We start from the raw sequence: 144,179 nt of genomic DNA, 5'->3' as shown, positions 1-144,179 counted from the left end.
ACTAATAAAAATGCTCAAAACTGAGCCTTGTTCCAGCAACCTTCTACTAACATTGCCATGGATTGTACAGTAAAAATCATTTGCCATGCATACTTCAGCATGTAATACAGCATTTGCAGTACTCATCGTATAGTAATAATGCCAATGTCCTAGGTGTGCATATATATCTCTAGTAATAGACTGTATGGTATTAGCAGCATATATAATAATGATAGTTTAAATAGCTAAGTTAACCTTTTTAGCTGTATATCCCTTATTTGCATTTATATGAGGAATAATTTACATGGCTGTTCCACAGAAACTTTACATTAGTGATGATGATGCTTTGTGCAAGATGATGGCATGTAATGTAACAATATCACAGGCCTGTGAACAGATAGCTTATGAGATGACAACCAACTGATTGGGTGCAAGTGCCAACATAGTCTATTAATGCACAGTGTAGTAGAGAGCAACAGTGACAGCAAATCTGAGGATGTGGATCATGCCACACATTGTCAGATAGTGACACTCCACATAGAGCCAGATGTCAGGAGGAGTAACAAAGTCTTTCAAAAGTAGATATTCCAAATGGTCTTTGAGGTGTGCAGGGAGGAGATGAATGCCATCTTTTGGGATGTGGTCAGAGAAATGTCAGCAGTTATGTAGCAGACATTCATTGCATCTCATGACAAGTTCATAGAGGATGATAGGCCTCATCAGGAAGATACTTACCAGGGGAAGTATTGTCTTTGTACTCCCTTATCCATCACTATCAAACAGGCATGATTCTGTATGAAATAGTGCATATGGTATACAGCAGTGCAGCTCTACATGTTCACAGAGAATTGGTGGTACAGTAAGGTGATGTTCTACTTCCTCCACATCCTTCAGAGTTTGCCTGTCTATCAACCTTTAATCCTGTCTGTGCTTCCTATTATCCAGGGTCAGAAATTTTTCATTGCAGTAATCTTCATGTATATCAACACACATGTGATGATACTGTTGTTATACCCTATCAATATTGAAATGTGCAGTATCAAAGTAACAGTACCACTATATACTGCACATAACAACATATATTACTAGCCCCATGTGTACATACACATATTAATGGTGTAGCCTGTGGTGCAGTGCGTAATAGTAGACTCCTGCATATGTCATATTCTAGCAGTGTACACCACTGTATCAACTGAAAGACTGTTCACATGATTTCTTTGCACTCATTTCATCATGACATTCTGTCATGAAGGCAGATGTGCTTTGTTGCCCTGATAGACATTTACACAGAATAAAATGTGGAATACTATTCCAGGTAGTTTTTATGCATCTTTATAGAGAGCAGTGTATACTGATGTTGGATATCATCATCATGCTTTTTTGTGGCTACTGCTTGCTCCAATTTCCATGGCAATGATTGCAGATTTCCAGGAGTGAAGTGACAATTCTAAGTCCCACAATGAGTGCCTATTACTGTGTTGTACACACTGTGCAAGATATAGCTACATAAAGTAATAGTGCACATCACATGCCCATCACCACTGTTATTTCCATGTAGTTGTATTTTACAGGTCAGTCACAGAACAGTACTATCTAGATTGTACCATTGACAAGGGACATTCGTAACTAAGGAAATACTTACTTATTTGCACTTGTTGGGTGCTCATTCAAATGATGATCACTACATATTTCTGATATGTTACCTTTTAGATAGATATGGCTCCATGGAGTCCACCATTAGGTAGACATAATTGCACATGCTCTACAGACAGGGTACTATCTAATGGTGGTACCCTGCCACTGTGGTAGTGGATCAGTATATTACCATACTGTATGTGTGTTCATGCTACAACTGTATGCATCAACTGCACTATATGACTCTAAACAGTACATCATAAAGTGTGGACCATTGCCATTCCCATTCCTCACAGTGTATAGCACTGTTTATAGCATTGTACTAGTCTATGATAGAGGTGATGGAGTACAACTGATCAAAGTGTATGATGTGGTCAAGGGAAGCACTGCATCTGCAACATTTACACTGAGCAGCATATGTCATATACAGGCAATGTGGCACAGGACTGTGGTGTATTCACTGGTGGGCCTTGACAGTGCTTTACAGAGGTATGCTGACACTGAAAGGTATAGTAGGTAACATGTTTTCATGGATGTACATACATTTTGCTGATAAGCTTTGTAATTACCTAGAAGTGGATCAGTACATGTATCTAGGCATGTGTGTTTACACCATATTATATGCATACCTGGCATTCCACATGCTATGCTACCTTTGTGCCCATGGTCAGTTTGACATGAAGAGATCTCATTTTCTGCTACCACTATCCTATACAGCATTGTAGGCCATTCACATACACACACAGTTAGTAGGCACAAACAGACTGCCTACAGTTCCTCATTCCCACATGCATATAGCAGTACACAAACAAAATCAACTCCAAGGTCATGTCAACAACTGCCATTTTCTAGACAGGTGTAGAAATTCACCAGTAGTATCATGTCTTTTGGAATAGTCATCATCAGAACAGTTAGAAACACATCACAACCAGACAATCCATCTACATTATCTCAGTCTTCATCACCTGCAACAAATGCCTGGTTTGTCCTATAATACTGATAGAGAGGACAATGCTTTACCAAAGGTAGCTTATTCCTTCCTGCCAGGCACACACCTGATGCAGTAATAAATTAATTAAAACACATAAAGTATATGTATGATGTGTACTGGGCCAACACAGGCATAAACCATCATATAACACATTTAACTATCAGTCAGTGGTATGCCCCCATACGTTTTTTCATATTATTCACTCTGCAATTTGTAGTTGCCTCTAACAGCGATATACTGTGTCCCCACAGTGGTGCATATGCGCTGTTTGGCAAAATGCAGGTGTTTAGCTCTTACATATGTTGGCACAATATTTCAACATGTGCATGCACAGCATCACTGCATTTGCCAGTGCAACATCTTGCCATGACTGTGACATACATAGATCCCTCTTCAATGCCATCCAGATATTCTAGCCAACCAATGATATGTTGCAGGACCTGCACAGTAAAAGTGTGATGGGGAGAATTCAGACTTTGTACATCATTGAGTTGTGTATATATCTTCATTCTCTGTGCTACAAGAACCTGTGGAGGGACAACAGGAGTTCTGTCCACCATTTCTAATCCCACTGCACACTGTAGTACACAGGCATGGGTTTTGGGGTACATACATTGTATAACAATGCTGATCCCCCATATCACATAATGGGGTATGTGCTCAGCAACAGTGATCACATGTTGTTACAGAGGTGGATAGGATGTTTTCCTTAACTATACTTTGTTGTCTACATGGGGGATCATGATGGTGGCTGAACTATAAGCACTGCACAACCTGTACTCCACATTACATAACTTAGCCAAAAACCTTCTCAAGTAAAACACAGCTTTTTGACATTAAATATTGAAAGTTTAGATTCTTATCACCTTGTGACATTTTACTTTTCCTTTGGCTGATCCCTGTAAACAAGTAAAAAATCACCATTTAAAATCACCAGAGTGTAGCGAGCTGGGCCATGTGGATATGGAGTTGTATTTCCAGCCTGTAAGTTGAGAATGGGGCAAACTTCACCACAAAATCATAGACTGTCACTTTACAAAGTAAAAATAAGGACTGAGTTCCTACAACTAATAAATAAATAAAAGAGGCTGTCTTTGCAAAAATGTTGAATGCTACAGAACAAATGGATATGCAAACTACCAAAACCAAACTCTCGTCATTTACATCTCCTGAGAAAGAGATCATCTGTCAGCATAACTGACCCTCAAAACAACAGCAAGGTAAAAAAATCTACATGTAAAAATAAAACTAACCAACTTTCTTGCTCTAGAGGACTTAAAAGAAACACTTCAACTGCTATAGCTGGCTATTCAACAACTTTTTGACCAGGTGAAAGCATTTGGTGCTCCATTAAATTAAATTGCTACCAGACTTGAAATTGCAGAAGCAAAGACTATGGAAAATGAAATAAAAATTGAACATCTGCAAAAAGACTGTCAATCTAACAATCAAAGTATCCATGACATACAAAACAAATTACTGGATCTTGAAGCAAGAAGCAGACATAATAATATATTGATTCATGAACTATCTGAAAAATATGAGCAACCAAAGTTAATGGAATCTTTACATCAAATCCCTGGAAGTCTCTTGGAAAATCAAGCATAGGCCAACTGCATTATTACTGAAAGAGCCCACCAAACATCTCAAACAACTTCCACTGCTGATATACCATGACAGATTTATGTTAACCTTTTAAATTATCAGGATGTTTATAAGATTCTTGCTGCAGCTAAGAAGAAAGGTATCCTTAACAGGAATAATAATAAAATCATCTTTGCTCAAGGCTTACCTATACAAATTAAGTAAGACTGACAAAACTGGCACCTTTTTGTTCTTACTTAGTCTCTAACAAAATTAAACTCCAAAGGAAATATCCCACAACTCTGACTTTTCAAAATAAAGGGATTAAACATATGACTGGTTCAATCAAAGAAGCCACGCAGGCATTTATAAGTGTCTTTAATTACTCCCCTGGTACAAATAGGTGAGCATGTTATATTTGAAGCATGTATGTATACGTATGATTACCATCCTTTCTGTCAATGTTCTTACATAACAAGAGGTGAAAGTGGGGATCAGAAGCAGGGCTATATAAACTTAAATAATAGATTAACAAGCAATGTTAAATATTGTTTTTTTTGTCTAATATGCAAAACAAACAAAACATTTGATCTGTTTTTCCTGCTGGTCCTGATATGTATCACAAGACAGCTCTCAGTTACAAATTGTAGCTCAGACTGCTCTCTTCCCTTCAGTCAAGAGAGTTTTTCAGTGCTGGTTTGCAAAGTAAGTTTTGTGGATAAATGTGAAGAAGTGAATATATATTTCATTCTTGTAATTTATATACTGATACTAACTCTTTGTCTGTTCTAGTCATTTTGACATTTTGGCAAGGATATAACTACCTAATTTTCTAAACAAATTGTTATAATTCAGTTTTCACTTTTTGGTAACTGCAGCTCTAGCTGCATCATATATTATAGCAGCAAAGTGGAGCAAAGTGTAGTGATATAAGACAGCTATGTTTTGCTTATCCCATTTGAAATTATTTTTTTTCTAAATTATTATTATTAATTCATTTTTATGTAATGGATATATTCTAGTTCAATGTGCTATGTTAACCTTTATACTATGTCTTTAGATAATCTTGTTCTTACCTCTTCTTGGTGTTGGATAGATGTGACTAGGCACTGTTTGTTGACGGGAAAAGTTATAAAACTTTGAATAGTTAAATGCACTGTAGTGCGATCTCGGAGTTGGTATATTTAAAGAGCGGGGGTGTGGGGGGTGCAGGGGGAATTGGCCCCCTGCTTTAACCCATTAGGCTACTTTTTTGTTTTCTCTTTTTTTTTAACTATTCAAAGTTTTATAACTTTGACCACATGGTGTCGATCATATAGTATTCACAGTTATAAAACTTTTTTCATATAATATAGACCCTTTTTTCTATACTGCTAATTTTATTATCACTTAGCCATTTCAAGTTCATGATAAATCTAGTGCCAGTGTCCTATTCTCTTATGACATTTAAGATTTAAATGCGGATAATTGACTCATGGAATGCTAAGGGCCTCCAAACAAATAAAAACAGGAATTTATTTTTTCTTTTATTCTTTAAATCAAAAGCAGAAATTTTGTTTGTACAAGAAGCACATATGATCTCTAGGCAATGGGCTCAAATTACAAAGAAAAAATGGATTGGTGCTATCATAGAATCAAGTAACAAATCAAATTGCTCTGGTGTAGTCATTATAATCAAAAACGCTTTCAAAGATTCAATAATGCAATATCATTCAGATTTTGAAGGAAGGTGGTGTTACATAATTATAAAAAGCACCTACCTGGACAAGTCAATACTATTGCTGAATATTTATGTACTCTGTACTATGCAGTACCAATTTATAATGACAATATATAAATTGTTAATTTTTTTCTAATCATTACTATATTATTGGATGAGGGTGAAATGTAGTTGTTGACCCTAGTGTCAACATAACTAGCAAAATAAATCATGTGACTACTATGCTTCTACAGCAATTGCACACATGATGTTAGACTTTATTTGATCCATTTCATTTTCCAAAAAAAAAATCCCCTTTATTAATGTTTACCTATTACTCACATTGCCATAAATATTGGGCTAGGCTGAACTTTTTTATTATATCTGGAGCCTTTCTAAAAATTTGAATATGCTTTTGGTATACAACCCGGATGCTTTTCCGAATACTCTAAAATTACTCTTACCATTAACTTGTCTTATATTAATAAAACAAGTAATATGGTCTACAACTGGACAGTACATCTTAATTTACTTATAAAAGAGGACATTAAAATGAAATTAATTACCTACTAAATATTTTTCTAGACAGTGTCTCTAAATCTCAACTTCCATTAGATATCCAATGGGTTGCCCTTAATACTCAGATTAGAGGCATTTTTATAGGTAAAGCAACTTACTATAACAAAACATATAATCTGAAAGAAACAGTCTTAAAAAGAAAAAATACTTAGAACAGGATCTTTACCTTAATAATAGAGATGATACAGCAAACAAAATAAAAAAATATCTGGCCTCTGAAAGGAACTTTATTTATTGAGCATACAGCAGTATTCATTTTATGAAATGAAAACTGTAGCAAGGTATTCAAAATGGGTGCAAACCCCATCAAAAATTCTATCAAGACTCATAAATATAAAAAAATCTGCTCCCTTATTAACTGAAATTGTGTTTCAGGACAAACATTAAAAAACTATTGTGATAACTATGAAGATCTTTGTTCAAATCTACACAAATTTAGTTGGCTCAGTGATTGAACAGCCTAACTTTTCCAGAAATCACACAGGACCAGCAGAATATACTTACTACACCATTTAACTAACAAGAAAATTTACAGATAATCAAAAATCTCAAAATTGGTAAATCACCTGGACTGGATCGCCTTATATTGGAGTTCTATAAAACTTTTGTTCAAACTGTCTCAAAAATTCTACTATATATACGCAAATATGTATGCAATAATAGCATATCTGATCTTTATCTTAATAGCCCTAAAATTATTTTTATCCGCCAAACCAATTCAGACCTTTAGAATCCTTTAAATTATAGACCAACATCTCTTATAAATGTTGACATTAAAATATTTGCTCTGATACTAGTGAATAGATTAAAAGTCACTGTACCAAATATAATCTCTCCTTACCAATCTGGGTTTATGAAAGCTAGACAAACTTGTGACAATACATTAATACCTTAATGATACTTTCTAAACATTGTAACTTATCATTTTTCTCACTTACTTTAGATGCCTCAAAAACTTTAAATAGTGTAAATATAGATTTTCTATTCACAATCATGTCATGGTTTGGATTTCCACTCTATTTCATTAATTTAATGAAAATTCTCTATGCTATTGCCCACATATCTTTATATATTAATAAAGTTATTTCCTCCCCAATTAAAATAATTAATGGCAAAGGACAGGGATGCCCTATTTCACTATATTTATTTAATCTCTATATGGTACCACTGTTTTCGTTGCATAACACAAACATCTTTTCACCATATACCAGTCATCTGTAATATTTTCCATATCTCTAACAGCCTTTGCAGATGATCTAAAGCTATATTTAATGCGACCCAAGACAGATCTGCCAACAAATTTATATAGCATTGGTACTTTTTCAAAAGTTTCTAACCACTGTTTAAACCAATCTAAATTCGCTATTTTCCTCTTGATATTAACTATATCGTCCCTTGTATCTTCCCTAAATCAGGAATTAAGATAACATTTGCTTTAAAGTACCTAGGTATAACTTTGCATCATAACCCTACTTATTTCTTCAAAGACCATCTAGCAAAGGTATGGTCTAATATTGAACATGATATCTCTAAATGGAATAAATAAAAATTTCTACTATTATCAATTAAAGTGAATATACTTCCTAGATTGCCATTTAATTTTAAATTATCTATTCTAATAGTGTATATATATATATATATATATATATATATATATATATATATATATATATATATATTTTTTATTTATTTTTTTTTCAGAATGTCATGGCCAAACTATCCAAGTTTATATGATCCCCAAAATCTGTCAGGATTGGATATATAAAAAATAAATAAATAACTTATCCCAAGAAGCATAAGGTTTGGCCTTCCAGATTTTAAACTATACCATGAAATAATAAAATTTAAAAGCTTGATTATGATATCAGAGTATAACCCTAAATCAAATTCATGGAATCCAGTATGGGTGAAGATCTACTTTAATCATGTATGTACAGCAAATACAAGTATAACCCTAGAGCTCTTCTCTTTATCAATGAAGAAAATCATAAAAATCTCAAAATACATACCTTTTTAATGCACAAGATAAAAATAATACAAAGCCTAGTTGAGATAATTGGTCTAACAAATGCATTTATGTTAATGCAACTAATCCACTTAAATCCTAATTTAAAAATTAATAATCAAATTATAAACATTTCTAATTACCTGCAGCTTAAATATAAATGTATTCTAGATCTATATCTTAATAGAAATCTGTAAATTAGTGAATTAAAGAAAACTTTAAATTTACCAAATAAGTATATTGTCATACTAAGACAAATAGAACTAATATCAAAATTTCTATGTGAATCTAATATCAGCAATGATAATATATCATTATGTAAACAGTTATGGAAGGTATTCATATCAAAAAAGATGCTAGCCAATACTTACAAATTAATCTTAGCTCTAAAAATATCAAAATTCACTATTTTTCTTATTATTGGTATAACTTGAATCCATCAGTTACACACAATTAACAAACTTAGTCTCTCAAATTAACTTCAAATGTATTACTTATGAGAAAACTCCTATACACACAACACATGACAGTTAATAATGCCTATCTTAACTCCAGCCATTCCTAATAAGATTTCTTCCTCAGTATCACCAGACTGCTCATTTTGTAAATTTCAAAAAGCTGATTACATATATTATGGACCTGTAAAAGTTCTTACAAATCATGGTGATTCCTGAAAGTTAAATTAGAGAAGATGAGTTATAAGAAATATACTCTATCTTGAGAATTTGCAATGTTACATACCCCCTGCCTAGTTTAAACCAACAACATATCCATATCTTAATTATATTATTTCATTGATTAAACTCTTTATTATCCAAAACTGCCTGGAAAGATCAAAAAGCCCATGGGAGGTTTTTAAGCAAATGTCTTTTAAATATAGAACAACACATAAATTGTATTTAGCCAATCACATTAGATGTTCATATTATGAAATATATTGGGGAAAAAACTTTTTGATTGTATCATGTAATAGATTTGCAAATTGTATTATAGAAGTTAATTAATCTTACCCATTAATTCTCTAATCCTTTTAATAAGGTACCTTATTAAGGCTCTTTCCTAGTTTATATTTTGTATATATTGTTGACATCCTGGTAAAACTTTCCCTTATGAATGACCTTCTTTGGCAAGTGTCATTTATTTATTGTGTACAGAGGTTTTTGCATGTACTGTTTCATGTTATAGTTCTGTATAGTTTACAAGTTGTTGTTAAAAGTTTTAAATATTAAATAAAGATAATAGAAGAGTTTGCTGTCTTCACGATATGATGACAACAGAAAAATCACACAGGCTTGGTACAATAGACACACATCACATACATGTGTTGATATGCCCTCTACACTACAGTCATACCCTGTTATGGCTATATATTTAAATGTACACTTCAGTATGAGTATTGAAAATATATATATATATATATATATATATATATATAGAGAGAGAGAGAGAGAGAGAGATGTATATACACATTGCTAATGCATATCATCAAATATACAGCATCAATGAAATTGCATGGTACTTGTGTTTTCTTATTTCTGCTGTTTTATGTTTTGCAGAGCTGCACATCTGCTTTATGTTTACAATACATCTCTTTGCTCTTTGTACATTTTTTATCCTGATGGTGACCATTTATTAACTTCAGTTATTTTGGGTAATGCATGGTGTTTATGTGCATTATTGCTATGTTTGGATTATGGTGTGGGGTACTGTGGATACCTATATGTTAATGATGGTTCATGCATGTTCTGTGCATTACAGTGAAAAGGATAGCAGCTACAAAAGTTATGGTGCTATCAATAATGCTTTGTTATTCTTTTAGCATTCAAGTGAAGATAATTATTTATTATTTTTTTGTTTGACAAACTTCTCAGCTTCAGTCTGCAAATTGTACAGTGGTTTCTCCAACATGTTACTATATTTAGTCTTCTGTAGGTTCTGCCATAATAATTTTTATGCATCTATTTATTTATTTCCACTGTTTCCTTTAATATATTTTGTTTTTTAGGCATCAGTTACAAGGATAAGGTAGGCAATTTGCTTTCTAGCCTACTACCTATTAACAACTGAGTTGTGAGAGAAATATTACCCATGAGAGATTACCTCTGTATTCCAAAAGTGTGAGATGACAATCCTCATAGCTTTTGCTCTTGCTGTATCCCATGAGTTTCTTTATTGTTTGGATGGCAGTCTCCACATGCCCATTGAACATCAGATAGTATGGACTGAAAAGTATGTGTTTGAACTCACAATCCTGTCCGACTCTTCAGAATTTTAACTTTTGTATAACAGACCATCATCTTATATGACAACATCAGGTTCTGTTTATCTCAGGAATATAGATCTGAATGCATTGATCATACCAGCATTTATTATATCTGTCAGGTTAATTTATTGCTTTTGACTTATTTCATTGAATATTTTAGGGAACCAGGATTAATAGTTTACACATAAAAGAATGCATGCTTTCTTTATTTCTGAAGAAATCCATGCCTATACTGCACCTTCAATCGCATGTTGCCCTGTAACATCTCATATATGGGACTGTAATTATAGTATGGCTATCAAGTGATACAACTGTGCTTTAGAATCTTGTTCTTTCTGAGTCAACATCCCTAACTAGCATATCATATCTCTTGATCTTTCTTTGCACATTCCTATTTCCATCAAGATGTGATTTATGTATCTTGTCTGAATCACTCAGCTGTGTAACTACAATAAACACAGGCATTTCCAGAGAAGATGATTAATTAGTACTTACCACTCCTTCCAGAATGCCTTAATAGCACTTATCAGAGGTATAGAGAATGTCCACTGTGGGAATTTAATCAACCATATAGAAACACTGCTTGCCAGCTTGTTTCTAATTGGAAAGGGGTACTACCAATGGTTTTCTGTCCATGTTATAGCTTTTCAATGGTGGTAACCCTTTCTGAATTTCAGCTATTATCTCTTTGCTGTCGCATAGACAGTGTGCTTTACTATTCCTAGGTTTTCACAAATCCAATGACCCAGATATTTGAGGAAATGTCTTCTTGAAGTGATGCAATTTAAAACTGGTGCTTCCAAATCATCCTCGGAAATAATACTGTTGGGTCAAGTTTAAATCCAGGATTTAATTTATTAATTATTAATATTTCTTACCAAATCTGCCTTGTAGTCTTGTCTCATTGTTGCATTTTCAGATGTCACAGCATCATCATTTCCACTTTAACAGTATTAACAAACAGCTTGTTTTCTTATATCATACAACATGTAAATTATTTTGAACAAGTTTCTTTCTTTTACACATCTTTTACAAGTGGCTCTTTCTACCTTATCTTTTACAAAAATTATTAAATGCAGGACACTGCACTGGCAAAAATATGTATGTGGTATTTTTATATACTGTTAATTTAGCCAGGTAGCAGTTGCCTAATTACTTTATAGTTGTACTAATTGTATTAATTATTTGGTGGCATTACAGTTAAGCATCAACTAGAGAGTAGTCCCCAATGATATAAAATATGCACCGTCTAGACACAAAATGACAAGAAGTATTTTAACCAAGCTTCCAGCTTTGGAAGGAGATTTTATAGATATTTCTTAACTTGTGCTTATAAAAGAAAACTGTTCTCAATAAAAAGTATTCTCATACTTAAAAATGCATGGGCATACACTTTTGCTGCAAAATAAATGTCCATGATTTTTAATGATAATGCTTATTATTAAAGGGTATACTTTATAGGAAGAAGGGTGAATGGCAGAAAATGTGAAATAATGGATTGTCAGGTGGCATGGGCAGTTAAAGTTGATGAAATTATGAATGGTAATTTGATGGTGGCTTCTTGCTTGACCAGTAATACTGCGGAAAAAATAGGATGGAAGATGATAATTTATTCTATAATAATAAGTGACAATATTTTAAAACTTTTTTTCTTAGGGTAAGCATTGTGCTTTATGGACTTGGAAATTATAATTAGCACAGGCATTACAGAAAGTGTAAATGAAAGGTGTGAAAGTCTCCTTCTCTCCTGGAATCCGGATGCGAGATAGAGGATAATAGCATGGTAGTATGGTCAAGCAGGGGCATATATGTAAAACTAAAGGCACAATGGATATTTGTAAGGGTCAATATAAGCTATGTAGTTAATTACAGTCTGAACATTAATGGAAAATTAAGTTGCCCCTAAGTGATTAAGAAGTGCACATTTAACAATTTAAGTAGATTAGAATGTGAAACTGGAATTATGCAAGGAGAGGAAGTTAAGGGGAACGTGCATTAGTCAGTCATTTTTTAGTTAGCTAGTTATAAAGAAATATAGGGTGAACTAGTAGTGGGGAATGATTAGTGTTTAAAGGGACATATAATATGTAAGAGGAGTATACAGCATATAACCAGTAAGGGTAATATAATGAATGCATACATTTTACCATTTTAGCTGTTTGGGGAACTTAGAGGGTACAGAAATTAAACATTGTGAATTATTAGGTGATGGATCAAGATATTAAGCAGCTAACAAAAAGTGATACATATTTTGAAAGGGAAATTGAAAGGCACACACGAAAGGATACAAATAAGAAAGATGTTTGGCTTTTGTTTTACTTAGATTGGAATAAATAATTACACGTATTTATGTAAAGGTTTAAAACATACTATAAAATTGAATGGAAATAGGCTAGAATGATTTGAAGAGGAAAATGCAGGCTTGCCCTCAGAATAACATTGTACTACTGAAGCAAAGCGGAGGCTGTTGAACATGGATGATGTATTAGTTAACAAGTTGATCTTGAGATTGAATGGAAAAGAAAATATTTTAGAGATATTAATTTGTTGGTTTTTGTTGTCTATGACAATAAAACTTTTTTTTTTTTTTTATTAAAAGCAGGTGTTAAAAAAATCTCTATTAAGGCTCACCGGCTCACATCTTATACTTCAAAAGCCATTTGCTGGATTAGTTTCCATTATCCATCTCTGGGTCTTATAACAGCAAAAAATATTGCTGTACCACCAAGAGTAGGATATTATTTCATCCCTTCAGAAGGAGTCATTTGTTACACTGGTTTCTATCATCGATATCTACTGATTATTGCTCTGCCACTAAAGGAATTCGCTCACCACCATGGGGGCATACTACTATGGCTGCAGAAGGGAAGAACACATAGTCCAGCTGTATTTCACCCTTAAATGACAACTGAGGCCTACATGACTAAAGAACTTCTATATGCAATTAATAACCATACCAAGATGTCATTTCCTGGTTAATCTGACTCTGGATGCATGCAGTCTTTAATATTTGAAAAGTTGTTACAATGTGCAAGATAGTACTAACACAGCTGGCTGCAAATATATGTTCACAGACTGAGCTGTATATCACAGGCCTTATTGCAAGATGCACCCTAGAAAACTGTTACATTGGGAGAATGCACTTTATCCTCCGGGTGACCCTGCTGTAATTTCAGAGACCATACATTCAAAAATGGCATATAGTTGTTCTGGCATAAAACTATTGGGAAGGTCATACATAAAGCAAATGAAGCAGCACTACACAGGGGAATAGTATACATTACATACAGAGACATGGTATGATTCAAATGAACTTCTAACATGTATCCATGTCATAGTTATATAAATATACAGCAACCTGATAAAACCTGAAAAAAATGTGAACTCCAGAGCAGGCTCTGCTTACATTATTTTTTATTATACCATGACCCCCCCCAAAACGTGCACGCTGATTGGTCAGCAGCGCGGTAAATCGAAATATATAATATACTAATGGAAAAGGTCCGGCCCAGCGGACTTTTTTTTTAGTCCATACTTTATTTTTAGTCTTGAATCTCGCTAATGGGTTTGTTTTTGCAAAATAGAAGCTGGAGATCTCCGTTGCTTATTTTAAAGCTGTCTCGCTATGCTAAACCCATTTAACATAGCGAGACAGGTTTTAAAAGAAAACCAATGGAGAACGCAAGATCTCCGTTGCTTTTACTGTTGCTATGTTAAATGGGTTTAACATACCGAGACAGTTTTAAAATAAGCAACGGACATCTCCGTTGCTTATTTTAAAGCTGTCTCACTATATTAAACCCATTTAACATAGCAAAACAGTAAAAAGCAACGGAGATCTTGCTTTCTCCATTGCTTTTGCCCACAGCTCTGATGTATTGCGCAGGCGCGCAGTACATCAGAACTTCTGCGGATGCCAGACATCTGCAGAAGGGCAGTAAACAGGCATTATACTATGCCATTATTTAAGAAAAGTAATAGTTTCTTTTCTTAAATAATGTCATGGTATAATAGCAATAACCCACTTCTGGGTGTGGGTAATGCTGTATTTACCCACGGTTGGCTTTGTTTGGTCCTTCGGGCTTCGCCCTCGGGACCAAACCACGCCAACCATGGGTAAATCCAGCATTACCCACACCCAGGCGTGGGTTATTGCTATACTAGCTCTTGCACAATATTAGAGTTAAGTGATTTTCTGACCATTTTCAATGATTTTCAGGAACAGTACATCTGAAAAGCATATCTTGTTTATATTAAAAAACTGAACAAAGTAGCTTATGTTGAGAACTTTTTATTGCTCCTGCACTGATTTTTGTTTCTCTGAATGTTGTATTATCCTGTTTTGTGCAACTTTTCTACCTAGCTTTCTTCTGGAAAAACTTGCATTTTAATATTCAACGTAAATGTCTTTTTTAACTTAATAACCTAACTACCTAACTACTTATTGCCATGTTTTTTTTATTTGATGTTTAGATAAAGGAAGACAAATTATCTGATAACTCAAGTGAAAAATGCATGCCGTTTTTCTGTTTACTAAACAGTTTAGCACACAGGCAAGGATAATGCAATGCTGCAATAACAGTTGATGCTAGAATAGTCCTTTAATCCTTTCTCAGAGGACTCGTGGTTCAGAGTAGCTTCCTTGGCCCTTATCATTGGATGGCTAATCACTTCACTGGAAGAATAGCATGGAATTAAAAGAAAAAGCAGTCTCTGGTTATATGTAATAACAGTATTCATGCTGTATCTTCATGCAACTTATGAAACAGATTGTACGGTTTACCTGCCAGTGCTGATTGAAGTAATGTCTGGAAAAGTGCTTATGCCAGTTAAAACTCATGATAACCTCATCTTACACCACCCTGGTAAAGAACGCCTTTAATGCAAAATTATTAACTTGCTGCTGCTTTTTTTTTATTTTGGTTGATAACTTATTCTTTTAAAGATCCTGTATTTCAAGATATTGCAGTTCTGTATCTAGCTAATGAATATCAATACAGTTCTGTTCCCAGCTAATGATTATCTCAGAACCCTAGAAAGAAAGCTGTTACCAGAAGGAATAGTACTCATTCAGATCTGTCAGACTTAGTCTAAGTGCCTTCCATACAAAGTCAACTATATTGTTGGATTCCTGCCAGTCAATTAAAATTCCTCTTGTTTGAACCATACACAGCAGGGCTATAATGGCTTTCACACATTTAGACCAGTTACTGTTCAAGACAAGTAAAAAGGCAGAGGTTTCATAAACTTCATCAAGAAGAAACTGATATCAATGCTGGTAAACCAACTTGATGGACTAGTGTTGATTTTTCATGCCCAAATAACCATCAGAAAGGTCCTGTATTATATATTACCTAGCTATAGAGCTCCCTTTATGACCCAAGAAAGTCACACCACCTTTGTACAGGAACTAGAATAACTCGGTATCAAACATAATATCATCTTCCTAGGTGATCTAAACTATCCAACTATAGACTTGGACACCGCAACAAGTGCACAAGTGTAGAGATTCCTGGACTTTATCAATACAAACACCCTGGAACAATTAATCAGAGTACCCACTGGGAGGAATAACATCTTGGATCTTGGTCTTACTAACAGGAGCATCTTGCACCATACTCGCATATCTTTATCACTTGTTAAGTCTAACAATAAAGCTGTCTCCTTCAAAAGAAAATTGAAACAAGAGATCATTTCCACCCAAGGTGTCTTTAGAAAATTTTCTAAGGCAAACTACCTATACTTAAATAATAATTGTCAAGCTTCCAACCGCCAACAAATCTAGTTAACTCCACTAGGTAAGTGAAAATGTATACCACCACACAATACCAGCATGCAAACAGTTGCATAGATGCAGTTGTTTGCCATAGGAACAAGCACATGGCAAACCCTAGAAATAAACTGACATGATGGAACCATAATAACAACAAGCTTTAGAATACAAAGAAGAGAATTTTGATCAAAGATAAAAAAAGTAATTTCCAGAATGACAGACCCTTCAGGAGCTTAATACAGTTTACCAAAGACAAGTCTGAGGCTAAAACAGCTACCTAAGCAAAAAGCAATCACAAGGCCATTTGTAGTTATTCTCGTAATCTCAAAAGCACAATACAATAATGCACTGCGTTAATTGTGAATGATGTTGCCTGCAATGAGGTTAAAGATATTGCAAACCTAATGGCCAATAAAATTAGCTCTGCCTTTACCCCTCTCTTCCCTCCATCTGCCCCTCAAGAGATATCTGAAACTACTTCATACGCAGCTATTACACAAAACCAGGTCTTAAAAAGTGCTATCAAAAGCTAAAAATACTGCATCAATAGGTCCTAACAATATCCCTGGATGCATATTAAATAGCATGAAGCATGATTTAACCACCCCCTGATAATATTCTTCAACCTCAGCTTCCATACAGGTTTTGTAATAGGTGAATGGACAACAACTATAGTTATTCCCCTACATAAGGGAGGAACTTCCACAGACCCAGGCAATTACAGTCCCATACATCTGACCAGCCTCATATGCAAAGCCATGGAAAGACTTATCATGGAACTAATCAATAAAGATATAGGGTACCTCCAAACACTGGACCTATCTCAGTTTGGGTTTATCAAAGGCAAGTAATTCAGTCAACCTGGTAGACTTTTTTGAAAAGGTCACCAAAGCAATGGATGAATGGAAAAATGGTAGCCACCATATAACTTCAGCCTGGCCAAAGCTTTTGACACAATCCACCACACAGGTATAGTAAAAAAGCTACATATGCTCTGCTCAATGCAACTCCTATATCACCCACTGGAATGCCAGCTGTCTCACAGGTATGATGCAGGAAATCAAAACAGATAAAATTACTTGCACAAAGAGACCAGTCAACAGTGGAGTCCCCGAGGGTTCTGTGCTGGGACCTTTCCTGTTTGGCATCTACATATCCAAAGTAAAAGCCAATACCAAAGGGCTCAAGCTGACTAAGTTTGCAGATGACTGCAACCTAAAAGACTGCCCCTAGCTTGCAGAGACTACTCCTGCAAGCTAGGAGCAGTCACTGAATCCCCAAATGATTTAGTCATCCTGCAGGAAGGTTTGTCCTAAATAAATAACATGTATCAAAATCATGGACTGAAACTAGATGCTAAAAGATGTATTACTGTACCCTTTGGGAAGTCATGTAACCAAGGGACTACCACATTGACAACACACCCCTAAGAGTTGATCCAGTTGTTTGGGATTTGCAAACACATGTGGACAGTAACATAACTTTCAACCAACATGTGCACATTGTCATAAGAAAGTCCTTCTATATTGCACAGTTTATAAACAAAGTGATTATGTGTAGATCTAGGGATGGCATTGTCTCCCTTTACTCAGTCGACATTAGGCTAATCATTGGTTGCAAAGCCCCCTTTGGCATGTATCTGTCCAGACACATACAACAACTGGAACACCCACAGAGATCAAATACTGATGGATTTACTTGACATCAGTAAGTCAAATAGCATCAGAAATACTCAGACTAGGAATCCAAACCTCTTCTGAAATGTCAAATGGTTTGGAAGGGCAGGTATATCTCCCAGAGAATACTTCTACTCTGAAACATATTCCGCATCTGTGTAAAACAAAGCTCATCCCTGTCATATTCAAGTGCAATTGGCATTTATGATTGGGAAACTGAAAATTTACCTCTGAACAGTCCTCTCATTATTAATGGATAGAAGCAGTCCCTAAATGCTTTATCCCATGCATTGACCTCCTCAAATTATCTATGGTATGATCCAAGTTATTCTCACTAGGAGTAATATTTAATTACAGGCCATTGGATGGGTAAGCCAATCTAACACCAAATAGGATAGGTTAATCCAGGCACCAAAAGGGAAACTGGCTATGTTTAACATGGCCCACAAGGACAGCTATCATAGTACTTACCTATGAACTTATGGTCATTTCTGGGCACTATCTACTGGTTTTCTGCTAGATCATGTCTACAACTTAAGAGCTCTTTAGTATCATTTTTAAGTCAGTTACACTATTTCATGCATGTGTATAACAACTTTATTTATTTTTATGTGTGCAACAACTTTATGCTTTGAGTCCCTGTTTTTCCATGAGATACAACTTAACCCCAGGAGCATAAATACAGGAAAAGCTAACCTGCTTTGTGGACATAGGAGAATTAATAACAAAAGCTGTGTCTGTGTCTGTTATTATTTTTCTTTACATTGGTGTACCCATTAAAGATGACAGGCATGGACCACGAACTTGGCTATAACAGGCTCTGCCATTTTTTTTCTTATATCTTCATCTATCCTATTGAATTAGGGTAACTTTATATTATGTTCAGTGGCATTTCTTATTGCATTAGGAGTAGAAAGGTAAAGACCCTGACATATCCCTCTAAACACAAACAGACAGAATTAGAATGCATGGAATAAGAAATAAGACAGATTCAGTTCCATCTTTACCCCTCCCCCCCAAGGGCCCTATCACAATACCAGAAGAAAGCCTGGCACCCACCATTTCTGCAGCACAGGTAAAAGCTTCATTTTCCAAAGCCAAGAATACAGCATACAGGGGACCCGATAATATCCCTGGCTGCATCCTACATGAGCTACAAAATGAACTGGCACCACATCTGTGTGTCCTGTTCAATGACAGCCTTATCTCAGGCCATGTTCCTAGCAAATGGTGCACTGCTACAGTTATCCCACTCCATAAAGGGGGAGCAACTACAGACCCTGGGAACTATTGCCCCATTAGTCTGATGAGTCTGGTATGCAAAGCTATGGAGTGCATCATCATAGACCTGCTTAACTAAGATATATGCAATCTCCAAACTCTTGACCCACACGGTTTGGCTTTGTCAAGGGGAGATCCTGCCTGCTGAACCTGGTTGACTTCTTTGAGGCAGTCACTAAGGCTGTAGATGAGGGTAAGGCAGTGCATGAAGCCTGCCTCGACCTGGGCAAGGCCTTTGAAACCATTCCCCACTCAGGTATCATTGATAAACTCACCAAACTAGGCAACAATCCTTACATCACTAGGTGGGTTGCAAATTGGCTCACAGACAGGACCCACAGAGTGAAAGTTGCAGATTCCAAGTCAGACGGTCGACCAGTCAGGAGTGGAATCCCACAGGGCACGGTCCTTGGCCCTGTTCTGTTTAGCATCTACTTTTCAGATCCAGACCAACACAGAAGGACTCTGACTTACCAAGTTCGCTGATGACTGCAAGCTAGGCATCATTATCAACTCCCCAAGTGATGCAGACATCTTACAAAAGGGCCTTTCTGAGACCAATGACTGGTGTCAGAACCATGGCCTGAAGATTAACACTAAAAAATGCATTATCACCCCCTTTGGAAAAAACTAATTTCCTACGAATTACCACGTTGATGGGAGCCCAATGAACACTGAAGTGGCCATAAGAGATCTGAGCACCCAGGTCGACAGCCAACTCACCTTTGACCACCACATTGCCACTGTGGTCAGAAAGTCCTTCTATGTGGCACATCTTATAACCAAAGGTTTCACATCCAGGAAGAAAGTGGTCATCCTCCCTCTCTACTCATCCCTCATTATACCAATCATCGAATATAACATCCCATTTGGCATGTACCTGACCAGACACCTACAACAGCTGGAGAGGCTACAAAAGTACCTCACAAATGGATCCTAGGCTTTAAACACATGTCCTGCATGGACAGACACACAAAACTTCAGCTGTTCTCAGTTTCTTATAGTCTACTTAAAGGTGATCTCTGCTTGACTTACAAAGCCATGTCTGACTCAGCCATACTTGAAATGCTACACCTAAAGAAATGCCAGTACCCCTGCACCAGATTCTCCAGAGATCACAACCGCATTGCCACATATAGCACAACATGCTGGAGGGACCGGTTCATCTCCCAAAGACTACCCATACTCTGCAATAAGCTTCCCATTCATGTCAAGCAGAGCACCTCGCTGGCCCTCTTCAAGAGAAATCTCGATGAGTGGATGGGTAATCGTACGTTCACCCCAGGGATCATTCCAGTTGCCCTACTGAATAGGAGCACTGTGAACTAACACTGAGTGGCACGGTGCCTGGACATTTTTTTTTGGCTAGGCTTGTAAAGGCTCCAGGGCCATTAGCCTAGTACACACCTATGGACCTATGAATCTAGGATAGTATGCATACATCTAGGAGTAAATAAAAAAAACCTAAGTCATAAATGAGATCAAGGTACTGCAGCCATTTTGAGTACTTCAACATAAAGAGAAAGCATTTATGTTTTTGTCCACTGAAACTCCATACGACTAGGTGATATGATACTTATAAAACATCCACATGTCTGCCGACAGTGTACTGGTAGACTAAGAAGACAATGGACTTGATAACAGTACTGGAAATGGCAGAAATTGGTATGTTTTATATAGTGCCTTCATCCACATAATTAGTGAGAGCATGCAAATGCCATAGGAAAGAGTACATAACAATGGAGGAAACATTGCCTTACATACTAGCAATGGGTTTTACTACAATTATACATAAATTCCACCTCCAAGAGAACATTATTATATCAGATGGTAATATGAGGTGTGTGATGACCGTGCCCTGGCCCAGCAATCAAGGAACCTCAGTTCTCACCACTAACACCAGGGAGGGTGTCTCATATAAGATGAAAGGATAACAAATACACACAGTAAAGTACAATTTCCCTTAAGTGCACACATAGATCATAGTCAGTCTGGGGCTGGTTGCTCCCTTGCTCTCCAGGTCCCCAATAAGACTCCCCACTGGCACTGCTATAGGGTCCAGATCACAGCCTAGCTGGCAAGCTATCCTCCAGTACCCCCTCTGTCCCACCAGTGCTTCATGTCCCTGCCCAGGTAGCTGACACACCACACACACACACACACACTTTGAGATAAGTTTTTATACAACTTCACAGACACTCCTGGGAAAGACTGACACAGATTCTCCAGCTGTGCCCCTTTACCCAGACTATACGGTAGTAATTTCTGCCACCACCAGCTAATACTTATCAGCTACCCAAAGGCCCTTAAAAGGGTGTCCAATTATTACTGTGCAATATTATTTTCCAATTGGTAATGTGACTATTCAGTCTAAGGCTTATTAGAGTGGCTTATTACAATAAACTCTATAAATATGCATTGTACTCTAGAGCTTACTTATCTCTACACAAACCAGCCACAAGTAAAGATTTTTTAAATATTTAATAATAAATAATTAAAACACAAGACAATACTGCTACACCACAGTGATATCTAAGAGTTCAGAGATCACACAGGAACTTAAAACAATACAGAAGGAAAGTTCTGGTATAACTGAAAAACACTTGCCTAACTTTCTTCTAAGTTCCTAGCTATTACTACAAGAAAACATATTTCTAAGACATTACTTACACAAGACAACAGGTAGAGTGCTGATAAGTTTGATATCAAGATCAAAATGCTCTCAGTCTCTCTCTGAGCAATAGTTTTTAAACTCACTAACAAACGTCTTTGCTAGGCCCTTCCAAATTACATCATTTTGACACTTAGTTTTCCCATTATACACATTACATCATTTTGACACTTAGTCTGGAGTTCCCAGGCAAACAAACTGCATTATTTAGCAACCTAATACCTGCTCAGAAAACTACAACAATAAAAGACATTTCACATGTACGCTCTAGAAATTATTCCTTAAGTTAAGACAATAGAAAGAATGTGTTCAGCCAGCCACTTCGACTCCACTATTTAGACAATTTTACTTCAAAGAACATTTGAAATGCTTTGCTTAGTTTTCCTTATAGTAGATGGCAATGTTGCAACAATCTTGAAGTTCACATTTTACAGTGTTTTCTTTCATTTAAGAACATAAGCCTGTATTTTACATTTATATTTACAAATGATAGAATTATATATCGAATTCTATTTGGCTAGGCTGGCAGCCTTCACCCATCTTTCCCCAATCTTCACAAGGTGGAACTGAGAATCCCATCTGCATTCTGTTAAATTACACTTCAAATAAATTATCAAGAAATGAATATTCTTGTAAGAACTTTATTTAGGTGATTGCTAGAAATAAAAAAAAACAGCAGTGAATTACAATGCAGACGATACTGGAAACATTAGTTTCATATTACTGAGGCAAGTTCTGTAACTGAATTACTATTACTATGATGCCCACCACTGGCCCAGTAATCAAGGAGCCTCAATCCTCACCACTAGCACCAGTGGGGGACGTACATTGGGAGGATGACAGGTACACACACAGTATTTCCAGAATCAGCTCTCTGCATCAAATACAATTTCCGTTAAGAACATACAGATACCACAGTCATTCCAGGGCAGGTTTTTCTCTCTCTTTCTCCAGATCCCCAATAAGACTCCCCATTAGTGCAGCTATAGGGTTGAGATCTCAACTCAGTGGCCAAACAAAGACCTCCAACACTCTCCCTGTACAACCAGTGCTTCGTGTCCCTGCTCAGGTAACTGACATGCACACACATTGAGGTTTGATTTATACATACACACACACACACACACACACACACACACACACACACACACACACACACACACACACGCACACACCTGTGAAAGGCTGGCACAGGTTTACTAGCTATGCCCAATTCTGGCCAGACTATAAGGTAGTTATTACTGCCACGAGCCAGCTCCTTATCAGCTACATTAAGACCCTTAACAAAGAGTGTACAATCTTGCTGTGTAATGTTACTACTAACACAAATGATAGTTTGACCAAGAGCAAAGCTATTAGGAGTGGCCTACACAGTGTCATCAAATAAATATACAACTACTCTCAGAACTTAAATTTGTCTAGACAGATCAGCCACAATGAAATCTTTAAATATATTTAATAATAAATATTAAAAGAACAAGAAAATGCTAATATATACAGTGATGCGAGAGTTCAAAAATCAGAGGAAACATTTAAAACAACATTGCAGGACAGTTTTGAATAAATAAATAAAAATATCTCAAATAAGCTTTGCTATATTCCTGACTATCTCTAAGAGAATGATAATGTTCCCTAGACTTACTTACTCATAGCAAGGCAGATGTGTGTAGAATGAATCTTGATGTTGTAAGATCAAAGACAGAATACAGTATGCAGAGTCTCTCTCAGAGAGTTCTTAAATGAATATCTCAAATACAAATATTACTGCTGGGAAAACTTAAAGAATTACATAATTTCGTGTCATCTGACTCTACCCCAGGTAAACCCCCACTGCTGAAAGCTAGCAGCATTTAGCATCCACCTGTAAAAATACACAGACAAGGACTTTTCCTCAGATCTGTGCAGGTGTTGGAAGTCACAAAACAATAAAACACTTCTACATATCAAGCCTAGTAATTATCTCTCCAAGACAAAACAGAGAGCTCCGTAGTATATCATCCTCTCTCTTGCTGTCATAAAGTAATTTAATTTCAGCTATTCTTCTGAAGTTAACCTCCTGTGTCCCAATTGCCACTCTTAAAATATACACATTTAAACAGGTATAATGGTGCATGCACATTTCTGTTCTCTTCCATCAGGGTACACTGTGAATCCATTTCAAGCACAAACACTGTACAAAATATCGCTTCAGCACATGTCTGTACAAACCATCGTATATGGCATACAGTTCTAATACAGTTGTAACACAAGCATCTTAAATGATCCAAGTGACATTCACAAATGACACATAACCATTTATAAAATTCCAGACAGCTGTGCTGGCAGCATCTCCCATTGTCACACTTCTATATAAATCATGTTGATATTCCCAAATTACATATAATTATTTACAAAATTCCAGATATCTGGGCTGGCAGTATCCCCATTTGTCACACTTCTTCCCCCCCTTGAAGACTCAAGCTAGTTTCTCAAGTGATCTTTGAGAAACGTTGCTTGAGAAAGATGAGCCTATCTGGGAATACATTACCCCATTCCCTGTCCTGAGATCCAAGATGCCTTAGCATTTCTGACCCCAGTACAGTGCTGCAATCTACTATCATATGCCTGCAATGCTAAGCTCCACCATTGTAACTTGGGATTTTGATGGCAGGGTACCTATAGCCATAGATCCTCCTCAGACTCCTCCTGCCACTTACTGAAAATGCTTAGCAGAAGGGCCTCCCACTCATGGCAAGGTTTCATCGTGTTCACATGGTACAGTTTGTACCCCCACCTCCTGCCTAGTAGTTCTACCATGTAGTTAACATCAGTGACCTTCCTTACCACTGTGAGGGGTCCATCCCAAGCTGCCTGGAGCTTGTTGTGTCTGAAAGGAATGAGAACCATTACCTGCTGCCCTATAGCATACTCTGCAGCTTGAGCATTCCTGCCATACCAGACCTTCTTCTGCTATTTGGCTTCTGCCAGGTTCTCCTGGGCCAATTCCATAAGTTCCCTAAGCCTTGTCCTGAGGTGTAGGACATATGCCACAACAGGCTACTTGTGGAATTCACACTCACCCACCCACTCATCTCAAATCAAATCTAGAGGTCCTCTCACCTTATGCCCATACAGCAACTCAAAGGGTGAAAAACCTGTGGATTCCTGGAGAACCTCCCTGTATGCAAACAACAGATGGAGCAAATATTTGTCCCTTTCCCCCCTAAACTGGTTTGCAAATGCCCATTGCATGTCTTTAGTGTAGAGGTTAACCTCTCAACTAGACCATTAGTCTGGGGATGGTAGGGGTGGTCTTTAGGTGCTTCACTCCACAGTGCTTCCACAGACAAGCCAGCAGGTCTGACATGAAATTGGCACCTTTGTCAGTCAGCATTTCTTTTGGGAAACCTACCCTTCTGAAACTCTCTAACAGAGCATTTTCCACATTTTCTGCCTCAATGGAGGACAGAGCCACCACCTCAGGGTATCTGGTAGCATAATCTACCACCACTAGGATATACTTTTTCCCTGTGGAACTTGGGGTACTCAGAGAGCCCACAAAATCCATAACTAACCTCTGAAATGGCTCCTGAATCACAGTCAAAGGCAACAAAGGAGTTTTCACCCTGTCACCTGCCTTGCTACCTTCTGATACTGCTCACAGGTCCTGAAGTACCCTGTAACATCTCTGGAAATCTCAGGCCAATAAAAGTTCTGCATAATACATCTCTTTGTATGCTTTATGTCCATATGACCTACAAAGGGAATGCCAAGGGCTATGGCTAGAAGTGCCAAATGGTAGGCTATGGGCACTACCAACTGCTGTATTCTCTCACCCTCTAGCCCTCCCTCAGGGGTCAGTAACCCTTTGTCCCAATATACAGATTCCCATTTTTCTTGACAATCAGGCGCCTCATTAGCTACCTCCCACAGGCTTTAAAACATACAGTCTAAGAGTTGAGCATCTCTCAACTCTCTCTTCATAACCCTTCCCAGCTGCCATTCCACACAACATCTGGTATTCTCTGACAGCTATGCCTCACTGTCAGCCTGGTTACTACCACTCACCTCTGCCCTTGCAGTCACTCTATCCAAGGGAACATCTGTACCCACCAGCAGCTGTGGCTCACCTTCAGTCTCACTGCTACAGTGTAGCTCCCTCACTGAGTAGCCACCACACCAGTCCTGGCTTCAGGTCTGCAGTCTGTCTGACCCCAGGCTACCAGACTCACAAGCTTGTCCTCAAGCCTGACTGCATGTAACTGCATGCACACAAGGCACTGCATAATCAAACTCATTCCATATCAGGACATCTGCAGGGATATCCTCAAACAGACCTAATTGCTTGCTTCCTTTTCCACCTTCCCAGTCAAGGTGAACCCCAGCCAAATGTATTAGGAATGGGGTCCCTCCTAAAGCTTTGACAGGAGTAGACTGCCCAAGCAAGTAATACTCCTCTTTAACCATTGAGACTTCACAATGGTTAGGTCAGAGGCTGTGTCTCTCTTAGCAATGCCCTGTTTCCCATCAACTAAGATAGGATATAACCTCTTGTGGTAGCTTGGTACCCTTGTTGTCTCTAGACAACTTATCACTGGCATTCTGTCATTCCCACTTACTGGCTTTCCCACCTTTTGTCCCCCACCTTGCCTCCATGGACATCTATATGCTACGTGGCCCCACTGGTTGCATTTAAAACATTTAACCCTTTGTTCTGGCTGTGTACCTGAACTAGTGGTTTCCCCTGCTACTGGCAGACTCTGTTGGGATGGTTGAGGCTGCCCACCATGGGTTCCATTAGACCCATGAGCAGTAGTGGGTATCCCTTTCCTGTGCAGTGATGCCCTGCTTGCTAGGTATATGTATCCTTTTTCCCCCAACTCATCTGTGGTCCTGCATTCCCCATCTGCCAACCAGATTCTCATGTTCTCAGGCAAAGTGCTAAGGGCTTATTCCCTCTTCAAAAGGTCTTACAGCCCTAAAAAAATAGTGACCTCACACCCACTCACCCATCTATGAAAATAAGTGCTTAACTCAGCAATATAGTCACACAGTTTCATCTGCCTTGCATCTATGCTCACAAAACTTTTTCCTAAAAGCTTCAGGTGTTAACTTAAAACACTCTGATAAACAATTTTTAACAGTATTGTAATTTAAGAAATCAGTATCAGACAATTTAGAAATAGCAGTTACAGCTTTACCATGAAATAAGGGGGTTAGGAACTGTACCCAGAGCCCTATTCAGCATTATACTGTTTACATAGCCTTTCAAACATATGAATAAAACTATAAAAATCATCACCCTTTGTAAATTGTGGAAGAAATGTACTGACCTTTATTGCTTCTGGGGTTCAGTTACTTCTGTCCCCATTACCTCCCTGACCCTAGAGAAGAATCAGCATCTCTTTTTCATGTTGCCTCTGCCTCTCATTCTCTTCAACTTCCAGACATCTCAGCCTCTCGGCTGATTCTAATTCCATTAGTTTCTCCTTTTCTTCAGCCTCCAAATGCCGCAGTCTCTCAGCTGATTCTGGTTCTAACAGTTTGGCCTCCAGTTCAAGTCTCTTTAGCTCCAGACTGAATTTTAAGTTCTCTGTGGAAAGGTTGAACTGTCCATTTTCTGAAAGTTGTATATCCCCAAGGCCAGTCTGATTGTCCTCCTAGTTGCTGGTTTGTGATGCAGCTGTAACTAAGGCTGCAATAATTTCTGCTTTAGTCAGGTTGGCATGCACCATTCCTTTGGCTTGGCACATCTCAGCCAGCTGGATCCTTGTCAGCTTGTCATACTCCTCTGCCAACATCCTTGCCTGCTCTTCCTAGCTACCCAAGCTAACAAAAGTAATTAAATAAATAAATAAATAAAACTATATATTATATGGAACTCTGAATGTTCACTGTGTGGCTGCTTCAGAGTACAAACACCTTCCTTAGTGACCACTGCTCACAGGCTACAGGAATTCAATATCCATAACACTGAATCCCAGTATGTGGATATCCCACAACTGCCAACCAATAAATGTGATGCGCCACCACTGGACCAGTAATCAAGGAGCCTGAATCCTCACTACTGGCAAATGTTGGCGACGTACATTGTGAGGATGACAGGTATACACTGTATTACCAGATGCAGCTCTCTGCATCAAGTGCAATTTCCCTTAAGAGCACAGAGACCACAGTCAGTCCAGGGCTGATTTCTCCCTCCTTTCTCCAGATCCCCAATAAGACTCCCCACTGATACAAGTATAGGGTTGAGATCCCAGCAGAGTGACCAAACCAAGACCTCCAGAACTTTCTCTGTCCGATCAGTGCTTCATGTCCCTACCCAAGTCGCTGGCACAGACAGACTTTGAGGTTTGACTTACACACACACACATACACACACACACACACACACACACACACACACACACACACACACACACACACACACACACACACACACACACACACACATACACCTGGGAAAGGCTGGCATGGGTTTATTAGCTATGCCCCCTTCTGCCTAGACTATAAAGTAGGTATTGCCACCAGCCAGCTCCTTATTAGCTAATTTAAGGCCCTTAAGAAAGGGTGTCTAATCTTACTGTGTAATGTTACTTCTAATACAAATGGTAGTTTGACAAAGAACTAGGCTATTAGGAGTGGCCTACACAGTGTCATCAAATAAATATGCAAGTACTCTCAGAACTTAAATATGTCTAGATAAATCAGCCACAATGAAATGTTTAAGTGTATTTAATAATAAATATTAAAAGAACAAGAAAATGCTCAGTATATATTTACAACGATATCAGAGTTCAAAATCACAGGAAATATTAAAACAATATTGCAAGACAGTCTCAAATAAATGAAGAAAAAAATATCTAAAATAAGCTTTGCTGTATTCCTGATTATACCTAAGTGAATTATATTGTTCCCTAGACTTATTCACTCATAGCAAGGCTGATAAATGGTGAATGGATCTTGATGTTTTCAGGACAAAGACAGAATACATAATGCACAGTCTCTCTCAGAAAGTTCTTAAATTAATATCTCAAATATTACTGGTGGTTTAGCATGCAGATTGACATAATTTCTTGTCATCTGACTCTATCCCAGGTAAACCCCCGCTGTTGAAAGCTAGCAGTATTTAGCTCCACCTGTGAAAATACACAGACAAGGACTTTTCCTCAGATCTGTGCAGCTGTTGAAATCATAAAACAATAAAAACACTTCTACATCTCAAGCCTAGTAATTATCTTTTCTTCAAGACAACACAGAGAGCTCCCTAGTATAGGCATCCTGTCTCTTGCTGTCATAAAGTAATTTAATTTCAGCTATTTTTCTGAAGTTCACCTCCCGTGTCACAGTTGCCACTCTTAAAATATACACATTTAAAAAATTAAAATAGTGTATGTACATTTCTGTTCTCTTTCAGCAGGGTACACTGTGGATCCATTTCAAGCACAAACACTGTACAAAATATCTCCTCAGCACACGTCTGTACAAACCATCTTATATGGCATACAGTTCTAATACATTTGTAAAACAAGCATATTGCATGAAGCATGTTGGCATTCACAAATGACACATAACCATTTATAAAATTCCAGACAGCTGTGCTGGCAGTATCTCTCTTTGTCACACTTCTATATAAATCATGTAGATATTCACAAATGACATATAATTATTTACAAAATTCCAGATAGCTGGGCTGGCAGTATCCACTTTTGTCACAATCACCTTTCTGATCTGGGACACATTTGAAAATTGTTGAGCTAACTTTTAATTTCCATATATGCTACCTGGAAATCTGTTGGACAACATTTTGTAATTATCTAAACATTAAAAATAGCAAGGAAAACACAAAAAAATTGGCTTTTCCCAGTTCTTATTTTATACTGCCTTTATGCAAAGCAGAGGTTATTTTCTGAAGTATCCCAAACATATGGTAACTAAAGTGATTTTAAGGCAATGACTCATCATATTTTGCTGATAGAATGAAGGACTAAGCGATCTTTCAGTTTCTGCGCATACTAACACGTAAAACTAAAAGAAATGCCTTTCTAAGGATGAGTGACTTCACTATTGATTGTTTACTCTATATATTCCACATTGATTTGGGGAAACATTTTCTGAAGTTGCCTTTTCCTTCATATGACTAACAGAAAAATGGAGTAAAAATGTTTTATATATATATATATATATATATATATATATATATTTATATATATGTGTGTGTGTGTGTGTGTGTGTGTGTGTGTGTGTGTGTGTGTGTGTGTCTGTGGAGTGGAATAAAATGAATTGAAATGTAAATTAAAAGAAACATGCCAATAATATGAATTACATCAAGTGAAAAAGCCTATTAGATGGTAGGGAGAGGGAAATTTTTAATAAATTTGAAGAAAGCTCACACCTTCGACAAGTAATAGCCTGGTTTGTTGAGATAAATTGTGTCAGCTGTTGAAGTGCAATATACATATTAGTGAAATGGTTATGTTGTCAAGTATGTTCCATGATAATTTGTTGCAGGTATTTTAAGGGTATATATGAGGTAGCATTACTGTATACATATCGGTGAAATGTTTATGTTGTCAAAGTCTCAATACCTTAGATGATAATTTGCTGCAAGCATTTTAAGGGTAATATTACCCTTAAAAGTAGAAAAAAGGGTGTTTCCTTTTTTAAATTGCTTCATTTTCTTCTAGTCTGGGCAACCTTAGTAGAAGTATATTTAAAAACTGTGAGTGTGGAGGCAGAGCTATCACTTCAAGATTCAAGGAGGGTATGCCAAATAGATGCAACAAATTATGGAACGTACTTGGCAATATAACCATTTTACTAATAGGTATACAGCACTTCAACAGCTGACAAAATTTATCTCAGCAAATCAGACTATTATTTATACTCTTGTGTTATGTTTCTAGTTATTATGTTTTTGCTGCCATTCCTAGTTGGTTTAGATGCTTTGATTGCAGTATGTTGGAGACAGTATTATTTCATTAAGGATCATTTTTGAAAGAGAGAAATCTTTTCAAAGGCGGACTCACCACATAGAATAATGTCAGCTTGTGTTGTTACATGTAGAGGATAACTAAAATCAAGCAGACTTCTGAGATGTAGCAGGGTTTTGTCTTTATTGAAGATCAGTTACAGGACTGACACAAACAAAGGAGTGACAGGCCCTGGAAGTTTGCAAGGCATATTTTATCAGCTGAATAAACCTGAAGAAACCCCATCTTATTGACATAATTGAACCCTGAATGTTGTTTTTCTGCTGTCTTGTAGATATATGATGTGCTGTCTGGAACTTTGTACCAGAAATAGTAAATAGTGCTGGAGTAATCAAAACAGTAGAAAATACAACAGCTTGCTGTTTTTTTCAATTTTTAGTCTTCAAGCAAATAATGTCAAATGAGTGTAGACTTTGTCTCAAAGAATATTTTGTCAATTTAGAAGCCTAACAAATAGAATGATGTGATAAGACAAATCTGTACTACAGTACTTCAGAAATAATGAAAAATGTTTACCTTAGCCTATACATGAAGGTTTTATTAACGCACATTTCATTACTATCAATACTGTTTTTTATGTGTTTCTCAACTTGCCTAGAGGACAAAGCAACTTACATAAAGCAATTCTGAATGTTTACCATGCAGTACAGACATGCAGTTTGTTCCAATAATGGCTATTTACACTGGCTCTTGGCTGCAGTTTTCTAGGTAATTCTCCCAGCTGGGAAAGTTTATTTTAACTGCTTACATTTCAGGTTAGAAATTACACCTCTCAGCTACCAATATTGTCAGGATATAGATAAAGAGACAAGTATGGATGCTTTGACTGTTTATTTATTTATTTTTTTATACTCACAGCTGCTGCCAGTACAGATTTTGATTACAATTACAAAACCCATCTGTTAAAGCTTAGAAGGCATCAGCTGTCAGGCAGCTGTTTTGCCAGAAAGAATTCATGTAGACAGAAACAACAACACATCAGATTAAAGGAATATCGAAGTCTCAAATGGAAGATACAGCACAAGAGACCAAATGTTACCACTTTTTTCATCTGTGGTGGAATCTCACTAAATAACATTTTAGAAGAGCATACAGTAACAGTAATCACGCAGAAACTGAAATACTGATAATGTTAAAAATCATTCTACAAATAAACTTGAATATTTAATTACAGTTATAGTTTTCTAGTGTGTCAGCATCAGATAATTCTAAACATGTACAGGTGGCAAGGGCACTGACTCCTGATGGGTTATACAAGTATACCATTTTAAAGTTCTTGTGAGCAAATAGATAGGTGAACATATAGAAAGATAGATAACTGGAAACAAGTAGTGAGAACATTTTTTAAGTGTAGTCATAATCTCATGTCCTCATTTAAAAAAAACTGTCAAAGTTCCTGTAATTTCCCATGCTAAACTTTTCTGTAAAATTATTGATTTCATCTTTAAGGTACAAAGGCAATTCAGTGCACATTCAAGATAAATTCTACTGCTAAGTTCATCACAGCATACAAGAAAAAATGAAAACTGAGTAACAAGTATATAACTATAATCATCTAAGCATCACTTATTATGAAGCTATTGAGTGAGATTGCACAGAGGTCCGTATAATTTTATTAGCTTACTAAAGACAGAGTTCAAAAAGCAAGGACAGAACAAAACAAGTTGCTGCATCAAAATAATGCATATAACAAACTATCAAATGACAGGAATAACCTGCTATGCTGTTCTCAAAAGCAAATAATCTAGTTCATTTAAAGAAAAGGAGATGTTCAGTCACTTAAAAGTTCAGTCTGATGGATTTGCTGAGAACATATTTCCTTTTATATTTAAACGGTTTGTTTATGTTTTGGACCATTTATAAAGACTCAAAAGTGCATTAATTCTGACTCTAGAATAGTAATAACAACATTTTACATGTATTACTTCTATATTAAAGATACAGCCATAGTTTCATAGACGTACAGGTCCACAGATGGCAAGCAGTTACTAAACTCATTAAAGGAAAACTCTATGTTCTCCTACTGTTTAACTCAATTCTTAGGTTGCTTTTCTCCCTATAATTTTGGTTGCAGTATTGTGTAGGGGGCAGAAACCTGCTTACACTTTATAAAACTTTCATTTCCATTCCTTGAAATCCAAGGAAGGAAATGCCCACTCACTTTTTTTTCCTTAACTCATGCAAGCCTAAAATGCATTTTTTTGTTCATAGGTTCATAAGAGATTACTAGGCTAATGGATTAAGAGACCTTAGAAACCCAACCCAATTTTACCCAATATATTGTCCCTAGGGGCAAGAGGATGGCATGGATTTGTTCCTATGCCTTGAGTATCTAAGAGATTGCCCCTGTCCATAAGGGACATAGGTGTTACCCTAGATGTGAGTTTGTGATTTCTCATGCATTGATCCAAACTGAGTTTGATGATGTCCAAGGAAGGGCTCTGCTTAATGTGAATAGAAAGCCTGTTCTATAGAAGGAGCAATTTCTGAGACACATATCTGTCTCTCCAGCATGTTTTATTTGAGTTATTGACTAAATTTAGATTCCTAGCTCAACTGACCCCCATGCTGTTTGACTTGCAGATGTGTAGCAGCTCCACCGGGGCTGGATTTGCAAGTGCCTTGTAGGTCAGGCATGGGTCACCCCTTAATAGCTGGTAGAAGACAAAGTAAAGGGATAAGGCTTTCAGTCTATCTGCATAGACATGTGGTTTACACCCTGTGAGGAACCTCTAAGATTACTCCAGCTGCTGTAAGTGCCTAGACAAGTAAATGCCAAATGGTGCATTATACGTGATTATTGGTCTAATGAGGGCTGAGTACAGCAGGACTATAATTTCCTGAGATTTGGATGCAATACCTTTATGCATAAGTTATGCCACATAGAATGACGTCCTCACCACTGTGGGCACATGGCTGTCAAAGTTCAGGCTACTATCTGTCTGTGTACCTAGATATCTCACCTCTGAGTCTATTCTTAAGGGATACTATTGATGTTGTAATTTTCATGGATATTTTACTTCCCAAACAGTATGATAATGCATTTTTTTTTCACATTTAGCTTTAGGGCATGGTTCTGGCACCAATCATTTGTCTCATCTAGACTTTCCTGAAGGATATCTATATCATTGGGAGATTCAGTGATTGCCCCCAGCTTGCAGTCCTGAGCAAACTTTATCATCCAGAGCCCTTCCACATTAACCTTGACTTCAGAGAGGTATATTATGAACAGGAGTGGCCCCAGCACTGAGCCCTCTGGCACACCACTAGTAACTAACCTCTTGCTGGATCAGGATTCAACCACTTTAACTATATGACTCCTGTCCATGAGCCAATTAACCATCCATCTGGTGATGTAGGGATTTATTACCAGTTTTTTTAGATTATTTATAATACTTGAGTGGGGAATTGTGTCAAATACATTGGGCAGGTTGAGGTAAGTGGTACGCACTGTTTTACCCTCATCAGTGGCCTTGGTGACTTTTTCAAAGAAATCCACCAGAAGGCATGATAAGCTTTCGCTTACATGGGGTCGATTAATCACCGTTCCCTTACCTAAGCGTTCGGTGATCTAATATCGACCCATCAAAAATTACTAACCAAATTAAAACCCTACTCACTCTCTGCTGATAATGTACTGCCAGAATACTTACAACGAGCAGCCACAGCTATAGCCTACCCAGTCAGCATTCTTATTAACTGCTCTATCACTGAATCATATGTCTCCTACTATGGACAAAATCCATTATTACCCCACTTCACAAAGGAGGTAATGCCCATGATCTCTCTAATTACAGACCCATCTCCATCCTCTCCCTAATATCAAAAATCCTAGAAAAAATGCATTCAGACCCAAGTACCCAATCACCTCATCAATAATAACTTCTTATCTCCCACATAACATGGCTTCCACCCAGGCCATAGTACAACCTCAGCTTTAGTCTCCTTTACTGATATTGGGAACAAAGCTCTTGATGTTGGTCTACCCACTTCTGTACTCCTGCTAGACCTCTCAAAAGCTTTCAGCACAGTATCTCACCCTAAGATTTTGCAACAGTTAGACAAACTGGGTTGCTCTCAATGGGTAACAACCCGGTTTTCCTCCTACCTAAACAACAGATAGCAATCAGTTAAATGGCAAGACCAACAATCTGATTACTTTGCAAACAACACAGGTGTCCCACAAGCATCCATTTTAGGAGCACTACTCTTCAATATATTCATTAATGATCTAAATAAAGCTTCTCATCAAAGCATACTAATTCAATATGCAGATGATTCGACTATCATCTCATCCTCCAATAATTTCTCTAATCTCCAAAAAAATCACCCAAGATGCCTTCTCCTCTATAGAAACATGACCAAATGACTCTCAACTAATGTTTAATCCCAAGAAAATGAAGCTGTTATTATTCACATCAAAGGCTCCAACTACAGAAGTCAAAATTTTCTCACACAACAAAACAGAAATAGAACAGGCACAATCCGCAAAACTTCTAGGAATTACTATCAACAATAAACTCTCTTTTGAACAACACATTCTGAACACAGTAAAGAAAACCCACTTGAAATTAGGCAAATTATACCGACATAAACTTTACCTTGATAAATAAACTAGGATCAAATTAGCTAACACCCTGCTTATGCCATCCCTTACATATGGGAGCCCCATTTTTACTAATTTCCATACGTCACTTAGTAATAAGCTACAACAATGCTACTATAAGATAGCAAAATTCGCATCTAACTTGTCAAACTGCTCATACCACTGCAATTCTCTCTCAAACCTATCCTGGCTAGAATTTCAGCACTATCTCCAGTTTACTCAACTAACTACTGCCCATAAATTACTTTTCCAACTTAATAAATGCCCAGTTCTCCAATCCATCTTGCATACATACACTCCCACTCAATCCCTCTGCTCTTCACAGAAAACCCTTCTACGTGTAGCTAAACCCAACAAGAGAGCAGGACAATGCCTGTATTTGTACAGCATAGCCAAACTTTGGAATACTCTCCTCTCTTCCATTACCCAACTAGACTCCCTGAAGTTCTTTAAAGCTGCACTAAAACCTACTTTTTACATCATTCTAGTTGTACATGTGAAATTCAATGCAAGACCCCTTAATCCCATAGCTTATTTCAACTATAACCCTGCCTTTCTAACACCTCTGATTTTTAATCAACTCAATTGAACTAAAATACTCTATTATTTGTACTATATTCTTTTATCTGTGATATAGCTTACCTGTGATATGGTGATTCTATAGCAATTTGTATTACTTATGTTTGCAATTATGTTGCTCTGTAATATTAGTTTGTCTTAACTATGGGGCCTTCTCCCCAGACTTGTACTTTATACTGTAAAATATTTGCCTTTGTTTTTTGTATAAATGTGGAGCTTTTCTCCCTGGGCCTCCACTGAAAATGGGTTTCTTTATGCCCAGTGGACTTTCCTGGCCAACAAATGCCAATAAATAAATAAATTAATAAATAAATAAATAATGGTAGAGTAAACATCCAGACATTGGACCCAGCCAAGTTTAGTTGCATCAAGAGCAGGTTATTTCTTTCCCACCCTGGTGGACCTCTTTGAGAAGGTCACCAAGGCAATGGATGAATGCAAAATGGTTCATACGTCTACCCTGACCTTGCCAAGGCATTTGACACAGTACCCTACTTGGGCATTGTTTAGGTAAAACCCCTTATGTAACCTGGTGAATAGCCAGCTGGCTCACATACAGGACTCATGAAGTTAGAATTGGGAAGTCCACATCTACAAAGAGGCCAGTCACAAGTGGAGTCCTTTCTGAAGTCAAGGCCAATGCCAGTGGCCTCTGGCTGACTAAATTTGCAGATGATTGAGAATTAATAGCTGTCATTGAATTACCGACTGACACAGATGTTCTCAAGGAAGGGCTGACACAGACAGACAACTAGTGTCATAGCCATGGACTAAGACTAAGTGCCAAGAAATGTATAATAGTATCCTTCAGTAAGGTAACTATCATAATGACAACACACCCTTAAAAGCTGACTCAGTAATTAGGGACTTGGGGGCACACATAGGCAGTAATCTATCCTTTGACCATCATGTGTCTATAGTAGTGAGGAAATCACTCTAGGTTGTAACTTATAAATAATGATATGTCATTTAGTTCCAAGGAAGTCACTCTTCCACTGTACTCAGCTTTGATCAGACCTATCATTGAGTACAATGCCCACTTTGGTTTGTACCTAACCAGGCATATCCAACAAATGGAAAGTCCACAGAACTTCTGCATGTGCACTTGGTCACAGCAGATTGTGCAGGCTTTATTGAATCTGCCCATACATTTAAATATCAAGGTTTAAGACTTTTATTGGCTCTGTATACAGAATCAGAAACCTAGCATAATTACCCTATTTTATTATGAATACACATTTGAGATCCATCTATCTCTTCTTGCTTATGTTATATAGTATGTTAGAAGAGAAATACAAGAAAAGGCAATTTCACAAAAAGCCAAATATAAACAAGTTTAAGCATATATCTATTATTCATTTAATGACTTCTCTCTCTTACTCTATGTGGCATTCATTGTGTTTGGATTAAAGGGAAGTAAAACAACATTTGGAAATAAAAACTTGACATCTGAGTGAAGTTTTCCTTTAAGAAGCTTGAACATGTGCTCAATCACCTGTATCAGCTGACAGGGGAGGATAGTAGTGAACAACCATTGCTGGCTCACCCATTCTGAGAGGATGGAGGTAGATAGCTCTGGCTCACTATGTGAATGCAAACACTAGGTGAGCTTGAACAGAGGAAGCCTGCTCTGCTGCATGCAAGTCACACAGTAAACCAAGGGGAACTCAAAATGGAGAGGTATGCTTTCCCTCAGAGGGCAGCTATAACAAAGGTTGGAAGAGCCAACATTGGGTAGGGGATGCTGTAGCAAGGAAGAGGGTAGATATTCCCACATGACCAGTGAGTTTGTCTACTCCCTGGTGCTAGACTCTTGACAAAGAGCAGTTATGTTAATGGGGGATTCACAGGCTGTACAGATTGGTCATAAGGCTCTCACCTCACCTGGGGATCCCCAGGTCCTGCTGCTAGGAAAAGAATGTTCAGACTAAGTGCAGTCAGAGGAGTAATTTGCTTTGGTCTTTTAGAGGTCAGGGAAAAAAAGTATCTCAGATGAAGCACCTTTTCATTTTCATGTTTGGCTGACAGTTAACATAAGTCTAACCTCACATATAAGCCAGCATGTACACGACAATGTAATAAATGAAAAAGAAACACAATATTGCAGTGTTAATGCAATATACTATACCTGCTTTTCATAATCACACTAGCAGCAACATCGCAAGTGCATGCTCTATAACTACCTCATCTGCATGATTAGGTACTATGAAAGTAGTAATTACTGAAAGAGTGTGTGGTACTGGGGAATACCAGACTGAACTGACATGAGGTCTATGACATTGGGTCACTTACCTGCAGAAAACCTAACATTTCCCAGAAGGTTTTCTTCCCACATTGGGGTGTATTATTATACCCAGAAAATAAACGTCAACTTCAAATGTATTATACTGCTCATTTCCTAAGCACTTAAATATAAGCCAAAGTGAAACAAATATGAGTGGTACAAGGACATTTAAAATATTACAAATAATGTAATATTATTTAAAAGCATCTCTCTGAAATAAATATACATTTCAATAAGTAAATTACAGAAGTATATCCAATAAGGGTATGCAAAAAGGTGCCAAAAGTCCAAAAAGTATCCTCAAAAGTTCTAAGCATTACAATTTACAGAAATAAATATTCTGGATCCACAAAAGGGCCGAACCTTCACAGCTCACCAATCTACACAATGACAGACATATCCATAAAAATTCAGCAACACTTCAATATACTGTGCATTGCTACAAATCAAATATACAAAGCAGTAACTGCTATAACAGTTGCAAAAACCAACAAAGTGACTGTGTGACAAACTGCAAAAGTTTACATAACCAAGCCAGCGATCAAAATGCCAATGTAATGCCATGGCTATGCAGCTCTGTGGGTTAGTGGATCAGTACACAGTAGATGAGCAACTATATGGCAAACAAGAAATACAAAGTGTCCAACATCCATGGCATAAATATGATGATAAAGCTGAATGGAAGAGTTCAAATCCATTTTAACCCAAATGAAAAAAAAAAAAAAAAAAAAAAAAAAACAGGCAGCTAGTTAGTATTCATATATTCAAAATTAAAGTCCAAACAAATAAATAATATGAATCAGCATGTAATCCAAAAGTTCATCCATTCTCAATCTTCGGACATGTACCAGGGAATACAAAGAGAATTCATTGTTGTGAATTGATAATGAAAGTCTACTGGCTATATTGTTTCTTCATGTGCTAAGGGATATGAAGGAAGTACACAACAGCTTGCATGCACGTTTTGCTTTTTTCATTAGTATAATTGTTGTAATTTAGTAGAACAATGCCATTACTGTGCTGTGCATATATTTAAATGAGACTATAAAAACACTTGCATAAGTAGTTCATTAATTAGACTGTTAGCAGCAGTTTGTACTGCTTTACATTATTCTGTGTTAGCTGCTTCATATTATTTTGTTAGCATTATGACATAACTTTTAGAATCTGTTTACTCAATTATTTGCTCACAGTACTTCTTCATACTATACATGTGGGTTTTTCAGCTGTGTTTTCATCTTTTCTCATACCCAGTGAAAAAATGTATGTTACATTTACACTGACATTATTTTTATTATCTGGATTTTTATATTATTTCCCACTAAATGTCCCTTCAGAAATTGACCGAAAAAGATGCCTTGTTCAATTGCACAATTACAATAAACACAAAGGCACACAGAAACATACACACACAGCTGTGCTTTTAAATCATTAACACCTATGTGGTGTGCAATGTCACACCACTAGCAGCCTATGTACAATTTTCATTCTTGAGCATTTTCTGAAAAATAAACTTACCCCGGGATTCATGAAGCTTGCGCCAGGCGCAGGCGTAGCGTAGGTGGTATAACACCAAATATGGCCGTCGAGCGATTCAGGTACGATCCAATTCCACGTGCACTACTGGCATACGCCAGAACTGCGCAGCCCTCAGCTTAGGTATGCTAATCACCCCATGTGCAGTGCCGCACCATGCAAATGAAGGTACATAGCGATTCATGAAGTGGTGCAGGCATACCGTAAGCCCACGGAAATGTAAACCAAAAAACACAGTTTACATTTTCCCAAACAGAACATTGGAGCTATGGAAGTGGAGCAGACTCATGTATTACAAAGTTAACATATGCCAATGGCTAAATACACAGCCAATGGCATAAGAAAAGATGCACAACACCTAAAAAACAATATTTAATGTCATGTTCACAGTAATGCAAAGTACAACCGCAGGGCATGTGTGCGCAAACTGGAACACAAAGAACATATATATACAAATGTCATAAAATCACAATGTAATACAAATCAGGATTTCACCACAATACTCAATGGTATGCATGGTACACCACAACCAAGCTGCAAGGGTTGCTAAGGGTCTGTGACAGTGTTCGGCACAGTAACTATGAATTACTAGTCAATGCCATGCAAATGAGGCAGGTAATACTGAATCATAAACATCCTGCTGGATTAAGGATGTACCATATGGCGCAGCACTATAACACCGAGGAGTGGCTCAGAGGTATACATGACATCAGCAGTGGGGTGTGCCACCGTAGCTGTAAGCACATTGGAGCAATGCAAATCTGGCCTGGCCGTTGCTAAGCAAAGCTGCAGGACAGGGGTGGGGAGGTAGGTTAAGCATAGTTTAGCTGAGAGCACATATGGTTCCTGAAAGCACATGTGTATGGGGATGAAAACGTGCCTGAAACCCGGTAAGCGGATGCACGCGCCGCGAACCATAGCACAAACAGGAAGGTCAGGGGAAGAAAAGAAGGAAATGCCGCAGTAGGGTAATTGGAGTACAACTGAGCAATTAACACCTATTAACTCACAGTGGGCAATCGACGGCAGCTTACAAGTCTGCTCGCAGAAACCTGCAAAACAGGATAAGGGAGGTGTCAGATTGCAAAGAAAGGAGAACTGTCATAGCAGAGCAAAGCAAACCTACAGTAGACCGGCAATAGAACACATTACGCAAGATAAGCCAGGTCTAGGAAAGTACTAATGAAAGCAGGCTGCAGGATGCATGCCAGAAATTGGTAGGTGAAACGTGAAGAAATGTAAAGGGAAGGGCAAGAGGTAATCCACGGCAGCCAAATGTAATTCAACACCAAAGGCACCACAATAGTAGTTCCTGTAGTAAAACACATAAGATACCCTGTAGCTACGATCATACATACACACCCTATGACATCATCGGTGTTCACAGCACAATAGTATAAAGTGTGAAAGCACCCTACACACACCTGTGTATTCCCAAACACTGCACCATAGGTGTAAACACACGGGGAACTTTTAAAATGTACATGTTGGGAGCTGTCATAGCTGTGATTCATCACCATGTGTTAGAGACTGATGGTATTGTGGAGGATGAAGCTGACAACCACTGCAGGCCCCGGAGGAGGAGAAGAGTGTTCAGACCAAGGGTAACCTACCAGGGGCTACATGATCTGGAGATAGTAGAGCATTACAGGGTGGACAGGGACATCTTACAGCAAATAGGTAAGCTGTGCCGGCCACACCTGAGAACCAGAAACAACAGAGGGGAACCCATCCCAGTGGACAAAAAGGTATGTGTAAGCTTGCGAATACTAGCCACAGGTACCTTTCAAAGGCCAACTGGAGATATAATGGGGATCTCACAGGCATCAGCATCCAGGGTACTACACCAGTTCCATGATGTCATGTTACCACATGCCAATATACTTCCCCCGAACTCAGGAGGAGTTGGCCAGCAATATGCGGCACTTCCACCATGTGGCACACTACCCGGAGGTACTGGGTGCGATAGACTGCACGCACATACATATCAAGTCACCACCCAGTGAGCATGGTAGACGCTACATAAACCACAAGGGATTCCACTCCATCAACTGCCAGGTCATGTTCAATGCCAAGGGCATTATCATGGATGTGTATGCTGGCAGCCCTGGAAGCTACCATGACTCCCATATCTGGCATGCCTCACAGCTGTATCAGGTATTTGTCAGGGGGGGGGGACATCCCACATAGCCACCTTGTGGGGGATGCTGGCTATGCACTGGAGCCATGGATGATGACTCCCATCAGAAACGCACACACATCCATGCAAGAATGCCAAAATGAGGCACACGCACAAACCAGAATCATCATAGAGTGTGTGTTCGGGATGCTGAAATCATGGTTCCGTTGCTTGGACAAAGCTGGTGGAGCCTTGCAGTATTCTCCAGGCACGTGCGCCCACATCTTCATAGTATGTGCTATGCTACATAATATGATCCTGCGGAAACAGCTGCAGCAGGGACAAAACGGTGAAGGCCCTCATAGCCCAGCACAATTGCCAAGGCCATCACAGGCACAGAGGGATTCAGACCAGAAACACCCTGTGCCAGCCCCAGTAGGCAGACGGAGGTGTGCACAATATGCCTATGCCTTGGCAAAGAGGGAACGTATAACACATACTCTGACAGTGTAGGCCCCTACGGACTGACACACCTCTCCACCTGCACACACAGTAAAATGGATGGCACACACACACACACACACACACACACACACACACACACACACACACACACACACACACACACACACACGACCACCTGTAAATTGTAATGTATAGGTGGCCTACTGTGTGAATCCTACATAGGCAGCCCTCAAACATTGTACACAGAACAGCTATTGGAACGAGGAATGTCAACACCTGAACAGTACATGCACCTATCAGCATATGTTGGTGCTGTGTGTATAGGTTCCTAGGTACATCGGTAGGTACACACACGAGTGTCAGAGGCCATACACCAAACAAAGCAAACAGTGTCTGCTGTCGCCACAACATCGAGTAACCAACTGTCGCTCAGTGGAGCAGAGGCAATTGCGGGATCACGTGTGTAAGCACTGTTCTCCACACACTCTGCATGGATTCCTTGCTGCGTTAATGAGGGGTTCCACATAATGTAATCATGGATGTCATGTCAAGGCATGGGGTGTACCCATGACAGGTATCCATCACCCCAGCATGCTCCACCTACGGTCGTTTGAAGTGTAGCACATTATCGTGTGTGGCTCACTGTGATATACATACCCAATGCTGGAGCACATCCAGTAAACATCACATGGACATACCATTAACTGGACTCATCCATATGTAAACTAACTGAGTTACCCATGTGATTGCAGTATGGAGTAACAGCCGTAGTATACTCCACATACAAAATGCCATAACATGTGTACAAATCCCAGATGCCCAAGTGGTAAATGCAGTGACCGTCGTGCATGTTCCTGGTCCCACGTCCTGCAAGGGATGTAACGTAATCCCAAAGGCACGAATAATGCATGTCAGATGCAGGTCATCAGATCATGTTTGGCACATGTTAGCAGGAATATGCATTGCCCAGTGCTGGTAAGCGTCATTTAAATATGACTATACGGATATGCACGAAACAGGGCAAAGCATCTCTGAATATCGCGCAGATCATGGTCAGTGATGTCCAGAACAGGTGAAACCAGCATTATTCACCCCTGTACTAATAGTGCCTGCTCTGAAGGGTAAAACGACCACTGCCAAGAGTAGAACACGCAATCATGTATACAATCACCTAACACTATGGTAGCCAAGATGTACCTATGGCAGGTGTGTAATGTGACAGGTTCAAACACAAACGTGCGGAGTCCAGGAAACAGTATACACCGACAAGTACACAATGAAAGGTGTATTCTGCCTGTCACTCTCTCTGTCAGAGATATATATATATATATATATATATATATATATATATATATATATATATATATATAAAATACAGATAGAAAGGGTGATAGAGAGATATATGTTGATATATACGGATTCACCGATATCTGCAAATATATAGATAGGTCAACGACATGTACACAACCATGGAGGTACAAATAAAAAGGATACCACCAACTATGGAATGTGTCACATACCGACACATGTAACCACGAGGCTGAAAGACTGAAAGAACACAGTACCAGAACACTAGAACCGCGAGTAATATTATCACGATATGAAGGGACATTTAGTTACCGCTGCCGGTGTTGCGGTCCACGTAGGTACTATGTTCAACTGTGTTTGTGATTGCCATAGTCTGTGTATGTGTGTGTTGAGGGTGCCATGGGTCCATCCGTGTGACTGTAATGTGTGTGTGTGTGACTGCATCATGTGTCTGCTAGTGCCAACTTGGAGGTAGATTATTACTGTAGGTGTGGTTATAGCTAGCCGTAGGCATACGGTTACCACCTGTCCCACATTAGGAGGGACATCCCCGCCCTGGGTAGTTGTGTCCTGACATAAAACATTAAAAAGGGCAAATGTCCGAGATTGTAGGACATTATTATGTCCCATATATTATGTAATAGTTGCCTTAAATAGTTATGCCTGCATGTAAGAAACGTAAATGTTACATGCAATATGATAAGTAGCCAAAGTCCTACAACAATAAGTATGTATTGAGGATAAAAGTATGTGCTATCCTGTGTACTGACTGTGGGTATGTGTCGGCCTGTAAACACCGATGTGTGTTCCGCAAGTGTCCCACAATGGCCATTTGAAAAGGTGGCAACCCATGCCAAAGAGGTTCAGTTACCAACACACCTGCAATGAGTGCAAATATCTGGGACAGAAATACACAGGACAGCTGTCATTTAGTAACATTCCTTTACATATCACTGTAATTCCAGAGGTATGGAAGTATCAACCTCACCTGCATACTATATAGAAACCAATTAACGACGGACCAATGTATATGCCCATAACAAATGTCTACTAACTGATAGGTCTTTAATTAGGGAAGGAGCCCACACACATATATGGAATATGTAGAAATGTAAGCCCCACAAATCTGTATATCCTATGTACACTCACCTATATCCCACACACACAAAACTATAGCAATACAGACTGTAATTACAGCACAAACATCCAGTCAGTCAATTACAGCTGCAGAAGCGTTAACATACCTTGTGAGAGACACATTTTAAAGGTGCCATGTGAAATCGTAGCCATTGTATAATGGAACAAACAGCAATGTTACAGGTTTTGTTTGCAATAGTCCCTTATCAGACGGTTGGGATGACAGGTACACTCACATGTAGAACCACATACTCTAGCCATCACACACAATCCACGGGGGACATGAATCCAAACTATCCGTGTCTCTACACATAGCAGTTGCAATTACACACAACAAAACACAATACAGGCCATCTCCCCGAAGGTAGGACAAATGGTCAACGCCCAAGTGGAGAATTCAATTATATCCCACTGCTGCCACGTATTTGGCAAATGGAGTAGCTGCACAGCTGATGTGCAAGTAATAATTCACTCAGGAACACCAATTGGCAGCAGGAAACCACATGTTACAGGTGTCGACGTATATAAGGATGATTTGCCAGACATTCAAACCATATGCTCATACCATAGAACTGTTTAAACAGTGTAAGAGAGATAGTTACAAAAGTCTGGAACGATAACAAGGTATGTAGAACACTCAGTATGTAAGTGTATGTATAGCCTGTTTTGTATTAATTATGTTAGTGTATGTATAGCCTGTTTTGTAATAATTAAAAGTGTCCGCAATGCATAGAGTGGGAAAAGATATTATGTAGTGATGTCTTGCTGAGCATAGTAACGCTTGCAGAAATTGTGTGTCCTGCAGTGGGCCATAAGGTAAACATCACAGACACCACAAGGGATGCTACATGAGGGCTTTAAACAGAACAATTCCATACCACCCGCCGTCAGTGGTAGAGTATGTCCAACAAGTACGTGCCATAGCAGGGGATAGTATACGTTGATATACTGTCACAGTAGGCATGTGTATGGGCATATAACGACAATGACATGTCTAAGGTGATCCTGCTGTGCAAGTATGCTTTGCATTATGGGATAATATGTAAAATATGTGTAATGTACAGTATTGTAGTTAGATATGACAGATATTTTACATAGCATAACAGGCATATCAGGCATATCAAAGGTATCGTCTATTGGCATGTACAATATACAATAACAGGATACATATGGCTTGTAGTCACAGGACACTGTAACAGCATGATAGCTAATCTAAATGGAAGAGCTACTCGATTAACCATGCACAAAGGACATGTAATAGCTTCACAGGTTCATAGTGGGGTTCTATGCAGTCTGGCAAGTCTATGTGTAAGCCCAACTACAGTGTTTACACCAGCGGCACCTCTCTAGGGTAGTGTCCTGTCTGTGAACAGCAGAGCCATGTTTTTCCTGCATCTCTGCACAGTACAGCCACTGCAGTAATCCCTGGTGTACATGCGTGTCTCCCATTCACCAGGTGAGGTATCACATGAACAGTGCTACTGAGTGTCCCTGCGTGATGTACATAGGAATCATGTTCCAAAGCATAGTGAGTGCCTGGTTTGGGAATGTAACCCTCAAGCACATCCCACTCATCATTGCGTGTGTGCACATATCCATGAGCATGTTGCTCACAGTGGCTTTTGCTTATGTCGCTTATGTGGAGTATATCCATGAAAATTGTTGTGGACATGGGCCCTGTCTGTTCAGCAGAGGTCACCCCTGAGTATGTAGTATGCAAATATGTACAGATGTGGTGTCTGTAGTTCTGCCGCATATGTCAACCATCAGAGCTCAATAAACGTCATGGCATGTTAATGTTGTGGTATGTAAAGCCATAGCTGTTCTGTAAGGTACACCCTAAATGGGGTGTTGTACCCTTGAATGTGTGCATACGTCTGGAGTTCAGAGGTACAATGGGTGCCTATGTTCCAGCTACAAACCAAGTACAGATAAGTGTGGCCACGTAGAAGGATATCCACGCCACAGTGGCAATATGGTTATCAAAGGAGTGGGTGTGACATACGTGTGTACTACGATCAAGTACAATGTGACATGTATGTAGGGGACTACCACCTATGTGATAGTCAGTGGGTGAATGGTGTAATGCAAAGGGGATATTCATGCACCTTGTATCATGCAGCTTGAGGCCATGATATTGATATCAGGTATCCATCCCAGTGACACCCTTATGGAGGGAGTCAGTATCAGCTGGTGGATCAATCATGGTGCTTTGTATGAAGTTGTATGGAAAGCTAGTCAGGGAAAGTCTCTCTGTGCTAGCCTGTACCTCAGGGAAGCATATACCGAACATGAGGGGCCCTATGACTGAGGACTGTGGTACGCCAAGTGTAACTAAAATACAGTAGGTACTATGGTATGCTACCCTCATTGTGTGTATCCTGTCTGTGAGCCACTTTGCATAACATCCTGAGACATAGGGGTCAATGTGCAGGTGGATGTGTATGTTGTCAATACCAGAATGGAGAACGGTGCTGAAAGCCAATGAGAAGACAATGTAGGCTGTGTGGACCCTCTTAACATCATTAACTACCCTGGTAACTGTATCAAAGGAGTCCACCAGGTGTAGGAGCCATGCTCTGGCCATAACAAGTCCAACCTGGGTGGCATCAAAGGACTGGAGCCCACCAATGTCTCTGTGAATGACTTCCATGATGATGTGCCCCATAACCTTGCAGAACAGTCCAGTCAGGCATATAGGGCAATAGTCCCTCTCGTGCATTGTGGCACCACCTGTGTGGAGTGTGATAACTGTTGCTGTGTGCCATTCAGGGGCCACAATGTCTGATACAAGGCTATTACTGAATATGGTGGCCAAGTGGGGAGACATTTCATTCAGAGGTTTGTGTAAATCACAGCCTGGGATGTTGGACGGTCACATGGAGTCAGTGTTCCAGGCCTTATAGAGTGCATGTTAGTACTTTGTAGTTGTGGCCATAGGGACACTGCAATGTTCCTGCATGGATTGTGGCCCTGTAGGGAGTGAGAGGGTGTAATGTTAGCACTGAACCCATCCGCCAGCATGTTGCCAACATCACTTGGTTCTGTAATGTTCCTGAGTAACTGTTGTATGTCAGAGCAAATGTGGGTATTGCCATTGACTACTGACATACCTCCATAATGCCTTGTGGTACACCCTGGAATGTGTCGCAGTAATGTTTACATAGCTAGGTTCGGAGTATGTGATGAGGGATCCCGTAGCCCTACTGAGACTGACCAGTGAGCTGCCCCACCCATGGGATTGTACTCCACTTTGCAACAGCCTCCACCTGTTGTTGTAAATTATGTCCATGGAACTGGACCCCCAGAGTGGCGTCCGTTATCTGGTGGATACCATCATGGCTCTGTGTGGAATAGCATGATCCATGCAGTCGTGTATGTGCTAATGAAGTGCACTAGGGTATGTTTCAGCATTTGTATGTGCACTGTCCATCTGCACAGGTGTCATGACGTTAACTACTGCTGTAGGCATTGTAGTACTCTTGCACTGTGTATGCCATGAAGGGTGTGGTGCCGGGATGTGGATAACAAGGATGATTAGCATATGTTCGGAATCCACCAATGAGGGGATAACCCCAGGTGTGGAACACCAGTCACATGTTGGTAGTGTCCATGTCTAGGATATTGTTGGTCTTGGAGGTGGTGTGTATGGGTTGATCCAGCCAAGTGGAGGTTATGAATCCCGGACAGCGTTGGCCTAATGTGTCGGTACATGAGTGGCTATACCAGTTAAGTGTGGGGTAGTGTCAGTCTCACATCAGTAGTACCTGTCTGAACCCTACTGTCCAGTACACCAAGAAATGAGGTCTGGTAACCGTGGGGTATGTTGTTGAATCTGTAGCATGTTACAATGTGTATAGCAGTTCTGGCCACATTTAGTTGCACGTGGAGCACCTCTGATGCATTGTGCTAAGTAACTAGCCAGGATGTGGGTACAACATAGTGGAATATGGGAACACCTCAGCCGTGGGTGTGTCGGTCCAGGTTACATGACTGAAAGGTGTGGTCTGTGTATAACCTGTCATTGCAGGTGTGCTCTGCAGAGCCTAGAGGCAGGTCCCAGTCACTGCAGAGATATTGAAGTGGTCCATTATAAGGAGTGCCTTGCCTGCGTGCGTCAGAGATGAAGATGTCAAGCATTGCATCACATGACCCCATGTTTTGCTTGCCTGTTCCCGTTCTGGTGGTGAATGTTATTGGAAACTGTGCAAGACAGGCAGCATAGAAGCAGCAAGAGCCTTACATGTTATCTGTACTCCCAGGGCTGACAGGTGCAGGTCATCTGTGCCAAAGCATCGTGTTTTGTTGACCATGTCAGTCAAAGCGGACAGATACCAGATGCCTGTGGAATGACAGCAGAAGCATAGGCAACTGTTGAAGTGACACAGTCAGTTGTTGTACAGTGGTATCAGGTCCGGATGAATGCATTATGCTCCCCAGGGCTTGGCCCATACCTTCAGGACTACAAGACCGGTGAGCTATTGCATGTCCCTGCACACGTAGTCTGCAAAGTTGCATCTCAGGGCAGTCACACTAACATGGAGAATGACAGTCAAATTGTACCTGGTGAGGTGTGGCATGGGTGCATAGGTTATGTTGCAGAACCAGTTACCCGACAGCAAGATGTAAGCGACTATTGCCTTGTGTAGCCTGCTGAGTGGGACATCAGTGTGACCGCCTACAGAGTCACCTATGACTGGTGTGTTGTGTATGTTATAACACCCTATAGGCTGTATGTGATGGGCACACATGAGTCTGTGGGCTATAAGTTATTGTTGTTGTGTTTGGTGATGGCGGCTGCCTTTGGTGCCTACACAGAGTATGGAGAGGTACTGCACAAGTTGTACTCGTATGTGTGGTCTGTGGTGGTGGAGATCTTGTAAGACTATGTGATGAGTGAGGTGTGTTGCAAATGTTACACATCCCGACATGATTGTCAGGTTCAGTCAGGGTTGGTGACAGCATTACCCCCAGCATGGCTGCATATGTGCATCTCCCACAGGCTGTAGTGTCGTATGTTGGGAGGTGAGCATTGACTGTGTACATGAGACAATTGCTCTATTGCCATATGTACGCCATATTTATCATATAGACAGGCAATAGCACTGGTGTGTGACAGTTGGACATGCCTGTATATACAACCATGTCTCACAAGATATGTGAGTTATGTGTGTACAACAGCTGTTGTACTGTAAGCAAGCTGGAAATGTAAGGACAGACAGTGTACTTGTGAGAAATGGCGTGGAATGGGTGGTATATTAATCAGTAGCTCATGAAGTGCTCACAAGTTCTGAACAAGTGCTGAGCATGAAAATACAATACAGATAGGGTGTTGGATAATATCAACCCACAAGTGGTGACGACAGTCATAATTGGTGGCACCGCACTATTACCCTGCTGAGTATGGTCTGCAAGTCCATGAACCATTATCGATGTAGATGTTAGCAGTACAGATGTAGATGACAGTACGGATGTTTGACTACATGTACCTTCGTATGTCACAGGAGTATTCTACCAGTGGCCTGTTGACAGAATCAACACTACAAAAGGTGCCAGAGTGACATGTGCATATCACACCAGTGCCAGCTACAGTAAAACAGGGTTAATGTGTTGGACTCCCCCCTCATTGTAGCCCATACCACACAGACAAATGTGAGGCATCTGTGTATGTAAGGATGTGAATGACCATGACCTATGAGCAATAGCTGTCTCAGTGTTGTGAACAACATACAGAATGGGCTTTGTGGGTGAGGTGTGTGACATATGTGCACATTCAGACAGATGATATCAGCATTGTCACCGCTAGGTGAATATCCCTGCACCCATTAACTACCACCTAGGCTGCGGTCAACATAATGGACACTGTGCATAGGATGGTGTTGTGCAGTTCACCTCCCTGAGTTGGTGACATCTCCAGGCCTCTTAGGTAGTCATATGAGGCACCCATGTCATGACAGGGTGCCATCCATGAGCATGGAGATCATTGGACAGGCATACTCAGCACTCGGGTGACCAATATTGGATCACATATCACCTTTAAGGGGTATTGGCCATGCGTGGATGGGCGATACCAGCCTTCACAATCCTCACCTCCACTATGCAGCATGCTGGCTACCTTGCATAAAGACATGTGCTACACTATGATGTTGGACATGCTTCATGTACATATCCTGATCTGAAAGACATACGTCATGGACAGCCACTGTCCTACTACTAGGATCACCACATGCTGTACAGATCCCTGTGCGATACATGTGACATACTCCCACCATACCATGCAACCCTGTCCATCAAAGCTGCACATGTCATCTCTGTCATAAATGGTGTGATGACCGCATGGTAGATGTATTATCAACTGTCTGGCTCAGTAATGTGGCACTGATGCACCTCGCAGTGGCAAAATGGCTGTCAGATACAGCTAGGAAACCTTGCCCGTACATGCTATAGTTGCTAACCATCCTTGCGAATGACGTCCGACTAGCCATTGTCCCATGTCTTTCACATGTGCAACACAGGCGATCCGTGGCAGGATGCTGAACAACTGTACAGTGCCATGTAGATGTATATGGCAAAACACATGCATGTAAAGGTTTCCATGCGTATGTGTGCATTGTCACTGCTCATGTCCATTAAGGCAGTATATGTGTTGATATGTGACATATACACAGCATCAAGTTCAACAGCATTATCGTGGACACATCCAGGCATGAGCTGATAGGTAAGGACACCAGTGCAGGCAAACAGACATGCCCACATCAAGACAGCATTCACATGGAGTATGAACAATGCAATGAAGTGACACACATATATGGTGATGATATCTAATGCATAACGGGTGTTACATGTGTGTGACACAAACATGTCAGTCATGTCAGTATCATGATGATTTGCAAAGATAACTGCGTAGATGTACTAGATTTACTAGAAATGTATGTGCAGGAGTATCTCTGTACATCTCTGATACTGTGACCTGTCACCATCATTATGTCTTACAGATAATGCCTCATTCACGCCTGCCAGCGTACAGCTGCCAGGAGGATGATGTCCTCATCCTGTACCTCCATGAGAACTACGAGGTGTTGTTCAGCCATGTGCCACAGCATGCCCTGCAGCGTGATGACCTGTGGCAGGATCTTCGCAGGAGGGTGAATGATGTGGGTGGCCATAACCGCACCTACCGGCAGGTGTGCAGACACTGCATAGACTTGATACGACATGCAAAACAGCATGCCACTGCGATTGCCAGGGAACAAGGTGGAACAGGTGGTGGGCCACCAACCCAGCCCCCACTCACACACACCGAGGAGCTACTGGCCAGTCTGGGGACACCCTCAGAACAGCATCCACAAACACTAGCTGCCATCGTGGAGGTGGGTGTCTCCCAACCAATGAGCCTGGAGTTGCCTGGTAAGTCAATACTGCACATATGACTATTATATCCCATGTAGTTGCATGTGTCACTGTACATTATGTAATGTAACATCATATGCAAGGTATGTTGACACACATGCTGCATGCTACAGTATGATACCCTGTGTATGCACACATGTGCATACTATATGTTATTGTACAGGCGAATGTGTTAACATGCACAGTGCACCCGGTGGCTGTCATACAGTCATGGATAATGTTCACACTGCTGTGTCACCCCTATGCAGGAACCTCTGGTGTGCCGCACAGACATCAGTCCGTTGCAGGTGAGACTGTCATCAGAATCAGGCATGTTAAAGCATATATCTATTTGCCATGTGGCCAGTTAACACTTGTACACTTGATGTTCGGTCCAATCACGATATACAGGTTGCATCACCCATCATTCACACTGGCTACCCATGAGCAATATATACAAACGAAATGATACACTGACATAAAACCACAGTATCTGTCATTGCTACATGTGTAGACAGCTGTGCATACAACGGTGGAGGTGTTGTACAATGTAGGCATATGTACTATACATTGGAACAACACGTGTGGTACGCAAACAGTACCACACAGTGAGCTGGGATATGGGCAGCCCACAGGAGTCACCATTGTGTTATATGCCTCTGCAATGGGTGCACACATTGTGATGTGCCATCTGACATGTCCCAGACACATAGTGTTCTGGCTGCAATATTGTCACACTATCCCATAACACATACCCCACATACCAAACATACAACCCATTGTCTGCATAGCCCTGTGGATGGTGACATATCTGACATCTATGGGTGTATGTCATATGGGACAACACAGACATGAGATAGACGGCCATCACAAACATTTGGCCAACACATGTTCACACATGGCCATGGGGGATGGCCAGAGACATGTAGCCACACAGTAGATGTGATGTGTATACACCCTGTTGCACATTGTCCACACATGGTCCAATTATAGACTTAGTTGACTGATTATACAGTTGATGTGGTACACTGGACATCCTAAAAGCCTGTGCACAGCTAGTGGAGGTGTCACTTAAGTCTACCATATAAGATGTGTTGAACATCACGACTGTGTCATAGCATGGCAGTAGTCACCTGTACAGCTTCCACAGACATTGACACCACATCAGGCCACAGATACTGTACATTTCCCTTGCTGCTGTAGGACATCACCGTTAGCTGTGCACCTTCTGTGTGTGGTACATCAATGTCATGTGGGACATGGTGAATTGACAAGTCTGCCATGTGTGGACATGGTTGCCAGGCAGCTAAGACTCTGTAGTAGTTGTGCAGGGGTGTCATCTATAGGTCTTCCAGTGACCTGTCACATGACACAGCATGGTTTGGTGTGTATACACCTCAGCATTGTGGGTCACAATCCACAGTTATGGCATGGGTATGCATGCAGTTATGGCTATGCAATGTGTGCATATTATGCACTGTATAGCAATATAGACACCTCATGATGCCAGGCAATGGCACAATGTCTGTACTTCACACTGTATAGCAATGTAGATGGCTCACACTACCCTTCCATGCTCATGCACATTTGCAAAACATGCATTCTATCTGTAGGGCATACAGACAAAACTGCAATGTGATGCCCATTATGATGCTGTACATGTGTCAGGACACCATTGTGTCAAACATGTATGCATGTTAATGCACACGTCAGCAGATTACATGTCAAGGTCACATCAGCCATGTGTACTGTTAACCTGTTCTGGTCCACATGGTGTATCATGGGGATCCATGCTTACTACCATGATTGTGTGAACTGCATGGCTACTGATATGACACCTGCTTGCTGTAGTGTGCACCTCAGGGAGGTATGCTAACTAACACTATTAATGTCTGAGCTGCATGCCGTCTGCTGTATCACATGCATGCTGCATGCCGTCTGTCAAATCACATGCATGGTGTGTCTGTGTGTGCCTGTGTGTGTGTCTGTATGTGTGTCTTTTGTAATTTAGAGTCTTTCTTTGCATTCACAGGTGACGTAGGTGCGTTACCCTCCTGCGGTCCATCTGATGTTAGTGTCCCCACAGATACTAGCAGTGATGAACATATGCATGAGGTACAGGCAGGGTTGTCAGGGGCTGAATCTGTGCCAATGGTTGCCATCCCAGCTATGTCTCCCTCTTCCCCACACACAGTTCTGCTGCCAACACATACCGCATCACCAATGGCCATAGAGGAAGTACAGTCAGTGTCTGTTAGCGTGGAACAGGAATGTGTAGTGGCTACAGAAGGTGTGTCTCCACACCATGGTGTCAGTGTAATGATTGCAGATGTACCACACAGGCATGTGGCCGGTGCTGCTCGTAGGAGGACCTCTGGCAGACATGCACCTGCAGGACAGAGCGCAGCAGCTGGTATCACCAGACGCATGTTCCAGACTGTAATGGCAGCACAGGTATGTGCTGAACGGCAGAACAGAGAAGGACAGAGGCTACAGAGGGCTGCTATCTATACTCTAAATGACAACATCCAGGCATTGGCAAATGCTCAACAGCAGATTTCTGATGTTCTGGACAGGCGATTGGGTGACATGGACGGAATCCTTGACTGTGGCATGTCAATCTGCGAGTGTGAGCTGTCTGTGCTGGAACATCTGGTAGGAGTGAGGTGTAGGCCATGTGGACGTAGGCCAGCTACACCACCAAGTGCAGGTCAACGTGAGCGTGCCACCTCACATGCCCGCTCCCATAGTGCCGGTAGCAGTAGCAGTGCAGCTGGTGCTGTGCTGTCCACACCAGGATACAGCAGGCCACGTGGATGTGGCCCTGGACGTTCCCAGTGGGGACACGGTTCCAGTGGACATGTGTCGTCGGACAGTAGCCAATCTGTACCTCTGCCTGGTAGTGCCCGTGCAACCCCTGGCAGGCACAGGTCATGCGGCCGTGGCCAGACAAAGTGAGCTGTACATCCTGGTCTGTACAATCTGGAGCTGTCAATAATACCCCTGTGTAGGCCTCACAAAAGGCAGAACTGTGTGTACACATACACGCACACAGCAAACACAGCTGTAGGGCACCACAACACTCACATGCATACTGAACAGGCATGTCCAATCAGATCTCCAGCCCTTATCCACACACAAGATGTCATCCATTGGTGCAGCCTATGCCCCTGGCAAATATTATCACCCTGTGCATATGATGAAGCCTGTACCGCATCCCTGTCATCCACACCATCAGTGCAGGGACATGCTCAAATGGTCTGATGCACAGGGTGAATAGAATAGTGAGAGAAGTGTACATTACATTAGTTGTGTAAGAATAGTGAGATAAGTGTATATTACATTAGTTGTGTACTGTTGACATGCACCAGACATACCATGTAGTACAGGTTTAGCATGCATTGTTATATGTTCACAGTATGTATCTCGGTAACAACAGTAACAGCATGTTGGTAATGATGCCCTGGTTCCCTCCTTATGGTCTACTTGCATGTGCCTACAGGTAGCAGTGTTTGCAGTCTCCCATGTGCAACTGTGGAGTACTCACAGGCATGTATGGCAATATCAGCAAACTATATGCAGCCTCAACCTGACTGTTGGAAAGGCTAACATACCACAGATGTCCACACATATACTGATCCAGAAGCATGTGGGCTGTTTAATAGGCTACAGTGGCTAGAGACCTGACATCCATACCAGGTCACATCACAGGTATGTTGACATGGTGCAGGGGTTGTACATAGCGGTCCGGCCGATGACAACGTTAGAGGCCACTTGATAGCATGAAGCCTCACTGTGTAGCAGTAATACCCTGTCACATTACAGGAACATGCCCACACTTACGGGGTCAACAACACTATAACGCACACTCCATAGTGTTGAGGTGAGGACCCCTGCCTATGTGGTAATCTCCCTCATAGTACTGTGCACCCACATGACGCGACACAGAGAAAGAACATGTACAGGTAGCCAGTACGGCTGAGACCGATGGCATCAACAGGGTAGTAGACTGCATCACCATGAGGGGTTAGGGATCCTGTGTGTTCTGTATGGTAGTATACACCCTCACTGCATGCACCAGACAGCCATACACACACACACACACACACACACACACACACACACACACACACACACACACACACACACACACACACACACACACACTGTGGAGACCACAAATGTCATTCACATATGGATAGCTGATATGTGTGTGATACACACACCACCCCTACCTACGTCATGCTTTCCACACTGCAGTATGTACAGATCTCTACAACAGTGTACAGGGGTGTGTAACAATTGGGATGTATTCCCCACCATATGTGGCATATATGGTCACACAAGCAAACACACATGGAAGTACTGTGAATGATACACCTGCTATATGATGATACATCTGACAGACATGCAGCAGTATTGGCCGCATTAGGTGTACCAACGCTACCTCCGACAATTGTGCTGCTATATGCACAGGGGAGGATGTATTACAGGTGTCAAGTGACTTACAGTCAGTAACACCTGACCGCTGTGTAGGTTTTATGTCTTCATCGTCAAGTAACAGTAACATAGCGTACTGTCTGCACATGTAATGGTAGGATGGTGTGTGACACACCTGTGAGCCATCCCCGACAAACATCCATCTGCACAGGTGGATCACCACTTTATGTACACACATCCATCCATACCTGATGTACATCCTACCGTACTGTCAGTATTTCACCATATACAGGTGTCAATGATGGGGCTGCATTGCAACTGCATGTTGTAGTTAGGCACAGATGAGTTACATACATCAACTACTGCACATGTATGGTAGCTGCATGCACACTACAAATTGTACATGTGTGTTGGTCCTACATGCCTGTCATGTAGCCAGGTTTGTATGCATTGCAATTGGTGGGCATGTGTGATGACATACATAACACATGGACTGTTGTATGATATGATGGGTGTCATGGGTAGCTAGTACAGAGGGAATGTGTCCTCGGTCAATATTGCTACCTCATGTACTGTTAGCATTCAACAGCCATGGATCCACCTTCCATTTGCGTGCATGTGATTGCTGTAGCCACTTGTCAGCACGGATGACAGCAAAAGCTATGTTATGTACATATGTGTTGTGTGTGTGGTCCATGCACATATCCACTGTGATTACATGTATGTCATATCCAAACATGTGTGTTCTTTGGTGTACAGCAACAGTCATCTGTCACAGCTGTGTAAGACCCAGGGCCCCTGTTATGTGTAAAGCTGACCTGGTTATGTACAGTGGTATCATTGCAATGCATAACACATGATGGAACCCTGTCGGTACATGTGTAGTCTGCACAGTTGCTGTAGACTTATGTTCAGTCCACTGGTCATGAGTCACACGGTGCTGTGGTAATGTATGGCTGTGTATTGCTGGTCCAATGACATGGTGATGTCAGACTGCGGTGTGTACCTCTGTGATCTGCACCTGAGACATCTGTGAAGACTCCTGAGTGTGTACTGGTCAGTACATGTGAGTGGCCTTCATGTACATGGGGACAGTAACACCATACTGTGCCTTTCCATGTATAGAATCCGTGTGCATGCAAGACGGTCCTTTGCAACTGTGTGAGCATGCCCAGTTTGCCATTATGTACATGGACACACAGTACATTCCACACTGCACCCTTCTGTGTTTAGAATCCGTGTGCATGCATGATGGCCCTTTGCAACTGCTACGTGTGTGAGCATGCCCAGTATGCTGTTGTGTAGATGGACACACAGTACATTCCAAACAGACGTGTGATACTAAGTGTGCGGGCATGCCCAGTGACACCTTGTGTCGGTGATGTGCCTCTGTGTATGGGCATGGCCATTGACATCCTGTATAGCAATGGTGGTCATCCAGGCAACAGATGTCCATTTTCCATGTCACGATGGATGCCTACATTGAACACACTGGTAGACTTTCTTGAAGGGTGTACTGTCTGTGGCATGCCCTGTATCTATGTAGTGTTGTTGTAGTGCTCCCTAGATAGGCAGTTGCCCCGATCACACCACTGCCGTGTGTTTGTCTACATCTACCTTGGGACAGTAATATGCTTTTAGACTGCTCACTCTCTATACCGTCCCTATCGGCGTCCTTGCCTTTGCGGATGATGTCATCCACCTAGAAGTATGCCTCTGGGAGTGCTGTGTTCAGTAATCTCGGTAGCGCGTTCTGTAATTGCGTAATGCTGTAGTGTTATAAGGTAGTTAGGTGTATGTTCAACTCCCAGCCCTGCCAAGTGTGTGCCTCTGTGTGTGTGTGTGTGTGTGTGTGTGTGTGTGTGTGTGTGTGTGTGTGTGTGTGTGTGTGTGTGTGTGTGTGTGTGTGTGTTTCCAGCTGCCTGGGGACAGAGTAATGCTTTTAGATGGCTCACACCACATACATTCCCTATTGGCATCTTTGCCTTTGCGGATGATGTCATCCACCTAGAAGTATGCCTCTGGGAGTGCTGTGTTCAGTAATCTCAGTAGCACGTTCTGTAACTTGGTAATGCTGTAGTGTAATAAGGTAGTTAGATTTATGTTCGACTCCCAGCCCTGCCAAGTTTGTGTGTGTGTGTTTCCAGCTGCCTGGGGACATAGTAATGCTTTTAGATGACTCACACCACATACATTCCCTATCGGCGTCTTTTCCTTTGCGGATGATGTCATCCACCTAGAAGTATGCCTCTGGGAGTGCTGTGTTCAGTAATCTTGGTAGCATGTTCTGTAACTGTGTAATGCTGTAGTGTAATAAGGTAGTTAGGTGTATGCTCGACTCCCAGCTCTGCCAAGTGTGTGAGTGTGTGTGTGTGTGTGTGTGTGTGTGTGTGTGTGTGTGTGTGTGTGTGTGTGTGTGTGTGTGTGTGTGTGTGTGTGTGTGTGTGTGTGTTTCCACCTGCCTGGTGACAGAGTAATGCTTTTAGATGGCTCACACCACATACATTCCCCATCAGCATCTTTGCCTTTGCGGATGATGTCATCCACCTAGAAGTATGCCTCTGGGAGTGCTGTGTTCAGTAATCTTGGCAGCGCGCTCTGTAACTGCGTAATGCTGTAGTGTGATAAGGTAGTTAGATGTATGTTCGACTCCCAGCCCTGCCAAGTGTGTGCCTCTGTGTGTGTGTTTCCAGCTGCCTGGGGACAGAGTAATGCTTCTAGATGGCTCACACCACATACATTCCCTATCAGCGTCTTTGCCTTTGCAGATGATGTCATCCGCCTAGAAGTATGCCTGTGGGAGTGCGGTGATGCCGGAACTCGATAGCGTGTTCTGTTACTGCATAATGCTGTAGTGTGGTAGACTAGACAGGTAGATGCTCGATTACAGGACATGGCAGGTGTGTGTTTGGCAGTTATACCGTATGTGTTGGTATCTGTGGGTGGCTAGCTGCAGGATGTGTTCAGTTTGTTTTGTTGCTGACCTATATAGTGTCCACAGCCCACATATTCTGCCAAGACACTGGGTTGTCAACACATACATTCGCCAATAGGTCTGGTGAGTAACTGTCAACAGCCCTACTCTTACCCTTGCTATGGTCTGACCAGTGTGACGCAACATAACACACGTGCCTTGATATTAACAACACTATATGATGCAGGTGGCACAAGTAGTTTCCTTTCCATTCCTGTCTAATGCATTGCTCTCATGTGGTTCACTGTTGTGATATAAATGCCATATCTACATATGTGTGCACATGTATATGTGTGTATGTATATATACATATATATGTCCATGCATATATGTATACAAATAATATATGTGATATATGTAGATGTAGAGGTGGACATAGATGTAAACATATGTGTGGGGACATCAGCACTATTGGCTATTTGTGCCGGATGATCTGTACGTGATAACCTGGGATCAATGTATATCTGCCATGGCGTGGTGTTAATGCACATCGTCTGTGGTGTGCAGGGCCACGGGTTGTAGTCGTGTAGACACCGGTTATTTTGTTGCTGGGAAGACCATGGGACATCGAATATGGTGATAATAGGGCACCTGTTGCCAGTTGTGTGTGGATCTGAGCAACACTGAGCAGTGGTTAATATGTTGGAGGTTCGGTATGGGTCATATAACTATTCATTAGAAGACTATACTATGCAGATGAGGTTGACTATGGTGTATCACATTTATCACCAGGGTGTGCTGCTGGTCCCTGGAGTGTATGTGTGTAGTCAGCCAGGTGCAGGTCTCGAATATAGTTGACAGCATGGGAGGGGGGTCAGGCATACTGCACGTACATTGCAGAACTGTGCCTTGGGTGTGCTCCTGCCTTAGCACACCTAAGCAAGGGGTGTGTCTATACCTGCCTGACAGCAGTGGTGGGGTAGTCAGGGTGTACAGGCTGCACAAACAGGTGTTGATCAGCGCAATCAGCTGATGACATGGCCAGCCTGCACATGAACAGGACATTAATGCGAGCAAGCAGCATACACACAGGTTTCGCCCACACTCTACACGACCGGTGTATACCTGCAGGGACATTTCATGACACAGTCCAACCAAATGACACGGGCTGCAGCAGACAACATATACCAACATGTGCAGGAGGCTGGGGCAGTGAGGATGTGTATGCTGCCGAACAACCCTTACTGGGGTGACATAAGACTTTATAGACCGAGGGTGACTTACCAGGGTCTACATGGGCTGGGGATGTTAAGCACTATGGGGTGGACAGAGACCTTCTACAGCAGCTTGTTGACCTGTGCCTAACACATCAAACAAGCAGAGGGAAACACATCACAGTGGATACCATGGGATGTGTTGGCCTTGGTGTACTAGCCACAGGTACCTCACACAGCACAACTGGGGATATCATGGGTATCTCACAGGCATCTGCATCCAGAGTATTGCACCAGTTCACAGATGCCATGTCAACACATGCTAGTGAGCACGTACAGGTCCTCCACACACATGATTAGTGGACCAGCAATATGCATCTGTTCAACCACATGGATGAGTACCCTGGGGTACTGGGTGCTATAGCCTGCACACGTAGCACCACCCGGGGAGCAGGGTAGGGCCTACAGTCAGTGCAGTGGCATACCCTCCAACAGCTAGGCCATATGCGCTGGCCAGGGTATGAGATTGAATGTGTGTGCTGTCTGCCCTGGAAGCTATGATGTGTCTGATATATGGCGTCTGACACAGCTGTAGCACACCAATGTCTATATGGACATCCCCTACAGTCTCCTAGTGGGGGATGCTAGGTAAACACTGGTGTAGTGGCTTATAACACCCATCAGCAATGCACACATACCTGAACACTCACACTATACTGAGGCTGATGCACAGGCAAGACATATACATGTGCATGTGTTTGGGATGCTCGGTTCACAGTTCTGGTATCCGGACACATCTGTTGGGGCTCTGCAGTATTCACAAGCTACATGCATACAGGTTGTTATGGTATTTGCTATGCTACACAATGTTATCCTGTAGTAACAGTTGCAGTAGGAACAGCATGGGGCAGGGCCACACAGCCCAACACCACTGCCAAGGCCTGTACAGGCACAATGTGACTTGGTGAAGGAACTACCTGAGTAGGGCACAGTCGGCGAAAGCCCGTGCACAGTATGATCTGCCCTTTGCAGAGGCAAAACAAGGCATATGCACTGACACAGTCGGTTCCCACGGATATCCCCTCTCTGACCCAAGCACAGTACAATGGATGCCAAACATGACAGTACCTGTGCTCGGCCATGTATGGGAGGTGCACTGTGTGCATCCGACATAGGCAGCACTCCAGCACCGTCCTCAAGTCCGTAACACAACCAGGGTATGTTTATTGTCCTAACAAGTGGCAGTTGTATTAGAATGTGTACTTAAGACCTGCTGGCAAAGAAAACAAGTAAACCAGAAGCCAAAAATTTAGCGCTTTCATCCACTATTTAATACGTGAACTTCCTCAGAAACATTTTCAAATGATTTCCAGTTCCTTAAATAACTTACTAAACAGGAAATGACATCATGACCATCAAACTGAAAAAATAACAAATGTGATTTTCTACAAAAATGAAGTATTGTCATAATGATAACAAATAAAAAAAAAAAATATATATATATATATATATATATATATATATATATATATATATATATGTACAAATGAATGTATATACACATATATACACATACATATGTATAAATGCAAAAATACAGTCATAAAAATGCAGTGTAAATTCATGGTGTGTGAATAGCATAATAATCAACTTGAGCATATGAAATGCATATCCAAAGACCTCTCCCACATAAACACAACAATCACATGCATGCACAGACACACACACACACACACACACACACACACACACACACACACACACACACATATAGACATGTACCCCCCCACACACACACACACACACACACACACACACACACACACACACACACACACACACACACAAACATAGAACCAAACAGTCACTATGAAAATATAAAATACATATGTGAAAAAATATATATATAAATGTTGTAAAGAATATATATATGACAATATAAAAATAATGATGATATATACACACAAGTACACACACCAAAATGTATATAATATAATATATATAAAATGTAATATATGTATAAAACAAAAAAATATATGTATATATACGAATAATGTAAATCATATCATGTCTCTGAAGGGAATCAGCGTGATATGAACATGTATGTGTACACACATGTACACCTCACACAAAACACACATGGATCACATGCATATGGTCTCAAACACCTATCTATATTTCAAAAAACATTTTAAATTAATATAATCATTGAGGCCAGGCAACCTATCAGCCCCCAACAAAAGTTGCCACAATGTCTCTTGCATTCTAAGACATTGTTTAAATCTCCTCCAAATTCACTAGTGTTGATTTTTTCCAAAACTGAAAATTGAAATTTCTTAAAATCTCTACATGTTAAAGAATGTTTGGCCAAAGAATTAAACTGATCTTTGTTTTTTATAGCCAAATTGTGCTCATAGATTCTTCTTTTTAGAAGCCTTTTAGTTTTTCCTATGTAATAATGTTCACATGAAACACAATTGGCGATGTAAACAACATAATCGGAATTACAATTGCAATAACTTTTAGACCAAATGGTGTAATTAAGAGATTTTATGAATACACTAGTACTGTTACTAATAAATCTACACTGCCTACAGTTATTGTATGCATAAGTACCCCTCTTAATACTGGCTGCTCTTGTCATGTCCTGATACCTATAATGATCTATCTCCAGCATAGATTTTAAGTTTTTAACTCTTTTGTAAGTGAAAGTGGGTTTCATCCCTAAAGTAACGACCAAATCTTTATTTCCTAATATCATTTTCGAATTTTTAACGATAATGTCCCTGATGAACCACATTTTGTCAACAATCGGTAAAGGGAACGCTAGGTGGTAACTACTGGTATTCTCTAAAACTTTGGAACCAGAACTTAAACCTATCTGACTAGAAAGAAGAATCAGTTTAGCAACCCCCTTCCTTAAAGAAATGACCTCTTTCTCTATTTTTTTGAATCCAGTCTAATGCATAACCTCTATACAAGAATAGTGACCTTAAAAATCCTACTTCACTTTGAAATACATCATCATCAGTGGTGAGCCTACTTAAACGAATTATTTGGCCCTTCACTACTCCTTTTTTCATATGTGTAGGATGTAAGCTGTCCTTGTGTAAATACTGGTTCGCAAAAACCTCTTTCCTGTATATTTGACTTTTCAATGTGTTATTAACTGTATCTATACTAAGGAGGACATCAAGAAAGGGAATGTTATCCCCAAAACCACTCAATTTGAAGACCAAGAAGTCAGTACTGTGATTCAAATCTGTCACCAAGTCAGAAAATTCTTCAAAAGTGCCATTCCACAAATGACAAATTGGGAGCTTAAATTTTTGGTTAAACATCATCTTTTCAATAGGGCACTTGCATATTTTAGATTTATAGATGCTTTACTTTTTTTGTGGAATGGCACTTTTGAAGAATTTTCTGACTTGGTGACAGATTTGAATCACAGTACTGACTTCTTGGTCTTCAAATTGAGTGGTTTTGGGGATAACATTCCCTTTCTTGATGTCCTCCTTAGTATAGATACAGTTAATAACACATTGAAAAGTCAAATATACAGGAAAGAGGTTTTTGCGAACCAGTATTTACACAAGGACAGCTTACATCCTACACATATGAAAAAAGGAGTAGTGAAGGGCCAAATAATTTGTTTGAGAAGGCTCACCACTGATGATGATGTATTTCAAAGTGAAGTAGGATTTTTAAGGTCACTATTCTTGTATAGAGGTTACGCATTAAACTGGATTCAAAAAATAGAGAAAGAGGTCATTTCTTTAAGGAAGGGGGTTGCTAAACCGATTCTTCTTTCTAGTCAGATAGGTTTAAGTTCTGGTTCCAAAGTTTTAGAGAATACCAGTAGTTACAACCTAGCGTTCCCTTTACTGATTGTTGACGAAATGTGGTTCATCAGGAACATTATCGTTAACAATTGGAAAATGATATTAGGAAATAAAGATTTGGTTGGTACTTTAGGGATGAAACCCACTTTCACTTACAAAAGAGTTAAAAACTTAAAATCTATGCTGGAGATAGATCATTATAGGTATCAGGACATGACAAGAGCAGCCAGTATTAAGAGGGGTACTTATGCATGCAATAACTGTAGGCAGTGCAGATTTATTAGTAACAGTACTAGTGCATTCATAAAATCTCTTAATTACACCATTTGGTCTAAGAGTTATTGCAATTGTAATTCCGATTATGTTGTTTACATCGCCAATTGTGTTTCATGTGAACATTATTACATAGAAAAAACTAAAAGGCTTCTAAAAAGAAGAATCTATGAGCACAATTTGGCTATAAAAAACAAAGATCAGTTTAATTCTTTGGCCAAACATTATTTAACATGTAGAGATTTTAAGAAATTTCACTTTTCAGTTTTGGAAAAAATCAACACTAGTGAATTTGGAGGAGATTTAAACAATGTCTTAGAATGCAAGGAGACATTGTGGCAACTTTTGTTGGGGGCTGATAGGTTGCCTGGCCTCAATGATTATATTAATTTAAAATGTTTTTTGAAATATAGATAGGTGTTTGAGACCATATGCATGTGATCCATGTGTGTTTTGTGTGAGGTGTACATGTGTGTACACATACATGTTCATATCACTCTGATTCCCTTCAGAGACATGATATGATTTACATTATTCGTATATATACATATTTTTTTTTGTTTTATACATATATTACATTTTATATATATTATATTATATACATTTTGGTGTGTGTACTTGTGTGTATATATCATCATTATTTTTATATTGTCATATATATATTTTTTACGACATTTATATATATTTTTTTCACATGTATATTTTATATTTTCATAGTGACTGTTTGGGTGTGTGTGTGTGTGTGTGTGTGTGTGTGTGTGTGTGTGTGTGTGTGTGTGTGTGTGTGTGTGTATGTGTGTGTGATGTGTGCGTGTGTGTGCGTGTGTGTGTGGGGGGGTACATGTCTATATGTGCATATGGGTGTGTGTGTGTGTGTGTGTGTGTGTGTGTGTGTGTGTGTGTGTGTGTGTGTGTGTGTGCGGGTGTGTGTGTATGCATGTGATTGTTGTGTTTATGTGGAAGAGGTCTTTGGATATGCATTTCATATGCTCAAGTTGATTATTATGCTATTCACACAGCATGAATTTACACTGCATTTTATGACTGTATTTTTGCATTTATACATATGTATGTGTATATGTGTATATACATTCATTTGTATATATATATATATATATATATATATATATATATATTTTTTTATTTGTCATCATTATGACAACACTTCATTTTGTGAAAATCACATTTGTTATTTTTCAGTTTGATGGTCATGATGTCATTTCCTGTTTAGTAAGTTATTTAAGGAACTGGAAATCATTTGAAAATGTTTTTGAGGAAGTTCACGTATTAAACAGTGGATGAAACGCTAAATTTTTGGCTTCTGGTTTACTTGTTTTTTTTGCCAGCAGGTCTGCAGTTCATTTTTTCATTTTGTTTGGTTGTCAGCATTTTTTGAGAATGTGTACTTACCCATTGCTATGGTATGTATGTGAGCATACAAGTGACTGTGGTGGCCAAATGTTAGGGCAGCAGACAGTACACATCCATAGTGGCACCATGACCTCTGTAGCACATACGGGAGTTACAATGGTAGCCTGTAGTACACAGTGTGTCCTAACCCACTGCAGATTATGGGCTCCGTACAGCCCACATACGTTCCATGCAGCTGGACAGATGTGGACCAATACAGACAAATGACATACGATGGCCTATGGATATGCCCAATGACTGACCACAACCCTCTATAACACACACAGATGACAGCAGGCCAGGCTGTTTGATGTAGGTTGTGTAATAGGACGTCCAACACCACTGTGCTGGTAATTAATGCTGGGAACTGACATACACTGGTATCCCTCCACCTAGAAATTTAGGTAGGTCCACACCCTAATGTGGAGTACCCGGCAGACCAGTACAGTAGCGACAGATGTGTGCAACTGTTGGCTGTGCCCCCCATCACACCTACACATGTGAGAGTCATGTGCACCACCCACGATGCAGTGTAGGACTGTGGTTGTGGTTGCATGTCCCCCCACGCTATACAGACATGTAGCAACTATCAATGCCACATGACCATTAGCTACCCTGCAGACACAGCATGTCAGCTGTCTGTGTAGAGCGGAGGGGTCAGCAACACAGTACTAACTATCTGGACATGTGACACATGCAATACAGTTGACCATACTTTGCATGCTCACACACATGACGATATTGTCAGTCTACAACATGCGTAACAGTCATACTGGGCATGCTCACACACTAAAACACAGGACGGCCAGGCATGCACACACCAGTGGTCAAGACATATCTGCCAGTACATTGCTATACTGTTGGATGTCTGCGCTGTATGGTGTTTGCGGTCTATTGTCTGTACATATGCCATGGTCTGTTGTTAATTCACATGAGCTATGTGTGCAGGGTACTTCTACCATCACGTGTATAGGGCGGTTCTTTGTTTGTGGACTGGCCGACACCTTTGGATACAAACCAGGTAAGACACAGTCCAGCAGGTGGGAGCTGTTGTGCGTGGGTTTGCACAGTGTTAACCACTGCTGACCTCTGGTCACAGCACCTTATACACATTTAGACTCCACATTTCTTTGACAGGGCACTACTGGCATACTGGTAGACAAACACGCTTACAGCTGCTCACTCTCCGACATTTCCACTTACATTTGTCACTCACACTGGGTGTGTGCAATCCCTTGTGATGCGTATTACATCGGACTACATGACTACAGTATCGGGTATGTGGAACCGTTTTGCGATGGCAGCCGTTCGACTGTACGGACTCTGCGGCCTGTCCAGTGACATAATCATATTATATGCATGTTCCTCATACGATCTGCTCCCATCTGCCTGATACATGGGAACCGATACTCTGCAATGCTGACATGTGACTTGAGTTTGTTAACGCAGCTGTCTGCCGAGTCATGCTACCGCATACCTACTGCACGTTGACCACCTTTCAGATTGCACGACGGGAGAATGTAGGAGTGACACCTTTCCCACTTTGCATGGGACAGTCCCTCATCGCACATCACATGTGAAAATACCAGAACTCTCCACCAATCAGGGACACATTTCTGCAGAATCAGGGACAGGTCATGAAAAACAGGGACACTTTTACAAAAGTAGTGCTATTAACTTGACACATTGACAGAATCAGAGCATATGACTTAATACACATATTCTGAAGTAACAGTTGTTTATAACTCTTACTTATTGTCATTAGTCAGTAAGTGTAATTCACCACCTTTCCTTCAACAGCCACTACTTTTAGGAGGGATTAAGAAGGACACAGTTAGACTTTCAGTCAAACTCAGGGACATACCTGACATTCAGGGACAGTTGAGTGGTATGGACAATACTCTAACCATTGCAACTGTCCTGATTAGGGGACCTTCTCATGTTGTAGGTGTCTGTACTGGTTGCTTGTTACAGGTCTTGTATACCTGACACGTCGATATGTCATATGTAGTAGCATAAGCAACTATACTGCTGCTAGATTACGCTTTGATTTGTTCCAATATGTATATTTCTGTACTATGCATGGCTGTAAGTATGTTCTGCCCTGGTACATCTGACAGTTCTACAGAGCAGGTTCCACTTTGGCCGTTCAGACTGGTGGTGGCCCTATAGACCCTATATGTAGAGCTATCACATGTGTCAAGGCAACACATGCCCATAGCATACCTCTCAACTGTACCTGATTTTCAGGGCCATCCCTGATTTTGACTCAAATTTTAACTCTGTCTCTCCCTCCTAAAACTAGTGAAGTTTGGAGGAAAGGTGGTGAATTACACTTCATGAATAATGACAATAATTAAGAATTACAAACTTCGTTTACTTCAGAAAATGTGTATTAATTCATATGCTCTGATTCTGTCAATGTTTCCAGTTAATAGCTCTAATATTTTAAATGTGTCCCTGATTGTCCTTGTGTTTTCTTGACTTGTCCGTGATTCTGTTGAAATTTGTCCCCAATTGGTTGAGAGGTCTGACCCACAGCCAGTAGTACACGGACGACCTCCACGGTTTGCATACGTTAAGGTTATTCATGTAGCATTATAAGTGATAATACTATTTTCTATTATATGTAGCTGTTACTGATACAACAAATTGATGTCTGACACCACTAAACACACTATATAGCCTCCATTCCTGAACTCACAGGCCATGTGCCATAACTGTCATTTTGCAAGACACAACTGCCCAGACGAGTGTGTCCCTTGCAGGTGTATGGGTGTTTAACCTCTTCTATTATGCTATCATCCACCTGAGGTGGTCAGCAACTTATGCACTTTCCGTCAGTAGCAGAACTCACATACCAATGGGTGTGAATGAACACTGTATCAGGAACAATGCATAACACCCTGCAGGACACATTTAGATGATTGGTTCTATTAACCAGACACATTCACAGTCACAGAACATATGTATTCATTCACGTTTGTTGAGGTACATGCCGTTTATGACTCATACATGTTGTCATCTGTCATTACTTGTATTCCACCACCTGTTCACCTAATATCAGTAGTTCTGGCAGTGTTTAGTTGGACTTTGTTACATTCTGATACATAACTATGGACGTCCATGCTAACTGGGTACACAGCACTGTGTAGGTCTCTATGTATTCCCCGATGGTTTACAAACTATACTGGTAGATGTGCTCTTCAGGTTTTGGAGGTGTAGGCGTATGCTATGCCCACATAGGAATATTAATGACTTCCACTGGGTGGGCCTACTACATCTCTAACAACCAGCACCTGCACACTTAAGCCCATTAATGCATACCCATGGTCCACCTACCTGGCACCCCTCTACAGCAGTCGTGACAAATACTTACTGCGAGCACAGCTGGGGTATGAGCACACCCCTACACATTGCCTACACTCCCCATCTCAGGACATGTCATACGTTTTGTCAACCCATGTATTATCACACTTGCACAACCTACTGTTCCATGTACATCTACATCCTGCTCATATTTGTGTCAACAGATTCTTTCATACCCTGAATTTTTGGGGTCCCGCAAGGGACACCATTATCCATGTTTAAAGTGTAGACCTTGCAGAACTCTCCCACTGGTCCTTTCCTACAGGTGTTTTGGACAGCGGCAGTGTATTCATCTGTATTGTCTATCTGTACGTCTGTCTGGCCTAGTTAGGCGATGTGGGGGGGTACAACGTTTCTTTATTGGACCTCCCAGTCACAAATGCCCGGGCTGTAAATATGTTACCCCTATTTGCTGTGAAGTAACCTATTTATGTGAATGTGTATATCTACACTGACATATAGTTTGTTTTGTGTGTATGTGTATATATCACTACCTGTTGTTTGTGTATATATATCTATCTATATATATCCATAGTATATCCTTGTGTGTATACATATATATATATATATATATCCGTATGGATATATATGTGTATGTAAGTTAATATAGCTATGTGTACATATACGTTTTTATCTATATATACATCTGTGTGTCCGTTAACCTATACATTTCCCGGACATGGACACTTACACATGCGTATTGGTTTTATCCCTGCTTCAACAGCATACTATTGCCATAGTCATTCTGACACCGACACTTCACTCCAGTGAACTTGTGCTCAGTACATTGCACATTATGCAGCAGACAGATGTCGCAAGTTTTTCATGTCTGGGGTGCCGCTGCTAACTGGGTTTTGATAGTGTTATTCAACCTATTCCTCGTATGCGCAGCCTATTTTTCCTGCTACTGTGTTTGTTTCTGTACACATTCATATTATTACTGTTGATAGGATGTGTGTTTGTGTTACTGTGACTGTACGTCGACAGATTGTTGTCTTCATGTAGTTGTGTCTTTCTGCTTTTCCTGGTTTGGGGTTGTCACAGCAGAACTCCATTCTGTTCATGGGTGGCGTATAGGTTTTACGTGCCGGGCTGCCAGACCTGACGCACAACGTCCGACAACAATACGCCCATTCACGCATGTCTCCACGCAAATGACACTCTATCTGGGAATCGCACCTACGTACTAGCTGACGTCCACGGGCCACTCCATTGCACCCGGCGCAACATACCCAATCACTCCTGTGTCCATACTCGCATATCCATAGTTTCTCTTGCACACCCGTGTTGAGTTTCCTCGCATAATAGCCATTATACACCTGATATCACAGCCATGACACACCTTTACACATTGCCCTCTCATGAGCGTTGGGGCCCTACACACATTTTATACCACCTCGTGTATTCACAGGCTCACCATCCATTCATATTTGCACATACGTGCCTTTCCTGGTGTTATGGATTACGAACGATTTGCGGGTTACAAGTGTAGTTGGTCGCAACATGTCCTACATTCCGTCTGTTTACAATGTTGACGTAGCACTTCAACAATGTTATGGCCACTGGTATAGCCCTGCCTCTGGTGTGGAGAGCGGTGCTCTACTCACACTTGTGCAGCTTTATGTGACATATGCTGCGAGCACTTCATAATTCCTAACTTGCTCTGGATTCCCTTCACAACCCTTAGGTTTGCTTTCGTCTTTCAGCATTCCTATCATATCTATCTATCTATCTATCTATATATATATATATATATATATATATATATATTTATATGCATATTTCTGTTATGTCTGTGGATATTTATCTATACACACATCTATCTAACTATATATATATATATGAAAGTTACAGCTGTAGAAGACAACATACATTTGCTATGCTAATAGCTGTGTACACCCACGCAGGCCCACTTGCATCTACTTATTCTAAGTTACATATGTTTACAGGCACGCCTTTAGGATTACATGTACCTCATTCCTTATGACAGTACCACTTTGATGGAATCCGGTTAACGGACGCATGCGAACGCGGTCACCTTTACATGTATAAATGTTGGCTTTACAGCACAGAGGCATTCATTACACAATTATTGTGTGCTATAGTTGTACTTGAACCGGGAATGCCTTTACGTTAGGTGGATGCTGTAACCACTACACTATTGGTGTTCTGGCTCATTTATATGTATACCCATGGTTCATAGCTACTCTGACATATGCCTCACCGCTTCCCTTACACAGCAGGCACATACGCGTGCTTGATTGTCAGGGTGTTCATGTGCTGGTCCGGGTTTGGGCTCGGCCAACTGGTGACTAACACTGCCCTGGCGCTGTTCAAAGATCAGATGTAGCACATGGACAGAGTTAGTCCAGAGTTTAACATTCTACCTGTGTTCACAGACGCAGGTGTTTGGGCACTTCTGATCACATTATTGGGTCGGTGCTACATAATTTAGGGTGGGGAGTGGTTCCACTACATAATGCAGGTTGGGCTGGTGGTTTCCCTTCCCATTTGACTATTTCATTCATTTATACATACAATTAATATTATTCGGGACATCTGTTATGAATTTATTACAGGTATGCAATAGTCCTGTCAACAGATGGGACAGTTGGTTGGTGTAGTTCTGTGTACGGACCTCTCTGATACTCGGGGACTCATGTCTACAGTGACAGGGACAAGGCTATGACAGCTCAGGGATAATCACGGACACTTCTACCATATTAGTACTATTAACCTGGAACGTGTTGACAGATTCGTAATACTACTAATTTTCTGCAGTTAAATGCATCTATTACTCTTCATTGTTGTAAGTAGTCATTCTCATTCAACACCTTTCCCCCAAAGGTCTCTGGCTTTGTGAGTTTTTAAGGGTCTGGCCAGTTACTGTGCGAATGCTCTGACCATTGGTATCATTGACTTTGTCATATGTACAGGTTGTGCTGTATTCTGGTGACTAGGGTTGGCACCTTTTCAAATGGCCAAGATGGGACATTTTCGGAACACACATCAGATTTTACAAGCTGACACATACCCACAGTCAGTACAACAGATAGAACTTTACTTATTTGCCTACATAAAAGCCTATTGTTGTAGCGGTTTAGTTGCTTATTCTGTTTCTTGTAACATTTAGGTATTGTAGATACTGCAATAATTATTTTCTGCTACTATTACATAACACATGGGACATAATTATGTCCTACAATCCTAGGACATTTGACATTTGAAATGTCCTTTGTCAGGACACAACTGTCCAACGATGGACTGTCCCTCGCAAAGTGGGACAGATGATAACCCTACTGCGGACACCAGATTGTTGAGCCAACACATAGCCATGGTCAGTGCAGGTTTAGAACATTCATTTGTTTTCTAGCTGTGAGCCTTATACCTTTGGCACTTTGTTGTTTGCCTGTTTCTTGTAGGAATTACGTTTATTCTATCATGACGTGACCACTTTAGGCAACTGTTACATGCAGTATGGTGCATAGTTATTTCCTACGGTCACAAGACATTTGGCATTGTACCATTGTTGGTCAGGTCACACCTACACACACATTAATTGTCCCTCACACAGTGGATCAGGGGTATCCTGTTTATGTCAGTGCTTTCATCACCCTTATACCATGTGCCACTATGCGAATGTGTGCAATATATTCTCTCACTTATTCGTGTCGGGACGTGCGTCACGGGCAGGTGTTTGATCCTGGGTAGTAGGTTATGCATGACCATTTAGGGCTGGACAGTGTCATGCACCACTAATGCACATTCCAACTTGTGTCCAGATATCTACAGGACTGGACTTTGTGTCTTCTATTCTAATGTTTACACAGGTTACTTGTCCCATGAGGGCTATCCCAAAAATTGAACAAGACCAAAACAAGACGAATGCCGACCATTCTTCTGGCTTTATGAAAATGTGCTGGGGGTTTTACATGCAAGGGATACATAGTGTGCAATCCTGCAACTGACTAGGGTGACACTACCTACTACATATGCGTAGTGGTCACTATGTGTAGATGTGGCTGCACCAAACCAGTAGGCCAAGTATGGCTGGATTTGGTGGATGTTCAGGTAAGGGAGCGGGTTGTGTGATGTGGAGGGGATGCTGGGTAGTCCATTATGCATCCAGGTGTGTTGCATTTCTTATGGCCAGTTCCATCAGGACCAATCTGTGGGTATGTGCCGGTGACATGTCTATACATTTGTATTGCACATTTCAATATTCATATGTTTGTGGGATTGTATTCTACAGTATGGCCTGTCTGGTTGTATTGCAGCTGTTTATACATGTTTTTGTGTTTCTTTCAGCTTCACCCGCTGCTCCCTCATACACCTCTGGTTCACCTATTCTGCACATGACACAGTATTGCCTTTGTACCATTACCCATCCCCCCACACACACATATTCCTCACACCCCATACATCACTGCTTTGGTTGTTTGCCCATGACACAGCCAGAGTAACACATTGAATACCCTACATATGTCAGGTACCTGTATGGTTGTGTGGACTACCCTGCCATGTTTGCTTTCCACATGCTATACCTCACACACATAGGTACACGCCCATATTTAACTTTCATTACATGGTTGGTATACCCGGGTACTACCCGTTCAACTGGGACACATCCTGACAAGTTCGGCTTGTACCGCTGATTTGCAGATTTTGGCAGACTGTTCTAATCATTGGTAGGATGCCACTTTTTCCTATGTCCAGGATGGGATATATTCCGTACACATATCCGAGTGTACTGGACAGCACGTACCCACAGTCGACGGTACGGATAATACTGTTCCTTTCAGCCTACATGTTTCCTTATTGTTGTAGCTGTTTATATGTTCCTTCTGTTTCGTTTACATGCTTATTCTATTTCGTGTCACATTTAGTATGTGAAATACGGACACACCTTTTGTATGTGACTATTGCGTGCCTTGTGGGATATGATTCGGACATACGGTCACTAGATATGTACATTTATCATGTTATGTACACATTTGCCCAGCTGTGTACCCTCCCTCACATTATGGGTCAGCTGGTGACCCTAACCATTGGGCTGGACATACCTACTGGCGGCTTGCTAACATATAATGCATTTCACTTCCACTTGGTATAGCTATCTACACTGCGTTGGACTACGGGCACACGGTTTTCCATGTCATTTGTTCGTGGGATAGGGACCCGTTATTCCCTACAGTGCATTTGTGTTTGCTTCTTCATTTTGTGTTCGCAGGAACTTTCTTGCATGCTTTGCATACGTTTCAGTATCCACGGACACTGATAGATGTGATTACTATCTTGCAAGTTGTTATATGCAAGCATTTTAGGTTGCACATCGACTCCGTGCAGCACTTTGACATGCCCTATGCACTCGCGCTCCTTTCCTGTGCACGTGGCTGTGGCAGCAGCGCATCTTCATTAATATGCATTTGGCACTACTGCGCCATCTTCATGCCGCACTGTCGGCGCAAGCCTACTGTCGGCCTTGCGCCGAGCTTCATGAATCCCGGGGTTAAAAAAAAACTTAAGATAGATTAAAGTAAATATTTTGCAAACAGTAAAAGCTATCCAAACTGCACAAATAGCAATGTTATCAGTTTTATCAGTTATCAGCAATGTAAAGTATTCTTTACAGTGATAACAGTTAGTGAATTAACAGTATTTCCATAAATAATATAACATAATATATTATAATGCATACAGACCCCAAATTATATTTTTGCTAAACTTTCACTAACAAATTCTCATATCTTAGAAACTTAAAACCTAGATATATATTGTTATACCATTTTTGTTAACTAGACATAAGCTTTCATGTGACAACAAGCAATTCATGTATGAATGCATATTTATTGAAATATTTACAGAACAATGAAAATATATGCTTAATTGTATAATAAGGAATATAAATAACACAGGATATCTTTCAAAATGTGCAGCATACAGCGCAAATAGATATTTTTATTCAACATCTAAGATTTCACTTGATGTCATGCAACAGTTTGTAAGTCACTTGGTTTTTGAAGTATTAAGTGCAAAAGGAAATATTGATTATTTTCATAATTGCTAATAAACAACTAGCAATATGTCAAGTATAATGTGATATAAATGGGCAATGACAACAAATTTCCCTGTTTCCCACCATGGCATATCACACTACACCGCTCAATAACATCTAGGGCTCCAAGTTATGAAAATATGAATATAAATATGAACATATGAATAAGTGCAAATAGTGATTAATTTCTCTTCTGCAACACATCCTAAATTAACACTCTTACTGTCATTTTGTTAACTCCTTCCACTTTATAATACTGTCTATTCTTAGATGGTAAGTTACTTAGTTAAAGAAGCCAGACCCAAATAAGGTCCAGACACTATGTGGTTCTTCGGATGTGATCTGAAAATGTACAAAAAAGTCATTTTAGGCTTGAATGAGTTAAGTCCTTCAGAAATGCATAAATCACATTTGGGTGTATAACAGTCTCTGACATACTCTGTGGACTCTTCAGATAACATGAAGTGCTGATTCCCCCTCTACTATAATAATCTCTCCGCTACTGAAAGACTACAGAATGCTCATCACAGAATGTTAGTATTAAAATGAATGAAGTCAAAATTCTGCTACTTTCCTTGTTAGAATACAGCTCAGTCCATATCCTGTGGGGGAAAAGGCTTGTTTCACAATCTGTAATCAGGTTAATTGCTTGGGCAGATGGACTAGAACAACCAGGGAATGCTGGCTAAGGCTCTTGCCTCCCCCATAGTGTTTTTTTTAGGTAAGGTCTCAAAAACAAAACTTCCAATGTAAAAATATCCACCACAAACAAAATAAGGGTTATGCTGCTGAACACTAGGTGTTTAAACCAAAAGCTGCACTCTCTGGAAGCATTCCTTTCCTTGGATGATGTAGACATTTGTGCAGTCACAAAAACCTGGCTCAAGGCCACAGAGAGTACCCCCAGCCCTGCAGGCCTACAATGCCTTCCACACTTGAAAGTGTGAGAACCAAAGGTGGTGGAGTATCTATCTACATTAAAGGTAAATACTCATCCAGACTGGTTACATAACTCTATGGAGCTACTCCAAGTTCAAATTATCATGGCCCCCTTCAAGTCATTGCTAGTTAAAGGTACTCCTCCATGAACCAAGATGCTCATGTGGCTTATTTGGCTTTACTTGAGTCAATCAAAATACAACCTAACACTCTTGTCATGGGGATTTTAAATATTCTACCATTAACTGGGAAACTTATACAAGCCCCAACTTACTTGCACAAAAGTTCCTTGACTTTGTTAACTCAAATGCCCTGGAACAAATTGTACAAAATCCTACAAGAGGCTCAAATATGCTTAACCTGGTTCTCAATAACATGAGAGACCATTGCACTACTGTATGTGTAGGGGGTTCCTATTGCATGATCGAAAATTGTAAACAACGAACGCATATTGAACAAATCCAATTGGTCAAAATGTCAAAACGTTGGGCGTGTAACACGGAAACCGCCGTAGGGAATATTTTCCCTTTACTTCAATGCAGTGCAATCTCGGAGTAGGAATATTTAAGTAGTGGGGGTGTGGGGGGCTTGCCCCCCTGCCTACAGAGTTTAGGTAAGTATAGTTTTTTATTTTTTTATTATATTTTCGAAATTTCAAACATCGCTCATATAGTTTTCGATGTTTGAAACTTTCAAAAATATAATATAAACCCAGTACAGGACCATCATTAGTAAAATCTGATCATAAGTCAATCATTTTTAAAGTAGCAATAACTCCAAAACCCATCAGAGGTGAAGTCAGATTAAACAACTTCACCAAAGCTAACTATACCCCCCTAGGTTTTGGCTTAAATGATTTCCAAGCCTCAGTCCCCACAGATGGTCTTGGCAACTATACTAAAGTATACTCTAATGCCCTGCACCAACACTTATACAAATGTATAGACTAGCTATGCCAGATAGGACGAAAGTAAGAGTCTCAAGAAAAAACAAGCCACCTTGGTGGACATCTCTCATAAATAAACTATACAGCAAGCATAAGAAGCTGTTGTCTAAGAACACCAAAGGGACGTCCCAGCACTAGAAAAGTACCTGCCTAAGCCTAAATAAACAAATGAGACAACTTATAAAATCCGCTAAGGGCAACTTTGAGAAAAATTTAGCAAACACAGCTAAGGATAACCATAAGGCTTTCTAAAGCTACATCCATTGCCTAAAAGGTATGACCCAGATGTGTGCTGAACTAGTGACAAATGATATCACACACACTGATCCTGCAGAAATTGCTAACCTACTAGCGGACAGGTTTGGTGAAAATTTCACTCCTTTATCCACTCCAAATATATCACAAATCATGCCTTCAACAGCTCCCCCGCCCTATATGTTTAAAGAACAGGTCATCAAAGCTCTGTCTAAGGCAAAAAACACAGCTCAGGTCTATCGGTCCTGATGGCATCTCAGGCTGTATTCTAAACAAATTAAAACAGGAATTAGTAACCCCCCCATTAGGCACCCTATTTAACCACAGCCTGAATACAGGATTTGTCCCAGATGAATGGAAAACTGTAACTGTTATCCCCCTCCACAAAGGTGGCTTAACAACAGATCCAGGGAATTATAGACCCATAAGCCTGACTAGCCTTATCTGCAATACCATACAATGTATCATCATGGACCTCATAAATAAAGATATAGGTGACCTGCAAACCCTTGATCCATCCCAGTTCAGATTTGTAAAGGGTTGATCATACCTGTTAAACCTAGCAGACTTCTTCAAAAATGTGACCAGGGCCATAGATGAGGACAAATCTGTGCACACAGCATATCTGGACTTGGGCAAAGGTATTTGACACAATCCCCCATTCAGTCATTATTGACAATCTCATCCACTTAAATGTCAACCCCTTTGTTGTTAGGTGGGTCGCAAAATGGCTCACTAACCGTACATGTACTATCAAAGTGGGTGACTCCACCTCAACCAGCAGACCTGTTACCAGTGGGGTTCCACAAGGGTCAGTACTGGGCCCCCTTTTGTTCGGTATTTAGTTCTCAGAAGTTCAGGCCAAAACAAAGGGGATGTGGCGGACCAAGTTTGCTGATGTCTGCAAACTTGGCATGATCACTGTCTCCCCACATTATGTCAGTGTACTCCAATAGGAGCTTACACAGACCGGCAATTGGTGCCAAAGACATGGACTCAAACTAAATGCAAAAAAAATGCATCATCATCTCCTTTGGTAAAAGCAATGTCCCTACTAACTATCAAATAAACAACAATATCTTAAGTATGAATGCTGTAAAGAGGTATTTGAGCACACAAGTAGACTGTGACCTAAACTTTGACCACCATGTGTCCACTGTAGTAATAAAGGCATTCTGTGTCAGACATTTGATTAGCAAAGGCATAGCCTTAAGAGCTAAAGAGGTTATAACCCTCCTATACTAATCCCTTATCAGGCCCATAATTGAGTATAATGCCCCCTTTGGTAGGTACCGTACCAGGCAACTGCATCAACTGAAAAGACCCCAGAAATTTTTAACTAAGGAAATCCAGGGTCTTCAGCACCTGCCTTACACAAAAAAACAGAAGTCTTTGTCACTGTACTCTGTAGCATATAGGTTGCTTACGGGAGACTTGTGCCTGGTTTGGACCCCAACCTGATGAAGTTGCCGCACATATGTAAGTCAAATGAGACTACAAGTATCTGTTCCGGCAACCTAAATCTGGCCTGCAATTTAAATAGGACATGCTGGAGAGACAAATCCTTCTCACAGAGGTTGCTAGTTCTCTGGAATAGGCTACCAGTTCATGTTAAGCAGAGCACCTCTATGACTCTGTTCAAAAGAAGCTTGGATGAATGGATAGGAAACCTCAAATTCTTTCAAGGAATAGCTCCCACATCCCTCTTGGAAATGGGCAGTCATTACTAATAATAATCTTAGGCATTGACTAGACTTTTTCTCTTAAGTATAATGGGTATAATAGGCTAGGCTTAAAATGAACCTCAGGTCAATAGTCTAGTAACCTACTATGAATCTATGAATCTGTGAAAGGAAGACATACAAGTGTCTGTTCAGAAATAGCTACAGAAAAACTTTATATGATACTAGTATCTGTAGATTGTTTAAAGTGATATAATTTACAAAAAAACTGCATAAACAAATTCTACTATCCAGGATGAGGCTACTACATCCAAAATGCCCTCATTGCCAAGATTATAAGACCCCAAAGCACCCTCATGGTTGCTTGAATGATGCCCCTCACACCTTGGAAAGATCTCACCTTTGCTGCAAGTGGAATTCCCAGAACACAGAAATGAATTTGTACTGTCTGATTAAGGGGAGGCATGAGGGCAAAAGTTACCTAGAAAAAAAGTTTATATTTGAGACACAAATGAAAAATTGTCTTCCTGGGTTCCCAGTTGAAATTCTGAAAATCATGACCACAATCTTTGTACATGTGGAACTGTTAAGTACGAAAAAGGGAGAAAGTCCAAGACTGCTGCATTTCTCAGCATTCCACATGCCCTAAGTTACGATGCTCATGAAATTAGAATATACAAAGAGTAATGTAATAATGACACTTATATATATATATGTAATTGAGTCAGGATACTGTAAGTATAAAAGTCATTTAGCATATAGATCTCTATAAAATAAGTAGTTTTTCTTGCAGACAACCTTTTGGAAGTTTAAGACTTGATATTGCAAGTCTTGTAACACGATAAAATTAAAAGTGAGTATTCTAAAATAACAGAATATGACATTTGTTGTTTCATATTGAAAGCTGGACCACCGATATACCTGTCCTAACTCTGAGATCACACTATACGTTAGAGAGACATTGGTTTTATTCTTGGTATGTATTGCCCTAGTACAGCACTGAAATTGCTGCAGTTATGAGGATTGCATTTATGGTCCTCAAACATACAACAGGAAACTACCTCCTAAGCTTATATAACATATTTTTGTTGAGAAGTAAAAAAAGACATACAAAAATGGCATTATTTGCATTATTTGCATCTCCTGACATTGTAACAGGACTAAATTTAAAACAGGACATTACAGCAGGGTACTGTAAGCACAAGCATTGTTCAGCCAAACAAGATCACGAAGAAGGTATTGCTGAAATCCATTTTCAGCGATCACTGAGTATTTTTTATGTTCCATTGTTGTGTGCCATGCATTTGGCATATATAATTTGTGGGAGAATGTGGAGAGTCTTCTCCTGCATGTGACGTGTTCTCTTGCTGGCTTCAAGTGATATTTTTTCAAACTTTTGTCCTTTGGAAAAACATTGTGCAGACTATAATCATGAATGCATTCAGCCTTGTTTGTATCAAATGAGAGTGATTTTTATATCTGTACCATGAATCTTTCTCTGCTAAAGGACAAAAATACATAAAATGTATAAAAAATCAATCTTTCCACATTTTAAAATAAACAAACTGTGTAACTTTAAAACAAACCCTGGGATTCACAAAGCTTGCACCAGGTGCAGGAGTAGCGTCGGTGTTCCAACACCAAATATGGCCGCCGAGCGATGCAGGTGTGAGCTGTTTTCACGTGCACTACCTGCTTACACACCGCTGGCACAGCTCTTGGCTCCTGTATGCTAATCACCCCATTTGCAGCAGTGTAGCATGCAAATTAGGGTATTTAGCAATCCAGGAAGTGGTGCAGGAGTAGTGTAAGCATGCAGAAATGTAAACCATAAAAAAACGGTTTACATTACTGCAAACATAAAATCGGAGCCATGTCAGCCGGCCAAACACATGTATTACATTGTTAATATATGCCAATGGCTAAATATATAGCCATTGGCATAAATAAAATGTACAAAATGTAAAAATAACATTTTTATTTTTTCTTGCGCTATCGCAAAGTTTAAAGTGTAGGGCAGCGGCGCACAAACAGAATCATAAGAAAAATAGATTTCCCCATAATAGTCAGTGGCAGGCATGTTACACCACACCATGGTGCAAGGGTTGCTAAGGGGCTGTGTTAGTGTTATGCCCAGTTTCCAGGAATTAATAGGCAATCTAATGCAAGTGAGAGGAGTTATACTGAATCACAGATTCCCCCCTGGTGTAAGGATGCACCTCACAGTGTAGTGTTATAACACCGAGGTGTAACAATGAGATAAAGATTCATAGGTTCATAGGTTCATAGATTAGTACTAGGCTAACTGCCCTTGCAAGCCATTTTAAGCCTAGACAATTATCCCTTGTGAGACTCCAACCCTGCACCTTGTGTTTGTAAGGCAAGCACCTTAACCATTAGGCCACACTTTGACATCAAGAGAGGGGTGTGTCACCTTTGCTGTAAGCATATTGGAGCAATTCCAATCCGGTTTGCCCGTAGCTAAGCAAAGCTAAAGGAAAGGGGTGTGTTTAACTGGCTTTAGCTTTGCCTAGCTGAGAGCACATAAGGTAACCGAGTCTGCATGTGAACAGAGTTTAAAACGTGCTTAAACTCGGTAAACGGATTTGCGCAGTGAGCACCAGAGCTGAAACAGGAAGGATATAGGAAAAAAATAAGGAAATGCTGCAGCAGAGAAATTGGAGTACAGATGAGTAATTAACACCTAGGAACCTACAGTGGGCCATTGACAACAGCTAATAAGGCTGCTAGCAGTTACCCACAGAACAGGAAAGGGGAGGGGCTGTACTGCAAAGAAAACAGTAAAGTGTCACAGCAGAACAAAGTAGAATTGCATTATATCAGTTACATAATACACTTTGCAACACATGATTGGGTAGGGAAAGTACAAGACAATAAAGCTGGCAGGTGGATGCATGCCAGACAATGGGATGGGATCTAGGTTTAAAAGGGAATTAAAGGGCAACAGATGAATCAAGCCAGGCAAGCATAACTCCACACTACAGCCCTCACACTTGCAGTAATCAGTGTAAAACCCATAAGTAAGATACCTTGCAGCTGGAATTGCTCATACACAGCCAATGACATCAGCAGCATCTATAGCACAATAGTATAAAGTGTGAAAGCACCTCACACACACTTGTGTTTTCCCATACACACTGCACCATTGGTGTTTACAAATGAGGAAGTTTTAATGCGTACACGTTAGGGGCTACCATTGCTTTGATCCACCATAATGTGATGGAGACTGAAGGTGGTGAGGAGGATGATGCTGACAACCACCGCAGGCACCAGAGGAGGAGAAGAGTGTTCAGACCCAGGGTAACCTACCAGGGCTACATGATCTGTAGATAGTAGAGTATTACAGGGTGGACAGGGACACCCTACAGCAACTTGTGGAGCTGTTCCAGCCACACCTCAGAGCCAGGACAAACAGAGGGGAACCCATCCCAGTGGATACCAAGGTATGTGTAAGCTTGAGAATACTAGCCACAGGTATCTTTCAAAGGCCAACTGGAGATATCATGGGAATCTCACAGGCATCATCATCCAGGGAACTCCACCAGTTCCTGGATGCCATGTTACCACATGCCAATGAGCACATATACTTCCCCCAAATGCAGGAGGAGTTGGCCAGCAATATGCATCTCTTCCACCATGTGGCAGAATACTCGGAGGTACTGGGTGCAATAGACTGTACGCACATACACATCAAGTCACCACCCAGTGAGCAGGGTAGACGCTACATAAACTGCAAGGGATACCCCTCCATCAACTTCCAAGTTGTTTGCAATGCCTAGGGCATTATCATGGATGTGTGTGCTGGCAGCCCTGGAAGCTATCACGACTCCCACATCTGGCATGCCTCATAGCTGTATTAGGCATTTGCCAGGGGGGACATCCCATATGGCCATCTGGTGGGGGATGCTGGCTATGCACTGGAACCATGGATAATGACACAGAACAGAAATGCACACACACCCATGCAAGAACGCCATAATGAGGCACACGCACAAACCAGAATCATCATAAAGCATGTGTTTGGGATGCTCAAGTCACAGTTCCATTGTTTGGACATATCCAGTGGAGCCTTGCAGTACTCTCCAGTCACATGTACCCACATCTTCATAGTATGTGCCATGCTACACAATATGATCCTGCAGAAACAGCTGCAGCAGGGACATAATGGTGAAGGCCCTCACAGCCCACCAGCATTGCCAAGGGCCCCACAGGCACAGAGGGACTCAGACCATGAGCCCCCTGAGCCAGCCCCTGTAGGCAGACAGAGGTGTGCCTAGTATGCCCATGCCTTGGCAAGGAGGGAACGTATAGCACACACACTGACAGTGTAGGCACCTTTCTCCACCTGCACACACAGTAAAAATGGATGGCACACACACAAGACTACCTGTAAATTGTCATGTATAGGCAGTCTACTGTGTGCATCCAACATTGGCAGCCCGCAACTATTGCACACACAACTGCTACTGGCACAACATAAGTCAACACCTGAACAGTGAATTAAGCTATCAGCATGTACTGCTACTGTATGTATAGGTTCATAGGTTCATAGGTAGGTACTAGGCTAACTGCCCGAGGGCATTCATAAGCCTAGCCAGAATGTGTCAGCTTTTGCCACCCCATTGATTAATTAACTGTCCCTCTGTCGAGCAATGCCAATGGTGGGATCCCTGGGGTGTATCTACCATTCCCCATCCACTCTTCAAGATTTCTCTTAAGAGTGTTAGTATGGGGCTCTGCTTAATGTAATTAGGGATGTTGTTCCAAAGCATGGGGAGTCTCTGTGACAGGAATCTGTCTTTCCAGCATGTTCTAGTTATTGTTGTGGGAAGGTTTAGCTCACTAGAGCGCATAGCTCACTGTGACATGGATTTCCTTAGGTGGAGCATATCCATTAAGTCTGAGTTGGACATGGCTTTGTAGGCCAGCAAAGATCATCTCTGAGTAAACGAGATGCCATTGAGTACAGCTGGAGTTTATTCAGTCTGGCTGCATAGGAGATATGTTTGAGGCCAGTAATCCTCTTTGCGAGGTACATTTGTGGTCTTTCCAGCTGTTGGAAGTGTCTTCTGAGGTACATCCCAAATGGGGTATTATACTCTATGATGGGCCTGATGAGTGACAAGTAAAGGGGCACTATAACCTCAGGACATCTAGATGCGAACCCTTTAGTAATTAGATGGCCTACATAGAAGGATTTCCTAACTACTTTGGCGATATGATTGTCAAAGGAGAGATTACTATCTACCTTAGTCCCCAGATCTCTTATTACCTCATCTGTATTAAGGGGGCTGCCACTTATGTGGTAATTTGTGGGTGTTTGGTTTTTCCAGAATGGAATGACTATGCATTTTGTGGCATTTTGCTTGAGGCCATGACTTTGACACCCTGTGTCAGTCTCCGTGAGGCCCTTTTGAAGGATGTCTGTGTCAGCTGGACTGTCAATTATGGCTCCCAGTTTGCAGTCATTGGCAAACTTGGTCTGCCATAGTCCACTTGTATTTGCCTGTTCCTCTGAGAAGTATATGCCGAACAGTAGGGGTCCCAGGATTGATCCCTGTGGGACATCAGTTGTGACTGTTTAAGAGTTGAACCTGGAGGCCACTAGTCTTGCCATATGGGTTCTGTCTGTAAGCCAGTTGACAACCCATCCTGTGATGTAGGGGTTTATGTTCAGGCTGGTGAGTTTATCAATAATACCCGAGTGGGGAATGGTGTCAAAAGCCTTGGTGAGGTCCAGGTAGGATGTGTGAACCACCTCTCCCCTCGTCTATTGCCTGGGTGACTGTAAGATGTCAACCAGGTTCAGTAGGCATGATGTGCCCTCAACCAAGCTGACCTGGGTTGGGTCAAGTGTTTGGAGGTTACCAATGTCTTTGTTAATGAGTTCCATGATGATGCGCTCCATAGCCTTGCAGACCAGGCTAGTCAGGCTTATGGGGCAGTAGTTTCCATGGTCAGTTTTGGCTCCTCCTTTGTGGAGTGGAATAACCATTGCTATGTGCCATTCTATGGGCATGTAGCCTGTGGAGAGGCTGAGGTTGAAAAGCTTATTTAGGTGGGGGGTTAGTTTGTCTTGTAGTTTTTGCAAGACGCAGCCTGGGACACCATCTGGCCCCATTGATGATGTGTTTTGCCTTTTGAGAGGGCTATTTTCACCTGTGCATCTGTGATGTCTGGGATACCGTACTTTTAGTGTATTGTTGTGTGCCCTTTAGGGGGTGATATGGGGGTGAAGTTTGCACTGAATGTATCTGCAAGGTTATTGGCGATATCAGTAGGTTCAGTATATTTTGTGCTATATTGCACCGGCACAGCGCAAATCTGTGAGTTACCACTTAGATTCTTGACATAGCCAAAGGAGACTTTGTGGTTATCTTTTGAATCCTTGGCTATTTTCCTTTTGAAGTTAGCCTTGGATGATTTCATGAGGGACCGTTGTTTCTTACTAATACTGGTCAGGGATGTCTTTCCTTCTTGGGATTTTCTTTTATTTCTGGACTACTGTCCTCCTTCTGTTGTACAGCCTGTTTATTGCATGGGTCTACCAGACTGGTGTCCTTGTCTTGGAGGTGTGAGTCTTGATTTACCAGGGATGGCACGATCCATACATCCTTGTAGGTGCTCATAGAGTGCATTTGTAAATATTTCTGCATCCTGGGCAGTGTTTTTCCTTAGTGTGGGGGCTGTGAAACTTCCTATCTCTGCCTTTAGTAGTGTGAAGTTAGCTGTAGGAAAGGTTTTCACTGTAGTTTCCTTGGGTGGGGGAGATGGTGGGGTGTGGACATCCACAGTGAATAGTTTATGGTCATATCTAACCAGTGACTGGTTTACCTCTGCTGTGTTCACCTGTCGCTCATGTTGGTGATTACCAGGTCTAGTATGTTTCCACCTCTGATTGGGGAGTTTACCATCTGATCCAGGGCATTTGAGTTTATAAATTCCAGGAAGCGCTGGGCCTGGAATTAAGTACTCGAGTAGTTTTCCCAGTTAATGGTAGGGTAGCTAAAATCGCCCAATTTCAGGGTGTTCGGTAGGACTGTCATGTTTTCCACTGTCTCCAGGAAGGTGGAATGGTGGTCCTGGGTCATGGACGGTGATCTGTAGCAGGCCACAATTTGCAATGCAGTTTTGGCTGATGTTAGCTGCACATGTATGATCTCAGAAGTATCATGCTGCCCCACTAACCTGGAGGTGTAGGTATCCTTGATTAATATGGATACACCCCCCTCCATTTCTTTGCCAGTCCATGTTCTGTGGCCAAAATGTGTGGTATGAGTTTGTAATCCAGTAGTTCTGGGGTGCTCTCAGGAGCCTTAAAACAGGTTTCAGTTACTGCACAGATGTTGACGTTGTCCATACCAAGGAGTGCTGTGAGCTCGTGCATATTGTGATTTCAACTCCTGGCATTGAGTAGCATAACCTTCATTGTTATACTTTTTTGTGCTGTTTACGGAGGTAGGTTTCACCTTTGATCCTTGCCTACAAAAGGCACCATGGGGGCGGCAAGACCTTGGCCAGTATTCAAAAGCCTAAGGTCGACAGGTGCAAGCTGGTATGGTATTGTTGCATGCATGTTTCCCGTCTGTGCTTGTTTCTCACCTTTCCTGTAGGTAACCTACTGCTAAGCAATAGAAAGCCTTAAACTGATACAAGCCTTCTAGCTTCCAAGAGCGACTTTTGGAGTGATTAAGTATCAGTGTTCTGCATGTTCTTGCTGTACATAACAGTTTTCTGCCTACATGCTGATTTCTCACTGTATATTGTGATCTGAAAGCTCTGTTTATTCACATATTGTATTTCTTTGATGGCCTGCACTTTAGAGGTTCACAGGTAGGTACTAGGTTATCCACTCAATGGCATTTAGAAGCATAGCTACAGTGTGTTGGCTTTCTCCACTCCATTGATCAATTAACTGAACCTCTGTCAAGCATAGCCAATGAAGTGATTCCAGGCAGAGGTGCCGGAAGCTGTTGAAGACTGGGGGGGGGGGTGGAGGGTGATAGGGGCACTTAGTAATCTAAAAAGGGCATGTTAATGTGAAAACTCCACACCATTCAATTTCCCCAACAGGTCTTGCAGCTGTAAAACTGGGGGGGCTCCCCCTGGCTGTATGGTTCTGGCACACATGATCCCAGGGGTGTATATTCTGTTACCCATTCACCCGTCAAGGTTTCTCTTGAAGAGTGTCAGTGAGGGGCTATGCCTAATGTAGTTAGGAATTTTATTTTATATTCTCCCCTTTCATTTCTTATGTTATTATTTCAAGAGTAAGTGAAGCTCAGTGGGTTTGTGCTTTACCCTTTGCTTAGCCTAGCTTACACATAGAAATCATCTAAATAGAAAAATAGGCAGATGCAATGCTAATGTCAATAGTGTAATGGTTAGAGCATTCACATAATATCTGTGCATTTGTGGTTCAAATCCCAATAAAGTCAGAGATGTTTTTTTATGTTAAAAAGTATACCTTAACCACAGTTTGCATATTTAGGTAGTAATCTTCAGTTTAATAAACATTTGAAACACCCATATAAACCAATGTGTGCCAGAGAGTAAAGTCAACAGAGATTGTAGTGTTATGTAAGCACATAGTGAGATGTTACTACATTTAAGTATATATATCCTGAGTAGTTAGCAGATGTGACCGTGTTTGTGCTCACAGGTTATACGCTTTTAAATTTCATTTAACCATGTTTAACTGCCACCTTAATGTCGCACAAACACTTTTAAACATGCTTACAACTTGCTTAAAAGAGCCGTATTCTGGCCTAAAATAATTTTAAACCATCACAGGTCTTGAACCCTGGACCATGCATACTATTGTCAATGGACTTACCACTAAGCCGTATACATGTTTCGTGGTTTTTAGAATACACCTTTTACTACAGGCATTCCACAGTACTGACGACAAATGGGACAGTCACTTTGTGTACATAGATACAAGTCTACATATGGATAACTGTTAAAAATTAATACTAAATATATATATATATATATATATATATATATATATATATATATATACATACACATCTATAGCTATATATATAAACATCTATGAACACACTTTGTGACACAGAAAAAAATCCAAAGGAATTGTATTATAACAATTAATATTAACTTAATTCATCATAGAAGGGACGGTTGTTGTGTATGTGGAGTTTGGGGTGGGGGAGGAATGATGGGTAATGAAATTATGCATCAAGGAGAGCCTGGGTTGAATGCTCAATAAGTGAACTGGAGGTGTACACATGGAGTATGGTGACAATAAAAAAAGGACACAAAACCAGAACCATGCTCATCCCTAATACACCCTGTCAGGTCACATTGCAACACATAATTCCACAAACATATGAACATTAACATGTATTATACATATGTACACCAACTGACTGTCACATTTGTTTTCAGTAGTGAGGAATGCTTGTAGTAAAAGGTATATTCTAAAAACCATAGCATTTGTACATATCTCAGATGCCTTTGTGGTAAAGTCAGTAACTGTGGTGTTCATGGTCCCAGGTTCAAGATCTACAAGGGCTGTATAATTTTTTTTTTTTTTTCAAAACAAGTTTATTGTTTTAACATATAAGAGAAATATCATAACAATTTTATACAAATAATTAAAAATAGGTATTATTATAATATTCAACAAAACAACTAAAGTATTTACAAAGACATCCACTACAATCAGATCAATTAATTAAACTAAAATACTGTGCTATTGAAATTAGAATTTTTTTAACAAATTTTGTAAATTATCCCATACAATAAAATGTGATGTTTTTCTAGTTGTTCTCATTCTAATTGTGCTTATTTCCATATGACACATTATATTCATAACATTTTTAAATTCATTGAACGAAGGAGATGTATCTGAAATCCAATTTCTAGTTATTATTTTCCTAGCCACTGCTAGGATAGACCATAACAAGGGAAGCTTAATCTTTTTAACGCTGTTTAATTTTTTTGAGGGCCAGAATAAGGGCTGTTGGATGCAGGTTGATTAAGGCACTTTTAAGCAGTTTTAAGTGGGTTTGCGCAGGTGTGCGTGATGGTAAGCAGCGCTTAAACATGGTTAAACGCAGTGGCAGCTGGTGACTTCAAATCAAAGGGGGGCTGCAGGTGATAGCCAAATGGGTGGGGTCAATGGGAAGGAGTGCGGACAACTAGAAAGGGGAGGAGCTATGCTCAAAACCACAAAAACTAAACATTAATTAAATATGCTGCCCTGGGTGCCAAACCCTCATTATGAGAGTCCAATCAAGACAAATGAAGTGTAAAAGAATAAAAATATTTCAATGCACTGGCTGCTTGACAGCTTACGTAATATCTAGATGGAAATAAAAAGGTTGCGAGGCATGAAAAAATAAATTACTTTTTAAATACATTACTGGAATGCCAGTCAAAATCAAGTATAAGAAAAACATGCAGCACTCAGCTCAAACCGCTTCTCCTTGCACTGCATTATAAGTTATATTCAGCTTTATTAAAGTACCAAGTAACATGTTGAAAGTAGCAATCTCTGTGATACCCCCACTTGTAAAAATGTTTATCAAAAAAGACCTGCTGCCTGACAACTCTCTACTTGTTTCATGGGGAAAACATGATCAAAGTAAAAAATGAAAAGCAAACAAGCTCAAGATACATTGCTTAAAGGATTACTGTACAGGTTATGGACCACACATGAATGGCATTTTGTTTAGTTTACGGCTAAAGCCCTCAGAGATCACTGGAAGTCTCCAACAAGTGTAATGAGCTTCTTAAAATAATGTAATCCTGCCCTTTATTACAAATACTGTCATATGCATTTCAATACCCAATGCTTATACATTATCTAGTTAAGTATTCTCTGCATGGCAACAACAGAAAGGCTTCAATGTTGGCAATTCTTTAACAGTATGCTTATTAAAGCTTACTTGCATGTTATGATCTCAGACAAGCTTACCTGATGGTCATTAAAGCATTGCTACTTAAAACACAGAGCAACAGGCACTTTCTGAGTAATAAGCATAAATCAACTGTACAAAAATATGACAGATACCAGACCATTCGGCAAAATCAAGAACAGATGAAAAGCCACTTTAGTACTTGTGTCTACCTTGGATGGGGGATACCCTGCACATTTACACTGCATGGGGGGATACCCTGCACATTTACACTGCACAACTGCTCCTTGCCTTGCTTGGACACATCCAGAGTCACTACATGGGGGAGTGGGGTGCAACAAGTATGTCACAATTTGAAATGTCTCTGGGTGACTGATGGCCCCAACACATTTGTCATACCTCACCATCAGAGCAAAGCCATACATAGAAGTGGGACAAAGGCCCAAAAATAAGGACAATTTTTAAATATTGGTCTTATAAACTTAGAAAGATAATAGAATAGTAGGTCTTGTATTAGTATGAATTTTCTAAAGGATATGAAATCTGAAACCAGATCATTCTGCAAAATCAAGAACAGATGAAAAGCCACTGTAGTACTTGTGTCTACCTTGGATGGGGGATACCATGCACATTTACACTGCATGGGGGGATACCATGCACATTTACACTACACAACTGCTCCTTGCCTTGCTTGAACACATCCAGAGTCACTATATGGGGGAGTGGGGTGCAACAAATATGTCACAATTTGAAATGTCTCTGGCTGAGTGATGGCCCCGACACATTTGTCAAACCTCACCATCAGAGCAAAGCCATACATAGAAGTGGGACAAAGGCCCAAAAATAAGGACAAATTTTAAATATTGCTCTTATAAACTTAGAAAGATAATAGAATAGTAGGTCTTGTATTATTATACATTTTCTGAAGGATATGAAATCTGAAATTCAAATGTCTGTCATTTTCTAACTTCAGTCTTTAATGATTTACCACTAATTTGCCAAAAAAACAATTTTATGAAAAATGGACCAAAAATGGGATGCAAAAATATAAAATAGCCACACAATACAGCTGGGAACCTGTCAAAGAAGGGACATTTTTTAATAATAGTACTGCTAACTTGAGCAGCTGACAAAATAAAAGAATCTACATGCATTTCTGAAATAAAAGTAATCTATAACTCTGATTATTACAGTTATTTCTAAATTGTAAACCCTCCATGTTTTCTTCCAAAATTGCTATTTTGCGGAGGGATTATTAGGGGAAGAGCAACATTTTGAGCCAAATTTAGGGACAGTTGAGAGGTTTGGCTATGCCTAATTCTATAAAGCAATTTATTTGTATGTACCTCTCAACCTGTTAATGCAATAAATCTGGACAAGGCCAAACATATTGGGGGAACATAAACAGTACTAAAAATTGCTCTTGTATAAACTGAGACAATTGATAGAACAGGTCTTACTTCAGCATGCATTTTTCTGAAGGTTATGAAGTCTGAAACTCAGTGCCATTAGTGACTTAATTCCTAAATGATTTTCCAGAAAACCACAAATATTATGAGGAACAAACCAAAAATATGAAGCAAAAATCTATTCATTCTATGAAAATCTGGACAGTTGGGAGGTATAGTTCAGCTGGGGTTGTCTTTGAGTTTGCCGCCCTTCCCCCTCTCAAAATCATGGTCGAATGGAGCCCCCCCCCCCCCCCGCAGCCATTCCAATGATCCATTACTTGGTTATATCACTCCATTTACCATAAACACTAATGTGCATACTGCTTTACTTCTATGATGATCTGGATTTCATTTGAAAGTTTTATTTTGCATTTTACAGCACAAACACTGAGATATCTGCTAAACAAAGCAACGCAGTCTCACAATGAAAACAGGCTTAGCATTAAAAACTTCTCTGCCCTTGAAACGCACATTCAATGAAACAGCATTGAAACCAACATTCAAAGAAAATACATTTTGCCAGTGGCAGATAAAGATTAACTTTGGGCTGTTTTCAAATCATAGGCCCCTTGCACATGAAACATACATGTGCTCTTTGATACACCTTCCTGATTCTACTAAATTATATTCCTTGTACAATACAGTACAGTTGTTAGACAGCATTTTAAATTTATTGTTTTGAACATTTTTCCAGTAAACAATGAAACAAAATGCATGCACCAATGACAAAACTAGCTAATTCAGAACATTTCCATCATAAAAGTCTACTCAGCCTTCTACAGTCCACCAGTATCAGTAAATATGCACAATCTCTGAAGTAGTAAAAGTCATCTAAATAATTCCACATTAAAGAAATCTGTAACAATGAAGAGGTTGCTGCTAGTAAACAACTTTATATGTCACTCCTTATTCATCTACAAATAAAGTGCCTGTTGCCCTTGAGGAATAAATTGCCTATGTTGCATGCATTAAAAAAAAATAATAAGCTAGTAATATCGCAATAGGGACTGTATGGCAAACTGATAACAGGTTCATAGTTACTACTCTAGGTATCTTTGCCAAAAAGACTGCAGCATCCACCCACTTTACAACACAGTACAGTATCGGCAATGCATCTACTGTGGGAGTAGAACCCACAGCCTTCTGCATCAAAAGAAAGTACACTACCTGATGTGCTATTAATGCAAGCAGACTCAGAATAAGCAGCACTAAAGTTTTGTTCCCTGCAGCTCTCAGCTCCTTGTAAAATCTACTCGACACGCAGTTGTATCTCTGAACTTTGCAGCACAAGAAATCTAGAAAAAGCCAAAATTTATTTGGGGGGGGGGGTGACAACCAGGGACACATTTTAAACATTGCTTGTATAATGTTGGTAAGTTGCTAGAATAAAATGCTGTGTTACCACCATACATTTCACTGCCACGTCTTTAACCCAGGGGACCCTGTGCAAAACAATCAGAATAACATACCACTATACCAAATCAGTGGTTTTGTAAAAGAGAGGAAGATGAACTTAAATGGCTACCATTTAGTGAATTCAGTTCTCAGCATAGCTGTCAACCTCTTGGCACAAAACACCTGAACAAAGCCAATAATGGGGGGAATACAGCCCACAAACATATTCAGTGAATTGAGTTCTCACTATAGCTCTCAACCTCTTAGCAAAAAACATGTGGACAAAGCCAGTAATGAGGAGGGAATACAGCCCCTAAACATTCAATTAATACAGTTCTCACCATAGATAACTCTCAACCTTAGCACAAATACCTGGACAAAGCCAATAATGGGGAAATACAGTCCCAAAAATAGGGATAAATTTCAAATATCCATGTTATAAACTTAGACAACTGCTAGAACAATTTTGTGTTACCATGTACTTTCTGAAGAATATGAAGTCTGAAATTCAAATGCCTATTTTTTAAACTTTTAACCAGGAAACTAGTCTGACTTGGAACAAAAGACAATTTTCAGCAGAGTAGAGAGAAATGCCAATCACATCTTTGCAAGTAAAGAGAACATGCAGACACCACACAGAAGGCACCCCAGCCAAGAATCAAACCAGAGAACCTGTAGCTGTTAGGCAACAATGCTACCAGTGCACCACTACACTACAGACTTTGCAAGGAAAAATGTAGTTACAGAAACCACAGATATTATGAGGAACAGAACAAATATGAGGCAAAAATCTTCAATTTTTTTTTAGAAATGGTGGTGGATAGGGAATTCAGGTCCTTACCACCTGCATCGAAGATAAAGGGTTCAAGCCTGAGTCTCTATCTCTCTCTAGCCACCAGTATATAGTAACTGGGGCATTTCACACTCACACACACACACACACACACTCTAAACTCCTCCAGCCAGCAAAATGACCTAAAACTCCTCCAGCCAGCAACATGACCTAAACTCCGCCAGCCAGCAAAATGACCGGAAGCAACACACACACACTCACTTACCTGAAGTATGTCTGACCAAGCAGCAAAACCACCCGAGCAATCCAGCGACCTGAAGCAGCAAGCAAAATTCACCCGTGACACAGAGCAATCCAGCCAGTGACCAAAACCTGCTACACCTACCTCCTGAATGAGCCTGCACAATGAAAGTCCCGTGAGAGCAGCTCACCTCTCTCAGTCCTGATTGGATCTGCCTGCAGCTGAAGCAGTCTGGACCTCCTCTTCTGTGCAGCTGTCCCCACACTGATTCCTGGGTGCATTTGCAGCAATGATTGCTGGGTACCTGTGTTTCTCTATCCGGACTGCAGTCTAGACTCATGTTTTTTTTTTTTTTCTGTTTGTTTTTTAGTTTTACAGATTTTTCTTTTTTTTTTCTAGGTGGGAGGGCTGCAGTCCGGCAGTCCGATACCATGAGCCACCCCTGGTTAAACGGATAAGTGCTTCACAGGTGTAACCTTTGCTTACCATCGCACAGAACATGGGCAAACTTACTTACAACTGCTTAAATGTGCATTAATCACCCTTTCCATAGCAGTGCCTGCTTTGAGAAGTAAAATAATAACCACTTCCAGGATTAGAACCCACAACCATGTACACCATCCTCAGAATCAAATACCACTAAGCTACCTGAGATGTACCAATGCCAGTTGTGTTTTCAGACAGGTTAAAATACAAAAGGGAAGATTGTGTGGAAATAGGACAAACTGCCATGTACCCACATATATATATATATATATATATATATATATATATATATATATATATATATATATATATATATATATGTATATATATATATATATATATATATATAAATATATATGTGTATATATATATATATATATATATATATATATATATATTATATGCAGATGTACATATATAGATAGATACATGTCGACATATAGAGATATGCATAAATATAGATATATAGCTAGGTTAAAAACATCTACACATCTATGGAGGTACTTATAAACGTATGCAATAATATATATTACTGGTACATATATATTACTGGTATATATATATATATATATATATATATATATATATATATATACATACATACATGTGTGTATACAGCAGCATCTGAAGTATTCAAATCTGAGTATAACATGGACCATAGCAATCACACATTCTGCCCCCCCAAACAATATGAACATAACATATGAAGAGTATATGCCAATACACTATTACAAATCTGTCAAACGGACATGAGCCAAATAGGGTTAGTCACCAACACAACTACAATGACTGCAAATATCCATGACAGAAATACACAGACATCTTTTATTCATCAAAACTTTATTACATTCCAGTGTATGGCCAAAAGGATTGAAGGACTAACATTACCTGCATGCAATACAGGAAACATTTAACAGTGCCTTAATGAATCAGCCTGCAATTACCATAGTATTAGTCCACTAAGGGATAGGTGTTCACATAGGGAAAGAACCCCCACACACAAATAGAATATGTATAAAAGCAGTTTCTACACACCTGCATCTGGTATGTACACTCACCAACATCTCCCCCACACCCAAACTAATTGCAACAATACATACTGTCATACCATTACCAATTATTCACCCACTGTACAACATCTGCTGAAACCTTGACATACCTGGACAAAGTTACACTAACATGGTCTCATGTGAAATAGTTGCTGTTATACAATGGAACAGCTGCTGATGTTACAGGGTTTGTTTGAATGAATCTTGTTTCAGAGGGTTGAAAAGTAATTACACCAGGAAGTGTTACCAATTACTGATTATCAGCACAGTATGATACACATTAACACCAAACTAAAGATGTCTGGTGAGCACACTGTAACCCCCCTAACATTATATGCATAGCCATACAGTCTTGAGCTGGTCAAACAACCTGGCCAGACTGAAACATATGCATAAGTATTAGGTACAGACAAACCCTGCACAAGTAGCAATGTTCAGAAATATAACAGCAGTACTCACATGTAGAACAAAACTTCTAGACATTCCACACAATATATTTGAGTTGGTCTCCATACAGCTGTTGCAATAGATTCAGACCACACTTCCAGGCTGTCTTCCTCACAAGTAAGGCAAAGAGACAATGCCCAATTGGAGTACTCAGTTATACTCCACTATTGCCATTGTATTGGCTAATGGAGTAGCTACACAGCTGATGTGCATGTCATTAACTACTTTGGAACACCAATTGGTGATCAGGATAGCACATGGTACTGATCTCTATCTATAAAAGGATGGCTTGTCACATATTCAAACCATCTGTATATACCTACAGAACATTACAAAATACCCCGAAAAGAAATGAAACAAAGACCAAAATAAATAAATAGCATGCAATAACACCTATAATTACCAATAAGGTATATATAAATTGTATTATGTCTGTGTCTGTAGTACTTGTTTTGTAATAATTACAGTGTAATCAATGCATATAGTGGAAATAGCTATCTTTATTGTTGAGCAGTAGTTATGACTGTGGTATTCTATGTGTGTACTGCTGTAGGTCACAAGTCAAACTCCTCATACACCACAAGAGATTATATATTTGGGCTTGAAATTCATTAATTCTTTTCCAGCCACTGTCTGCGTCAGGGTTGGTCCAACAAGTATGTGCTATAATAGGGGATAGTATATGTTGATATATTGTAACAGTAGACATATGTATGGGTGTATTAGTGAGATGAACATGTCAAATGTGGGCTTACTTTGCAAATATGATTTGCATTGTGGGATATTGTGCCAGTAACTGTGTAATGTACAGTATCCTAGGCAGATCTGTCTCATCTGTATTCCATTTTACGTAGCATTTGTTTTATGTTATGCAAACATTAGTTATGTCTGTTGGCAATTACAATGCTCAATAACAGGATACATATGAATTGTATTCATCTGACAGTTTAGCAGCATGATAGCAAAGACAATTGGAAGAGCTAGGTAACTATCCATGCACATAAGACATGTAATATCCACCTCTCTAGTATTGTTTGCAAGCAGTAACAGCTGTGCATGTGTACATGCTATGCAAATGTGTTGTGACCTTTGTTACAGGGCTGAGCCAAATGGCTATGTGCACACCTACATAGAGTGGACATTGAGAGTAGAGACCCACTGGTTGAACTTTCATGTTTGTGTAGCCTAACCTCTCATTGCCAACCTAACAGCCGCTTGCACATACTGTATGTAAGGTAGTGCACAGCACTGGTAATGAAACAGGTTGCATATCATCTTTAACTCCAGTGTAACATCTGCAGTAGGAGTGTAAGATGTAGGAGACTGCTGCCCATGTGTAATAGCCACTTCATAGGTGATGGCTTACACTGTCTGATTATATCCTGATCATGTTGATAGTGGCAGCAGAGTCTATTGATACTTGACTTTGTTTGGGGAGTGGGTGTCTGTGCCCAACAGACCTCATGGTTCTGGTGGATATGTGTGTATATACTCAGAAAAGGATACAGACCTGTTGACACTTGCATCATCTGTAATCAACTATCAGGATGTCATGTGCTCCTCAGATGAGGATTGTTGCTAAAGCTAGCTACTATGTTTCTATAATAGCCAGTGTTTTCATGTTCATAACACAAATATTTACTTGTGAGCATCACCATCTAAAATATCTTCATAAGCAATAAGTAAACTAAATACAGTACTTGGTACTTGTAGTACTGAATGCTCATACAGGCATGTCCACTAGTCAGCTACTGGTGTTTAGTAATGTCAGCTTTGCATATGTGGCCATCCTGGGGGAATGTAATCTCTATGCCATGTACACTGCCAAACCCATCTAACACCACACCCCAGACATTATCTGGGATGCAGCTACAGAGGCAAGCTGGAAGGCAGTCCAGTCTACAGCCATGACTGGACTGGACAGTCATGTGGTGTAGGTTAACACATGTATCTCATCACCACACTCAACACATACCCTTATCAGAACACAGTAAGGACACCTACACATACCACCAGAAAGCACACACATTCACAGAGGCTTCCAAGTATCTGGCCAAGCAAGGGACCTCCCAAGCTGGAATAGACAGACAACAAAATACACAAACTGTATTACATAGGTTGCAAAACTGTGCCACCTCTCAGAACACGTGGCCAGAAACATACCCAACAGTACTCATTTGTGAATGCAAAGTCTAGCACTTTGTCACACACCAAGCTATACGAGGGCAAACATACTGTCAGCTGCATGTCTCCCATGATTAGCCACATACCCATACACTCAGACCACCTTTTGAACTGTACACATGGCTCTGGCATAGTCAATGTTGTTGTGCAGAACCTGGGATGCAGTAGCCTGGACTGCATGGAAAGACACATGTAAGAACTGTCAGGTCTTGTAGCCCATGCAGGTATGTCCCAATGCCTGGGTAGCACTCTGCCATTGCCCAGAATGATGCTGCAGTGCAGGGACAAAAGTATTGTATTCCCCAATTGTCTAATCTATTGATGTAATTCAAAGGGTATCGGGTATCTCTCTGCCTGGGATAACATGGTTGACAGACCATGATGCTTTGCTAGACAGGGCCTGCACCTGTTACCCCTGGGAATCTGGATACTGGCTAGGGCTCATGCTTCCCCTATAGTGCCTTCATCATGCAAGGTTCAAGTGACAATCCCACTGCTGTAACAGGGACAGCCAAGCAATAAACTGCGTGTCTAGCTACTCAATGATACATTTTGGAGACTCAATATGGACTCACTTATGTCATTCCTTAACATGGATAACGTATCTGTGCAGTGACTAAGATATGGTTCAAGGCTCCAGAGAGCACCCCTGCATGACCATGTTATAACACATACCTCACCTCTTGGCCATTATCCTTTATTGGAACACACAGGCCATAGGTGTGTCGATATTCCCGAAGGATATGTGCACCCCCAGGCTAGTTGCACTTGCATAACTTCAAATGCATTATGCTGAGCAACTACCTCTGTGCCAAAGTGGAATCCAAATTGCACCTTGCTACAGATCATCCACCATGCCTCAGAATTCCCAGCTGTCATATTGTGCTGTAATGGGGAATATTAGGTTTGAGACAGAAAACCATATAATGGCTACTCTCAAGTATCCCACTATTAACTGGGAAGACTCCTCATGTACCAACACCTGCGCTCAATGCATGCTGGATTTCATCACCACAATCACCTGGATCACCACAGTCATACAAACAGGGCTAACAGTATGCTACACATAGTCAGTCTCCAAAGCCAATGTTATGCTTCTTAAGACAGAAGTGGTGAATGTCATGGCACCCATGCAGATGGACAATGCATGTGCAAATGCTGAATCCCACACAAATGCACTTTAAGCACTCACATTAGTGCAGTGATTGTGTTATTGAAACAAAACCAAGATTCAACCAAACACAAACAGGAAGGCAAACTGGTGGTACCCTGCCATAAACTGTACCACAGAAGGTAGAAACTGTTGCAGGAGTGAACACACATGAGTGGAGGTGATCCCTGGTCAGCCTCAGTAACATTTAGATACACCATATAAGACCACTCAAAGCTACTGTGAAACTAATGAGCCACATATTATGAGGCCAACCACAGAGCATTCTATAGCTGTGTCATTAATCGTAATAGCAACAACAAGACCTGCCGTGCTGCACAGCACTAAGGCATGGGAAGTACTGCACCTACAGAAATAGCACTTGTTCATCCTGATAGGGTCCTGGATAACCTAAACTCACTCTCATCCCCCCCCCCCAACAGGTACACATATTTTTATATTCATTTACACTACAGAGTCCCTGTAATAACAACTATGCAGGTAAAAGCTGCACTCTCTAAAGCCATAAATACAGCTTGCATGAGACCTGTCAACATCCTAGGGTGTGTTTTACACAAACGTCAGAACAATTTTCTCTCCACCTACATATCATGTTCAATCATAGCTACATGTCAGGCTGTGTGCACACTGAATGGTGCATAGCAACAGTTATCACACCCCACAAAGGGGGTGACACCACTGATAATGGGAAATAGTGCACTACTACCCTGCTGAGTCTGGTCTGTAAGGTCATGAACCTTGATCAACTTATTTGATGTAGTCAGTACAGATGTAGATGACAGTAAGGTTGATTCACACAGCATATCTTGACCTTGCCAGGTCTTAGGACACCATCACCCATACTGGGTTCCAGCTACACTCAGTAAACTAGGTGTATATTCCTATGTCATAAGATTGGTTAGCAACTGGACTGCTGGCAGAACCAATACTACAGAATACATGCACAGCAAACCAGTGCCAACTATAGTAATACAGGGTTCAGTCCTGGTACTCCCCCTCTTTGTTATCTATACCACACAGACTAACACAGAAGACATCTGCCTATTAAAGTTTGCAAATGACTATGAACTAGGAGCTATATCTGACTCGATGAGTGTTGTGGGCAACATACAGGAGGGCCTTTGTGGGTCAGATGTTTGGTGTCTGACATATGACCACAATCTCACTGCAAAGTATTGCATTGTCATCTGCTATGTTAAAAACCCTGTACCCATGAACTACTACCTAGGCAGCAGTCAGCATAATGGAAACTGTGTGTGTATGGGATACAGCTGGACAGTAGTCTTTCCTTTGATAGTCACGTCATCACACCAGTCAGATAGTTGTAAGTGGCACCCCTAATCATGACATAGAGCCATCCATGAATATAGAGATCATTGTTCACCCATACTCAACACTCAATTGACCCATAATAGATCACGTATTTCCTTTAAGGGTTATTGGCCTACACCAGCCTTCCCAAACCCTAGCTCCACTATGTAGCATGATGTCTACCCTGAATAAAGCCATATCCAACCCAGAGATGTTGGACATGCTACACTTACACATCCTGATTTCAAATAAACAAATACTTCATGGACATCCACCTTCATACTTCATGGACATCCAATCTCCAGCTCATGTAGCCCCTGGAAGGCTACCATAGGTCTGGGCACTCTTCTCCTACTCATTCTGGGCCAGTTGTCCGCATCAGCATCAGCACTGACCTCAGCCTTTAGCACATACAGATGTAGCAAAGCTGCAGCTGCAGCAGTCCCTAGCATTCTCTCAGTTAAAATTCCCAAGTCTGTACTCTGATGGTGCAGAGTATAGGTGGAAAATCATATTGGAGGGTGTATGCATACTTTATAGTGCTCTGCTGCAGATGCAACCTGTGTGATTGGCTAACTATGATGCATTCCACCAACCAAGTACATGATTGTGGGGTTTGAATGGTCCAGTTTAAGTGGAACAGGGGTCATCAGTACTTTATACATGATTGGCTTTCCCAGGCATTTTTTTTAACTGTCTTCCTTGCTAAACACTGCTCAGTGGACAATAGACACACACCCCCCCATGGACGGGCATACTTCAGCACAGCGGTGCTCCACACAAACATGCTCAAACCAACTAGAACATAAGCCCCAAAGCTAAACAAAGCTTAGCAGCACTGGACACACCCCCCTCAGCTGAGTGGCTCAACGTGCAAACGGGCACCACTGAGCTCCAATGTGCTTAAAGAGATAGTGACACACTCGCTTTTGATGTCAGCTAGCTCTCCTGTGAACACCAACATGGTTCTGAGGTTACACAGATTTTATCTGCAGGCATGGAAACCCGTTTTTGCTATTCAGTAACACCAGCTCATTTGCATGCATATCTGTGCACACAACCTGGATGCTAGACTATCCCAGGGCTTGCTTCCTTAGCAACCACAGAAATCTACCATTGTACATACTCCATGCAAGGCCCTATAATGCATTACTGTCACATATTTATTATTTTTAGTTTTTAAACTTTTAAATATATATATATTTTTTTGTATAACAGCATGTTTGTATGTTACTGCATGCAGGGCAAACATAATATGAGTATTGAAAAAATATTTATTTTAAATTATTTCCCATTACATTTCAGACACACAGGGTATAGTTTTGCACATATCTGTGTCTGCTATGCTATTTATGACCTTCTAACTGGGCTTTTATAGCCCCTGTTCACTTTTTAATTTGTTATACATGCAAATTTTCCATGTACATTTCAGACACCAACACGGGGTCTGCAGGACTGCCTATCTGCTTGCTGGATCTCTCCAGCACCATCATTTGCATGCAGTTTACCTGCTTATGATGCTATTTGCATGCCATGGACACTTCCATGTTGGTATGCTCATGCATGCCCTCAGCTCTGTTTACTGGATCGCACGGCTGCTTACTTCTATGTAAGCTCAGTGCCACTACACCTACATTGAAAATTAATCCATGTAGGCTTTATTGAATTCCTCCTTATATTTAATTTGTCAATCCAATTCATTTATATAAGCTTTCAAAGTTATAGGTCAATGTTGCTTCCATTCCTTATATTTTTTCTCTCTCATCTGAAACAAAGTAATTTTGTTCTTCAAGAAATATGTCCTTCTGACCTTATGTGGCAAGATACTGATGTTAATCTTTTTTATGCATTGAAACAATTTCCCTTTCAACAAGTGCCATATTCCTTCTGACATCTTTCCACTGAATGCATTACATCAATTATTGTTAATAGTGAATGCTTTGCTCCCACATAGTCTGTTATTAATCTTCTGTGCATTGGTTCAGATTTTAGTTTGCAGAATTATCTAGCAGTAGTTTACCATTTGTAACTCTATTATCACTGCACTTCAAAGGTGGTAAAATTTGACATGAAGTAACAATCATCTATTTTTGAATACAAGCAATGTTCAATATGTTTTGTTCCCTGGCTGGTTTGTTTACAATCAACAATGATATTTTTTTCCAGACATGTTGTAGAATTATTTACTTACTAATGTTGATGAATTTATATTATTCCAATCTATTTTTGGCAACGTGCTGACATTATGACATTATGAGTATGCCAACTTGCAGTGTAGACATTTAATTTATGCAGAGAAGTCATAAATATCATCCATTCTAAATACAGGTTTCTTTGCTGAATACATTTTCAGTGCAACAAAACTGTCAGTTTGTAAGGTTTGCAGTGTTGGTCAGGTCATCATTACACTGAACTAAACAATATGTTGCCTTCAGTCTTTTACATTATTAGGACTGTGGATATGTTTTGACATAAATGTGCTTGTAATATTTCATTTGGCCTTCACGAGTAACAGAGGATATATTTATGAGTGAAACACTATTTTTATTCTCTCTCTCTTTGTTTTGTTTGTCTTGCTTGGTATTAATTTGCTGAAATGTGGAGGTATGCGGGTTTTCTTTCCTTTCTGCTTTTATTTTGCTCTGTCCTTACCTTTTTCTTGCGACTGTGCAATTGTCGTGCAGCAGAAGTGTGCAGGGTTTTGGCATCAATGAAAGCATGCAGGGTTTAGGTGTGGATGATCCCATCTACTCCACCCTTTCACGATTCCTAAGAAGTGCTGCTATGGGAACATGTACATAGGGAACTCATTCCCAATTATCCCTGGGTGTTGTCTCCAAAGTTAGATTTCCCCCAGACCATTCCTCTAAGGAAGCTGAGCAGACATAGACTTCTCATTCCCTTCTGACTGTCTCCTTGGCAGTAAAGCAACTAAATGACCTCAGGTCACCAGGAGTATGTACTAACAAACTGCCTCTTTCCCCAATGAAAATGTTGAGTCTACTGATTTTACTTTGTTTTCTGCTGTATAGCTGTATGGCTGCAATTTAGTAGGGTTGTTTATTTTTATTGTATTTATTTTAGTTGGTTTATTGGAGTAGAGCATTGACTCAAATGGACCTTTTTCAGATTCAGTGCAGAGATCACATAGAAGAGACCTAACAAGTAGATGCAATGTAATGAACTAGTAATAAAATGAGCATGCAATGCACAGTGAAGTTCAGACAATTGGATAGGTTTACATAGAAAATAACTAATATACTAACATACTATATTTTATCAATTAAGGATACATCATGGAAACATTTACGAGGAACCATGAGAGACAGGAACACAATGAGAAGAAAATAGCTTCACCACAGTTAGAAATTCCTTTGTTTTTATTCACTGATATATCTCCTTTTTGCAAACATATACAGGAAGGAGAGAAAAGCTGAAGAAGAGTAAATGGAGAAATCGAGAAAAAGGTAAAATATATGATCTGCAAAATAAGAAAAGAGTAAAGATAAAGGAAATTGACTAGGAAATAGAATGCAATCTCCGGTTATCTCATTAACTAAGAAGCACTTATATTTTGTTTCTCTGAAAAGAATTTTAAATGTTCTGTGATGAATATCCTTAATATGTGCTGCTGGCGTGGCATTATTTGACAATGTCATACTTACTTTGGTGATGTTAGGATTAGTACAGTGAAGTTAGCTTAAAGATCACTATTATGTAGGCTCCTTTAATGGCCTTTATTAAGATAGGTGAGATTCATATACTTTGTGAACAATGCAGAAGCATTGTGGGAAGCCACACATACAGTACCACAATTTATAATTTCAAGTTTGGGAAGCAATAGTACAATTGGGGATAGACAGTATTTGTAAATGAAGAACAGGTATACAACTTCACAGGTAAAAAAAGTGGAATTCATTTCATGCAGGTAATGTGATGCACACCAAATTATGTTCCGTCTACTGGTAATACTGAATTCACCAAATCATGTTGCTGGCTGCTAGTAAAAATCAAAAACAGCAAATTGCATTCTAGGATGCTGACAAAATGAATTGCAATGCAGAAAATGAAGCCGGCATCTCAAAAATGTGCTTAGAGAGCCAATGCATTGTTGAATATGCTTAAAACATGTGGCTGAGACAGTAGCCGTTAAAGCATGAATGCTAAAACACTACCTAGGCAGTGGTGTGTGCTTTGTTATTCTATGATTTGTTATGTAAATGCTTATTACCTTCAAAAACATGTCTGCCTATGCATGCTTCACTGATAGGTAAAACAAAAGGACATGTTATGATTCTTATCTTTCTTTCATAATTTATAGTTTTGTAACAGCAGTCAAAATTCCTTCTGAACATGCATTGTATGTATTGTGTGCATTTTCATAGGTTCATAAGTAAGTACTAGACTAGCTGCCCTTGCAGACCATTTTAAGCCTAGACAATTTCCCTTTTTGTGCTTGAAAAAACTTATCCCATTTGGTTATAGATGGGCCTTACCCATCTCATGGTCGATAATTTTATAGGTTCATAAGTTCATAGGTAGGTAATAAGCTATCTGCCCGAAAGCATTGATAAGGCTAGCCAGAGTGTGTTGGCTTTCACCGCCCCCTTAGATTAGTTCCCTGTGCCTCTGTCCAGCAGAGCCACTGAAGTGATCCCAGAGGTAAACTTTCTGTTTCCCATCCACTCGTCAAGGTTTCTCTTGAAGAGTGTTAGCGAGGAGCTCTGCCTAATGTAGATTGGAATCTTGTTCCAAAGCATGGGAAGTCTCTGGGACAGGAATCTATCCCTCCAGCACATCCTATTTATTCTTGTGGTGAGGTTTAGATCCCTAGATCATATTGCTCAAGGGGATAAGGTTTTCTTTAGGTGAAGCATGTCCACCAATTCTGGGTTGGACATGGCCTTGTATGTCAGGCAGAGATCACCTCTGAGCAGGTGGTATGCAACCGAGTACTGATGGAGCTTCTTCAGTTGAGCTGCATAGGGCATCTGTTTGAGGCCAGTGATCCTCTTGGTGAGGTACTTCTGTGGTCTTTCCAGCTGTTGCTGGTGTCTTGTAAGGTACATCCCAAATGGGGTGTGGTACTCTATGATGGGTCTGATGAATGATGAGTAGAGGGGCACAATGGCCTCTTTTGATCTGGATGCAAACCCTTTTGTGATTAGGTGGACCACATAGAAGGATTTTCTAACCACTTTGGCAATGTGATTATCAAAAGAGAGATTACTATCTACTTGGGTCCCCAGATCCCTTATTACATTTTCCGTATTTAGGGGACTACAACCTATGTGGTAGTTTGTGGGTACTTTGTTTTTTCCAAAGGGGATGACTATGCACTTTTTGGCATTTAGCTGGAGGCCATAATTTTGACACCAGGTATCCGTCTCAGTGAGACCCTTTTGGAGGATGTCTGTGTCAGCCGGAGAGTCAATTATAGCCCCTAGTTTGCAGTCATCTGTGAACTTGCTCAGCCATAGTCCTCCTGTATATGCTGAACAGGAGGGGTCCTAGGACTGAGCCCTGAGGAATGCCACATCTAACTGGTTTAAAGTCAGACCTAGCTTCTGTAACTCTCACCATGTGGTTTCTGTCCGTGAGCCAGTTGGCAACCCATCTTGTGACATAGGAGTTTATGTTCAGGCTAGTGAGCTTGTCTATAATACCAGAGTGGGGGATGGTATCAAAGGCCTTTGCAAGATCTAGGTAGGCTATGTGTACCACCTTTCCTTCATCTATACACTTGGTAACTGTCTCAAAGAAGTCCACCAGGTTTAGGAGGCATGATCTGCCCTTAACAAAGCCGAACTGGGTAGGGTCCAGTGTTTGGAGGTTCCTAATGTCTCTGTTAATGAGTTCCATGATGATGCGCTCCATAGCCTTGCAGAGCAAGCTAGTCAGGCTTATAGGGTGATAGTTCCCGGGGTCTGTTGTGGCTCCATGTTTCTGGAATGGAATAACCGTTGCTGTATGCCACATAATGGGTACGTAGCCTGTGGAGAGGCTGATTTTGAACAGTGTGTTTAGGTGAGGGGTTAGTTTATCTTTGAACTCATGTAGGACGCAGCCTGGGACACCATCTAGTCCCATTGATGCTGTGTTTTGGGCTTTGGAGAGGGCTGTTTTAACCTGAGTGTCTGTGATTTCAGGGGCTCTACATTCTTCTGTTATGGTTATGGGCCCTTTTAGGGGTGAGAGGGGAGTGACATTTGCACTGAACCTGTCTGCCAGGATGATGGCAATATCAGCCGGTTCAGTGTATTTTGTGCCATTCTTCACTAACTCTGAGCAGATCTGAGCATTGCCACTTAGATTATTGACATAGCTAAAAAATGCCTTGTAGTTATCTTTGGAGTTCTTGGCAATTTTTCTTTCGAAGCTCGTCTTGGATGATTTTATGAGAGATCGTAGTTTCCTGCTGATACTGATCAGGGATGTCTTCCCTTCTTGGGATTTTACTCTTTTCTGTACTAGTTTCCTCCTTCTATTGTATACCTTACCCCTAATGAGAATAACCAGGATCATGCCATAGATAATTTGAGGGGACACATGTATTGGATAAATCATTTAGGAGCTGCATCTATTCGAGGCAGTCCTAGGGTAAGTTTTCTGATTCCTATCCATAGATCTAAGTTGTGATTGAATATGGACAAGGATGAAGTTTGTTTTATGCAGATGGGGAGTCTATTTCACAGCAGCATATCCTCTGTGAAATATACCTGACCCAACAAACTGTTGATGTTACAGAAGAGATTTAGATCCATAGATCAGTTTTTTCTGATGCCATTTGACTTGCTGATGTATAGTAAATCCATATTGTAATGGGTTGGAGGATGCCTTTTATGCCAGACACAGGTCACCTCTTAGCAGTCTGTAGGATACTGAGTATAATGACAGGGCTTTGAGTTGGTCCATGTATCCTTTTAATAGGGTTTCTCTGTGGGCATTCCAGTTGCTGTAAGTGTGTATATATACACGCCAAAGAGGGCACTACATTCAATGAATGGCCTATTAAGGGCTGAGTAAAGAGGGACAATGGCAGCCCTAGATCTAGATACAATCCCTTTATTTACAAGCTTTGCAATATAGACGGACTGCCTTACAACAATAGACACATGTTGGTCAAAAGTTCGGTCAATGTCCACATAAGTTCCCATATATCAAACAACTGGGTCAGCACTTAGGGGCATATTGTCAATGTGATAGTTCCCTGGGGTAGATGACTTCCCAAATATGCAATAATGCATTTTTTTTTGTGCTTAGATTCAGACCATGATTTTGAAACCAGTTATTTATTTGAGACAAAACTACTGCAGGATGGCTAAGTCATTTGGGGGATTCAATGACTACTCCTATCTTGCAGTCATGTGCAAACGTAGGTCAGCCAGAGCCTTTTGGTGTAGGCTTTTACTTCAGAAACATATATGCCAAAAAGGAGAGGTCCCAGCACAGAACCCTGTGGGACTCCACTGGTGAATGGTCTCTTTGTGGAGGTAACTTCCCTTATTTGATGCCTGCATCCTATCTGTGAGACAGCTGTCAATCCAGTGTGTGACATAATCATTTATTCCTGCTTTATTTAGCTTTTTTAGTATGCCTGAGTTGGGAATTGTGTCAAAAGCTTTGTGCAGGTTAGGGTATGAGGTGTGTACAATTTTCCACTGATTCGGTGACCTTTTAAAAAAACAAGCCACCAAGTTGAGCAAGCATGATTTGCCCTTGATGAATACAAACTGAGGCTAGTCTGGTGTTTGGAAGTTTCCTATGTCTTGATTGATTAATTCCATGGTAAGTCTTTCCATGGATTTACATATGAAGCTGATCAGATGTATGGGTCTGTAATTGCCTGGGTCTGTTGACAATCCTCCCTTATGCAAGAGAATGGCTGTAGCTGTTCTCCATTCATTTGGTAAAAAACTTGTATGGAGGCTGCCACTGAACAGTGTTGTTAGGTGTGTGACTAAATTGTGCTTCATGCTATTTAAGATGCATCCAGGGATACTGTCAGGACCCACTGATACAAAATTTTTAGCTTTTGATAGCACTTTTAAGTCTTGGTCTTGTGTGGTAGTTGGAGATGAGCCATTTTCAGGTATATATTGAGGAACAGATGGAGGGGAGAGAGGGGGGTATAATCAGAGCTAAATTTATCGACCAGTAGGCTTGCTATATCTTCAGCCTCAGTGTAGGTAACATCATTCACAATCAGGTTAATGATTTTCTTGCACTTGTGCATATTTCTTCTTATAACAGAAAATATGACACATTGGTGTATGTGTGTGAGATATGATAAATACAAAGTGTGCATGCCTGTGTTTCTATGCATGTGTGTGTTGGTGGGTATGTGTGTATATATTTTTCATTTACACATGTGAATGATCATGACTGTGTTTCAATCTGTGGCAGATGTTCAGTATCACTATTTTTCTACTAATGTATATATATATATATATTTCACACAGATTCAGTTTATGCACTCTGACTGTCCTTTATGTCGGTAGGTTTTCCACTGGTTCCATGCCTTACATCATTATGACATTTCCATAGTTCCTGCCGTCTGCTTGATTTCTCATATTCATGTTGCAAAGGACTTTGTCACAGTCAGTCTTGCATGCATCTTTCCGATGACGTTTTCATATTGTGCTCAATAGTACTGTATTCCTCTTCATTGCTACCACTAAGATGCCTGCATCTTCAGTAAACTACTGTCCCACTTCCCATACATTTCCTTTCACTGTGACCTTTTTTTCATTATGACATCACCACCCTCAACTTTCCAGACCAGTTGCCACTACCTCTCATAAAATAATTGACTTATTATTATTATTATTATTATTATAATTTTTATTGAAACTGGCTTTGTGGCGGTGTCCCTCTGTGGTTTTATCATGTTTCTCCTATTGGTTGCTGTTCCTACATCTGAGCTGTCCAGGGTACTGAAGTACTGTGTATTGCATAATGATTGGCTCACACTGGGTGTATGTGTTGCCTGCTATCACATCTCTGTACATCATTTCCTCCACCCCTCCCAAACACACAACACACATCTCCATACATCATTTTCTACACACACACACACACACACACACACACACACACACACACACACACACACACACACACACACACACACATACACACATGCATGCACGCACACACACACACACACACACACACACACACACACACACACACACACACACACACACACTCGATTCACTGATGTGTCCATGGTGCTGAGGCCAGAATTGCTGTTGTATTTTGCTTAAAAACTAAAAAGTATAAAAATAGAATGCTTTTTAGTCACGTTTCTTTATGCACTGAGTTGTTCAGGGTGCTGAAGTACTCTCTATTACATAATGATTCCTTCCCACTGGCTGTAGGTGTTGCTTGCATTGATGACTTCCCACCTACATTCCTCAATCAGTCAGTCAATAAACATTTAGGGTAATATTTATTGATTATTATTCATAAATTTTGATACATGCAGAATGACTGTAGCATTTTACTTGAAAACTAAAAAAATAAAAATATAAGTAAAAAAGACTGAAAACTCTGCAAAAGAAACATAGACAATCCCATTTCAGAAGAGCATTCCAGGTTGATTTTGCTGATTCTGGTAAAGAGGTAGCAGAAGAAGTAGGAAACAGTAAGACCAACCTCAAATGTTTTTCTGAAATCAGCTTGTCTGTGTTTCTTTTGTAGTTTTCAGTCATCTTTCTTATTTTTTACTTTTTAGAGCAACTGAATAAAAAGCATTATTTATTTAACATTTTTTTTTTACTTATGTTTTTTAAATGAAAATTTGCATCCCTAAGCAAATCATCTTCGTTTGTCATAACTTTTGTATAAACATCTGTGGTCTTTCCTTTAATGCAAGCATACTTCAGGCTCATAAACTTGATAGAAAAAAACGTTTATGCCATCTTTTATGATCCAGTCAGAATATTATTAAAGTAACAAAAAAAATCTCATTTTGTTGTATTTAAACACAGTAACCATTTTATAGATTATTTTCTTATTCACAAAATCATCTTCTTTCATTTCTGCAGTTCTGTGATTAATGATGTCAGAAATATTTTTACCTTAGCACTGATCCTGTGACAGCAGAACTGACTTCCCTCTTAAGAATCAGTTCCCTTTGGTATTTCCTTTCTGTAGTGAATCTTTCAATCAGTTTCTTATCTCAAGTCTTTCTTTGACTATCTATTGAATATCTCCGTCTCCCATCTGAAAGGAGGCCAGGAATCTTTTTTAAACCTCTGTATTAACACATCACTTTCCACTAAGATATAATTATCTGACAAAACCACCAAAGCTTTGGTATGTATATCATGTAACTTCCCATAACTGCACACATGATGCTTTGTATATAGCAGGCACTCAAATTTAATATGGCTTATAGAATAAAATTGAAAGTGCTATGGTTAAAGTAGCTACCACACAGCCCATGGCAAACAGCTGGCATCTTTGCAAAAGGCAAAACCATGCCTGCTTATTTTCTTGACCTGATACCACAATGCTATTACTGTTTCCAAAGGGTGCTTACCGTTGGCTGTGTAAACACTCCTCAGAGTAACATCTATCGATGAGAACATGCAGCCTTTGAAGAAATAATCTGAAATGGTACATGTATTTATTTCACACTAGTTAAATGACAGAAAAAAAGTCAGAAAATGTCCTTCCAGGCTGACCTTCAACCAAAGTAACCTCCTGATCTGATGCATGACTCACCTCTGATAAAATCTCTTTCTGTGCAATCTAGCTTCTACTGCAAATATATATCTGGTTTTGCCTTTTATACTGAATCCATCAGTGTAATTGCAGTTTACTGTATAGCAGACCTATTTGTACAGAGATCCCTGCTGTCTTTGTTGGGTATACAGTTAAGTCAGAGTTAAGTTGGACAGTGGAAGATTACATGGGGATGAAGTTATATATTGGGATAAGGTGTGGTTAGGTGGGGTGGATGATTTTATAAGGTTAGTCAGGAAGGGTACTAATGTCTTTTTGGGTGGCTATCATGGTGCACATGCTGCTGTGAGATGTGGCATTGTTTAGTCAGGCAGTAGTTATTGTACCCCATTCCAGCTGCATGGTTGGCCTCAGCAGCCATTAAGTCACCATCATTGGTCAACTTGGTGATGTTAAGTGGAGTATACTCTTTTGAAAGAGTCATTGGGAGGTGCAAATGAGCCAACGCATACCTTTCAACTGTCAGTATTTGGTAGTATGTCCTAAGTAGCTCATCCGTGGTTGCTTACACATAAAAGATAAATAAGTTAATTAAAAAAAAGTTTGTATTTTGCACATTTTTTGTGATGGTATGGCAACATCATTTTTTACTTATGTTATAAAAAAAAAAAAAAAAAAGCAGTGCATTTTGGTGTTTCCCTGTCTAGTCACTAAGTATTTCAGACTTCTTTTCCTTTTAAAATCACATGCATGTGCTTGGTAGCCCAGGTTAGGCTGGTGTTTACCAGTTAAGCCATTAAGCTGATGGTCTGTATACAACAGCCAGACAAATGTAATATTGTTTACAGTATAAAATTGAAAGTGATATGGTTAAAGTAGCTACCACAAAGCACAAGACAAACAGCTGGCATTTTTGTGGAATACAATACCATGTCAGCTAAATTTGTTGACCTAAAGCAACAATGCTATTTTTCCCCAGGATTCAGCAAGCTCTGCACGGTGTGCAGGAATAGTGCAAGAGTGGCTGCACGCAATATGGCAGATGAGCGATCCATGAATGAGCTCATGGGATGTGCACAAGCTCTCCTACACTATTCCTGCATGCACGTTGACCAGCAATATGCATCTATTCCACCAAATAGCAGAATATCCTGAGGTAGTGGGTGCTACAGACAGCAGCACATACACATCAAAGCACCACCTGGTGAGCAGGGTAGGGTCTACATAAACCACAAGAACTTCCCCACAATCAACTGCCATGTCATGTGCAATGTCCAGGGCATTATCATGAACGTGTGTGCTGGCAGCCCTGGAAGCTATCAAGACTCCCACATCTGGCATATGACACAGCTGTACCAGAGATTTGCCAGTGGGGACATCCCATATGGCCACCTAGTGGGGAATGCTGGTTACACATTGAAGCCGTGGCTGATGACATCCATCAGAAATGCACACACGCCTGAACAAGAACTCCATAATGAGGCACACACACAAACCAGAATCATAATAGTGCATGTGTTTGGGATGCTCAAGTCACGGTTCTGGTGCCTGGACATATCTGGTGGAGCCTTGCAGTACTCTCCAGCTGCATGTACACAAATTTTCATTGTATGTGCCATGCTACACAATAAGATCCTGCGGAAACAGCTGCAGCAGTAACAGCATGGGGCAGGACCACACAGCCCCCCACCATTGCCAAGGCCAGCACAGGCACAGAGTGACTCAGAGGAAGAACAACCTGAGCCTGCTCTTGTAGGCAGAAGGAGGTGTGCCCAGTATGCCTAGCCTTTGGCAAAGAGGCAACGCATAGCACATACACTGACATGGTAGGAACCCAAGGAATGACACCTCTCTCTGACTCGCACATACAGTAAAAGGAATGCCAAACATGACACTACCTGTGCTTTACCATGTATAGGGAGTGTACTATATGCATCCGACATAGTGAGCCCTCCAACACCATCCTCAATGCTGGCACAGCCACAAGTTAAGTCACTCTTCCTATCAATTGCTGAATGGAGTAGTATCTTCTGCTAGTTGTAGCTATGTTATGGATGTGAGCATGCAAGGGAACCAGGTGACTGAATGGGATGGCAGCAGATAGTGGACACCTATATGGGCAGCAAGAAATCCATAACAAATACTGCTGTCAACAAAGTAAGCAGTAAAAGACAAGGTGACAAATCCCACTGCAATACATGTGGTGGCTGAAATGTGTGTCCATAGGACACACAAATGCATGTCACTGAGGTTCACATACCCAACAACAGCTGCAGCCAGCAGGACAGGTGTAGATTACCATAAAGAAAGGCTGTGCTAAGGCCTTCAATTAATGGCAATGGAGAACAGCCCCCTCCAGACCTACACAGACAGACTACAACAGGTCAGGCAGTTGTATGTTAGTTCTGCAGGGTAAGAAGTCTAAAACTGAAATGTAGGTCAATAAAACCTAAAATCTGTACTCTACTGATATGCCTCTAGTCTGCATGATAGGTCAGAATACAAAACGAAATGGAAGCCAACAGAGTACCTGAAATACCAGTACATTCATAGCAAATGTTTAAAGTTGTCAGGTGTGCCCCCCCCCACACTATCCTATGTAGAAATGCAGTAACATGTATGAGAGGGGTTAATAACAGTGGAGCACAGATTTCCTGAGCTGGCCCAATTTACAGGGTAGATTGTTGCATGTGTATAATATGCAGGCGTCCTGTGTGTTAGGTTGTTGTGTGTTGCATATTGTGCGGAAGTGGTCAGCATATAGGCATGGAGGCTTGTGTCCCGGTGGGCTATAGCCTGTACTGTCGATGAAAGGGCCATGTTCTGACAACTGCAGTGCGAACCACAATGCATCCCAGCAAGACCCAATTCAGCAGTCATCCATACTCATTGTTCGAATGTCAATATCTGTCACCATCTGAAAGATGGACATGCCATGAATGTGGGCCCAAACATACACACAGTATACAGGTGGAAGTACCCTAGACAGAGTACATAAAATGTAACTGTCAACTGCACATATCTTAGGAACTGTACATACAGGTTTGCAGCACATTAGTTGTCAGTGTAGTATGAAATACTGATGTAGTCTGGCCAGTCACTGGCAGACCACAAAAGGCGCAGTTATGAAGTAATGAGAAACTACCTATGTCCACCCACAAGGCAGCATAAGGGGAATGTCCCAGGTATATCTGTGAGTCAGCTGCAAGAAGCTTCCATATCACACATGCACTCAGCTCACCCCATCATCCACAGGTTTATCACAGGTCATATCCCTGCTGTTGGGAATGAGTGCAGTATGACCCCCACTTCTGTATGGGAATACCCACAGAATGCAACATGCTGAAGAGGGGTCCCATGCAGTTGTTTCCATAGCTGTAAACAGCACCCTGCCAGCATCCAGACCAATGGATTAATATGGAAAGGAACTATTGCCATTAACACCTCGGACACTTGCCCTGTCACCTCAGGGGAATACAGTGGCTCACAGCCTGGAAGTGTAGGAATGACAGAAAGTACTGGCCTGTTACAGATGGCCTGCATCACTACCAGATGCCCTACAGTCCTCTGTCAAAGGCCTGTGCATCACCCGTACTGTCAATGTATGTTATCTCATGGGGTCCTAGCTAACAACATAATACAGTCCACAGAACACAAATGCAAGGCCATGTAGACAAATCCCAGTAGCATGCCCACCATGTCCTATTGCATGAACTGTGGACCAACCCCTAAATAATGCTAGGATGAAGGGACAACTATAAGAATATTTTGCAGATATCAATCACATAATGTTAGGAAGAGGATAGAATAACTGAGTGTGGGGGGGTGTAGAAGCATGGACGCCATGGAGTGTGTGAAGTCTGAAACTCGGATGTGTGCAGATACTACCCCTGCCTGCAAACCCAGTAATGGGTGGCTACAAACCCACTCATAAACCACAATGTGAAGAGGAACTGACCAGATATATGAGCCCTGCCTCTAGGTAACCCGGGTGAATCTGTACAGCTGAGAGGTATGGCCACAGCAGGATATGGCCATTCTGTTATGTCAATAGATGTACAAGCAGGGGGATCCTCAGCCACCACAGTAACAAGGTGCTGGACCATTTGCACAGATCCATCATCAAGAGTCTGCAGCTACCACTTCAGAATGACATGAGTGTTCAAGAATATGTAGGCTGCAGACCACAATACTGGACACAGCTTCATTCATCTTGCATTTCCCAGGAAATAACTGTGAGAAAATAAGTATATCTGTTATTAGTTGATGACATAATACATCACAGTGTAAAATAGTACATCTGAATATCTCTGCTGACAATAACCATCTAACACAAGCAGCACAGACACAATAGTTAAAGTATCCCACTATCTTTCGCCCACTGTGACACCATATTGTCAACCTATTTACAGATATACTGCAGAAACAGGTTGCTAGTTGTAGGTGCAGAACACAAAATCCTGCACTGGAGTGCAACCTACCTGGAATGGATTCACGCAATCAATAAAGAAGGTCATACTGGGCATACTCCTACACTTAGAGAAATGAAGCCCATGTCTGACAACAACAGTGGACTATACATATCTGTCAGTCACAGATGTCTGTGCACACACACCACATTGTACGCCATTCATGCTTTGCATACATATTGGATAGGAATACTTACACATATCCAAGGCCAACACACTATAATGGGTCAAACATACACACACACAGATGTGTGGAAGAGAGAGGCAGACAGTAACAAAGAGATTGCCATCATGAGTCCTGTCCCACCCACCACACATCCAATTGGCCAATATCACATGATGTGCTGACGTCAATCACTGTAGACATTTGTTTTGGTAGCCCTCAGCCCTATAGTGTCTGTGGTGCTTGTGATAACTGTGTAACATGAAAGTGCAAATCAGTATTCATCTAGCATTTGTATACCCAGTCCTGTCAAATGTAAAGTTGTGTGTGACTGAGTGTTTTGTGTGTGTTTCCAGAGGAATGGTGTATGGCCCTTTAGCACACACTGCACTTCCTATAGCCCATGTTAGCACTCATGCTGATGTCAGGCACCTTGAAATATCCATTTGGATAAAGGTTAGCCCTGTAAGCTCCATGGAATGTGTGATAACTGTGTAATGTTATAGTGCAACTTACTAGTTAGGTAAGAGTCCTAATCCCAGACATGGCAACTGTGAAACTCTGTGTGTGTGTATAGAAATTAATGATTTTGAGGCCATTCACAGTCACTACACCTCCCATTGCCCTACTTTAACAAGTCTGCTGATGTCAGTCATCTTGAAAAAAACCTTTGGACAAGGGCCAGCACTATAAGCGCTGTGGTGCATGCAATAACTGTGTAATGCTATAGTATAACATACTAGTTAGGTAGGTGTTCTAATCCCAGACATGGCAACTGTGAAACTCTGTGTGCGTGTAGAGATTGATGCTTTTGAGGCCATTCACAGTCACTACACCTCCCATTGCCCTACTTTAGCAAGCCTTCTGATATCAGTCACCTTTGAATACCCCTGGGGATGAGAGTCAGCCCTATAAGCTCCATGGCACATGCTATATATGTGGAACAATGTAGTAGCAGTAACTACAAAGGTGTGGGTTTGAATCTCATCTGTAGCAACTGTTTGTGTGCGTACATATGTATGTGTATACTTCAAAGATTTTGGCCCCATTTATAGCCAGTACACATCTCAGAGCCTGACTTTAGCAGTCCTGCAGATATCATCCACCTTACAAGTACCTGTTTCCAACTCTAAAGCATGTCATGTCAGTGGTGCATGTGGTAAATGTGTGACATAATGGCCCGTAAAGCCTGTTAGATAAAGGTTTGAACCTCGCCCCTGAAAAATGTAAATGTGTGTTTAGGGTAAAATTATTTTGGGGATCGCTCAACCCCTATATCACCTAATGCCAGTATTTACAAGGGCTGGTGATGTTCCTCACCTTAGAAGTACCTTGGGACAACACCCATCCTATAAGCTCATTGGTGCATGTGATAAATTCTGTACACTGTAATAGCAATACCTAGGTAGGGGGCTGAATCTCAGCATTGGCAACTGTGTGTGTGTGCGTGTGTGTGTGTGTGTGTGTGTGTGTGTGTGTGTGTGTGTGTGTGTGTGTGTGTGTGTGTGTATGCCTGTGTGTGTGTCTGTCATTAGTATCCTGTGTGGAGGTTGCTGTGATTGTTTAATAACAGGATGCACTGTGGGGCAGGTTTTGCTTATTACAAGGACAACAGATGTCAAACACCAGAGAGGCTGGTGTAGGCAATCCATAGCCCTACATGTGAAATTATGGATCAGTGAAAAATATAGGCAACCCTTGTATTACTCAGAGAACACTCTCCAACCATGTCTCACACAAAAACACACTTGGCTAGGCAACAACCACTATATTGGTAGTTCCCTGCATATTGTCTCACAGATAGTAACCATGGTGTGATTGCAGTGGACTACATGCCTGTTGACCACAACAGTGCCACTGACATCAGAAAGTACTGCAATGTGTATCATCTCCTAACTGAGTGTGTGTTATCCAGCAAGTAAAAGGACATGGCACTCTGTTTCATCCCTACAGTAGGTAAATAAATGCTTACAGTGGTCCTTTAGCTATATTCCCCACTGGATGCCTGCAACAACTGTAAAGTCTGCAAATGTAACCCACAAAGGGAATACCATGCCTTATACACATGCCCTGTATGGACAGATGCCACTAACTCTACTGAATACCTGTATCATGCTGTTAATGAAGGTGCAAGCACGACCTCAGTTCCCTAGCCAGGTCTCCCCAAATGAGGTCAGGAATGCCACATCAGAAGATAGCAATCTGTACACACAACATGCCCCAGAGACCTCAAGTACACTTCCACATGTCAAAGAACATGCATGTGGGACATGTGCACAACCCAGACATTGTCCATGTTATGGAATATAGATCACATACATGGGAAGCAGTGCACATCACTGGCCACCCGCAATAGTAACGCAGATGAGCAGATGCTGAATACAATACCCACCTGTGGGGACCACTTTAGAGAGAGTAAACCCCTAAGCCACACTGGAGACTATTGTCATGTGGCCTGATGCCAAGGTATTCCCTTTGCCTAGACTTGTACAGCCATCAGGTCCATTCACCTACTACACACCTGTGAAGCAATGAACCTATGCATCTCAGTACTGGCAAGTGCATGTGTGTGTGTGTGTGTGTGTGTGTGTGTGTGTGTGTGTGTGTGTGTGTGTGTGTGTTTGTGTGTGGAGATTAATGATTTTGAAGCCATTCACAATCACTACACCTCCCATTGCCCTACGTTAGCATGCCTGCTAATGCCATTCACCTTGAAATAACCCTTTGACCATGTGTCTGCTATATACTATATAAGCTCTATGGTACTTGTGATAACTGCATAAGACTGTAGTGTAACAAACTAGTAAGGTAAGGGTTCTAAACCTGATCCTGCCAACTGTGATAATGTGTGTGTTTCCCTGAGAGAGTGTGTGCGTGTCTCCATTGACACCTGATTTTGTGGACATTCACATGTACTACACTTCCCTTATCCCTCCTTTAGCACTGTTGCTGATGTCACTCACCTACAAAGATACCTTTGGACGGCTCTCCAACATATAAGCTCCTTGGTGCGTGCAATAACTGCGTAACACTATAATAGCAATACATAGTCAGGTAGGGGTTTGAAACTCAGTACTTATAAGTGTGTGTTTGTACATGCATCATCAGTATCCTGTGTGGGTGATTGTGTACTGACATGGTCCATTGCAATGTGGGTGTTGCTACATCATTATATTGAGGACCTATATGTCCCATTGTTCACATTACAAGACCAACAGTTTGCAAACACTGTAGAGGTTGTTGTACACATTCCTCAGCCATAAATGTGTACAACCATGTGCAAATACTATGTGACAGTATGAGTTAGTAAACAATATAGGCAACTGTTATAATACCCAGATACCACTCTCCACCCACAGATCATACACAAACACACTTAGATCTTACTCTCTTACACCCTTCCTTTTTACTTTGTCTCTGTCTCTGTCTCTGTCTCTGTCTCTCTCTCTCTCTCTCTCCCTCTCTGGTGGATGTGGAAATGTACATCTGTTTTGCATAAGCAGCAGCTTGAGTTTTGTAAGGAATGCTCATGATCAGCTGATGGCCTGTGCTCAAATTGCAGTCCCTCACTTGCTAATTACATGTGGAACAGCTGTGATATCATTCCAATAGACAATTGCATGAAAACGCACTCCTATAAATAAGCACTTCATGTGGGTGTTAGCCTTTTTCCTACACTGTGAGCAGGATTTCATGTGGGTGTTTGACAAATAGCACCACAGTGGGTAGTTGGAAATACCTCTTACAACATACACTGTGGAGACAGGCCAACAAACAGGAGGTGGATGTTCCAGACATGGGAGCAGAATGTAAGTACTGCTGTTCTACATTTTAAGTAATGTTGGTTTAACAGGGTTTGTGTGGATATGGCTGTTCTACATGATTTAAAGTCTGGTATGACAGTGTTATGTGGTTGAGGAAACTCTCACCAGTAGGGCTATCTGCAGACTGCCCAGAGTTTGGAGACTTACATTCGTTGTGTTACTCACACATTTCCTATCTTTAGATATGCAGTAGCATACTCTGATGATTGCAGTCAGTACATGGTGACATCTATGTGAGTTACTGACTTCATATCCCTCAGAAGAGATATGTCACAACAAACCCTGTTACACCAGGACATTTCTCAGTTTATCACAGTAATATTTCAATACTGGCCCTGTGTTTGTGTCTCTGTCCCCCAAGTTTGTCACCTTTTTTCCATATGTCATGCAGTAAGAGGTGCATATGTACAGTACATCATTATTTACAAACATCATACCTGATAACAAGCCAGTGAGATATCTTATATTTTAGGACAAAACCTGGAAATTATGTTGTGGTGTGTACAGTAGTGAGGTCTGTGTACTTATGCTGATTGTTGACAGAGTGTGTACTGTGATAATGTTACTTGGCCTGTGTACAGACTGTGGTAGATGTCATTGTTCTTGGTCCTGTTCTATCTGAAGTTGCATGCTGCTCCAGTTTATGGCACCCTATCAGCGTACATGTTTGTAGGGCCAGACTGAGACATGTCACATACCACAGTCAGGCATCAGACTACACTGTGTATTGGCCCAGTATATGTAGGGTTATTTTGTGAGTGGCCCATATGAGGGTGGTTTTGATCACACAGTTCATATACTGTAATATTACTTAGGCTTACCATAATGTGACTGTGACTGTGTTCAGATTGGTTGTGGGTATGGAGTTTCGCACTGGTGTCTGTTACTCCATGCTGTTACATGCCTTTAGTGTCTAATATATATATATATATATATATATATATATATATATATATATATATATATATATATATATATATATATATATATATATATATATATATATATATATATATATATATATATATATATATATATATATATATATATATATATATATATATATATATATATATATATATATATATATATATATATATATATATATATATATATATATATATATATATATATATATATATATATATATATATATATATATATATATATATATATATATATATATAGATGTACACACACAAATCAATATATATATATATATATATATATATATATATATATATATATATATATATATAAAATATATATGTGTATTTACATGTATACATATATCTACATATGTAAATATATATCGATATCCCTGTTATGTGTAAACATGACTGTTGTGTATATATATATATATATATATATATATATATATATATATATATATATATATATGTGTATTTACATGTATACATATATCTACATATGTAAATATATATCAATATCCCTGTTATTCGTAAACATGACTGTTGTATATAACTTCCCAGATGTATCACACCATATTTAACTGATATGTGTATATTTAGATATAACAACATACTGATTCAACACTAATTTCACTAACAAGTACTACACAAAAGTAGAAGTCAAAGCAGTTGTTCACTACTATTCAGTATGTGCACTGACAGATACATTGGAAAAAATAGCAGCTGTTTTCACAGCTGTGATGTCTTAGTGGTTAACTGCTGTAGCTATAGTGGGTTTGAATGGGTTTGACCAATGGTAAGCACTGCTAATGTATGGTTAAATGAAAAGACACTTACACTGTGCAGGCTATGCTTACCAGTGCGCAAATCTGCTTAGGATTTAAATTTAAGCAATGCTTACATCTGTTAAGCATGGCTCAGCCCTGGTAACCGGTGATCATATTCCAGTTTGATGAAATAGCATGGCAATGACATCTTTAATAAGTGTATTCTATTCCATGTACATAACATGCTTCTATATGCTGTCATTACAGTAGGTAGGGGTGTGAGTATACTGTCTGGGACACCTGAGTATATATGGCTAGTACAACAAACTTTTCCTTTTGCATGTGTTTCATACATGGGTAGTATCTCAGGTTATATGCAGTCACACTTGCATGTATTGTATCATTATGTTACTACTATTAATAGTGCTTTCCAAAGTAAGAATAAATTGCAGATTGTAGTCTCGAACCATACACCCCTGCATGCAAAGCTGGACTCTGAGTACTGACTATGATGTTCTTGATGTGTGAGCTGTGTGTTATTAAATACTTGATACTGGATACTGGATATTGATCTGATATGTGGATATTAACTGTGAACTACTATGTGTATAGGACATGTCATTGAGGGCTGCTGTCATGTAGTAGTGGCATACTTATCAGTGACAGACGTCTATCTCTCAAAACATTAATCCTAATGCATAACTTGTTGGCTAGCAGAATTCTGTCTGTCCAGATGTGCAGACGTCAGGTATCCATCTTGGCTGCTTACAGGCAGTCTATGCTTGACTGAAACTGACATGTCTGGCCAACTGTGATATGAATGCCAGAGCTAGGAAACACCACCCTGTATGCACCACTTGCCACGGATACCTCAACTTGACTACACAGTCAACAGAACATGCTTGGGTACAGGTCTCCAACCCAGACACTGGCCATGTTATGTATTATATGTTGCATAAAAGTCAATTGGAGCACCTCACTGGCCCTTTGCAAGAGACAACCAGATGATTGGATGTTGCATTTAACTGTCACCTTGAGAATCATTCATATGGCATCAGTTGATAGATGGCCTACTGAAAAATGTCAGGTGGCATGATACCACTGTACCCACATCCCCTACTCTTCTCATCTCTCCATGGACAATATCCTGGTACACACCTAGGAACACCTGCACCATATGGTCCCCAGTAATGACAAATGTGTCAGTGTGCATTGCTGAAAATAACAGTGCCTGTGTGTTTGTAAACTTGCAATTGATAATACCTTTGAGGACTATCTTACACATTACACCCCCATTGCCATAGTTTGAAATGGCTGCTACTATAATGGACATTAACTGCACCTTGTTACACTCTTCACCCTATGGGCTACCTGGAGCATGCTGTACCACCACAACACTGTTGTACAATTGGGTAGATAGGCATGGGTTGCCCTCTGAGTCCTGGCAAGTGTGTGTATGTGTGCAAGTGTGTATATTTGTAGGATACAGCATTCTGAGGCCACATTCTCCTAATACAATACACCTGACCATACAGTATAAGGGATAGTGATGTTGCTGATATTAGGAGATCCATGACAAATCATCACCCTACTATCTTTGTGGCATGTGCAATAAATGCGTATCCCTGAAGAAGCACTGATGAGATAGACAAGGAGTTGTATTGCAGTCCTGGTTAATATGTGATTGTGAGTATGTCAGAGTACTATCATGGGTTTCAGTGAGTAAAATATCAAATGTGGAGTGTGGGTGCTGGGTATACTACCTTTACATCATGGTACCCCCAGTACATGTCCCAACATCCACTGTATGAGGACCACTGTCACCATCAACCATACAGGTAACTGAGTACCCTATCCAGACCAATGATGCATCTGCTGTGTGCAAATTATCTGTAACAGAATGGACTCAATGACAAGGTAGTTATACAGGTCTCTCAGATGTGTCTATGACTGTTATGTGTTTGTCAATGTGTATATGACAGTATGTCATACTATGTACTTTTCATTAACACCCAGTACATCCGCCATTACCATACTATACAAGGCCTGGTGATGTTCCTCACTTAACAAGCAACTCGGGAAACACCTCATCCTAAAAGCTGTGTGGTGTGTGCAATTAAGGCCAAAAACATTAGTAGCAATAAGTACCTAGGTAGGGGTTCAACTGTCAGTATTGCCAATTAAGTGTGTGTATCTGTGAAGGGATCTACTTCAGTTTTCAGAAAATACATGTCCCAGGATGTCATCTGTCTGAGAAATGACTGACAAATGCTAACATTTCAAAGGAATCATCTTGTGGAAATTCATTCCATAAAAACTAGTATTAGATGTGTAAATGCCCTCTTCCTCACTGTATAGCTGTACAATGATACTGGAGCTGATATATATAGTTGTCTGTCGATGTTGTGGACACAACCACCCTCATTGGGGTTATTGTTGTGTGTATTCCCCCACTTTGTCTGCTGTAATACAGTACAGTTTATGTTAACAGGTTAAGTAGTTGTCACTCACACTATGTGCGGCTCTACACCACCTCACATCCTCCAAAGTGGAGGCCTGTGCCACCCACACCAGCACACCTATGTTTACCAACTCCAGGATTGCACTACATTGGGGAAGGGGACATAAACCCTGCCAGTACCATCGTCAATGACATCAAAGTAGCAGACTGATTATTTACTGATGTGATATTTTGCCTATTTTGTCTTGGTGGAATTACATAGGCTGAAATGTGTTCACTGCTAAATTAAGTACATCCATGTGTACAGTATTTTCTGTGTATTGCATCAACACCAAATCCTCTGCATGTGTGTGTGTTATACACAAATGTGGTGTGTGCCACCCAGTACACTTACCATTGCCCACTGAAGAAGGGCTGCTGACATCAGCCACCATGCACTGACCTGTATACACCCCTCAGACTTATCAGCCATGTGGCACATGCAGTAAGTGTTATGCAGACCTGTTACTTGTGTTCAGCTGTTTCCAGGATATGACACAGTCAATGTGTTACCACAGTGCCGTATCCCTTGTAGGAAACAACAGCAGACAAACATCCTGCTGACACATAGACACCTACAACACAAACTGAATACATTATGGAGACCACTATCAGTCAATGTTAATAACAGCTATAATGCATCATGGCTGGACAGCTACGCATCCTGACATGTAAGCATTAAAATTTCCTGCTGAAAACATGTTACACAGCATTACATTGCTACACCTTAGTACATTTACCCTGTGCATCAGAACCATATTAGCTTGTCACTGCATCGATGTTATGGTTGACAGGGATGTAGCACAGGTATCATCATATGCACAGGGTGTGTTGTGGGTTTGCCAGAAACCTAGGCTGAACCATTTGCTTGACATTGTGTGTGTGTGTGTGTGTGTGTGTGTGTGTGTGTGTGTGTGTGTGTGTGTGTGTGTGTGTGTGTGTGTGTGTTAGGGTGTTTCATTATTAATTAGGCTGTGCAGATGTGGTGTGTGTAGGCATGGAGTTGCCTTAGCTGTGCTGGTGATGTGTGTGTGTGTGTGTGTGTGTGTGTATGCACACAGTTCAGCCATGTGGCTGCCCTATACAGGGGTTTGTTGGGCAGCTGCAGATCATACATGGCAGGGTGTACAGTTTATCATCTCTGGCCATAGACAAGAGAACTGTGCCTGCCAGGGGTTCCACTGGCACTACCAGGTATAAGGCCAGATATGGTACCTCCCCTGATGAAGACAAATGTCCGCTGGATCCAAGTCCCTGTTGGTACCGGCCAGGGCCATGTGCACATGGTCTGCTGTGTTGTGGTGTGGACAGCACCCCCCTGCAGTGCTGGTACTGCCACTACAGAAGTGTCTGTGACTTGTTGCACATCCACGTAGGCCTCCACCTGTTGGTGTTGCTGACCTACATCCACGTGGCTGCCACCCTACTCCCAGCATATGCTCTAACACAGGCATTGCATGGTCGAGGGTTACCACCATCTCACCCAACCATCTATCCAGGACTTCTGCAAAATAATGGTGGCACCTGCAAAATCACGGATGTTGTCAATAGCAGCAGAATGAGTAGCTCTCTGAAGCCTCAGACTCTGTCTGGTATAATGTTCCATACATGCCTGTGCCTCCATGACAGCCCGAAACATGCATCTGGTGACACCTGCTGTGGCACTCCTGCCAGGGACATGATAGCCAGAATCCCTCCTATGAGCACCCATGTACATCTGCCTGTGTGGTACCTCACCAGTCATCCTACAGACACACTTGCCATAGTCACTACACTGTCCTGTCCCATGCCAGTACCCACCAACTGTCCCTCTTCTATGTTCACTGGTGATGGGGTATGAAAAGGCAATGTGACTGTGTGCGGGGATGGTGCGGATAATAGTAGGATGTCAATCGATGGCACAGATTCAGCCCCTGACAACCCCACCTGTACCTCACCATACCTATCATCATTGTCAGAGTCTGTATGGACACTAACATCAGTTTGCCTGCAGGAGGGGCTCTGACCCACCTTGCTACCTGTGAGGGGAACCTGTACACCATTGCTTATCTCTACAAACATGCACACACACACACACACACACACACACACACACACACACACACACACACACACACACACACACACACACACACATTTACAGTTGAGGTGGCACAAAGATATTACACAGACCTCTCATTACCAACTGTCAACATGCATGACATATGGCATTCAACAGCATGCACTGTACCTATAAGAAATCCCTGTTACCAGCATTATACATCTCTGTGATGCATGGGTTGTGTTAGTAGGTGATGCCCCTTCCCCTGGAACACACTGCACCCATGTATACAGTATTGTTGTGCACCTGATCAGCACCCTGGCATGTACTGTGCACAGTACCTCACACATGTACACACCATTGCTGAATGTGTATATGTGTGGCAGCTATGTTTTCTCTGTTGCTAACAGCCCCTATGTGTTTGTCTGACATGTACCTGGGTTGATATGAGGACAGATGTCAATAGTGCCTGACATCTGATTTGCAGATCTCATCATCAGCAGTGCATGTATGAGCAACAAAATCCAATTACACTGACAACCTTCAAAGCTTACTGTGGCTATGAGGAGTGTACACTCCCTTATTGACATGCCACACTCTTCCCTGATATGCCATTGGGGCCTCAATGCTGCATATGTTAACATTGCACACACCTGATATGTGACATATGGACTGTGCAATCAAATGCAGTATCAAACAAATGTGTTAGTTGTGCAGATGCTGATTGAGATGCATACAATATGTGGGTTGCATAAGTGTGCACACCCTTAACATGATGGTTTGTTGCAGCACCTAAGTGAACTACAGCAGTCACTATTCCTGGAAGGAGTATACTACCATGGCCCACCTTCACTTTCCATTATTTGGTCTCTCTGCTCTACAGATGTCCTCCACTTCTGCCAGATTGCAAGGTCAGCTCATGTGCACAGCCCTTGGAGGTCACACAGTGCCTTCACTATTGCTGTGGGGTCAGGGTTATGTCTGGCACAATGCATGACCTTGAATGTGTTCAGATACAGCCATATTTAGTGAGCTTTTGATGTATGCTTCAGTTCACTGTTGTGTTTCAGGATGACACCCCTCCCCATCCTCAGCCTTTTTGCAGATACTTGACAACTATGGGTCCCACACGAGGGTCATTTTGCAGTGTCCCAAATTCAGAACACCATGTCTACCGGCCTAGTTCCTGCTAATGAACACCAAACCTAAAGGTGTACACTGGCACCAGCAAGGTACAGATGGGGATGGTGGGCCTGAGGTGGAGTGAGGTGTTGCTTGTGCAGCACATGTATCTTTATTAATACTGTCTGTAAGTTTCAGTCTTGGTATCGGTACACCATTAAACATTGCAATATATGCCTTTGGGAGACCTGATGTCATGCATATGCTACCTGTAGAGAGCCCTGGATGATGTCTCCTGTGGAACAACTCTATCTGATTATCCTAACCCATAGGCCACACTTATGCAGAGTCCAGGTAATTGTTGACACAGGTATTGCACAGTCAGTACTTGATAGACATTCCTGTAAGTCCCTCAGTGTTGCTGCGTGTTTCTTGGCAGGCTCTGTGACTAGTTTGCAACATGTGAAAGATGTGGAAGATTTTCAAATCTAGGTGCTTAGGATTTCCCTCTCTCTTCCCCCCTTGGCTGACCTGGTGTGACTTTGTTTGAACTCTACAGTTCCCTACAAAACGGTGTCTACAGGACTGCAATCAGTTTCTTTCAACATTTAAACAGATTGAACTCTACAGTTTCCTACAAAACGGTGTCTACAGGACTGCAATCAATTTCTCTCAACATTTAAACAGATTGAACTCTACAGTTCCCTACAAAACGGTGTCTACAGGACTGCAATCAGTTTCTCTCAACATTTAAACAGATTGAACTCTACAGTTCCCTACAAAACGGTGTCTATAGGACTGCAATCAGTTTCTCTCAACATTTAAACAGATTGAACTCTACAGTTCCCTACAAAACGGTGTCTACAGGACTGCAATCAGTTTCTCTCAACATTTAAACAGATTGAACTCTACAGTTCCCTACAAAACGGTGTCTACAGGACTGCAATCAGTTTCTCTCAGCATTTAAACAGATTGAACTCTACAGTTCCCTACAAAACGGTGTCTAATGGACTGCAATCAGTTTCTCTCAACATTTAAACAGAGCAGGTTACACACAAAACGCATTTGTTAAGCTTTCACTTACAATGCTTTATAATTAAGCAGGTCACCATATTGGTCAGCCATAGAGCTCTTTGTTTCTACTTGAGTGGTTGCCTCCTTCCCCTGTAACTGCAGTAAATTGACTCTTACATTAGAGCTGTAATACTTAGCTTATAGCTTTAGGACACCATAGGAAACCTTGTAAACTGCAATAGCCTGACATTTGAACAAGCAACCCTTGTAAATATTCCCAAAATTGTATACTGTTGGTCTGTCTTTCCTGCTAAACATAAGTGAAATTACAGTGCTGAGTGCATAACATTAAAGTACTGAGTGCAAATAACACAGTGTTGAGTGCAGATTTCAACATATCTCTGGAGTGGTGTCTTGAGTCAATCAGGGTATTAACTGTAACCACTCCCACTGCCTTCTCTTTTCCCCACCCCCCTCTTTCCTCAAACAGGTTAAACTGCTACAATTTAGTACAAGCATCATTTTCAAATCTAGGTGCTTAGGATTTCCCTCTCTCTTCCCCCCTTGGCTGACCTGGTGTGACTTTGTGTAAGTTTCTTCATTGTATGGATCTTTTACTGTTTTTTGTGTAACTGAATAACCTGCTGCTAAATTCTGATTCTGCACAGACTGCTCTATTTTGTTTTTCAGAGGCTCTATAAGTAGCTAGTGACTTTACTGAATTTCTGTGGTAATATTTGTGTTTAAACTGAACCTGTACCTAGAGAAAGTGTATAATCAGAGCTCCTCCTTGCTGCGTGTGTTTTTTAATGTTTAAATTACACACACACATTGAAGAAGTGCTTTTATGACTTTAATAACTTGGGCTAGCTATACCTGAAGTGCTTTTACTGGCAATTTTCTAGTTGTACTATTGTGAATAATTGATTTAGTTTTTCTGGTATATCTTTAAAATCTGGCAAGTGTTTATTTACTGCATTGCTCTCTTGCTTAGGTTTCTTATGTATAAATCTTAGTTCATTCTGAAGTATGCTACTTTACCCCCCCACCAAACCTTTCTGAATGCATTATTATAGCAATAACCCACGCCTGGGTGTGGGTAATGCTAAATTTACCCACGGTTGGCGTGGTTTGGTCCCGAGGGCGAAGCCGGAGGAACCAAACAAAGCCAACCGTGGGTAATTAGCATTACCCACACCAGGCGGTTATTGCTATTATACCATGACATTATTTAAGAAAAGAAACTGTTACTTTTCTTAAATAATGGCATAGTATAATGCCTGTTTACTGCCCTTCCGCAGATGTCTGGCATCAGCGGCAGTTCTGATGTACTGTGCCTGCGCGCAGTACATCAGAGTTGTGGAAAGCAACGGAGAAAGCAAGATCTCCGTTGCTTTTAGTGTCTCGCTATGTTAAATGAGTTTAACATAGCGAGACAGTTTAAAATAAGCAACGGACATCTCCGTTGCTTATTTTAACTGTCTCGCTATGTTAAACTCATTTAACATAGCGATTCAAAAAGCAACGGAGATCTTGCTTTCTCCGTTTTAAACACTGCCTCGCTATGTTAAATGGGTTTAACATGGCGAGACAGTTTAAAATAAGCAACGGAGATCTCCGTTGCTTATTTTAAGCTGTCTCGCTATGTTAAACCCATTTAACATGCAGACAGTGTTTAAACGAGTTATACTAATGGAAAAAGTCCGGGCGACCAGACCTTTTTCCATTAGTATAACTCGATTTACAACGGGCACGCTGGCCAATCAGCGTGCACGTTTTGGGGGGATCATGGTATAATATATAATAACTGCCTGTTGTTGTCTTCATGCTTACCCTAGAATGTCTGCTTTTCTCTTTTCCTAGTTGAACTCTACAGTTCCCTACAAAACGGTGTCTACAGGACTGCAATCAGTTTCTCTCAACATTTAAACAGAGTAGGTTACACACAAAAAGCATTTGTTAAGCTTTCACTTACAGTGCTTTGTAATTAAGCAGGTCACCATATTGGTCAGCCATAGGCCTCTTTGTTTCTACTTGAGTGGTTGCCTCCTTCCCCTGTAACTGCAGTAAATTGACTCTTACATTAGAGCTGAAATACTTACCTTATAGCTTTAGGACACCGTAGGAAATCTTGTAGACTGCAATAGCCCTGCTACGTTCGCCCTCGCTACGCTCGGGCTCTCTTCACTCCCCTCCCTGCCCCCAATTTCCTCCCGCCCCCAGTACCTCTAAATTTATAGTACTATAGCCACTCCCCCACTTTCTAGATCCTATCTGCTGTCATCTGGGATAATTCCACCCACCCCTATTCGACTACCTACATTTAATAGCACCTATTAGCTTTCATCTGGCATTGTCCCCTCCCCCCTTCCAGTACCTTTACCTCACCACTCTATCTTCTGGTGTTGCATCACCAGGTAAAACAGTTCCTTCACTCACTAGCTGAATCACATATAATGATATACTCCTCATTACTACCCCTCTTGTTTACACCCCTCTTGTTCACACCATACCTCCTTACCTTGTATGAAAACCAGTTTCTTACGGGATTTCAGGTCCCAAAAGGCCATACTATCACCCCAGCTGTAAATCCTTCCACCTTCAACCATACTTACAGTACCAGATCCTATCCAACATCTTGTTCAGTCTATCAACATCTCAACCCCAGGCACATTAGCTCTATATCCAAACACTACCACAAACTAATAAACAAATTCCTGAAGTTCATCACCAAGTATAGACTCAACCTAATACTTGGTGGTGATATTCACCCCAACCCTGGCCCACTCAATTCAGATACATATACCCCCTCTACTTGTAATCTAAGCTACAAACCTACAATTAATAGGCCAACTAACTCTCTCCTAGTCTGTCATCTCAATATTAGAAGCATTAATAACAAGGTACATGAATTGCATGCACTTCTGGATGTCCACTCCCCTGAGATTCTCTGTTTATCTGAAACCTTGTTAAAACCTAACACTAAAGACAATGAAGTGTTACCACCTGGGTACAACATACACAGGCTGGATCGTGCTTCGAGGAAGGGGGGGTGGCGTAGCTGTACTCTATAAATCTGAGTTGAATGTCACCATAGATGTAATACAACCTCCTCAGATTAATAACTCTGAGATTCTTGCCACCAAATTGCAACTTAATAAAATTAAATGCATTAATATCATCTGTATATACATCCCCCCAGGTAACAATATATCTACATTTGAAGATATCCTGCACTGGTTATCATGTCACTACCCCCAAGAAACCCTACTACTTGGAGACTTTAACATAGACTGGGGCACCTGTTCCTTAGAATCCCCAACCACCCATATTAACCTGCATGCATTTACACAAATCATATCCACCCCTACCAGGATAGGTAAACCCAACCAAAAAGAAAGTATACTTGACTGGGTACTCATAAACAGTCACCCCTAACTGTACACCTCTGGTACCCTCCTTAATGGCCTAAGCGATCACCTTCTCACATATGTAATTAAGCACAAAACCATTAATTCCCAACAACCCTTACTCAGAAAGGTTAGAAACAATAAAAACTTTGACCCTGCCAAATTCCAACAAGAACTAAACTCATGTAAGTGGTCTTTTCTAAAACACCTCCTTAGAGGAAGCAGTAGCATACTTTAACAACAAATTCCTTGAGATCCTTGATTTGCATGCACCTGTTCGTTCAAAGAGAACCAAGGCAAAAACTGCACCATGGCTTTCTATAGAGTCTAAACTCAAAATTACCCTTAGAAACAAAGCATGGGCTTTATGGCGTTCTTCTAAAGACCCTCAAGATCACATTAAATACAGGCAATCCAGGAATGAAACCAAAAAATCAATTTTACAAGACAAAAAACAATACTACTGTAATTTACAGACAGTAAATCAAAATAACCCTCAGAAGTTTTGGGCAGGTTTAAATAATCTACTACATCCTGGACAAACTTCAACCCCAATCCCTGCTGCTACTATTGGTAAACCCCTTGAAGATGTTTCTGATAGTTTTAACCAATTCTTTACTGAGACAATTCAAGCCCTAGCTAGCCAACTACCTCCTAGCTCCCCTGGTCCTGAAAGTAGCACCCCTAGAAACCTACTTGCGTTCAGCTTCCAACCAGTCGCCACTTCACTTATCCGTACCCTGATCATAAAATTAAAACCCATTACACTTTCTGCTGATCAACTCCCTGCCGAGTACCTACAAAAATCAGCTGATGCTATTGCTTACCCCATCTCAATACTAATCAATCAAACCATAGTAGAAGCCAAAATTCCCAAAATCTGGAAAATATCCTATGTAATCACACTTCAAAAAAGGAGGCAGCTCTACTGAATTCTCCAATTATAGGCCAATAGCAATACTCTCTCCACTTGCAAAGATTATGGAAAAATGTATTCATAGACAACTCATGCACCACCTAATCCAAAATCGCCTTATGGCAGACACTCAGCATGGCTTTCGTCCTCATCACAGCACTACTTCAGCCCTCCTAGCCATTACTAACACCATAAACCATAATTGCAACAATAATTATATATCCTCAGCCCTCTTTTTGGATCTTTCCAAGGCATTCGATATGGTTGATCACCAACTTTTAATCCACACCCTGCAAACATTCTGTCTAGATACTGGAGCCCTCCAATGGTTTCAATCCTACCTGAATGGTCGACAGCAGGCTGTCCTCTGGCAGAACAAACTCTCTAACCTTCTACCTAACACCCTCGGAGTACCACAAGGCTCTATACTAGGGCTCTTGCTGTTCTCCATCTTCATTAACAACCTTTATACTGTCATCCCAAAAGTCAGCTGTATCCAATATGCTGATGACTCTACTCTAATTTGCTCAGCCACATCTTCAGTAGAGTTATGGTCAGCTACCCAGACCACCTTTAATACAATAGAAAACTGGCTTTCTGAACATCGTCTGATCCTAAATCCCAAAAAAACTAAAATGCTGTTATTTTCACCAACACGTAGGTCTACCGCTTTCACCTTTACCATAAAATCAAATGATGGCACAATAGTCTCCCCTGACCCATCTACAAAACTATTAGGTGTCATCATAGACAATAATCTCAAATTTGACCTACATGTTAACCAAACTATCAAAACCATCAATAAAAAGCTAGGGTCACTTTACAGAATAAAAGCCTTCCTAGCTCCTCCAGCTAAAATTGCCATACCTCGCTCCCACCTTCTTTCAACCCTACTGTATGCATCCCCTCTACTCTCGAATTTGAACAAGACTGTCCTTAACAAACTCTCAATTTGCTACAACCACATTGCCAGGTTTGCCACTGGGCTGCCTTTTAGGACACATCATTGCATCAATCTAAATCAGCTTGGTTGGCTTGAACTACCTAGCCTAATCCAGTATAACCAACTGATTATGGCCTATAAAATCCTCTATAATCCGGACAATACTCCTGCACTTAAAAATATTATCACCCCCTATAACAATCCTAGACTGCTTAGATCCTCTAACAAACTACTAATTCAGACTAGCAAAATTAATAACACAGCCGGTGATTCTCTTTGCAAACTCTGTAAGAAGATCCTGGAACTCTCTTCCAGCTGATATTACCTTACTTTCCACCTTAGGTCAATTTAAAACTAGACTCAAACAACATTTGTCACTTAACTGGCTATGTCAATGTATCAAGCCAGGCTAACTCGAATGTGTAAAAATCTGTTAACCAGTTTACTGTGTAATTTAATTTAATCCTGACTTGTGCTCAGGACTAACTGTAACCTGTGGAACTTGTTTAACTTGCTTACTTATGTAATCTCTGTAAATAGTCTGTTTGTAATATGTAATGCTGGTATTATGTAATGCTGTATCTGCTTACCCTTGGAGCTTTTCTCCCTGGGCCTCCGCTGAAAATGGACATGCATCCAGTCGGACTATCCCGGTCAACAAATGTAAAATAAAATAAATAAAAAAAAATAAATGTGTTGTCATCTGTCTTGGATGGGCAACGGTTTATTTTCTACATTAATGGTGTAACATACTACATTGTCACATACATGCTTGTCTGCGCTGTTTGACATGGTATATGCAATGGCGAGGTAAGGCTACGTCTCCCACTCCTGAGTTCTACCCTTTGGATATGGGATCCATTCCATGGTTTGCAAGATGTGTGCAAGCCATGGCTGCCTCTATTGCAGGTGAGTGGGCCAATGTCATAGACATAAATCTTGGACAGTAGAAAATTACTTGGTATGACATTGAGGACCCATACTTGATGGACGGTGCATACTCAAAAAGAGTGAATGCTGCAGTACCTCAAAAGCTGCTTCCACAATATGTTATTTAGAGTGTGTGCACACATATGCTTCCAGTGTTTGTTAAGGTATGCATTCCCCATATTTATTATTCTAGCATAGAATTCCATATTACAGATTCATTGCTCATGTTAGGATCACATTACAAGTTGTAAAAGTAGTGGAATGTGGTATTGTGATATATACCGTTGTGTAGATCTGTAACAGTTGCCATTGCAATAGTGGTTGCAGTCACTGTATAAGAGTAATGTTTCAGGCATGTCCCTACTGTAGGCAATTTGTCCCACCATTATGTTCATGTCTGTCCACACATCTTGCACTGACAGGTTGTTAGTTATTCTGTGGGACTCTTAAATCCCTTCAGATATGCCACCATGGTGACCACTGTGATGCAGTGCAGTGCAGTTAACAGCAACAATATGCGAACATGTACAGCATGTATTATGAGTGTGTTAAATGTGTGCATGGCAAATACCATGGCCATAACATGGCCGGTGTATTGGCAAACCTGAACAAAAGACCTCCATACTCACCAGCTACAAGCTGCTGCCCCAGAGGTATATCAGAGGAACCTACATAATTGTGTGAGAGATAGGATGTCAGTAGCCACACCTGTGGCATTGGTACAGGGTGGGAGCGGCAATTTCAGTGCATCAACACTACAAACCCACAATACTACAGATTATGCACATCTGTTCATTACTACATTGCAGTGACAGACTATGTTATCTGACAAATGTATCAAAAGATACTTTACAGATGAAGATAGATAAGCAACAGTGGTCTACTAATGTGCCCTGGAACCTTACCTGCATGCTCCTTGTTCATTGTGTGGGTAGCACCCACCTCCAAATTGCTATCTTCAGGATTTTTACTTGGCTGGTGGGCAGGTGCCCCAAGGCTGGCGAGGAGCTCCACAGCATGTGTTAGTGGGGCCTGGATGGCATGACCACCACCTGTGGCTAGCTGGTCCCTCCTAACTGCAGCAGCACACTGATGGGCATAGCAGAAGACATCAGTGCAACGATGTTGCACCTGCTCATAACTGTGGTTATGCAGGCTGACATTGTTTACCCTATGGATAAGCTCATTCTACAGGGCAGTGCTCTCCTGAAGATCATGGTCCATATGCCCAAAGAGGGTTCTGTGGTGATGCACAATGTAGTTGATAAGTATGTCATTCTCCTGTGGAGTGTAAGCAGGGAGACACTCCCTTGACATGGTACCTGGTAGAAAGAAACAGGAAAAAAGGTCTGAGGACCTCATACTGCAAGGATATAATAGTTGTTAATTGACATCTCTCTCTCCCCCACCACCATATCTGCAAAGATAATCTGAATACACACATCAATGGGTATGTTTACACCAAAACCTACTGTTGGGACATATATCCTATTATGCAACAAATATTGAAATGTGTTTCTATTCGTGTTCCATGTTTAAACACTATCATTGGTGGCCTGTTGCTAACAATGTAATCTGCATGCCACTGTAATGACCACTATGTTTCCATACACGCATGTGTTCTGTTTGCTATGCAACTGTTCCAAATCTGGTGTTTTGGGTGAAAGGGAATATCTATGCATGCTGCTATAACTAATCCTGGATTGTGTTGACTATTACTACCCACATATGCTCTAAAACTGCAACACAATAGCATGTTTGGGAAGGCTGTTCACAGCAGAACCACCACATGCATGTCTATACATATGTGTGTGTGTGTGTGTGTGTGTGTGTGTGTGTGTGTGTATATGTATATATATATATATATATATATATATATATATGGGTTCATATCAGATAAACGACACGTCGTTCCATCGACAGCCGGCAGATGGACTTCAATTAACCGACATGGCAAAACAACGAAAACCAACATAAACGAAACTCACTCAACCGACAAGTCTAAACTACATACTAGCACCAAACAACACATACCTGCAAGTACAATCACTACCACAAAACACATACACAACTACATACATACTGCTGCTACCTACGATATACACCTCATACACTCCACACCACAACAACAATAATTAAAAAGCAAAACGGATCCCCACTCCAAACACCACACACACACACAACACAAGCAAACCAAACTCCTACCAAAGCAACACTAAACCTGACATGCACACCTATTGACAACCCTGACTCAAACCCTAACCCTAAGGTCCGTCACTCGCACACTCACCTAACCCGAGCCCTAACCCTAACTCACTTAACCCACCCCTAACCCACAAGATATCACTACTACACACTTTCCCGACCTGAGCCCTAACCCTAACTCACTTAACCCACCCCTAACCCACAAGATATCACTACTACACACTTACCTGACCCGAGCCCTAACCCTAACTCACTTAACCCACCCCATCCCCACAGACCGTGTACATCCCACACTTACCTTACTCTCACCCTAACGTCCGTCACTACTGCATACACATCCCTTACACATTTCGCTTACCTCCGCGTCGGTGTCGGTTGACTGACTTTCGTTGATTTCGGTTTTCGTTCCTTTGACGTTCGGTTAACTCACGTTCGTTGGTTTCAGGTTTCGTTCCTTTCACGTTTCGATTACTTGGAGTCCATCTGCCAGCTGTCGATGGAACGACGTGTCGTATAACTCATATATATATGGGTTCCTATCTGTTGATCGAACTGTCATTACAGCGACACTCACCTCTTCGACACGAAAACATCGACTCTTCATATCATCGAAATGTCAGGTAAGCGATCCTCCCCCTCGCAGGACCCATGGTAGCACTTGTGGCTATATTGCGAAGTAAATCACAACGTTGTCTAGGGAAATTGTAGGTAGTGACGTGAACCATACGCGTTGTACCAGAGAAACAAGTGCTACCATGGGTCCTGCGAGGGGGAGGATCGCTTACCTGACATTTTGATGATATGAAGAGTCGATGTTTTCGTGTCGAAGAGGTGATCAATAGATAGGAACCCATATATATATATATTTATATATAAGTGCATTCAGACATCAGGTCCACACTCTGAACCTCCTTGCTCCACTGCTGCACTGTTCTGCCTTGCTACAAAACAGACAGTCACATGTGGACACAGCCTAACATTAGGGTGGGATATATAGGGCCAGATAATAGATAAGCCTATTAAAAATCTATGAAGTTTGTGCATGATACATTTAACATTACCATGACTGTTCTGAAAGTAGTGGGGTCTGAAACTCATGCGTCTATCATGACTTCATTACTTCCACCTTAAGCTATTTGCCAGACTAATATACATGTTTGGAGGAACAGAACAAACACTATGATGGCTTACATCTTGTCATTCTGTGCATATCCGCACAGTTGACAGGTATGGCCCACTGCCCACACAGCCAGATGCTACGTCCATAGCAGTTTTTCAGTAGGACATCATTACAGCAACAACTCTTTTATGGCACATATACATCTTTCAACATCATCTATCCCATTATTACAAAGGACTACATTCAATTACATGCATACATTTTTCACATACCTGTTTTATTATTGTGCTCTCTTCAGTTCTTCAGTGTACCACTAGGATATCTTCCTTTGTTGTTTTTTTTTTTTTGTTTTTTTTTGTAGTATTATTTTTTTAGTGTTATTGTTTTTCTCTCTCTCCCTCTCTCTCTCTCGCTCTATCCACTACAGGGATTGAGCTGGTGTAAATAGGTTGCAGCATGGCTTTTGTAGGTGATGCTCATGATCAGGTGATGGCCTCTGCACCAATTGGTGTTCCCCACTTGCTAATTGCATGCAGCCAGCCGTGTAGTACTTCCATTAGCCAATGTCATAGCAACCCACTACTATAAATGACTACATCATGTGGGCATTGTCCCTTTACCTTTCCTGTATGGAAGACATCCTTCCTGTGTGTGGGCAGCAGTGTTACAGACAGCAGGTAGCAATACCTCTTATAACAGGACTTGTGGACACAGGCCAACTACATGTTTGTATAAGGTTCCAGGCCTATGGACAGTGTGAGTATTGCTGTTATATGCATTGAATACTGCTGCTTTTACACAGTTTGTATGGACATGCTAGTTTTGAAAGGAATGCAGTCTGTCTGCATAGTTGTCAACTGTGCGCCGATCCACATGATGGCCAGAGGATTGGCTGCTATGTTTTGTCTGTTCACCACACAGGTCTTGTCTCTGACATATCAGTGGACCTCTCTCCATTGATTGCTATCGATACATGGCAACATCCATTTGTGTTTCTGACTTCATATTCCTGAGTAAGGATATATTGCAACCAATCCTGTAAAACCAGCAACTTTCATGGTGTATAACAGCAATATTAAAATTTGGCCCTGTCTTCCAGCCTCTGTCCTCCACATATATACTAGGCTTTGTCCAGATGTCATGCAGTAAGAGGTTGTTAGGTAATGACCTATCATTATTTAGTGCTGGTATTCCTGATATCATTCCAGTGATGTTGTGGACTCCCACACAAATTGTGGGGTAGGGTCCATATATATGAGGGCAACTGCTGGACAAAACATGTGTGACCTTGTATAGTCCGGAGGTTAGTGTATGGAAAACACTGTTATATGCCCTTGTAAGACATTTTATGGGGGTGGAGTATTACATGTTTTTAACCCAGGCTGTTACAACATGTGGGAGATATCAGTAGTAAGAAACAATAAGGAATATGGCTGTACATTTAAATACATTTCACCATAGGAACAGTGGGGGGCTACAGCTTATTGTCTTACACTCAGTTCTGTTTGTCAGTGTGATAGTGAGGTTTTAAGTTAAGCATTGTTATGTAACAGATACATTTACACTGTGGCAACTAATACTTTTCCCCCTAGGGGTTCAGTACCAAGTGTAATTGGAGCTTGCTGTACTACATCTGTAATTAAGTGTTGATTGGTTCTTATCTTCAAGGCAAGTTGTTGTTTTTTTTTATGTTGTACTACTTGAAGACCTTAGCCTGGACAGGAACGTATGTTATGTTTTTCAGATTACTATATCAAATGTTTTGTTTGAGAGTTGTATTAATCAGTTATTATGTATTCCAAACATCTAACTGCTATAAGAAATGAGATAAACAACTGAAATTGTACACAAATCTACATTTCTATGTATGTAAACTTGTTTGTGGTGTCATGTCCTTTGCATTGTGTGTGGGTATATGTTTCATGCAATAATTCTCATTTGTAGGAAAGAATCACACACTGGCCATTTTAAAAGGTGGCACATGTAGGAATAATGGCTGTTTGATATGCTGAACACCCTCTATATATAATCTTCTTATACATATATATAAGTAGTAATATATTTATATGTGTATATACATATACATATATATATATATATATATATATATATATATATATATATATGTGTGTGTGTGTAGATATATATATATATATATATATATATGTGTGTGTGTGTGTGTGTGTGTGTGTGTGTGTGTAAATGTGTCATTGGGATGTTTAGTGCTTCCACATTGCACATTCCTTATGGTAGACTGTTCTGCATGATATGTTACAGATACCATCCTGACAACTTACAGTTGAGATGGCTTACTGTTAACTTGCTATGGTATGTTGTGCAGGTTCCTGGGTTCAAGTCTTGCAAGTGCTGGTTATTGTGTTGCAAGGCAGATCTTTTCAGCTGTGGAGGAAGAGAAGATGACAATAATTACAAGAGATCCCTAATTTGGGCTCCTTCACCCCATTAACAGTGCCTTTGGTCAGATGTTTTGCATTGAGGGGTTCAGAGTGTGGATCCAGTGTGCGAATGCAATACACATTTGTATATATATATATATATATATATATATATATATATATATATATATATATATGTGTGTGTGTGTGTGTGAGTATATATATATATATATATATATATATATATATATATATATATATATATATATATATATATATACACACACACACACATGTATGTCTACATATATACATATATCTATATCACTATATATATATATATATATATATATATATATATATATATATATATATATATATATATATATATATATATATATATATAGATGTGTATATAAATATATATATATTTATATACATACATACAGCTACATATATAAATACATTTTCCCTACTGTTGAATGACTGAGCTGCATATGTTTGAGAAAACATCATGTTTATGTACAGCTCAAATGGCTTAGTGGTAAATCACTGTGGCTATTCTGCCCAGGATCCTGTGTTTGAGACTTGCAAGGGTTGATTATTTTGTTGTTGGGCAGAACAACAGCTGTTGGATACAGAGTGATTAAGACACTTTTAAGCAGTTATAAGCAGGTTTGCACGTGTTTGCATGACGGTAAGTAATGCTAACATCCGGTTGAACATGCTTACTGACAGTTAGTCATAAAAGTGCTTAATCTGTGTAGCCATTGCTTGCCGCCATGCAAACAGGCATTAACATGCTTACTACTGCCTAAAAGTTCTTACTCTCACTTACCCCCACGCTAATTTCTTTAAAAGAAAAGAAAAAAGAAGGTGATAGGAAAGTGGTGAACAATGGGGAATGCAGAGGGAAAGACAATAGGGAAAGTAGCTAGGAATGTGCATGATGGGTGTAGGGAACTTTCATAGCTGTCTATTTCTTCTACAGCAACAGCTGTGCATATATACTGAATTTGGATGTAGATTTGGACACTCAACCCCTGAGAGAGGGGGGTGAGGACTATAATATGTTGTGAAGCCAATTAGACCAGATTACATGTGTCCAGTGGACATGTGCAAAATGGACTGCTATCTGTGGGGCAAAATTCTTTTTTGGGGGAACAGATTGCCCTTTTTTAAGGTGAGAGTGGGATGTTGGGGAAGGATAGTAGGTATATTTGGGGAGGAAGGTTAGGTAAGAAGACAGACAAGACAGACAAGACAGCATACAGGGGTGGTTTATGACACATGTGGGGCTAAACACCTTGGATGGGGAGGGGTGTTTGGAAATCGGATGCCCATGAGCCCCCAAATGGAAACAGTCGGACTGAGGTCCCCACTTATGGGCAGTCACCACTGCACCTTCACGGCCCCGAAGGTGGCAGTGCTGGGGGCTGGGTAGGAGGGGTAGGCTGATCCTCTAAATGTGCCATGCAGCCCTCAAGCTGGTGTAGCAGTTCTCCAAACTCCCTTTGGAGATTGCTATGCACCAATCCCTGGACTTGACTATGGGTGACAGTTTCCTGTCCGCGCCCACTCCCTGGGAGGGGTGAGCCCCATCCCCTGAGGCGGTTCCCCCCAAGTTGGTGCGGGACCAGTGGACAAGGAGGTCCCGGGGTGGGTCTCAAACATCCTGGAGCCTGGTGCCATAGCCAGATGAGGTGGGAGAGGTGGGTCCACTGGGACCGGCCTTCCCAAACATGCTGTGGTGTTGCAGTTTTAAAACATATGTGGGTTATTAATAGTCAACACAATCCAGGATTAGTTATAATAGCAGGCATAGATATTCCCATTTACCCAAAACACCACATTTGGAACAGTTGCATAGCAAACAGAACTCATGCATATATGGAACCACAGTGGCCATTACAACGGCATGCAGATTACATTGATAGCAACATGCCACCAATGTTAGTATTTCAACATGAAACAGTAGTAGAAGCACATTTCAATATTTATTGAATAATAGGATATATGTCCCAACAGTAGATTTGGTGTAAACATACCCATTGATTTGTGTATTTAGATTATTGTTCCAGATATGGAGGTGGGGAGAGAGATGTCAATTAACAACTTATATATCCTTGTAGTTCTCACATCTTTAATGATCATTGCTCTAATCATTGAGGTACAGGTATTATTACAATACCCTATGGCCTTGGTTTGGCCAGTGGTATGTTTGTAAACAGTGTAAACTTCAATTGTCTTATAGTTAAATTCTACATCTCTTACCTGATATACCTCTGGAGGTAATGTTTGTTAACACTACCTGACTGTTTCTACCCATATTCCCAGATTCCGAGTTAATATTATGCACATACTAAACAATCACAGTCTCTTAATGCACACACTCTTGTCAAAGCTTGGCAACATGGGGATACAACTAAGGACATATTTTGAGTATTACTCTCATAAACTTGGAGGGCTGATAGAGTGACAGGATTTGTTTTCAAGTACATTTTCTGAAGACTGTCAGGTCTGAAAATCAAATGTATGTCATTATTTGCTGACTACAAGTCTGAGATCATCCCACTGATTTGCCACGGGGACAGAGGAACAGGCAGAAAATATGAGCCAATTATCTGGACATTCTGAAAGGATGTGTACAGTTGAAAGAAATAATTATGCATACAGCTTATACCACTCCCAGGAGTCAAACCATGGCTGTGTCTGATAAAAATACCACAGTTTAAGTATCAGCAGAGTGTGCTGTTTGAATATTGCTGTCTATCTCTTCAGGGTTTTCCAAGTCTCTCGTGGTTGTGCAATCTGACCTTGTAATTACAACAGTCTCATGCAGACATTCCCAGACATATTTTTATGTAACACAGTGTGAGAAACAGTGTTTGTCACAACAGTACCATTCTGATATCATGTGAGTCATACAATACCAGAGTAAATACTACCAGTCCAGGATTTTAATCTTTATTGGCAGGCACAGTTTTCTTATCTGAGAGACCTGTGGAGGGAATGTTTGTTAACGCTACCTGACTGTTTCCACACATATTTCCAGATTCTGAGTTAATATTATACACATACCTCTCAATCTCTTAATGCACACACTCTGGTCATAGCTTGACAACATGGGGGTAGAAATAGGGACATATTTTGAATATTGCTCTCATAAACTTGGAGAGTTGCCAGAGTGACAGGTTTGTTTTCATATACATTTTCTGAAGGTTTTGAGGTCTGTAAATCAGATGTATGTCATTATTTGCTGACTAAAATTCTGAGATCATCCCACTGATTTTCCAGGGGGACAGGGTAATAGACAGAAAATATGAGCCAATTATCTGGACATTCTAAACAAATGTGTACAGTTGAGAGGTATGATTATGCATACAGCTTACTACCACTCCCAGGATTCGAACCATGGCTGTGTCTG

The sequence above is a fragment of the Protopterus annectens genome, chromosome 1.part0 (genome assembly GCF_019279795.1).
Source record: "Protopterus annectens isolate FY-2018-M chromosome 1.part0, PAN1.0, whole genome shotgun sequence".
NCBI lineage: Eukaryota > Metazoa > Chordata > Ceratodontiformes > Protopteridae > Protopterus > Protopterus annectens.
This window is presented reverse-complemented; position numbering follows the sequence as displayed.